Source organism: Telopea speciosissima, unplaced genomic scaffold (genome assembly GCF_018873765.1).
Source record: "Telopea speciosissima isolate NSW1024214 ecotype Mountain lineage unplaced genomic scaffold, Tspe_v1 Tspe_v1.0105, whole genome shotgun sequence".
Classification (NCBI taxonomy): Eukaryota; Viridiplantae; Streptophyta; class Magnoliopsida; order Proteales; family Proteaceae; genus Telopea; species Telopea speciosissima.
Window position 1 is genome coordinate 1 of NW_025317441.1, and position 110,514 is coordinate 110,514.

Sequence of the window (110,514 nt, forward strand, 5' to 3'; positions counted from 1 at the left end):
AATGAAATATACAAAAATAAGCTTCCAGAAGCTGACTAGTAAAACTTGAGCAACATAACATAAAGGATCGCATGATAAAACCAAACATACCATGATACAATCAAGCAATAAATAACACATAGCTCCTAAAGGGTCATTATTATTATTATTATTATTAGTATTCAAACCCATTCAAACTGTAACAAAGGTAAATTTGAAGGCAAATGCAATGCTGGACTCTGATATCACTATGCTTACCCTCTAAAACTATATTCTATTCATACTCCGACCATACCTACCAAAAAATCTCTATGCTGGCTGCTAGGCATGCAACTTTGGAGGACCGTTTCGCCTTCGAAACGTGCCAGAATGGCCAAAAAGTCATACATCAGCGCCGCTCCTGTAGAACTTGTCGAGAGCTTCGATTTGATATGTATTTCGACCTATTTCGGTTCAGGTCCAAACCGGGTGGAATACTGGGGGGGGGGTAGTTTTGTGCTTTATGGGGTTAGGGTTTTCCTATATAATGTTGTTATCTCTTTGAGAAATGGGGGGTGAGGGCTTTGTATTTTGCTTCACAGATTAGTGGATTCGTACTATCGCTCGGCCGTGGATGTAGCCTTCCTTCTTGGGGGTGAACCACGTAAATCTAGTCTTGTACGTGTGTGTTTCTCTTTCTCTTTGCATTTTCCTTCTGGGTATTGTGTTCTTAACAACTGGTATCGGAGCTTCAGTTCAAAAAGCAGATCTACGTTTTTGGCTTGAGTGAGAGCAATGATAGAAGATGGAAAGGCAAGAATCGCTAGGTTCAACAAATAAAACTTTTAGTGGGGGAAGATGTAGATGGAGGACCCTCTCTTTTAGAAGGATTTGTATCTTCCACTAGAAGGCAAGAAACCAGAGGAGATGAAGGACAAAGACTGGAAGATTCTTGATAGGAAGGCGTTGGCTACGATGAGACTATCCCTCACGTCGCAGGCGGCCTTCAACATCATGAAAGAAACTACAACAACTTGAGTAATGTCTGCCCTAGCTAAGTTATATGAAAAATCCTTTGTTTCTAACAAAGTTTATCTTATGAAGAAATTGTTTAATATGACAATGTCTGATTCTGGATCTGCTGTTGACTATTTAAATGAGTTTAATATGGTTACTACTAGTCAATTGCAATTTGTAGATGTGAATTTTGATGATGAGCTTAGGGCTTTGCTATTCTTGTGTTCTTTACCATAAAGTTGGAACAACTTGGTCATGGCAGTGAGTAATACTATCACCGGACATTTGGTTTTTAATGATGTTATCGGTTGCATACTTGCATACTGAGTGATGAGAAGCGTAGAAAGAGTTTGGAGACCTCATCTGGCACTACAATGTCAATAGAAACAAGAGGTAGACATCAAGAAAAAGGAAGTAGCTCGAGTGGCAGAAAATCACAATCCAGAGGCAGATCACAGTCAAAAGGATGAGGAAAAGGAAAAAATGACGGGAAGATAAATGGAAAGTGCTGGACCTATGGTAAGATGGATCACATGAAGAAAAATTGCTACAGTGGAAAGAACAAGGATGATAAGGGCAAGTAGACAAATGAGGAAGAAACTAATATGGTATCTACAAGTGATCAGGTATACAATGATTTATGTTTATTTTTGAAGCTTGGTTCAATGATTTTGGTGCTCCCTTTCATTGTACTTCGCTTGAGCATTACTTTTTGGATTATGTTCATGGTGATTTTGGACATGTTATTGTAAGAAATGGACAAGTGTGTAAGATTGTAGGAAAATGAACAATTTTATTAAAATTGTTTGAGGGTGGACATTTGAAACTGAAAGAGGCACGACATGTCCCTGAATTGAAGAAAAACCTCATCTCAACAAGAAAATTGGACAATGAAGGGTATTCTATTGGCTTCGGTAATGGCCAATGGAAGAGTACAAAAGGGTCTTTGATTGTGGTCAAGGGTAACTTGATTGGTACTCTGTATACGTTTACTAGTACTAATGATCGTACTGTTTTAGTAGCTTGTGCAAATGGGAATACCATACTCTGGCATCACAGACTTGGACATTTGAGTGAGACAGGCATGACGAAGTTACACTCAAGAAAGTTGCTACATTCCAACTCCACAAGGTTAACCTCAGCTCCATTCCCTTGTGGATTGCCCTACTAAATCTCCCATTTCATTACTGGAATCAAGAATGCCTAAGTAGAATTGGATCAGTCATGGGCTATCTCCTCTACTCTGAAGTACACACTCTGAAAATGGATAGGCACTCTTTTGCTAGGATTTGCATTGATGTCTCTGCGGATCGCCCTCCTCCATCCTCCATCACTATTGTGGAAGAAGATGGTTTTTGCTTCGAACAGCCAATCAAAATAACTACACACTCAGCCACGGTATAGACTTTACTTAATTTCACCATTTCCTCCGACTCCTCCACATGAGCTCCTCCCCGCCTCTTCCTTCTCCGACACCCTTCCAATTCACCACCACCACCTCTACCTCCACCTCCTGCACCACCATTCCCGCTGGCTCCTCCACATCAACCACCACCACCACCACCCATTCCAACACCATCACCCCCTCCATCTGTACCCCTTCCACCATCATTCCCTGTTCCACCACCATCCCTCCACCTTCCAGCATTCCAGTTGGCCCAAAATCTTGGGCCTTTATCATCTCTCAACCTCCCTTACCCCTTCCTTGAGCTCTGGTCTTGCCCTTCACTTCGTCCAACCTTCCATTTCTGAAAATGGCTCCCCCTTTGCCCTTTGTCCAAACAACCTCCTGTCCCTTGAGATTTCTAAATGGCAGTCCTGCCTTGTAGGACATTTCCTAGGCTTCCGTCCCTCTTTCAACATTGTCAAGGCCTCCCTCACCAAACAGTGGAAGGCTCAAGGCTACTTGGACTGCTATCTCCTTGATAATGGTGTCTTCATATTCAAGTTCTTCTCTGAGGAGGCAAAGGCTCAAGCTCTTGATGGTGCACCCTGGCTGGTTGGAACCAAGCCCATTTTCCTCCGCCAATGGACTCCCTACATTCTGCTCCACAAGGTCGACCTCAGCTCCATTCCCTTGTGGATCACCCTACCAGGTCTTCCTCTTCAGTACTGGAGTCATGACTACCTTAGCAGAATTGGTTCGGTTTTGAGCTACCCTCTTCACTCTGATGCTCGCACCCGATGCTTGGACAGGCTCTCGTATGCAAGACTATGCATCGACATCTCTGCTGCTCAACCACCTCCCTCCTCCATAACCATTGTGGAAGAAGATGGTTTCTCCTTCGAACAGCCTGTTAAGTATGATTGGCTACCCCCCCACTGCATCCATTGCAAGGTCTTTGGCCACAACTCCAAAGACTGCTCCGGCAAATCCCCTCTGGTTACTGAAGAAGTTCTGGCCCCCTCGCCGACTTCTGCTCCTCTAGACACCACCTCTGTTCCATAGTCGACCCCAACAACACTTCCGATGGAACCCCTGTTGCATTCAGCGGCCCAGGCTCCTCACCCTGTTCCATCGTCGACTCCAGCAACCTTTCCGATGGAACCAGCAAGCCACACAACAGCAGGCTCTTCCTCTACTGGTCACCCCCTGGCTTTAGTACACTTCCTGATCCTCCTCTGTCGTTGGGACTGTCCAGAACTCCTAGCAGCAGTAGAACTAGAGGACGGAACCACTGTAGACGGCGCCGACGCAACCACCAGCTTTCCGGCTCTCAGCCTCGACGTGAAGCACTCGCGACTTTTGGCCCAAGCTCCTGCAACGCTGCTGCTGGAAATCTGAAGCCCTGCGACTCTGCGTACCTCAGCAATCTCTCGATCCTCGATTCCTGTACCCAGAACCTGCAAGGCTCTTCGTTGCTGGAACCATCTTGTGCTCCTACTAACCCGCCTGCTCCCTTGGAGATTGCAATAACCTCTGCAACTAATCCCCTGCAGCACTGCGCTCGAGGAAGTGAGACTTGTACCGTTTTGGCTACTGACGTCCCTGAGGGTTCCTCTCCTCGCTTCGATACTTCGATTGCTAGGGCCCTGCCATCACAGGCCCCTGCTGTCACTAACACAGCCATGGAGATGCCTTGGTTTACCACCAGAAGCCCACCTGTGATTCATAGTTCAAACCTTGCGCCAGCTTCGATGGAAAACAACCTTCTTCGTTGCCCCCTACAAAGGACCTCCCTCCCCCCTCTCACCTCGGGATCCCCCCTTTACACCTGGCATCCACCCAATGACTTACACCTTCTTCGTCTGACCCCACCTTTTCACCTACCAACCATTCTCCCCAGCCATCTAACCGTACCCAAGCCTCTACGGTTTCACCCTCCTTTTTCACCTATAATCTTCCAATTATACCCCCGCCTCTCCACCTTTATACCATTCACACCCAAAACCCTGACCCACCTAACACCTCCCCCACTACCCGACCCACCCCCTACCCATCCTCCTGGTCTAATCACTAACCACAACCAGGTCAACCCTTTCCAACCTCCCTCTACACTCCACGCTGCCCACCCCTTGTCCGCGGCCTCTACCCTCTCCCCCTCTTGGGAATTGCCAGATCCACCCCTCCCCCCTAGCTCCCCTCCCCACCCTCTCATTGCCCACTTTCGCCCTACCCTGCACTACTCCCACAGGAGGTTTAGGAGTGTCTCCCCCAGGACTACGTTGCCCCCCACCCTCTAGTTCCCCATGTCTTCGGGCCTCATCTAGAGTGTCAGGGGCCTTAATTCCCTTGACAAGCATCATGATATTCGTGCCCTCATTAAATCCTCTCATTCTTCCTTTTGTGCTCTCCTGGAAACCCGCGTCCTCCCTGAGAATGCCTCTTGCATTGTGGCTTCCATTGCCCCGTCCTGGTCCTTCCTCTCCAATTACTCTCACTCCCCTAATGGGAGGATCTGGTTCCTTAGGGACTCTTCCAAACTCCAGGTCTCCCTCTCTCAATCCTCCTCCCAATTCATTCATCTCCTCCTTTCTATCCCCAACTCCTCCCTTTCCTTCTACCTCACTGTTGTCTACGCCTACAATCGGCCTGCTGACCGGGTCCTCCTCTGGGATGACCTTACTCTTCTCAAAGCTGGGACTGGTTCTCTCCCTTGGGGAGTGGGTGGAGACTTCAACGTCGTCAGATACCAATCTGAGAAATCTGGAGGCCGCCCTCTTGACACCTAATCTGTTAATGCGTTTAACGATTACATTGAAGACATCGGCATTGATGATCTTCACTGGTCTGGCTGCCCCCTTACTTGGCACAACCGTAGAGGGGGAACCGATAGAATTGCTTGCAAGCTTGACCGGCTGCTTATCAATGAAGCTTGGCTCTCCTCCTTCCCCCACTCTATTGCCAATTTCCTTACCCAAAGCCTCTCTGACCACAGCCTTTGCCACCTTCTCATCCAACAATATACTTCCTTTGGACCAAAGCCATTCAAATTCTTTGACATATGGACTTCTCACAACCTTCATCTCCCAACCGTTCTAAACTCCTAGAGCTCTCACATCTATTGCCCCTCCCTCCCCCTCATTGCTTTTGCCAAAAAGCTCCGCTTCACCAAATCAGCCCTCAAATCTTGAAATTCATCCACCTTTGGCAATATCTCCTCTAGAATCTCTGCCTGCAGGACTGATTTTGCCAGTGTGCAATCCCGCCTCCAATTCGATCCGCACAATCCCTTGCTGGCAGAAGAAGAGATAAATCTCTCCTTGGAACTCTCCTCCCTGTCCTCAAATGAGGAAAGCTTCCTTCGCCAAGAATCCCACATCAAATGGTTGGAACTTGGGGATTCCAACTCCGCTTTCTTCCACCGCTCTCTTAGAGCCAGGCTCAACTCCAACTCTATCACCCTGCTCATTGCTCAGGATGGTTCTCCCCTCTCCTCTGTCCACGATATCAAGTCTGTGGCTGCCTCCTATTTCTCCGCCCTCTTCAATCCCCCCCTTCCCCCTCACCTCATAAATAAATTTGTCCCTTCTTCCCTGGCTAGTTCCCTCCTTGCCATTCCCTCTGATGAGGAAATCTCAAATGCCATCCTTTCCTATAAGTCCAACAAGGCCCCTGGCCCCGATGGCTTCAGTGTGGGATTCTTCCTTAGCTGCTAGGATCACATCAAAGAGGACCTTTTCAGAGTTGTTCGCAGCTTCTTCTTCAACCCTAGCTAGCTTGCCCAGGTCAATTAGACTTTCCCTTGCCTCAGCCCTAAAAAAGATGGCGCCTCCACCTTCATTTGATTTCAGACCTATCTCTCTGTGCAACCTCCTCTACAAGTTCATCACGAAGATCCTGGCCAACAGAATCAAGCTTATCATTGGGTTCCCTAGTCAACCCCAATCAATTTGCCTTTATCTCCGGGAGAAGCATTGCGGACAACATCATTCTTTGCTCTAAAGTTGTTCGTGGGTTTGACAGGAAATCACACTCACCTGCTGCCCTTATGAAGATTGACCTTCACAAAGCCTTTGACTCCCTTAGGTGGGACTTCATCTGTGATGTGTTATCTCAAATGGGCTTCCCCCCCGCGACCATTCGCTGGATTTTTGCATGCATCTCCTCCCCCTCCTATTCCGTTATTGTGAATGGGTCCCCTGCTGGTTTCTTCAAATCTTCTGTTGGGATTCGCCAAGGTTGCCCCCTTTCCCCCTTCCTCTTCTCTCTGGCTTTGGAAGTCCTCTCCAGGAGCATCCAAGCCAAATCTGACCGCCACCTCATCTCCCCCATCCCCAAATGCAAACAACTTAACCTCACCTACCTCGCCTTTGCTGACGATCTAATGATCTTCTCCAAAGCCTCCTCCTCCATCTCAGCCATCATGTCCTCCCTCGACCTTTTCGAGCGCCTCTCTGGTCTCTGCATCAACCTTCTCAAATCCAAGCTCTTCCTCTCTGGTGTTTCGGACACTGACAGAGATACCCTCCTTCGCCTCACGGGCTTCTCTCTTGGCGCCCTCCTTGTGAAATACCTTGGTCTCCCCCTCATTCCTACTAGGCTCTCCAGCCATAACTGCACCCCCATGCTCGACTGCATTCGCAAGTGGCTATAGCTATGGAAAGGTAAGCTCCTTTCCTATGCGGGCAGGCTCGAATGCATCAGATCGGTTCTCCAATCTTTCTACATCTACTGGCCTGGCATCTTTGGCCTCCCCAAAGCCACCATCAAGGCTATGGAATCCATCTTCTCTGTCTTCCTCTGGAAAGGCCAAGAAACCACCAAATTCCTTTGCCCCATCAGCTGGAAATCTATCTGCCTCCCCAAATCTAAGGTGGGCTCGACATCCGCCGTATCCGCGACTCTAATACTGCGGGCATCCTCAAGCTCATTTGGAAGATCTCTTCCAAACAGGACTCCATTTGGGTTCAGTGGGTTTACTCCCATTTTCTCAAAACTGATTCCATTTGGACCACCCACACCCCCTCGGACTGTTCCTGGGTCTGGCGCAAAATCCTCTCCCTTCGGCCCGTATCCCTCAACACTACTTCTTCTATTGTTGACGGCTCTTCCATCTCCCTTTGGCTTGACCCCTGGCACCCCATGGGAATCCTTTACAACTCCTTCGGTCCTCGCTCCATTTACTCTTCTGGTATTCCCAAGTCCGCCCCCTCTCTTCCATCATCTCTCCGGGTTCTTGGACCCCTCCCTCGCCCCTCCCCCCAATCCTCAACCTGATCTGGCATACCCTTCCCCCCCTCCCCTCTCCTTCGCCTCCCGCGGACAGGATCATTTGGCTCCCCTCTTCAAACGACCTTTTCAGCTTCAAATCTGCCTGGAACCTTGTAAGGCCCCATGCCCCTACTGCTATCTGGCATCAGCTTGTCTGGTTCAAAGGCCATATCCCTCGCCATAGCTTCCTAGCCTGGAGATCCCTAAACCTTTGCCTTCCGACCCAAGCTTTTCTCCTGTACCGGAGAATCCATGCCCCTACCTCTTGCATCTTTTGTTGGAATGGATCCGAGGACATTGACCACCTTTTCTTTTATTGCCCCTTCACCTCTACCATCTGGAAAAAATCCCTCTCTTCCATCTGGCCTCGCCGCAAAACCCCCCTCCCGTTTCCTAGAGAGTGGCTCTGGATGGTTATGACCTTCTCCAGAAGCTCTATTTGTGACATTATAGGGAAGCTTGTGTTTGGTGCCACCCTCTATCACAACTGGATGGAGAGGAACTTCAGGAGATGGACCTCTAAATCTAGATCTTTCGATTTGATTTGGAAAGCCATTTCTTCAGATGTCTCCTCTAAAATTCAGCTTTTCCCTCACAAGAGGGTTTTGGACTACCCAAAGAATAGGCATATTGTAAATTCTTGGGGCTTAGACAGTGCTCTTTTGCTGCCCCCTTCCCCCTCCTAGTTGGGCTCGGGGTTTTTCTTTCTTCCCCTTCCCCCCTTTTTTCCCCCTTGTATATTCCCCTCCCCTTTCTTTCTCGCCCTTCTTGGGCTTTGGGAATATAATTTTTTATTCATAAAAAAAAATAATATGAATGGCTCCCTCCTCATTGCATTCACTATAAAGTGTTTGGACACCACTCATGAGACTATTTTGGCAAAGCTCCCAATGTTGCTTCTGAAACTTCTCTGGTTTCCGCGACGACTCTAAGAGATCAGGCAACTCCCTCATCTTCTCCGTCAATCTCGGCCTCTTCAAGTTTTTAGACTGCTCCACCCGGCTCAAGTGGCCCTTCGGTTCACGCCTCTTCACCAAGTGGCCGCCTCCTTGGCTCTGCTAGCTACCTTGCCCCTCCTCAGTCGTCCGACTTCTCCAGAACCCAGCAGAGGAAGTGTGAAAGTTTGCCACCGCCACAGACGTCACTGCTGTGACCATCCTGCATCTGGGTCTCCTCCTCGCAGGGAGGTCCCCTCGGTTCCTGTGCCTGAGGCTCTGCTGACCTCCTGCGACGCTTGTAAAGCTCTGCCTTTGTTTACAAATCAGACAGATACCTCTCTCCTTGGTCCCCATCGGTTGGCTTCTACAACTTTTTCGAACTTAGTTGCTCCCATTGGACCGCCAGTGCCCCAGGTAAAAATTCGTCTCCAGCTTTAACCTTGGAATTCTTGTAGAACAGATCACCATGCCACAGAACTAGTTTCTCCAAAGTAGCCTCTGAAGCCTTTGATAGTTCCTCTTCAAACCTGGTTGCATCGAAGAATTGGCCCTTGCCTTCTCTGGCTTCCTCTGTCGCAGCTCCAAACAGGGATCAGTCTCGACATGCTCTTAGAAGCTCCTCTCTAGATAGGTGCCTTACTCCTGCGCGAGGTCTGATAACCGATACTTTTACCCCTTCAAACCAACGAGACCCCTTATTGTTGTTGTCCAGATCCCACCTACCCCCCTTTTACCTAATTCTTCTTCTCGTCTGGACTTTCACCCTAACCCTAGTCCCATTGCCTTACCCTTGACTTTTCTTAACCAACCCCCTCCTCTTAACCTGGTCCAACTTCCTAAACCAGCTCCATCTTTTTGCACTTATAACCTTCCCATTATACCCCCTCCGACCCATTTATACTCTAACCTTAACCCAAACCCTGACCGTCCACCTCTTCTCCTCTAACCCGATCCCCTTCCATCAACCTCAACACCGACCCTAACCCCTGCTACCATCACCATGCCTTAACCAATTTACTAATCGCCTCCTCTACTCCCCTCCTTTATTATAATCCCTTTTCTCCCCTAACCTTATTTGCTGAGTGCCCCCTCCCCCCCCCCCCCTTGGGCTCTGTTAGATCCCCCCTTGCTGCTCTTGTTTTTGCCTGCCATCGTCCAACCCTTGCTTACTTCCTTAGGAGGTACAAGAGTGCCCCCCCTAGGAATTCGCTGCCCTACACCCTCTAGTTATCCATGTCTGTTGGCTTCATCTGGAATGTCAGGGGTCTCAATTCCCTGGCCAAGCATCATGACATTAGAGCCCTTATTTAAGCTTCCCATTCTTCCTTTTGCGCCCTTCTTGAAACTCGTGTCCTCCACGAAAATGCTTCTTGCATTGCTGCCTCCATAGCCCCTTCTTAGTCCTTTGTCTCCAATTACAACCATTCTCCTAATGGGCATATTTGGATCCTTTGGGACCCCTCTAAAATCTACATCTCCATTTCTCACTACTCCCACCAGCTCCTTCAACTCCTTTCCCTCCCTAATTCCTCCCTCTCCTTCTACCTCACGATGGTTTATGCCTTCAACCGGGCTGCTGACCATACCTCCCTTTGGGCTGATTTGGCTCTCCTTAAAGTCGGGACAGGGTCCCTTCCATGGGGGGTGGGCGTGACTTCAATGTCATCAGATTCCAATTCGAGAAAATTGGAGGTCGGCCTGTTGATATTCATTCCATTAATGCTTTCAATGATTGCATTGAGGATGTTGGTATTGATGATCTTAGATGGTCAGGATCCCCCCTCACTTGGCACAATCGTAGAGGGGGAATTGACCGGATTGCTTGCAAGTTTGACCGCTTCCTCATCAATGAAGCTTGGCTCTCTACCTTACCTCATTCCCATGCTAATTTCCTCCTCCAGGGTCTGTCAGATCACAGCCCTTGCCATCTTCTTATTCAGCAATATTCTTCATTCGGCCCAAGGCCTTTTAAATTCTTTGACATGTGGACTTCCCATCATCTATACCTCCCAACCATCCTTACAGCCTAGAGGTCTCCCGTCTTTTGCCCCTCCCTCCCTCTCATTGCCTTCGCCAAAAAGCTGTGTCTAATCAAATCAGCCCTCAAAACCTGGAACTCCTCCACCTTTGGTAATATCCCCTCCCGTGTCTCCTCTTGTCGATCTGATCTTGCCAGTGTCCAATCCCGCCTTCAATCAGATCCTCTCAACCCCTTGCTGGCTGAGGAGGAGAAAAATCTTTATGAAGAGCTCTCTTCCCTTTCCTCTCAAGAAGAAAGCTTTCTCCGCCAGAAATCCCGTATTAAGTGGTTGGAGCTTGGTGACTCAAACACGACTTTCTTTTACCGATCTTTAAAAGCCAGATTGAGCTCCAATTCCATCACTTTGCCCATTGCTCATGACGGATCCCCGCTTTCCTCTGTCCTCGATATAAAGTCCGACGCTATCTCCTTTTTCTCTTCTCTCTTTAACCCTCCCCTTCCCCCCTCCTCTCCCCTTCCTCCTGGCCTCATTAACAAACTTATCCCCTCCTCCTTGGCTAGCTCTCTCCTTGCCATCCCTTCTGATGATGAAATTTGCAAAGCTATCCTGTCCCATAAATCTAACAAGGCCCCTAGCTCTGATGGCTTTAGTATGGGGTTTTTCCTTAGGTGCTGGGACCATATTAAATAAGACCTAATCAAAGCCATCCGCAGCTTCTTCTTTAACCCCAGCCAACTTGCCCAGGTCAATCAGACTTTTCTTTGCCTGATCCCTAAAAAAGATTGAGCCTCCTCTCTGTCTGATTTCATGCCTATTTCTCTTTGTAATCTTCTTTACAAGTTCATTGCTAAGATCCTGGTTAACAGAATTCATCTTGTCATCCCATTCTTGGTCAACCCCAATCAATCTACCTTTATTTCTGGCTGAAGCATTGCGGATAATATCATCCTATGCTTTGAAATTGTGCGTGGTTTTGACTAAAAAAATTCTACTCGCCTACTGCCCTTCTGAAGATTGACCTTCACAAAGCTTTTGATTCCCTCATATGGGACTTCATCTGCGATGTGCTTTCCCAAATGGGCTTTCCCCGCGCTTTCATCCGATGGATTTGTGCTTGTATCTCCTCCCCCTCATTTTCTGTTATTGTCAATGGTTCCCCTACTGGCTTTTTTCACTCTAAAGTTGGTATTTGCCAAGGCTGTCCCCACTCTCCATTCCTCTTCTCTCTGGCCCTGGAAGTCCTTTCGAGGAGCATCCAAGCCAAAACTGACCTTCACCTAATCTCCCTTATCCCCAAATGCAAGCACCTAAATCTCACCCACCTGACCTTTGCGGACTATTTGATGATCTTCTCCAAAGCTTCCCCCTCTTCTATCTTTGCCATCATGTCTTCCCTTCACCTCTTTGAGAGTCTCTGGCCTCCGTATCAACCTTCTTAAATCCAAGCTCTTTCTCTTTGGAATCTCTAAATCCGACAGAGATTCCCTCCTGCGCCTGACATAGTTGTCAAGGCGTCACCTAGGCGTCCTGGCGGAATTATGAGCACTGAGCGGGACTATGCTTACCACGAGTCATGAATGGCGTTCGCTTTGACCATGTTGATGACTAATGGTTTTTTTTTTTTATTTAAATTTTTTCATGCTCTTTTTTTTATTCTTTTTGTTTGATTTGTATTGGTTTGTATATAAGGATTTTAATGTACGCTGCTCATGGGATAAATTAGCTTTAAAACTAAAAACTTAAAAATCTAATCCCTAAAAGGTAGAAGGTGAAATCGTCAAATCCCTAAAACGTGAAACGAAAATCCTCGACTCTTTGTCTCTTCCCTCTCTCTGCGCAACTCCAAGTCTGCAACTCTTCGTCTCTTCTAGTTCCGGCAAGGCGGCAACAGCAACTCGAATCTTCCCATCTTTCGGCAAGGTAAGTCCCTACTCTGGTACTCCCTACCTAGTCTTCTTCTTCTTCTCCTCCTACTTCTCTGTAACTCTGTTTTCCCTTTTTTTTTTTTTTATTTTTTTATTTTTATTTTAACAACTGCTACTGCTTCCCCCCAACAGCAACTCGACTCTTCCAGAGTTCCAGTTCCGGCAACAGCAAGTCAGCTTCCTCTTCCTCCTACCTTTCCGGCAAGGTAGGTCTTCTACTCCCTATGCTTCTTCTCTGTAGTCTGTAGACTCTGTACTCTCACTCTGTAATGGTAACTTCTTCTGATCTTCTCTTTTTTTTTTTGGCTTGTTAACTTCTATAGTTCTATGCTTCTTCTCTGTAGAGTGTACTAGTGTAGTCTGTAACGGTAACTTCTTCTCTGTTATTTTTTTTTTTTGGCTTGGTAACTGCTATCTATGCTTCTTCTCTGTAGTCACTAGTCTGTAATGGTAACTTCTTCTCTGTTCTACACTTCTACTGCTGCAGGTTTTTTTTTTTAAAGTCTGTAACTTCTATGCTTCATGCCTTCTTCCTTCTTCTATGCTTCTTCTGCTTCTTCTTCTCTGCTGCTTTTTTTTTTTTTTTGGGCTTGGTAATGGTATTATGGTAACTTGGTTAACTGCTGCCTGCTGCTTCTCTGCAACGCTCTAACTGCTGCTGCTTCTACTCTGTTTTCTTTTTTATTGGTTAACTGCTTACTGCTGTTTCTTCTTCTTCTTCTCCGTAGTACTAACAGTCTAACACTTGCCGCTGCTGCTTCTTCTCTGTTTTGATGTTCTCTTTGTAGTGAAGAATACCTGAATCACTAAAATAGATACAAGAAATCTACAATATTAGATACTGATGTAGCTTCTCTGCTTCTCTATTTTTTTTCCCTTTGCAATGACATGATGTGAAGATGAATTGATGATAGAGCAATGGATGCTGAGCCTGCTTCTTCTTCTTTTTTTTTTTCTTCGCAACATTTTTTTCTTACCCTTCTTGCTTCTTTGTTTTTCTTTTCTTTTTTTTTGTAGTTACTTTTATCCCTTGGCAGTTGGCACATTGCAAGCCTGCAAAGTATTGAATATTGATTCATTACACAATGGATGGCAACGGCGAGGGTGGTAATGTTGGTGTTGCTAGTAGTGGGGCTGATAACGGCAGCATTGCGGGGTTTGATCCATTCAAAGACCCAAAGAGGAAGACCAAATTAAATGACTCAGGGTGGAAGTATGGTATTGGCCTGACCTTACAGACAAAAATCTTGTCAAATGCAATATGTGCAAAAAAGATCTCAGAGGGGGGATTAAAAGGATAAAGCAACATTTGGTGGGTCGATATGGAGATGTTGCGAATTGCACCAAGACAACTGCAGCAATTGCTCAAGAGATGAATGCAACTTTAATGCGCAATAGGAAGAAGTAGTTAGCAGATATATTGGATGATGATGATGATTATGAGGGAGGAGTAGAGAGACATATGTAGAGGTTGATGAGCAGATACAATCTCAATCTGGTCCTGGTAGGTCCCAATCTTCTTCCAAAGTTATTCCAAGCTCTGGGACAGCTACAAAGAAAAAGAGGTGTGTCATAATTCAGCAACAAGTAAGGGGTCCAATGGATGCTCAAGTGAGACGGACCTCTGAACAAGTGGTTGCCAACAGGAGGCTTAAAGGTCGTAACCAAACTACAATAGCGAACCGGATGAGATCCGCTGAAGAGAAAAAAAATAGTTGATAATCATATTGTAGATTAGCTTTATGAGTGTGAGATTCCATTCAATGCGCTAAAGGCAAGAAGTTTTGAGGTGATGATTGAATCCGTTGCACAGTATGGGTCAAGATATAGGCCCCCTACTTATCATGAAGTGCGGGTGCCTTTGTTAAAGTCAGCAAAGGAGAGAACTGCAAAGATGAAAAAGACCTATGAAGGGTATTGGAAGCAATATGGATGTACACTCATGTCTGATGGGTGGACAGATAAAAAGGGAAGACATTTGATCAACTTCCTTGTCAACTGTCCGGAGGGAACTTATTTTATGAGTTCTGTAGATGCATCGAGTTATGTACAAGACGCAAATACGTTGTTTCAATTACTTGATAGCAAGGTAGAAGAAATTGGGGAAGAATATGTTGTGCAAATTGTTACAGAAAATGCTGCCAATTATAAAGCAGCTGGTGCATTGTTGATGGAGAAGAGGACTAGGCTCTATTAGACTCCTTGTGCAGCCCATTGAATTAATCTTATGTTGGAAGATATTGGTAACTTGAAGGCATATAAGAAGGTGATAGTGAAGGCTAGGAAAATAACATTCACCTACAGACACACACGCCTTCTAGATGCCATGAGAGCTCAAACAAATGGGAGAGATCTTGTGAGGGCTGCTGTAACTAGATTTGCAACTTCACTTCTAACACTCCAGAGCTTATTGAGGCATAAGAATGACTTGAGGCATTTATTTATTTATGAAGAATGAAAGAATTGTAGTTTGGCAAGGACAGAGGCAGGAAAGAAAATAGTTGAGACGGTCTTTGCTACTTCATTTTGGAATGGTGTGGAAGACTGTATTAGAGCATCAAAACCACTTATTGTTGTTTTGAGGATTGTAAATGCTGACAAGAAGCCCGCCTTGCCTGAAGTCTATGTTTCCATGGAAGAGGCTAAAAAGATGATTAAGAAAAATTTCGGGGATAAAGAGAGGTTGTGGAAGAAAGTTATAAATATTGTTAATAGGCGATGGGAGTGTCAGATGGAACGCCCATTGTATGCTGCTGAATTGTTTCTTAATCTTAGGAAGTTTTATCAGTATTCAGAAATTGAGGATTATCAAATGAGACAGACTTTACAAACGGTTTTTAATCAAGTCACTTCAAGACTAGTGCTTGATCCATCTTTACAAGACAAGATATTACATCAGGCTGGTGAATATAGAAATGCTCGAGGTCCTTTTTCGAGCAGTGTGGCCATTAGACAACGGACAACTATGAGTCCTAGTAAGTAGCTAATTGCTTAATTATTTTATATTATTTAGTTATTTTGTTTGTAGTTTGTACCTACTTTGTATGATATATTAATCAAATTTTTTTCTTATATTTATACTTTATAGTTCATTGGTGGGATACACATGGAGGTGTTGCTTTTGAGCTTTCAATGATTGCACGGCGTTTACTGAGCCTTTGTTGCACCTCTTCTGGTTGTGAGTGCATATTTTGTGATTACATGTATTTTTTTTTTTTTTTTGGACTTTTAATTTTGTTATTAGTTTATAGAAGAATGACTTGGGATCCTCTATTGAATTCAGATTCACACCAAGAAGAGGAATAGACTAGAACATGAACATTTGAATGATCTAGTCTATGTTCATTACAATCGCCGCTTTCAAGAAAGGTTTCGACAAAGGCGTGAGGAGAACAGAAATTATGATCCCCTATTGCATGATGAGCTAGACTGGACTAGTGAGTGGATGGTTAGCCAACCAATGGATGATTTAGTCCATCTCCAGGATGATCTCACATAGGGCACTGCTGATAGAGCAATGGGGGCATCTACATCATTTGAAGGCCAAAACCGAGCAAGGAGAGCTCAAACATCAACCTCTGGAGCAATCAACCCTTACACACGTCGTAATAGAGGGACGGCCCGGGCGGCTGTTGTTGAAGATGATTCAGGCTCAGATGGAGATATGGTAGAAGAGGAAGATGTGAATGACGACGAGGATGTCGTAGATGATTTTGGAGAAAGGACGCGTGGTTCCATGGAACAACAAGAAGATCATGATCAACTACCAGCTGCTAATTTACTTGATGATGATTTTGATTAAATCATTTGACATTTGTATTTGGATATTTAGGGATATTTTTAGTCTTTGACATTGGCACTTAACTTGACTCTTGAGTATTCGAGTATTTGACTACTTAAACTAGGATATTTTAAGTCTTTCATATTCTTCGTCTTATTTCCTTTTCCCCCCCTTAATTTGATTTATTTCTTCTTTCTTCTCTCTTAATTGTTTTTAACAATTAGCATGCTTACTTGCATTGTTAATTTTCAGGATTGATACATGGAATCACGGACAACATGAACATCCTGATTCTTGACAGTTGACATCTCTTCAATTTTTTCATTTCTTGGTAGCATCTTGGTTAAGGTATGCTATGCAACTATGTCTTTTATGAAATGATGATAATAGTTAGTTTTTTTATCTAGAACTAGTGATTAATGATTAGTGATTAACTAATTACTAAATAAGAGAATATTGATTAGTCATTTGTGATTTTGTGCTATGTCTTTTAGTTTCTTAATTAATTTAGGATGTTTGATTATTCTTAATTTTCATGTGTCATGTATGATTTTTCATTTTGATGACTTAAGGTGGCTTAAATTTAATTTTAAATGATATAAGGTATGATACTATGATGCATCATGCCATCATGTATTGAGTGTTTTTGGGGGGGGGAGGGGGGGGAGGGGGAAAACTAACACTAGACCGCCTTTATCGCTTAAGTTCGGCTTAGGCGGCCGCTCTACCGCTTAAGCGCTTAGACAGGCCTCCACCGCCTTGGACCGCCATGCTGCCGTGACAACTATGGCGCCTGATGGGCTTTTCCCTGGGCTCCCTCCCAGTGAAATCCTCATCCCTGATAGGCTCTCCAGTCATCACTGCAACCGCATGCTTGACAATAGCCGCGAGCGTCTCCAGCTGTGGAAAGGCAAACTTCTCTCTTATGCTGGTAGGCTTGAATGCAGTAGATCGGTTCTCCAATCTTCTTACATTTATTGGTGTGGGATCTTTGGACTTCCTAAAGCTACCATTAAAGCCATGGAAAACCTCTTCTGTGCTTTCCTTTGGAAAGGGAAGGAAACCTCCAAATTCCTCCACCCAATCAGCTGGAAATCCATCTGCCTTCCCAAATTTGAAGGAGGCCCTGGCATTTGCTGTATCCGCGACTCCAATACTGCGGGTATTCTGAAGCTTATTTGGAAAATCTCCTCCAAGCATGACTCCATTTTGGTTCATTGCGTTTACTCCCATCTCTTAAAAAATGACTCCATTTTAATCGTCCCCATCCCTTCGGATTCCTCCTAGGTTTGTCGCAAGATCCTTATCCTCCGCCTCCTTGCACTTAGAGCCACTTCCTCTACTATTGTTGATGGATCCTCCATCTCCCTTTGGCTTGACCCCTGACACCCTAATGGGGTCTTCTATAATTTTTTTGGGGCTAGATCAATTTACTCCTCTGGTATTCCCAAGTCCGCCCCTCTCTCCTCCATTATTTCTCAAGGTTCTTGGTCCCCCCAACCCTCTTCCCCTCATTCTCTCCTAGATCTGGCATTCCCTTCCCCCCTCCCATGTGGACAAGATTATTTGGCTCCTCTCCTCTTACGGTCTTTTTAGCTTCAGATCCACCTGGAATTTTGTTAAAACCCATGCCCCTACTGTCCTTTGGCACAAGCTAGTCTGGTTCAAAGGTCACATCCCACACCATAGCTTCATTGCCTGGAGAACCCTTAACCTTTGCCTTCCCGCCCAAGCCTTCTTCCTCCACCAAAGAATCCTTGTTCCCCCTTCTTGTATCTTTTGTTGGAGCGGTTCCAAAGACATCGACCACCTCTTCTTTGCTTGCCTATTTACCTCTACCATCTGGAAAAAAGCCCTTTCGTTTATTTGGCCTCGCAGCAGGAGACCCCTCCCTTTTGCTAGAGAGTAGCTTTGGCTGGTCATGACTTACCCTGGCTGTTCTATCTGCGACACTGTTGGCAAACTTATGTTTGGCACCACTCTCTACCACATTTGGATGGAGAGGACTCTTAGGAGACGGACCTCTAATTCTCGGTCTTTCAACTTGATTTGGAAAGGCATCTCTTTGGATGTCTCCTTGAAGCTGAGTTTTCTCCCTCAAAAGCCCTTTTTTGACTCCCCTAGGAATATGCATATTGCTGTTTCCTGGGGTTTAGATAGTGCTCTTTTACGGCCCCATAACCCCCTCTTAGTTTGGTTTGGGGTTTGTATCTTTCTCCCCCCCCCTCTATTTCCTCTGTATTCCCCCCCTTCTCTTTTCCTCTCGCCCCCTGGGGCTTTGGTAATAGATTTTTTATTCACAAAAAATTAAAAAGTTGCTACCTGATCTCAAGAGTGTTGATTTTGAGTTATGTGAAGATTGTGTGTATGGAAAACAAAAGAGAATCAATTTCCATAAAGGAGGAAAAGAAAAGGGAGAGCTTGGAACTAATTCATTTAGATGTTTGGGGAGCAGTTCATGTAAAATCTTTTGGTGGAAAATCTTACTTTGTTTCGTTTATAGATGATGCAACCAGAAAAACATGGGTTTATGCAATCAAAAATAAATCTGATGTTTTCAAGAAGTGGAAAGCTCTTGCAGAATTTGAAACAGGGAACAAAGTTAAGTATCTTAAGATTGACAATGATGGGGGAGTACAACAAATGGGTATACGAAGTGAAAGATGAAGCTGGAGGAACAAAAAGGTACAAAGCAAGGCTCGTAATAAAAGGTTTACACAAAAGAAAGGTATTGATTTTTAAGAAATTTTTTAACCTGTTTTTAAGATGACTTCAATTCGTATTATGTTGAGCATAGTAGCTACAGAAGATTTACATTTTGAGCAATTAGATGTTAAAATTGCATTTCTCCATGGTGATTTGGATGAGGAAATTTACATGCATCAACATGAAGGATTTGAAGTAAAGGGCAAGGAGAAACTGGTTTGTAAACTGACTAGGAGCATGTATGGCCTCAAGCAAGCTCTAAGGCACTGGTATTTAAAAATTGGCAAGTTCATGCAAGACACAAAATTTGCAAGATGTCAGTCTGACCATTGTGTTTATTTTTAAAAAATAAAAAATGAATATTTTATAATTCTTGCATTGTATGTAGATGATATCTTGGTTGCAGGATCTAATATGTAAAGAATTAGTCATCTCAAGAAGAATCTGTCCAAAGTTTTTGACATGAAGGATTTGGGTGAAGCAAAGCAAATCCTTGGCATACAGATAAGGAGAGATAAAAAACAAAAGAAGCTGTGGTTATCCGAAGAAGGATATGTGTAGAAGGTATTGAAGAGATCCAATATGGACAAGGCGAAGCCGGTAGCTACTCCATGTTAGAAGTCATGTAATAGGGGTAGTTTAGGAACTATTTATATTACTAGTTGCCTTATTATGTAATTCTGTTTTTTCTTCTTTATTTCCCTTTTACCTCCCTAGGGAGGTGGATGTAATTCTCTATTAGTTATGATTGAATGAATATAGGGTGTATGGAGAAGTCTCTCCAACACAATCGATTACAACCAAAACCTGTTCTATTCTTCTCTTCCCTCTTCTCTTGTTTTCCTCTTCTTCCTCTAACTTCTTCTCCTCTTCTACTTACTTCCTTAACCTAAATCTAACTTGGTATCAGAGCCTTGCGGTTTGAGAGTCGAATCCAGCTTCTTGTTTCCATTTTTTCCTTCTCTTTGAAATCCTAGGGCATAAAGGGTTTCAAGGAGAAGCCTCCTATGTAAAGAATCTGCGAGAGCACTATGGAATAGGTTCAGAATGATCTATTCTAGTTATTGCTGCTGCTGTTTGAGCCTTGATGCAGCCCATTTGATGATTTGAAGCTTTGCTAGCCTGTGCTAGGATTACCGCCAGCCTTCCATTGCAGTCTATGTATCTTCTTCTTCTAGCATGGGTTTGAGGATTGGAATAGCTCACTAGAATCGCCCAAGAGTGTTATTTAAGTGACTTGTGCTTCCTCTTGCTGCTTGAAGACCCAATCTGAGCACAGCCCCTTTTCGCAGGATCAAGTTTCTGCCCAGATTTCCGCCGTTGCAGGTTACAGACCTTGGTTCCTCCTTATTTGGGGATGGACTTGGTGGTTGGAGTAGCCCATTAGGATCGTAAAAGGATCCTCTCTCTGCCTCTGGTGTCCTTTATTGATGGATGAATCTCCTTATTGAGCACAACTCAGTTTTGTGGTGTTCTTTTTCTGCCCAGGTAAACCCAATAATGTTGTTCTTGCATTTAGGGTACTTTGGACTTCTTGTTTGGTTCAGAGATGATTATGCATATCTGTATTTGCAATCTTGAAGCTTGTGTAAGCTATTTTACTCCGGAGAGAGTGTTAGGGTGAAGCTTCATCCTAGCTGGAATTTCTGTTTTTTGTATTGGGACTCCCTATTTGGGTTGAGTTTATACTCCCCACTTGCTGTTTTTTATCTGGTTTATGGTCAAGTACCATTTCCCTTACATGATGGCTGGTACAGAGTCTTCTGAGCTTGGTTCGGCTAATTCACAGCCTCCTTCAACAGCTCCTTAGTTGGTTTATGAGAATATTCACCAACAGATTTCCTTTGTGAAACTCGATGGTACCAATTACTTGGATTGGTCACACTCTGTGAGACTTTCCCTTAGGAGTAGGGGAAAACTTGGATATATCACAGGCACTATCAAGGCTCCAGAGGCTAGTTCTCCCACTTTTGAAAAATGGGAGACCGAAAATTCCACCGTTATGACATGGTTGATCTTCTCCATGAAGCCTGAGATTGGGAGAAGGTTTATAAGGAAGGAAACTGCCAAAGCTATCTGGGATAGTGTCTCTGTAGCCTTTGACAAAGTAGGTGACACTGCCAAAGTCTATCAGCTCCATCAAAAAATTCACTCATTGAAGCAAGGTGACAGCACTATTTCTGAGTACTACAATGTGTTCCTTAGTCTTGTGGAGGAGTATGATTACTACAGAGACCTTCATTTGACCAACCCAGAGGATGAGGCTAAGGTGTATCAGACTCTTGAAAAGGAGCGTGTCTTCTCTTTACTTGGTGGTCTGAATCCTGACTATGAGCCAGTTAGACTCCAACTGTTAGGCCAGTCTCCTCTCCCTTCTCTTAGTGAGGTTTGCAGTTACCTACAAAGTGAGGAGACTCAGCGGCTTACTATGGCACCAGCACCTGCATCATCTCATGAGAGGTCTGCCCTCAATTCTAGTTCTGTTCGAGACACCCGTGGAGGTGGTAGAGGCCCAGGGCCTAACCGTGAGGAAGCTAGTACTGTGGAGATACGTGGTGACAGTGGAGTTGGGCGAGACAGATTTAAATGTGATCATTGTGGACGCACTGGACACATCAATGATAGGTGTTGGTCTCTCCATAGTCGTCCTCCTGGTATGCGTGGTCGTGGTAGCCGTAGAGGGGGAGCTCGAGCTCATTCCGTGACAACTGAGGTTGATGCCCCACAGGATGACTCCACCTTTATGGATGCAATGGTTCGTAGGGTTGTGTCACAGTTGAGCACATCTTCTACATCTAGTATGGCTGGATCCTCATCATCCTCAGCTTTGCAGGTCTCCACCTCAGCTTCCACTGCTGCCCAGTCTTGGGGCATTGACTCAGGTGCCACGGACCACATGACTGGTACGTCTCATTATTATGATTCCTATACCATTTGCTCTGGTAAGGACAAGGTTAGGGTAGCTGATGGCTCCCTTTCCTCCATATCTGGTAAGAGAAATATCCCTGTGACATCATCTATTTCCCTCTCTTCTGTTCTTCATGTCCCTAGCCTTACACTGAATCTTTTATCTGTGAGTCATTTGACTAAATCTCTCAACTGTTGTGTCACTTTTTTTCCTTCTCACTGTCTTTTTCAAGATTTGGTGACGAAGAGGATTATTGGTAGTGGACGTGAGGAACAAGGCCTCTACTTTTTTTATCCGCTTTTGCCTACAGCTCATTCCTATGTGTGTGGTCGCAATGATAGTAGTTCTGTGGATTCTGTTATGTTATGGCATCGCCGTCTTGGCCATCCATCTTTTGTAGTAATGAGGAAACAATTGCCTCACTTATTTTCATCTATTGCCTCTTCTCATGTTTTTCAATGTGAACCATGTATGTTTGCCAAACATTGTCGGTCTTCATATCCTTATCATGGTAATAGAACTGTTGCTCCTTTTCATATTGTGCATATTGATGTTTGGGGTCCTTCCCCTACAACTTCGTTATTTGGCTTTCGTTACTTTGTGTCATTTGTTGATGATTTTTCCCGTGCCACATGGACTGTACTTTTGAAGCATAAGAGTGATGTTTGTGATGCCTTTCAAAATTTTTACCAAATGATCCTTACTCAATTTGAGACCCGCATCAAAATTGTGCGATCTGATAAAGGGGGAGAGTACATGTTTGGTGGTCTTCAAACCTTCTTTACTACTCATGGCATTATCCATCAGCTAGCGTGTGTTGACACGCCCCAACAAAATAGGGTTGCTGAGAGGAAAAATCGCCATCTTCTGGAGGTCACCCGTAGTCTATTGTTTGGCATGCATGTTCCCAAGACCTTTTGCTTCTGCTCTTCTCACTGCCTCCTTTCTCATCAATCGTATCCCTACTAAGCTTCTTAATTTCAAATCTCCCTCGGACATCTTATCTCCCAAGGCCTCGGCTTTTTCTCTTCCTCCTCGAGTCTTTGGCTTTGTTTGTTATGTGTATGTTAACAAATCTGCTCGCACTAAATTTGACCCCAAAGCTCTCAAGTATCTCTTCCTTGGGTACTCTTCTACTACCAAGGAGTACAAGTGTTATCATCCTTCTTCCCGCCGATGTATCATTTCCAAGGATGTTACTTTTCTTGAATCAGTCCCCTTCTTTGTCCCTTCTCAGCATCCTCTTCAGGGGGAGAATTGTGGGAGTGAACAGGCTACTGAGGATTTCTTCCTTTCTCCTCTACCTACATCTCCTTTTATGCTTGACATTGGAAAACACAGGACTGTAGATTTGGTTGAGGTTGATGATCAACCAGGGGGGAATACAGATTTGGTTGTTGAAAGTGGTTCTGATAAGGAGAAGGATTACCACATTACATACAAAAAAGGTGAAGGCTTGCATAATACAAGAAAGAAGACCTACCAAGAGTCCTCTTCAAATCCAGATCCACATCCTGAGATTCATCCTTCTCAATCAGGTGACATTTCTTCTCCTCCATCTGATTTGGACCTTCCTATCGCTATTAGGAAAGGGAAAAGCACTTGTACTAATCCTATATCCCAGTTTGTTTCCTATGATGCAATTTCTCCTACAGGCCTTGCCTTTATTACTGCTCTCTATACTGCTTCCATTCCTAAGAATGTCATTGATGCTATGTCTGACCCAAAGTGGAGACAAGCCATGTTTGAGGAGATGATGGCACTTGAGAAGAATGGTACTTGGCAACTTGTTGACCTTCCCAAGGGACGGGTCCCAGTTGGATGCAGATGGGTTTACACAATCAAGTATAAATCTGATGGCAGTATTGAGAGATACAAAGCAAGGTTGGTGGCCAAGGGGTACAGTCAAGTCTATAGAATCGACTACCAGGAGACATTTGCCCCTGTGGCCAAGCATAACTCAATAAGAGTTCTTTTATCTTTGGCTGCCAATAAAGATTGGCCTTTATATCAGCTGGATGTGAAGAATGCCTTCCTTCATGGTGACTTGGAAGAGGAAGTATACATGCAAACTCCACCAAGCTTCAAGATGCCTTCAACTTATATCAGCGGGATGTGAAGAATGCCTTCCTTCATGGTGACTTGGAAGAGGAAGTGTACATGCAAACTCCACCAGGCTTTAAGATGCCTTTAGCTGAAGGGAAAGTGTGCCTCCTTAAGAAGGCTCTATATGGTCTCAAACAGTCACCCAAGGCATGGTTTGAGCGCTTCCGACAGGCTATTCTGAAGAATGGATACTCCCAGAGCCAAGCTGATCATACTCTCTTTACCAAGCGGAGTAATGGTACTATCACAACTCTCATTGTCTATGTTGATGATATTGTGGTCACAGGAGATGATACAACTGAGATAGGTAAATTGAAGAGCTACTTGGCACAACAGATTGAGATCAAAGATCTGGGTCCCTTGAAGTACTTCTTAGGAATAGAAGTATCAAGGACCAAGAGAGGAATCAACATATGTCAGAGGAGGTTTGTTCTTGACCTGTTAACAGAGACAGGGATATTAGGCTGTAAACCAGCAAACTCTCCTATTGAGCAAAACCACAAACAAGGAGAGGATTGTGGTCCTTCTCTTGTTGATGCGGGGAAGTATCAAAGGCTAGTGGGGAAGCTTATCTATCTCTCTATGACTCGGCCAGATATCTCTTATGCAGTGGGAGTTGTCAGCCAATTCATGCATGCTCCCAAGAGTAGCCATTTGGATGCTGTGTATCGCATTCTAAGGTATTTGAAGTCCTCTCCAGGAAAGGACTGTTGTATGCAAGGCACAACCACTTGAGAGTGGAAGGCTTCACAGATGCCGATTGGGCTGGTTCCATTACAGACAGGAGATCTACCTCCGGCTATTGTACCTTTGTGGGAGGTAACTTAGTCACATGGAGGAGCAAGAAACAGCATGTTGTGGCCAGATCTAGTGCTGAGGCAGAATTTAGAGCTATGGCACACGGAGTGTATGAGCTCATCTGGCTGAAGAGACTTGTTCAAGAACTGGGATTTGACACTGAAGGATCCATGAGACTATACTGTAACAACAAGGCTGCCATCAGTATTGCCCACAACCCAGTGCAACATGACCGGACTAAGCACATTGAGGTTGATAGGCATTTCATCAAGGAGAAGATAGACTCTGGCTGTATTTGTACTCCTTTTGTGAAGACTGGTGATCAGTTGGCAGATATCTTCACCAAAGCTCTTGGCTGTCCTCAGTTTAGCTCTTTCCTAAGCAAGCTGGGAATGTATGATATATATTCTCTAGCTTGAGGGGGAGTGTTAGAAGTCATGTAATAGGGGTAGTTTAGGAACTAGTTTTATTACTAGTTGCCTTATTATGTAATTCTGTTTTTTCTTCTTTATTTCCCTTTTACCTCCCTAGGGAGGTGGATGTAATTCTCTATTAGTTATGATTGAATGAATATAGGGTGTATGGAGAAGTCTCTCCAACACAATCGATTACAACCAAAACCTGTTCTATTCTTCTCTTCCTCTTCTTCCTCTAACTTCTTCTCCTCTTCTACTTACTTCCTTAACCTAAATCTAACTCTCCATTGACAGCCCACTTCAAGCTTTCAAAGGATTTGTGTCCTTCGAGAGAGGAGTTCATGGCAAAAGTGTCATATTCTTCTGCAGTTGGGAGCTTGATGTATGTGATGGTGAGCAGGAGACCGGATACTGCACATGCAGTGGGAATTGTTAGTAGGTTCATGCAGAATCCAGGAAAGGAGCAATAGGAAGTAGTTCAGTGGATACTTAGGTATCTAAGAGGTACATCCAGTCACTGTTTATGCTTAGGTGGTACTAACGTTTGTGCAAGGTTTTGTTGACTTAGATCATTTAGGCAAGGTTCTAAACTCAGTCTCGACCAGGTCGAACTTTCCGAGATCTCGAGATCTCGCCTCGGCGAGACAGTGTATTTTTTTTTTTTTTTATGTTACGGCATTATGTTTCGGTAGGCATATGGCCATCGTTGGCTCCGAAACTTTAAGATAAGCTTGTTTTAGGCTTAATAAACATACTTAAAGGTTCAAATTGAAAAAAAACACACACCCAATTTGGTGTTTTGGATTTGCACCCTTGGTTGGCAATAAAGGCCAAACTCTTAATGTAATATTGCCTATTCTACACATTGTTTGAATAACAATCAATCTTCAATTTTGTGTTTTGGATTTGCACCCTTGGTTGGCCAAAAGTGCATACATCAGCGCTACAGAACCTAACTCTTGTAGAGCTCGTCGAGAGCTTCGATTTGATATGTATTTCGACCTATTTCGGTTCATGTCCGAACCGGGTGGATTACAGGGGGCAGTTTTGCACTTTCTGGGGTTAGGGTTTCCCTATATAATGTTGTTATCTCTTTGAGAGATGGGAGTGAGGGATTTGTAGTTTGCTTCATAGATTAGTGGATTCGTACTATCGCTCGGCTGTGGATGTAGGCTTGCTTCTTGGGGATGAACCACACAAATCTTGTCTTGTGCGGGTGTGTTTCTCTTTCTCTTTGCAGTTTTCTTTTACAAATCGCCATTCTGGGCATTGTTTTCTTAACAAATTTTTCTAGGCTTGTGCTGGGATTTTAATGTAGAACTAGTCACGAACCAGGAGAACTTTAGCGGGAGATTAGTTTGTGATAGGATCACAGGAAAAGAACACAAATCAGATCAGGAGAACGGTAAATAACTTAATCAAAACACTTAGATCCTTCCATCCTCTGCTCACACTCTACAGTCTGATAGTGCCTTGACCAAGCTTCAACCCTTGCATCGTCGTTTGGGACACCATGGTTTTCATATTTTGCGTTCTTTATTTCCAGACTTGGTTAAAATTTGTGGTTTAGAACACACCTTCATTGTGATGTGTGTGAATTTGCAAAGCACAGTATAGATTCTTACCCTGTAATGATGTTCAATATGAAATTCCTTATTCTACTATTCATTCTGATGTGTGGTGTCCCTCTAGGACCGTTGATCATAATGAATTTCGTTGGTTGGTCACTTTTATTGATAATTGCACATGTCTCACTTGGGTTTACTTTTGCATAATAAATCTGATGTCTTTGCTTGCTTTCAATCATTTCATGTCATGATTCGTACCCAATTTAATGCCACTGTTCGGGTTCTTTGAAGTGACAATGGGACTGAATATCTTGAAGGTGATTTCCAACCATACCTTCTTTCCCATGGCATTCTCTCTCAAACATCCTGTGTCCGTGCTCCCAAACAAAATGGCATCCCTAAGAGGAAAAATTGTCATCTTTTAGATGTTACCCGGGCCTTGATGTTCACTACGGGGGTTCCAAAAACCTATTGGGGTGATGCTGTTCTTACAGCTGCTTACCTTATTAATCGGGTTCCCTCTAGTGTTCTTAATTTTTAAGACGCCCCTTTCCTTTCTCCCGGATCCGACTATTGCTTCCTCTTTACCTTCCAAAATATTTGGGTGTGTCTACTTTGCTCATAACTCGTCTCCCCCCAGATCCAAATTGGATCCTCGTGCTATCCGGTGTATTTTTTTGGGGTATTCGGCCTCTTAGAAAGGATATAAATGTTATCATCGTCCTTCCCGCCGACTTTATATTACCCTTGTTGTTACTTTCCATGAATTTGAACCTTATTATATGACACCTCTTCAGGGGGAGAGTCTTGAGGAAGAAGAGTTATCTATACCTATACCTTCACTTATTGTTGGAAGCCTTCCTATGCCAGTTATTTCTACTCGGGGGGAGAAAACTTCTGTCCTTGTCCCAGATGTGATCACTTATATTCGGAACAAATCCAGGTGAAAGGATACCATGGCTGATCTGCAACCATTACCCATTGTGGCACCTCCACCAGATCCTCCCTCTCCATCAGGTAACATCTCTCCAACTACTCCTATTATTGATTCTGCTCCTATTTCTACTGCTGCCCTTGATGACCGGCCTATTGCCCATAGGAAGGGACGGTCATGCACCCAACATCCTATTAATCACTTTATCTCATATAATTCTTTATCTCCCTCCTATCAGGCTTTTGTCTCTTCTCTGTGTTCTGTGTCTATTCCACAGGATTGGAAGGAAGCCATCAAAGATCCCAAATGGAAGGCTGCCATGATCGAGGAAATGCAAGCCTTGGAAAAAAATGGCACTTGGGAACTTACTCCTCGTCCACAGGGAAGAAGTTAGTAGGCTACAAGTGGGTTTTCACAGTAAAGCAGAAAGCTGATGGTACTGTTGAGAGATACAAAGCACGCATGGTTACCAAGGGTTTCACACAAACCTATATTATCAGGAGACCTTTACCCCGTAGTAAAGATGAATACAGTTAGGGCATTACTATCTTTTGCTGCCAACTTAGGTTGGAATCTCCAACAATTGGATGTCAAGAATGCCTCCTTGAATGGTGATCTTGAAGAAGAGGTTTATATGGATCTACCTCCTGGATTCTCATTCCCTTTTGTTGCTGGTCAAGTTTGTAGATTGAAAAAAATCATTGTATGGCCTTAAACAATCTCCCAGAGCCTGATTTGGTCGCTTTTTTGAAAGCAATGCAGAACTTCGGACATTGTCAAAGTCATGCTGATCATACTTTGTTTGTGAAGAAGAATGGGACCACGATTACTGCCCTCATTGTTTATGTCGATGACAGAGTGACTACAGATTTACAGGAAAGAATAATGAGGAAATCTCCCATTTGAAGTCATTGCTTGCAGGAGAGTTTGAAACCAAGGATTTGGGTTCTCTTCGCTATTTTATAGGAATTGAAGTGGCTAGATCTACAAAGGGCATTTTTATTTCTCAGAGAAAGTATGTCTTAGACCTTCTCCAAGACACTAGCATGCTAGGTTGTAAACTTGCCGACTCCCCTATTAAGGTAAATCATCAGCTGTGTAGTGGTATGGGTGATCTAGTAGATAAAGAACAATACCAGAGACTTGTTGGTCGATTGATTTATTTGTCCCATACTAGACCTGACATTGCTTATGTTGTGGGGATTGTTAATCGTTTCCTTCATTATCCCAGGACAGTTCACCTTGAAGCAGTCAATCGCATATTGTGATATTTGAAATCTGCTCCTGGGAAGGGACTCCTTTTCTCTAGTAATGGACACCTTCGACTTGAGGTCTTCAGTGATGCTGACTGGGCAAGCTCCATTGATGACATGCGTTCTACTTCTGGGTATTGTTCCTTTCTTGGTGGCAATCTTATCACATGGCGGAGTAAAAAACAGTCTGTTGTCTCCCGCTCAAGTGCAGAAGCTGAGTTCTGTGCTATGGCTTAAGGCATTTGCGAATTGATGTGCCTTAAAGGGATTTTGGGTGATTTGGGAGTCATTACTAAAGATCCCAAGCGCCTTTACTGTGATAACAAGGCAGCCATCAGTATTGCCCATAATCCTGTCCAGCAATACCGCACCAAACATGTTGAGATCGATAGATACTTCATTAAAGAAAAGCTTGAAGAAGGAGTGATCTACATTCCTTTTGTTAGTACAGAAAATCAGTTAGATGATGTTTTTACCAAGGGCCAAAATTGTAAGATATTCCATCCATTGGTCTCCAAGTTGGGGATGTTTGATATCTTCGCACCAACTTGAGGGGGAGTGTTGAGAACCGTAGGACTAGAATATTTTCTCTCAGGGTACTAAAGTTCGGGTCCCAGTGCCATCTCGGTCCCTCAAAAAACCGAATCAAGTCGAGATCTCGCCGAGATCTTGACAAATTGGTGCATTTTATTTTTTTTGACTCGAAGCCTCAACTCAGCGGGTTTTAGACCTAGTTTGGGTCTGAAATTTGGTATTCAGCCTATTTTAGGCCATTTAAACACAATGGCATTATTAGATTTTGCAAAAACAAAGTCCAAATAGGACTTCTACATCAAACCCTAAGTTGGTAGGCAACGAAGTACTAAAATACCCTATTATACACATAAATGACATAATTTAGTAATAGAAAACTAACAAAACATTCAATTAATAGTAAAACAACTTAATAAGCATTAGAAATGTTGAAGTGAAACATCAAATTGTTTAACAATGTTACAACTATCAACACATAAATTGAGATTGAATCACGTATTTAGTCCCCACTTGTGCTACATAGTCTTCCCATGACATAATGTTGTTGCACTGTTGCATATAGTGCTCCACAACATTCATATAAGAGTTATCATCAACATATGCCAAGTCCCCTATGCCAAGAAGCGTGAGATCCACTACTACTGTCATATTGAGGCATGTATGGGACTAGGAATATGGGCTTAAAACCAGACCCAGTACTTTGGTTGTCAAACTCATATGCTGACTGGCCAAACTGACCATAGGCACTATATTCAGAACCAGTGCTCTCCTGGCCATAATCATAGGCATAATGAGGCAGAGATGAATGCCACAACTGATGCTCACTACTAGTATCTATACTCATGCTTCCGGATGTGAATGTACTCTAGTTGGGAAGAAGAGAGGATTTTGGGGGTTTTGAACAAAACTCGCCGAGATATGGCGAATTCTGTCGAGTTTAGTGGGCTTTTTAACTGTTAGGTGGGTAAAAAAGTGGACCGAAACCAAGATCCGACCGAGATCCGATATCTTGCCAAGATCTCGATGAGATATCAGACTTTTTAATATCGCCTATGGTCTCGTCTCGGTTTTTCGAAATACCGAGAAACTCGGCGAGATCTCACGAGTTCTCGAACTATGTTTTCTCTTTATGTTAGGGTTTGTTTAGGGTTATATTTATTTATTCCTCTTTACTATTTTGCCCCTGGGCTTGTAATCAATATAAATAAAGTGGACCTCTGTCATAAGTGACAAGTCAATTCATTCTTCTAACTCTGATCTTGAACGGGTTGCTCCATTGCGACCAACAAGGTTCTAACACTCGGGTTTCGACCAGCCAGAAGCCGAAATATGGTCGAAATGGTCGAAACCTGTGATTTTTTCCCTGCTAACTCAAGTTGGTGATTTCAAGGCCCAGAAATGCTTTTTTGATCTGATTTTTTGCATACAGCCTATTTTTGACATTCTAAACACAATGCATGAACTATTTTCACAAAAAAAAACTCAAAATGGTACTTATGGTTTTTTACCCAAGTTTGATAGAGTATATTGTTCTTGGACATTAGCTAGAAAATAGGACAGCCACTTATTTATACCTAACATCATTGAAGTGAATGGTTTTCATTTACTTAAGATATTATTAATAAATATGCAAATACCCCCTATTTGAATCCAATAAAAATAATTAAAAAACCAAATTCCAAAAAGATAAAAAGTCAAACACCCCCCCCCCCCCCAGTTCAAGATCAAAAATTGGATTTTCGACGATAAGTGAAATTTTCAACTTTTTAATGCTGGGGTTTTTCTCCAATCTAAAAATTTCATAAATCTTAATATGGTAAAACATTGCTAAAAACCAAAAGTGCAGTAAAATATTCATTTGTTTTGATATCTAAAAAAATATTTTCATTCAGACCGATTTTGATAGCATCCATGCATACCAAATTAGATTTGGTCGGAACATAAGTCCTTCAATACAAATCAGATTTAAGCAATCTTGGATTTGTTGGAAAGCTTTGTTTTCAAACTAAATGATATTAGGCATAAATAAGTATCTGGCACAAACAAGTGTCCATCCTGGTTTCAAGCTAGGTTTCCTCAAGCTTCGATGGCGATAAGTGACACTTATATAGGTTATCAAGTCGAAACTAGCGAAATATGGTTGAAACCAGTCAAAACCCACCAAAACTAACCGAAACCATGAACTTTTAAAACTCCCTGCTTAACTCGTCTCGGTTTCTTGCAGAACCGAGATATCTCGGTAGTTTTGGTCGGTTTCAACCGAGTTCTTTTTCCATGGCAACCAAGTGGTCGCGGGTTCAAGTCGGGAAACAGCGTCTCTGTGAAGAGGGAGTAAGGCTGCATACATTATGACCCTCCCCAGACCCCGCAGTGGTGGGAGCCTCATGCACTGGGTACTCCCTTTTTGTTCTGCTAAGAGATCAATAGAAGACCTGTGGATTCCAGGTTAGGATACTAGGAGGATTCAAGCCCTGAATAAGGTGAACTCCAGATTGTTATCCTCTCAAGTTCTTCTTCTACACCACATATCAGGTCAGTTAAGTAGCTCTTTCTAAACTCTGCAGCTTCTATTTTCTCACCTCTTCTCTCTCTCTCTTTTGCTTTGCTAACTTATTATTCTGTTGATTATTAGACTGCATTACTCTACTCCAGTTTATTAATCTGAGTTCCTGTCTCTAGTTCCAATTCCAGTTCTGATTTCAAAACCTGATATTCTCAATCAAATTCTGCTATCGCAACTAAACATCTTCAAATATAAGATTTCTGAATTTGTTTTTTGTGGAATTCCGTGAATATTGGCTTGATCAATGTGATCACAGCCCAGCCTTTATTTATAATATTGAAATCATATGACAAAAATATAACTAAGCAATGTGGGACTAAAACCCACGTACAAGAAAACTCCCATGGACAGATTTACCCTTGGACCCATATTACAACTCCCCCTCAAGTTGGTGCATACATATCAAACATGCCCAACTTGCTAACAGTAGGAAAGAACAATTTTGTACTGATTCCTTTGGTAAGGATATCAGCTAACTGTTCACTATACTGAATAAATGGAATACAAATAACTCCTTGTTCCAGCTTCTCTTTGATGAAGTGCCAATCAATCTCAACATGTTTGGTCCGATCATATTGGACTGGGTTGTGAGCAATGCTGATTGCTGACTTGCTGTCACAGTAGAGTCGCATACGAAGATCAACACTCATCCCCAAGTCTTGAAGAAGCCCCTTGAGCCAAAGGAGCTCATAAATACCCTGTGCCATAGCTCGGAATTCAGCTTCAGCACTAGATCGAGCCACAACAACTTGTTTTTTGCTTCTCCAAGTAGTCAGGTTACCTCCAACAAATGTGCAATATCCAGAATCCAGATGTGGACTTCCTATCATCATGACTACCAACCCAATCTGCATCAGTGTACGCCTCTATCCGGAGATGGCCGTGTGGAGAGAACAATATTCCTTTCCCCAGAGTTGACTTGAGGTAACGAAGAATTCTGTATGCTGCTTCCAAGTGAGAAGAGTGAGGATCATGCATATATTGGCTGACAAGGCTTACAGCAAAGGTGATGTCTGGCCGGGTATGCGAGAGATAAATCACTCGACCCACTAACCTCTGATAGCTGCCTTTGTCCACTAGCTCACCTTCCTTACTCTTCAAATGTGTATTGGGCTCCAGAGGGGTATCTGTTGGGTTACACCCAAGCATCCCTGTTTCTTTCAATAAATCCAAGGTATATTTCCTTTGAGAGAGAGATATGCCCCTAGCTGAATAGACAACCTCAATCCCTAGGAAGTACCTCAATTTGCCCAAATCCTTGACTTCAAATTCCGTGCCCAAATAAGCTTTCAGCTTCTGAATCTCATGTGCATCACTGCCTGTAATTACTATGTCATCAACATAGACAATCAGAAGGGTAACTTGCTGTCCCACTCTCTTAACAAACAATGTGTGGTTTGCATTACTTTGCTTATACCCATATGCGATCATAGCTTTGTGGAATAGGCCAAACCAAGCCCTTGGCGACTGCTTTAGACCATACAGGGCCTTCTTTAACTAGCACACTTTCCCTTGAGTCTCTAAAGAGGTAAAACCCGGGGGTACCTCCATGTAGACATCTTCTTCCAAGTCTCTGTTTAGGAAGGCATTCTTCACATCGAGTTGTTGAAGTTCCCATTCTTGATTTACAGCACATGAAATGATGACCCGTACAGTATTCATCTTTGCTACAGGAGCAAAAGTCTCTTGATAATCGATTCATTGGGTTTGAGTGAACCCTTTGGCGACTAATCTCGCCTTGTATCTCTCCACAGAACCATCAGCCTTGTGCTTCACAACAAAAACCCATTTACAACCAACAGGCCTCTTCCCATGTGGACAACTTACCAAATCCCAGGTCTGATTTTTCGCAAGGGCAAGCATTTCTTCATTCATTGCCTCCTTCCATTTTGGTTCGGCTATTGCTTCCTGCCAAGTGTTAGGCATAGAGATAGAGGACAAAGAAGATATGAAAGCATGAAAGGCAGGAGTTAGAGAGTTGTAGGACACAAAGTTTGAGATAGGATGCTGAGTGCAACTTCGTTTTTGTTTGCAAACAGCAATGGGTAAATCAAGACTAGGATCAAGAGGGGGCTTACCTGAAGTATGACTAGGAGCAGGATTTGGAGTAGGAACAGATGCTGATTGCGTAGGTGGTGTCTTTGTACCGAAGATCATCTGTAGGAAAATCAGTTCCCCAAGTGTATTTCTGTTTCACCAGTCTCTCCCCCTGCACCGGTTGCTCAATCTGTCCCACTTCTTGTTCTTGACTTGTAACTCCCTCCTCTAGTTCAATAGAAACATCTTCAATGGTTGGTATCTCAACATCTAAAGGAGCAATCAGCGGGACCTCTTCATTACTTTGAGTCTCCCCCTGCAGAGGTACCGGCAGTGGAAAGTAAGCCTCCGACTCCCGAAAGACAACATCCATAGTAACCAACACCTCTCTAGTAGGAGGATGGTAGCATTTATAGCCCTTCTGAGTTGGTGAGTAACCAAGAAAAATGCACCGTAATCCTCTGGGATCGAGCTTACCATGGACATGGTGATTTCGGGCAAACACAACACAACCAAACACTTTTGGGGGCACCACAAAGCTGGATTTGCCAACCAACATCTCCAAGGGACAGCGGCCACCCAAGACACGAGATGGAAGTCGATTGATGAGGTAAGTAGCCGTAAGCACGGCATCACCCCAGAAACGAGGAGGAACAGACATGGTGAACATAAGTGGAACGAGTTACCTCTAGTAGATGTCTATTCTTGCGTTCAGCCACTCCATTTTGAGCGGGAGTGTCAACACAAGAAGTCTGGTGTATGATCCCATGGCCATCTCAATAGGAACGGAAAACACCATCCATATATTCCTTGCCATTATCTGAGCGAAGAATCTTCACCTTGGCATCGAACTGGGTCTGGACCATTTTGTGGAATAACATAAAACAATTGAACACATCACTCTTGCTATGCATCAAATATACCCAAGTCGTCCGGCTAAAACAATCGATAAACGTCACAAACCATCGAAACCCAGAGGTTGAAACACAACGGGCAGGGCCCCAAACATCAGAATGAATTAAACCAAAAGGAGTCAAACTTCTGTTGACTGAAATAGGAAAAATACTCCGAGTTTGCTTTGCCAAAGTGCAATCATCACAAGAAAAATTGTGTTTATTACATTGTTTTACCAGACTAGACAATAAAGTATTTAATACCCCAATCGAGGGATGGCCCAAACGACAATGCCATTTATTTAACTCAAGCAATGCAGAATCAAAACTAGAAGATGCCGGCTGGGATGTCAATGCTGTCCGGAAACTGTCAAGCACGTACAGACCACCAACCACCTTACCACATGCAATCATACTGTCCGTTTCCAAATCCTGAAATAAACAATGAGTTGGAAAAAATATTACTTTGCAGTTCAAATCCTTAGTCAGACTACTAATGGACAGCAAGTTAGTAGTAAATTTAGGAACATGTAAAACAGAGGAAAGAGTGAGAGAGGAGCACTGAACGGATCCCTTCCCAGAAATAGAAGAAAGAGACCCATCAGCAACCCGAACCTTGGATTGGCCTGAAAGAGGAGTATATGTGGTAAAAACAGAGGAAGAACCTGTCATATGGTCGGTTGCTCCTGAGTCAATAATCCAAGAGTCAGGCATGACCAAGGTGCAATTCCCACCAAAATAAATACCTGTGGAAGAAGGTGTAGTGGAAGGAGCAGGTAGAGACAAAGCAAAAGCCGCCATGGAAGGAGATACAGATGTCGAAGAAGATGTGTCCAAGCGATTCATCATATCCCGCAGATTGTGCAACTCAGCCATCACAGAGGAAAGAGACTGTTCAGATGGTTCTTCAGTGGCAACCTGATTAGCACGAGAGGAACTAGGCCGGTTAGAATTCCCTCTTCCACGCCCACAAGTATCCGCAGGACGACCATGAAGCTTCCAACATCGTTCCTTAGTGTGCCAGTCCTTCCCACAATGATCGCATTTAATAAGTGGGCGATCACTAGATGGCCCATCAGTAAGAGGAGGACGAGAGAAATTCCCACGGGAAGATTGAGAACCAGAAACAAGGGCTGACCGTTCATGAGTGATAGGATGAACCATGGCAGTGCGCCTCGTGTCCTCAGCCGAAAGTATGGCATAGGCCAACTCCAAAGAGGGAAGAGGATCCCGATTTAAAATATTGGACCTGATACTATCAAATTCAATGTTGAGGCCGGCCAAAAAATAAAACAGCCGTAGACCATCCTCCCACTTCCTGAAGGCCGTCGCGTCAACATCAGTGGTAGCTTCAAATGTGCCTAAAAAATCCAATTCCTACCATAGTGTGCACATGGTATTGTAATATTGGGATAGAGACAACTCTAGCTGCTTGGTAGTATGGAGCTTTTTACGGAGTTCATAGCATTGGGCTGCATTCACAACCTGAGAGTATGTGTCATGAGCCGACTTCCAAATTTTTGCAGCGGTGTCAAGGAGTAGATAACGACCAGCAATGGTCTGGTCCATGGAATTAACCAAATAGGACATCACCAAAAAATTGAAATTCATCCATCGATCTTAAGCCGATCCAGCCTCTATAGGCCTGACCTTAGTGCCCGTGATATAACTAGAGAGCCCAGGGAACCAATAGCAAATAAACAGGAACGAGACCACAAAAGATAATTGTTGCCATTCAACTTTATGGGATTCACCGAAAAGGGAACAAAGTCCCGCTGGTTGGAATCATCAGAAACAGTCGAAGCAGTCGTGATCTCAGACTCGTTAGGCATGGTGGCTGGAGAAAAATAGGCAGAGATAAATCCCCAAAAAAAAGTCAAAACATGTAGAGGGGAAAAAACGAACCCCTGGTGGGAGTCAACTCACCACCAAGGGATGGAAAAAATTCGAAAAAGGTGGAAGCCCTCCCGCGGTGTGTAGAAGTGGCGGAAAAGGAGGGAGGGGCCTGTGGAGGTGGCGGGAGAAAGGGAGAAGGCCGGCGGTGGTCGGCGGTGGCTGCCGGAAGTGGTGGGTGGGTGGTCGGCGGTGGCTGGCGGTGGGTGCTGGTGGCTGGCGGAAGTGTGGAGGGGCTGGCGGTAGGTGGCGGAAGTGGTGGAGGGGCTGGCAGTGGGTGGCGGAAGTGGTGGAGGGGTTGGCGGTGGGTGGTTTTAGGGCAGAATGGCGGAAAAGAAAAAGAAGAAGAGAGAAAAAAATGAAATTTTTTTTTGGCTCTGATGTCATGTGGAATTCCGTGAATACTGGCTTGATCAATGTGATCACAGCCCAGCCTTTATTTATAATATTGAAATCATATGACAAAAATATAACTAAGCAATGTGGGACTAAAACCCACGTACAGGAAAACTCTCATGGACAGATTTACCCTTGGACCCATATTACAACATTTTTTGCATCTGATTTCTTGTTCTAGTTACTTGACTGTTTAGCTGCTCAACATCTTAATTGAATTCTGTTCTGAAAGCCTAGAAGTTAGCCATCGATTATGCAGTTCAAGCTTTCCTACTTCCAGTAGGTTTGCTACATAGGTGTGAATCTGACCATCAGATTTGCATCACATTGCAGGATTATTCTACCCTAAGAACAGTCCACTCGACCAGTTTTTCAACCTAATCAGACTTGTCTTTGTTCAATTATTGAAAAACTCCCAAATCTGACCAGGTTTCCTTACCTGTGATTCTGCTTTTCTCTTCGTTTTCTTAGCCCCAACTCACAAACTGATTAGAAACCCATCAACCAAACAACATAAAACTGTTTTTCTCAACAATTTTCCATCAATTTTTTTATAGCAGCCAACCAGGTGATGTAGGAAACTCAATTCTTTCATTTGATCTAGTTTTCTTTTCATTTGTTCTGAGGAAGTAACCAAAGTACCAAACTCAGCCTACACTTAAAGAAAACCCTGACTGCCAATTACATTATTTATGGGTATGGTTGATGTAAACATATTAATAGTTCCCCGTGACAAGTCGTACAAGTTCCACATTAAAGTAAGCTAAAAATGACAATTTTTGTAGGCCATTGATACAATGATACTTCAATAACTACAAATTAACTTCCTAGTCAAGGATAATGACCAGAGGTGATACAATTTGCCACCAAATGTCACTCAATTAGGAAAAATTATCAATAATGATCCATCTCAATTGGAGGGAAATTTGCAGTTCTAAATCAAACCTTTTCATCAAATCGGAAAAGTGATTGGTCAAAATAGGGAGAAGGACTTAGCGACTGGCAACTGAAAGGCAAGGAGGCCAACATCTTCTTCACAAACTGCAGAAGACAGTGGCACAGGTTAAATAAACTGCACCTCAAGGGAGAACACATGCGCATAAATAATAGTAATTGTGCTTTATAAACATTTTATCCACAGACCATGTATTCAAAAGCAAAACACTATAACATTGACTGGAATACTGAGTACTAAAAACTTCCAACAATAAAATACCTGAGAGAAGCTACTAGCTTTACTCTTCACATTCCTGAGTTGCTCAAGAGCATGGATGCTGTTGGAGTGAGACGATATGAAGTTCATGTATAACAAGTTTCCTGATGCCGCATGAAAGTGGTCACAATACCATTCAAACAAGTAGTATAGTTCATCGGCTGAATTCTGGCCAAAAACATTATACATGTAACATGTTTGAGAGACTTGCAAGTTTCATTACAAAATATTGACCAATAAAATCTGCAAAGACTAACAAAATACCTGATAAAATGCAATTATTTCAGTTGTCTCCATATTATATACAGCAAAAAATGCAGGATGCTGATCAGTACTTCGAGATACCTAGAGTGTCAGCGGTACATTGAGTTGCCACGACATTCCATTAAGATATATTGCAAATATCATATAAAGTTATTCGAATCAAGGAACAGGGAACTAAAAACCGAAAAAATTCTTAAGACTACTCTCGGAAATAAGAGTAATTAAGGAAGCGAAGCACAACGGAGCTAAGATCTCCTAGTACCTGAGGCACAACGTGCCATACAATGAGTGCCTAATTTGACTCAGGCATACACCTGATAGAAGCAATATAATTGGACTTCAGGCAATGCAAAAGTAGGCACCTCATGCCTATGGGCTTATGCATCCCTAAGTCGGCGAACATAATTACTCAAGGAGATATAGAACAAATAAACCTTACCCCACCCTCTACACTACCAAACTTGATTAGCAGATGATGCCGGTCCAAGAATTGTACCTATCATTTGAAATGTTGGTTACACACTACGACAGGGATAACAAGATAATATAACATGCAGTGGCATCATGAAACCCTAAACAACAAGTGTGTTTTAAATCACGAGGGTTAACATACAAGATTTGAATTCCCACCTTCGAAATGATCAAGTCAACATAATCTTGGAAATGGAAATAGAACTTCTTCTTCAAACATTGGACCCTCTGATAAAACAAGATTACATAACAGTTATCAGCAAATCTCTTGAAAATCAGAACTCAATGAAGTATCAAAAGCCTCACTGAGTTGCAGCATAGGATGCAACAAAAATTCTTGACATTATAATATCTCAAGGGAAAAAAAAATAACATAAAAAACATTGTTAATCTCCCAAAACATCCAAATAATATATTTCCATGTCAAGTAGCTGGCAGAAAGTCCCATGGCTTTGATGGACTAACATCTACCAAAATTCTTTGTTTTGTCCCATCAACTTTTCAAAAGATAAACAAGACAATGAACGATATAGAACAATTGAGTTCCAAAACTTTTAAACACAAAAAACGAGATTTAAAGCTTCGTCCCATCCATAGTTTGAAAACTCATTACGTTTCGGTGTTTCGGTCGAAATTTTGCATTTTTCTGTTATGTTTCGGTAAGTCATTTCGGTGGGTTTTAGGCCAAGCTAAGGCCTGAAGTTTCATGGAAATCCTACACATTTATATGTTCGAATTGCAAAAATAGTCACCCAAAGTGGTGTTTTGGATTTGCACCATTGATTGGCAATGTACGGTCGAATCCTAATGTGTAACTTAGTTTATTACACATACACATTGTTTAAGACTTTAAGTACTAGAGGACATAATAAATTAATGATTAATAAGCAATTTAAACAAGCAAATTGACTTGGAAGTTGGAAACATAAAGTGAATGACTCATAAGTCATAACTTAAGTCAGAATATTAAGTACAATAAGTAAATAACAAGTTAAGAAGATGATATCAATATGACAATATCCCCAATAGTCCAATACAAGTTAAGTAGTCATCTAGTGACTAAAATGTTTACAAATATTCTAATAATAATTACTCCGACGTCCAGGATCGACCCCACTCATAGTCCAATGGAGCCGACGTGCATTGTTCTCCGACTTTAGGACAAATGAATGCCACGTCATAGTATGGGAGAAGAAACGACCGAGACTAATGAGGAGAAAAAAACCAGAGATTATTAAGTCTCGGTCGAAATTTCAACCGAGACTATGAGTTTTGGTATTTATAATGCTACTTTTGAAAAAGGAATCTCGATATCTCGCGAGATTTTGATTTTGTCTCGAGATATCACGAGATGGTCGAAATTTCGACCGAGTTTTTGTATTTTTTTTGTTCGAGCTTGTGTTTCGTTTCGGTCAGATCGAGATACTTGAAATATTCGAGATCTTGACCGAAATTTCGCGAGATTTAGTACTATGGTCCCATCTCCTTCAAACAAATGTTTAAAGTATGATAAATATTCTTTATGGGCAGGGGTTCAAGCACGGCCGCACATGACGATTAAACCATTCGTCCTGCCATGGTGCTGGCGTGGCCGCATGGCCCAACTCAAGGTTGTGGGCATGGCTGCTTGTCCCTGTGCAAATGTTGTGGGTATGGCTGCATGTCCCTGTACAAGGTTGTGTGCGTGGCTGCATGGCCAAGTGAACCACAAGTTGTTGTGCATCTGCTAGCACATGGTTGCGGGCATCCACCCATCGCCATGCACATGGTTTCAAAACAAAGCTTTCCAACAAGTCCAAGATTGCGAAAATTTGATTTATATTGAAAGAGTTATGTACCGGTCAAACTTAATTCGGGGTGCGGGAATGCTATCAAAATCGCTCTGAATGAAAATAATTTTTTGGACATCAAAACAAATGAATATTTTACCGCACTTTTGGTTTTTAGCAATGTTTTACCATAATAAGATTTATGGAATTTTTAGATTTCAGAAAAACCCCAGCATTAGAAAGTTGAAAATTGCACCTACTGCCAAAAATCCAGTTTTTGTTCTTGAACTGGGGGGTTGACTTTTTTTCCTTTTGAAATTTTATTTTTTAACTATTTTTATTGGATTCAAATGGGGGGGGTATTTGCATATTTATGAATAATATCTTAAGTAAATGAAATACAAATTCATTTACTTAAATGATATTAGGCATAAATAAGTGTCTGTCTTATCTGTCTTCGTTCTTGGCACAGATAGGTGTCTGTACCAACAATTTCCAGCAAGATCTCGAGAGTTGGCACTCATATAAAGGACCTAGATGGGCATTTTCCTATGTCAAACTGAGATCTCGGAGAGATATTGACATTTTGAGACTCATAGGCAGCCTTGTCTCGGGATTTTGAAAAACTGAGAAACTTGGCGAGATCTCGCGAGTTCTCGAACCATGCAAGAAACAATGGAGAAAAGTGAGAGAAGGGGGGGGAGGGATAGAGGAAGAGGAAAAGGAAGAAGAAGAAACTGGATCTGTTGCCGGATGTTACCGCTTCTGCCGCGAAGAAGAAGATAGAGGAAGAAGCAGAACAAAAAAGGAATGTACCTGGAACTCCGGCTGCAACCACCAACTCTTCCAATGTTTACCACATCAAAGAGGAAGAAGCATTTGCTAAATTTTAAGTTTAAAGCAGATAAATCTTTTTTTTAATTTAGTACAATGCCTCTCATATTTACAACAAAAGAAATACATTTTTTTCATTTTACATATAAGCCACCCAAAATTACACCTTAAAGGAAAGAAATGTCATATTTTACATCTAAACCTGCTTGGAGCCATGACAACTACGATTCAACATCAGCCTAGAATATAACACAATAGATTCAAATTGTAATATCCCAGAATTTTGAAAGCCTGAAAGTGTTGTTAAATAATTAATTATCTATAAACAGGGGTATTATCATGATTTTACACCTCAAGGGTATTTTTTATAATTTTACACTTTAGGGATATTTTCGTAATTTTACACATTAGGGGCAAATCCATAAATTCATAAATATTTTTCCTTATTAACATTGTGTGTAGACCTTAATTCTAGAGGTAACCTAGTTTTGGATGACTTATACATTAATAAGGTACTTAGAAATTAAAGAGTACTTTAGTTCTTACATTTAAAATTAATTCGTGGATTTAGTAAATAAATGAACATCTAGCCTAGAGGTTGAGACACCAATTTATTAAGGGGTTACAGGTTCAAGTCTTATAAGCATTAAAAAAGGGGAGTCTTTTGTCTATATTCTTTTTGTTGGATTTAAGTCAGTGGTGGACCCCACCATATCCAGCAAATAAATCATGTATAAGGGGGAGAATCCTAAATGATGGAAGAGAGTCGGGATTGTTAGTAAACCTATAACTAGAGATTAAATAGGAGACTATGTTTGAATATAAAAATAAAAAGAAAAAGAAAAGGGGGGGAGATTAGAATCGGGTAGAGAGAGGGAGAAATCGAGAGAGATAGGGAGAGGGAGAGAATAACGCGAGAGAGAGATAAAAAGAGATCGAGAATAACAGAACAAAAATAAAAAGAAAGAAAGAAACGAGAGAGAAAAAGAGATCAAGAGAGGAGAGAGTAAACAGAAAAACAAAAAAAGGGAGGGGGGGCAGAAAACTGAGGACGAGAACAGAGAAGGGGGAATACCTGCCAGTTGCTGCTATTGCTGCAACCCTTTTTGAAGATCTAATCTGGCTATCAATTGCCATTACCACCTTGCAAGTAAGCATTCAATATGTTTCCTCAAATTGGATTTTTACCCATTGTTCTCTTGGATTTCTTGCCCCAATGTTCTCCATATGATTTATTATCCATTGTTCCCTTGATTTTCATATATAATTTATTATTCATTGTTCTCTTGATTTTTCCATATGATTTCTTGTCCATTGTTCTCTTGATCTTCCCATATGATTTCTTGCCCATTGTTCTCTCGGTTTTCCCATACGATTTCTGCCCCATTGTAATACCTAAAAGATCCACAATGACAAAAGATATCAATCATTGACCAAATTTTGATTTGTGTTCTTGGAATTCACACAAAACCCTAATCGAATTGAGTAATCTTGACCTAATCTGACTCCTAACTGAAAATGATGGACAGACTTCTAACTGAATTGGGGAATCTTGACCTAATCAAAAGTTAAATTCTGAGACTTGTGCATACCCTGTTTTACTACATATCTCAATTGTTATTGATCTGATTGTCGAACCTAAACCAGTGATCTGATTCCATCCAAACCTTGGGATATCGAAGTACAACCCTAGAGGGGAACTCAATTCTGATTTGGAGGCATTCTGGACAATGCTTTACGTGCTACATCAAATCTCCCAAATCTGTAAATTATGATTCCAGAATTTTTATTTCCTATATAACTTTTAAACTGACCCTTAGTTTTTTTATCATCTTTTGAGGGATGGTAGAGCTGCCTTGGGGGAAGTTCCAATCTGAATTTGGGAAGCATTCTGACCTACGCATTTAAACTGATCTTGGATTTAATGATTTCTGGAAATTCTTTCCTGAAACCAAATTGTTCAATTTACTTTCAGACTACTCAACTGTTCTTCCTCATCTTTTGAAGGGTGTTAAGTAATGATCTGGGGGATTGATTCTTAAAGTTTGACATTCGTTTGAGAAGGTTGACTTTTAGGTCGAAGTGTTGATTTTTGTTGACTTTTGGGGGAAGAAGGGTACTAGACTAGTGTTTGGACTAGGTGATTAATAAGGGAAGTATTGTTGCAGGTTGAGAGTAGATTTTTGGGGCTTGAAGCTCGAAGGGATGAAGGAAATATTTTGCAGATTGAGGTAAGTGGATTATAGTGAGTGTACACCACATGTGTGTGTGTGTGTGTGTGTGCGATGTTTGACTTGTTTTTTATGCGGAATGTTTGTCATTGAATATGATATGCTGAATTATAGTGATTTGCATTGTGTTTGTCGATGTATGCCTGTATGGTGATTTCATAGTGATCAAGTGTGCCATGTGATTGTGTAAGTAAATCCTAATGATGATGAAATCTGTGTGGTGATTGAGGAAGTGGTTTTGGACCTTACTTGTGGATTTTTACCAGTGTTTTCACTTGGTGTAATTTTAAAAGTGTGATTGTTAAAGAGTGTTTAAAAGTATGGGTGTTAAAGAGTGGTAAGTGATGCAAGTGTTTGAGGGTAAATAGACTGCCCCGTGCCGGTGGAGAGTCATAGCCACCAAAGAAGTTCCGTGGAGCCGTGGAAATCATACCCACTATGCACAAATGAGTTGTCAATGGTGTATAAGTAGTCACATAGTGGGTGACAACAGTAAGTGACTATAAGTGATTGTAAGGGGGTCGTGTTTCCTCTCGTGTTATGGGCGGTGGCAGCCTGTTTCCTCTCTACCACCTAAAGTGACTTCGAATCAGAGTTCTATTGAATGTGTTGGGTTATCAAGTGTTTTATCTAGTAGTGTTGTTTTGCGAAATTTAAAAAGTGTTTGAATTAATTGTCGTGAATGCATGGTTGTTGTTGTTTGGTTTTTTTTGTTGGTATTGTGTTGTATTCTTGCTATTTTCTGTCTTATTGGGCTGTAAAACTCACCCCATTTTTACATCACAAAGAATTGAGATGGAAGTATGCTTTTGGTGGAGAGTTCAAGGACGATCCGAAGATTTATTGTCATTATTCACTATTTTGTTTCATTGAATGGATGTAATAGGAGCAGTTTGAGAGGTAAACTCTGATACATTGTAATTTGAGATTTTAGTTTGGACAAACATTAGACTGCCGCCAGTAGGAGTTTTTGTGGGATTTAAGGCTATTGTTTAAATATTGTGTGTTTGAGACTTGAATTTGATGATTTGTTTTGAATGATTCCGCATGATTTTAGCGATCATTTGATTAGCGCCTGTGAGGGTTGTCCCTTTACCTGTATCTGGGTTTGGGTTGTGAGTCGTGACACAAATCCTACCCAAAAATCCTATGTTCCTGTAGCATGTCAAACACTAGGTCAGACCATTAAGCACTCTTGTTAAACTACAATTTTCAACTATTCACTCAAACTCTCCAAACATTCCCCTATAAGTATCCCGATAGTGAGCAAGATCTGGTAGGGTCAATGTTCGAGATTTCGATCAAAACCACCGAAATCTCGCGAATTATATCAATCTCGACTTTGGTCGAAACCAAGGTTTTAAAACTCGGGTTTAGAACAGGTTTCGACCAGCCAGAAACTAAGATATGGTTGAAACTGGTCGAAACCTGGTCAAAACCTGTGATTTTTTCCCAACCAACTCGAGTTGGTGGTTTCGAGGCCCAGAAATGTTTTTTTGGTAATGAGCCTATTTTTGACATTCTAAACACAATGCATGAACTATTTTCACAAAAAAAAAAAAAAAAAACACTTAAAATGGTACTTGTGGTTTTTTACCCAAGTTTGATAGTTTTTATTGTTCTTGGACATTGGCTGGAAACATGAACAGACACTTATTTATGCCAATTGTCCTTAGACATTTACTGGAAACATGAACAGACACTTATTTAGCCAGACACTTATTTATGCCTACTATCATTGAAGTAAATGATTTCATTTACTTAAGATATTATTCATAAATAAGCAAATACCTCCCTATTTGAATCCAATAAAAATAGTTAGAAAATCAAATTACAAAAGGATAAAAAGTCAACCCTCCCAGTTCAAGAATAAAAACTGGATTTTCAGCGGTAGGTAAAATTTTTAACTTTCTAATGCTGGGGTTTTCTCAAATCAAAAAATTCATAAATCTTAATATGGTAAAACATTGCTAAAAACAAAAAGTGCGGCAAAATATCCATTTCTTTTGATGTTTAAAAAAATATTTTCATTCAGAGCGATTTTAAACAACATTGGCGCACTGTGCACACCAAATTAGGTTTGACCGGAACATAACTCTTTCAATTTAAATCTAATAAGCAATCTTGGATATTTTGGAAAGCTTAACATAACTCCTTCAATTTAAATGCAATCTTGGATTTGTGGGAAAGCTTTGTTTTGAAAGCTTTTGAACTCGAACAAATCCAAGATTGCTTAAATCTGATTTATATTTATGTTCAGGTCCAACTTAATTTGGTGTGCACCAATACTGTCAAAATGGCTCTGAATCAAATTATTTTTTTAGAAATAAAAAAAAAATGAATATTTTACCGCTCTTCTGATTTTTAGCAATGTTTTACCATATTTGATGGGAAAAACCACTCTCCTTCTTTCCTCTTGAAGATTGACATTCACAATGCCTTTGATTCTCTAAGGTGGGATTTCATTGCTCAAGTGATGACAAAGATGGGATTCCCCTTAATCTTTGTCAACTGGATTAGCTCCTGCATCTCTTCCCCAAAGTTCTCAGTTTTGGTTAATGGCAGCCCGGTAGGTTACTTTGGAGCTTCTGTGGGGATTAGGCAAGGCTGCCCTCTCTCCCCTTACTTGTTCACTCTAGCGTTGGAAATCCTCTCTAGAGAAATTCAGTTGTGCACTGATCAGTAGCTCATTGCCCCTATGCCCAAGTGTAAAGCCCTCAAGCTTACTCATCTGGCCTTTGTAGATAACCTGATGATTTTTTCAAAGGCCTTGGTTGCCTCTCTCGAGTCCATCCTGCTTTGTCTTCAGCACTTCCACGAGCTTCCGGGTCTTTCCATCAACCCCTCCAAGTCCCTTATCTTTTTTGCTGGGGTTTCTGAGATAGACAAGGCTGTCTTCCTTGAGAAGGCTGGTTTTTCTAAGGGCCGATTACTAGTCAAATACTTAGGGATCCCCTTTGGTTCCGGCAAGTCTTACTGCCCACAATTGCACCCCCATGTTAGATCTGATCTAGAAAAGGCCCCAACTTTGGAAAGGCAAGCTTCTCTCATATGCAGGCAGGTTGGTCCTTATTAGATCAGTTTTGGAGGCTTCGCGCATTTATTAGTCTGGTGTTTATGGTCTTCCTCATTGCATAATCAAGTCCATGGAAGCTCTTATGGCTTCCTTTCTCTGGAAGGGTTCTGATGCCCCTCGCTATCTTCATCCTCTAAGCTGGGCTGCCGTGTGTCTTCCTAAGAAAGAAGGAGGATTAGGCATCAGAAGAATCAAAGAAGTAAACACAGCGGGCATCATTAAGCTTATTTGGAAGATTACCTCAAAAAAGAAAAGCATTAGGGTTGATTGGAGTTACTCGGGGCCTCTGCGCCAGAACTCTATTTGGATTGCCTTTGCCTTATCTGATGCTTCTTGGATTTGGCGCAAAATTCTCTCTTGTCGTCAGCTGGTCCTCCAGAGCATCCGCTCCCATATTGGTGATGGTCTTTCTTCTTACCTTTGGTTGGACAATTGCCACCCTAGGGGAATTCTTCTTCACTTGGTCACTCCGAGATCCATTTATGCCTCGGGTCTTCATAGGCTCTCCTTGGTGGCTGACGTCCTTGATCATGATGGCTGGGCTCCCCCCACCTCTGTCCTTGCCCTTGCTCCTATTTGGAATGACCTCCCGTCCATTATCCGAAGGCCAGTGGCAAGAGGAGACTGTGTTTCTTGGTCCCCAAACAGTTCTTGCTCCTTCTCTTCCAAAGTAGCTTAAAACTTTGTTCGTTTGAAAGGCCCTTTGGTCCCCTTGCAAAAGCTTCTTTAGTTAAAGCATCACATTCCCCGACATTGCTTCACTGCCTGGAGAGTCTTCAACAACTGCCTCCCTACTCTAAGCCTTTCTCCATAGCCGTTAGATCCCGATGCCCTCTCCTTGCTGCCTTTTTTGGAACAATGATGAAGACTCGAACCATCTTTTCTTTGAGTGCCCTACCACCAATGCAATCTGGAAAGGCATTCTTATCAAATGCTGGCCCTCCCAGAGAAGAATTCTCCCTTTCTCCCGTGAATGGGTCTGGATTGACAAGACCTTTGCCGGCTCCTCTCTCTATGACTACGTCTGGAAGATGGCTTTCTGTGCAACTCTCAACCATATTTGGATGGAGCGCAATATCAGGAAATGGACCTCCAATTCTCAATCTTTCAAGAAGATTTGGGATTCCATCTCCTTTGAAATTAGTGCAAAGTTATCGCTTGTTCATCCTTCTCAGTGTTCCGATATCCCAAGGAACAAGCTCATTGTTGATTCCTAGGGTCTTACAAATGTTTCTTTTGTTGCTTCAGCCTCCCTTAGCTAAGGCTTTGGCTGGCTGTCTTTTCCTTCCCCCTTTTTGGGGTCTCCTGTAATTCTTTTCTTCTTCCCTTTGGTAATGAATTTATTTATTTACCCAACAAAAAAAAAAAGATTTATGAAATTTTAGATTAGAGAAAAAAACCCTGCATTAGAAAGTAGAAAATTTCACCTACCGCCGAAAATCCAATTTTGTTCTTGAACTGGGGGGTTGACTTTTTATCCATTTGTAATTTGATTTTTTAACAATTTTTTATTGGTGTTTTAATATGGGTTCAAGGGTAATTATGTTTGGTACTATTATCCTTGTACCTATACTGTCTAGGCTCATTATGCACATGTTAAATGTGTAGCTAGATAAGGATTGAGTCAATCACTCCATATTTGTAATATTCTGAAGTTATAAATAAAGGTATGGCCTCTGTCTCATAGACAAGCCAGATTCACGGAATTCAACATGGTATCAAAGCCAAAACTCCGGGAATATGGGCAATGAAGTTTTTTCTTTCTCTCGTGATTGTGTTCTAAACCAACCACCGCCAACCTTCCGCCGCCACTACCACTCTTCCACCAGCCTTCCGCCACCACCATAGCCTTCGCCAACTCCTCTAGGCTTCTGCCACCACCTCCCAGCCCCAACAAGCCTCTCGGCCTTTCTCTTTTTTCTCGCAGGAGGCCTCTCCGGCTTTGCCGTCCTCCTTTTTCCACCCTTGGTGGTGAGTTGACTCCCACCAAGGGCCCTTTTTAACCTCTCTATGATCTGATTTTTTTTTTTTTTTGGAGGTTTTCTTTCTTCTATTCCTGTGATTTTTTTTTATCCAACCACTATGCCTGACAATTCCGAGGTCACCTCTGTTGCATCTGGTCTTGATGGTTCGTCACAACGTGAGTTTATTCTGCTCCCGGTGAATCTTATCAAGCTGAATGGCAATAACTAGCTCTTGTGGTCTTGCGCTTGCTTGTTCGCGATTGGTTCCCATGGTCTCTCTAACTACATAACAGGCACCACTGTCAGGCCTATAGAGGCTGGTCCCACATAGGATCGATGGATGAATTTTAATTTCTTGTTGAAGTCCTATTTGGTTAATTCCATGGACCAAGAAATTGTCAGCGGTACCTTCTTGATACGAAAGTAAAAATCTGGAAAACAGCCCAGGACACCTATTCTCAGGTTGGGAATGCTGCCCAATGCAATGAGCTCCGTCAGAAGATCCACTCTTCCAAGCAGTTGGAGTTGTCCCTCTCCTAATATTCCAATAAAATATGCACTATGTGGAAGCAATTGGATTTTTGGGGCACCTTCACTCATAGTACTATATCTCGCGATATATCGGTATCTCGGCCTACCGAGATATCCGAAATATCCGAGATATCGCAATATGCCGAAATATTGCATTTTTCTGCAATATTTGGGGGTCCATCTCGGGGGTATTTGGCCATATCTAGGCACGAAACTTCATGGACAGACCTTATTTAAGCTTAATAAACACATTTAAACCATAAAATTGTAAAAATGTGAATTCAAATTGGTGTTTGGGCTTGCACCCTTGATTGACATACGGTCGCGACCCTAATGTATAAATAGTTAAATACACATAGATTAGGCGAGTTAATATTTAATAATAGTATTTAACTTCATCACATATCAAGTTAAAGCCAATACACATTGATGAGTGCCATGATTCTCATAAACTCCATAATATTCAATAACTCGCTTAAAGCCTTAAAGCGATACACTAAGTGTCAAAGTTAGTAAGTCACAAGACTCGCAACTCTGCAAGTCACACTCACAAGTTCATAGATCAAAGAAATCACAACTTAAGTTACAAATTACAAGTGCTAAGCGCTAATAGTAGTTGTTGTGCCTCCCTGGATCAATCCTACTCATGCCTCTTGGAGTCGAGCGTCCATTGCTCTCTGTTTGAAGGACATATGTGGACCACGGTATAGAATCGGAGAAGAAATGAGTGTAGTCATCCACAAGTGTCAAGTAAATGGAATCATCAACATCTTGTAGGTAACCTATCCTAGGATATAAACTAGGGTTACCAATCGATCGATCAGTGAAGAAGATGATCCTTGTGATATGATGTTGGCGCCCGGCGAGAGGCGATGGCATTGGCGCATGTATGGTGGTGAGGTTGGTAGCTAGGTCCGCATTAGGGTATCAAAGATGTTATCTACAAAAGATGATCGGTATGTCCACGGGGTGGGGTAGTAGTCATAGTCCCTACCCACTAAAGCGCCCATATGATGATGATCCATATCCATATCCACCGTAAGGTTGTGATGCACCATAATTCGATGCCAATGGAGTGGTTTGTGCGAAAATTAAAATAATTATTTAAGAGCGAGAAAAATAAATCCGACACGTGAAGCCGTAGATCGGCCATTGGTGTCTAACATATATTTAATTCATTACCATCTAAGTCATATTACCCCTAATTATTTCCTATTTTAATTGTAGGAAAATGATTTTTAAAACCAGAAAATTAAAAAAAAAAATACATATGGAAAAAAATTTCGACACCGTGAGGCTATAGATCGGCCTCCATTGTCTAACATATATTAATATCATCACCATCCAACAAAATTTGTACATAGTCTTTTCAAAAAAATAGTTTTAGAGGAATAGAATTTACCTTAAATAGTGGAAAAGGCTTGGATGATGAGCTTAGATGACCCTCCGATGAGTTTACCGGCGAAAATCCGACAACAATGTGCTTGAACGATGGCTAGAGTGTTGGATGAGAGCTTGGAAGAGTGGAAGAATAGGCAAAAGACTGAAATTCCTTAGCAAATGCAGCTCTCGGTCGAAATATGGACCGAAATCTGCGAAATATTGTATTAAAGCCCCCTTCACGTGACACTTTAAGCCAAAATACCATATTTCGCCGATATCTCACGAGATATCGAGATATCATCGATATCTCACGAGATATCGTCGATATCTCACGATATCTCACGAGATATCGACGAAATATGGTATTTTTTCATTCGACCTGATTTCGCATCTCGGTAAGCTCGAGATATACGAAATTAAGCGATATTTGCGAAATATCGAATTTTGAACCATGCCTTATTCGCAAACTATGCCATTGATGCATGCTTTCCGGAAGTGGACAATGGTTTGCGCCTGTTTGACTTCTTGGCTGGCCTCAATATTGAGTTTGATCAAATCCGCGCCAATATTCTGAATCGTGAACTCCTTCCCACCCTTGAGCAGGCCTATGCGATTCTTTCTGCTGAAGACAGTCGGCATACAGCCATGGTAACTCCGGCTACTCAAGAACAATCGGCCCTTGTGTCTGGTTCTCAAACCTCTTCCTAAGGGAACTCTTCTCGACCTGTTACTGGTGATTGGACATCTGGGGATCGCCCTCCTATTAAATGCGATCACTGTGGGAAGGAATAACACCCCAAGGACCGATGTTGGAAGCTTCATGGTCGCCCTGTGGATACTCGAGGGCGTGAAAAACCAAAATGGAGTTGTACACAAAATCCAATTTCCAACTTTGTATCATATAATTCTCTAACTCCTCCATTTCATGCCTTTGTATCTTTGTTCTCTTCTGTTACTATTCCTAACACTTGGCAGGAAGCAATAGTTGAACAGAAATTGAAGGACGCAATGAATGAAGAAATGCGTGCCCTTGAGAAAAATAAGACTTGGGACTTGGTTGTTCCTCCACCAGGAAAGAAACCTGTTGGCTGCAAGTGGGTCTTCATCGTGAAGCACAAATCATATGGTTCTGTAGAAAGGTACAAAGCACGACTGCTTGCAAAAGGGTTCACTCAAACCCAGGGAATTGACTATCAAGATACATTTGCTCCAGTGGCAAAGATGAATATAGTGAGAGTCATCATTTCTTATGTTGTCAACAGAGGATGGGAACTCCAACAACTTAATGTGAAGAATGCCTTCTTGCATGGAGAATTGAGAGCAACATATAAGATACTGCGGTACTTAAAGTCCTCTCCTGAAAAGGAGTTTTATATTCTCCACATCGTCACCTCCGGATTGAAGCTTTTACTGATGCAGATTGGGCTGGCAGCCCTGATGATAGAAAATCAACGTCCGGATATTGCACCTTTGTTGGAGTGGTGGCTCGATCTAGCGCTGAAGCTGAGTTTAGAGCTATGGCACAAGATATATGTGAACTTCTCTGACTCAAGGGTCTTCTTCAAGATTTGGATCTAAGGGCTGACCTCCCTATGCGACTCTATTGTGATGGCAAGTCAGCGATTAGCATTGCTCACAACTGGGTCCAACATTTTGAGATAAACCGGCATTTTATCAAAGAAAAATTGGAACAAGGAGTGATTTGTATTCCATTCATCAAATCTGACGAGCAGTTGGCAGATATTCTTACCAAGGGACTTAGTAGCAAGTTGTTTTATCCTATAATAAGCAAGTTGGGTATGTTTGACATGTATGCACCAACTCGAGGGGGAGTGTTGTAATATGGGTTCAAGGGTAATATTGTCCTTGTACCTATAGTGTCTAGGTTCATTATGCACATGTTAAATGTGTAGCTAGATAAGGATTGAGTCAATCATTCCACATTTGTAATATTCTGAAGTTATAAATAAAGGTATGGCCTCTGTCTCATTGACAAGCCAGATTCACAGAATTCAACAATTGGATTCAAATAGGGGGAATTTGCTTATTTATGAATAATATCTTAAGTGCATGTTTTTATTTAAAAGATATTAGGCATAAATAAGTGCATGTCTTGGTTTCCAGCCAGGTTTCCTCAAGTTTCGATGGGGTTAAGTGACACTTATATGGGTATTCATGTCGAAACTAGCGAAATATGGCCAAAATTCGGTCAAAACATGTCGAAATAAGTCGAAACTGGTGAAAACCAACCGAAACCCTGTACTTTTTAAACTCCCATCTTAACTCATCTTGGTTTCTTGAGAAACCGAGATATCTCGGTGGTTTCGGTTGGTTTCGACCGAGATCTCTTTCCATGCTTCCAGCAAAGGGGGGCCGGTTAGAGTTTCCTACTTGGGAACCTTCTAATTTTGGTCCCTTGCTGCTCTTCTCTATTATTATCTATAAAAGCAACCCAAGGAGGCAGGCTAAGCCCACAATTTGTCTAAGAAAACATGGCCGTTGCTGCTTGTTTGCTCTCCCATGGAGATTCCTTGTATGATCTAAGGAGGAAGGGGCTGGTGTTCGATCCACTTGACTCCTTGCGGTGGGAAACCCGGGAGGCTGACTCATGCTTGTGTTCTTCAACCAATCCCCTCTAAGTAAGCTCAGACACTCAAAATCCTGTTAGTTTCTAATTTTGTTCCAACCTTCTAATTCTGCTCCATTACTCCCCTGCTCAATCTAGCCATCAACTTTCTCCCATATTTTGATCGAGCCTTATACTCTGTGAGACGACCACTCGATCCAAATTTCAGGTCCTATCTGCTGCTATTAGATTTCTCCCTATTCTGACCCTGTGCTAAATTTTCTGCAGCTTTAGACCTATTTTCTGAAATTGGTAGGGAGTATATTGTTGATAATATCATATTGATCTTGGTTCTGACTTCTGTTATGTTGCAGACCTATTTTCAATACATAATTAACTCCCAAAATCTGAGTTTTGTAATTTGATTTGGTTCTACCACTACCCTGCCCTACTGTTACTTGATTGTCCAATATTACTGATCTGCCTAATCAGATCTCCAGGGTATGCTACCATCCTATCCTATATATTCCATCTCAGTTTTATGCCCTTTACTAGACCTGAAAATTTCAGCCATTATCCCTTGGATCTAGAGCATTCTCTAATATAAGATCTTGTTATTTGGAGCTCCTGCATCAGGTAGACTGGATTGTATCTAATGAAGAAAATTTCATATGGAATATGAATTGATCAGTCAAAACCAAGTACTTAATATCGCTAGCTAGAGCAGGTGCCTGTGTATTTCCCACGCTACCCTCCATTACCTGTAGCTATATAAGAACTAAAACAACTAATCTCTATGTGCTTCCTAAGTCTTTTATTGTTATCTCATTTTTCCAGCATTTCGATGTATTTCCATCAGCATCCATTATGTACATATTACATTAGAGTGAAAGAGAGAGAAGGGGGAAAGGAGAGGAATTTGATAAAAGACCAACTTTTCTTTTGCATACGCTAGTATGTTAAAGACCAATGATTTGCTTATACCAAGGCACAAAAGGAAACTGGATTAGAGAATTCAGTAACCAACCATTGTATGATCCTTTTCCTCATTCCATATTCCACGAAAAATAAATGAAAGCAACCGCTGCTTGATGCCGCTCACAAAGAAAGTTTCTGGTATATGCCGATGATGTTGAGTACCATTTTCTATTTGATTTGCAGGCCATTCACGCTGAAACACAATATATAAAAGTCAAACTGTCAGCTGAAAGACCAAAGTTAACACATCAACAAGGTTCTCACTAGCTAAACTAATCACATAAACAATATAAGAATACTCTAAAAACACTGTTGTAACAAAGTGCCAAAATTCTTCTCTACAGGCAGGCCAAGAAGTATAGTTGTCAAGGCATCGCCTAGGCATCCAGGCTCTTTCTTGGGTCCAAGGCAATAGCATGCCTAGTTGGTATCTCACGAGTTTACTATGATTTATATTTATTGCTTTTTTTTCCAAATAAATATGCTTATATTATATGTTGATTTTCTCATATTAAGCCATTACTGGCATAATTATATCATATTGCATTGATATGACTTCTATGTTGCATATAAACTTAATTATATAAAATTGCCATTTTTATATTTCACATTGTCATTTACTGCACGCCTAGGCAATGCCTAGGACTCCTTGGATTGCCTAGGTGCCCCTCCAACGCCTTGGGTCACCTAATCACCTTGACAACTATGCCAAGAAGGCCCTATGCGAACCCAAGCATGTTTTGACCGAAATTTCACAAAATATTTTGATTTCGAGAAGCCTACAAACGAAGCAGGGATCAACAATATAGGCATACCAGTTTTCAACCAAAATTCTGGCATTACGGTCTCGCTTTGAAATTTCAGTTTTGTCTCAGAAAAAGGATACAAAGCAGTGTTACGAATTCAACATTTCGATCGAAAATGATCAAAATTTCAACCCATTTTGTAAGCTTCGACAGGATGAGAGAAAAAAACCACAGAAACCCTAAAATTCCTAACATGTATTCATTTACCATGTAGTAACTCCGCCAGTGTTTGCTGCCGGTCACAAGTCTGGATAAAGGAGGGTTTGTGCGTCAGGTCGACAGTCGGCACAAAAAAATAAATAAATAAATAAATAAAGCCTACCCATTTAACGTGGATTTTTCCAGAACCGCATATTATAAATGTTATCCTAGGGCATTCCCTGCCAGAATAAGCGATGCGCTACAATCTTTAATTGGTAGGAGTCTAAAATTGATAGATGGATTATCATAGACTGTATTCAAGAGACTAGATGGAAGGGTAAAAAATCTAAGGAGTTGGACAACTTTAAACTTCAGTATACGGGGATAAAAGTAATGGAAGTGGAGTAGACATAATAGTGGATAAAGATTTAAAGAATGATGTGGTGGATTTTAAAATATTTGGTTATAGGATTATATCATTAAGCTTGTGTTCGAGAAAGAGGTTGTCAATACAATTAGCGCTTACGCACCCAAAGTAGGATGGGATGAAAGTAGTAACTTACAATTTTGGGAACATATGGATGGATTAGTGAAAGGTTTTAGTCAAGGGAAATATTACAAGGGGTGATCTGAATGGACATGTTGGGAGAGATCGTAAAGGCTATGAAGGTGTACATGGAGGATATGGTTTTGGAGAGAGGAATGATGGTATCTCAGTTTTAGATCTTGTTGTAGCTTATGATTATCCATTGTAAACGCTTACTTTGAAAAGAAAGAGGAACAATTATTTATCTTCAAAGTGGGTATCATAATAGCCAAATTGATTTCTTCCTAACTAGAAGATCCGATAGAGTGTGAAGGATTGTAAGGTTATACCAGGGGAGAACCGAACCACAAAACATAGATTAGTGGTCATGGATATGTGCCTCATTACGCAGAATCGTAAGAAATGTGAGGTTATTTGCCCTAGGATAAGATGGTAGAGCTTACAAGGAGATACATTGAAATCAATTACTGATAAAGTGGTCAAACAAGAAAAGTGGGACTTTGAGGGAGACACTAATACGATGTGGAACGAGATGACTACTTGTATTAAGAAGGTGCTAAAGATGTCTTGAGCGAATCGAAAGGAAAGCATCATTCCTCTAGGGAGACATGGTGGTGGGATGATGAGGTCCAAGCAGTCATTAAGACTAAGAAATCTAGTTTTAAGACATGGCAAAGGACTAAGGACATTGAGCATCTAAAAAGGTATAAATTTGCCAGAGATGAAGCTAATAAGATTTTGGGAAAAACAAGGGCAAAAATATGAAGATCTTTATAACAATCTGAGCACAAAAGAAGGGGTGGAAAGCTATTTATATGATAGCTAAAATGAGGGAAAGGAAGAATAGAGATCTCAACTCTGTTAGATGTATAAACAGTGAAGATGGTAAAATACTAATAAGGGATGAGAACATTAAGGAGAGATGGAAAGATTATTTCTACAGCCTAGTAAATAAAGAAATTCAAAGCAATAATGTCCCGGAAGACTGCATTACCCATCAAGACACCACATGTCACACATATGTACGAAAGATTAGGGTGTCTAAAATAAAGAAGCTTTAAGGAGGATGAAAGTAGGCAAGGCACTAGGCCCAGATGAGGTCCCAATATAAGTGTGGAAGAGCTTAGGAATCTGTGATTTTTTTAATATCAATCTGCATTCAAATCTGGACTGTTAGCCTTGTCTGCGATTCTGGTTTAGCACGATTAATAAGTAACTGTTTTTGGACAGATTATGTATTAATTGACTATAACTATAAAATATCCTTTTTACACGAATTACTGCATTTATCCAAGTGATCCACAAACGACAAATAATAGTTTTCTGAAACTTACTTTAAGTGGATTTAATCCTCATTAACAATCAAACCTGAAAGGAAAATTCCCAATAAACCTGATAAGGTGTGCAGTCCTCCAAACCTCCTGTCCATAAATCCATGATTTACACCTCGTTTTGCCTATACCCAATCCCAACAACGACTCTATCTATACCCACCATCAACCAATTTGCCGCACTTGGGCACTAGGGCCATAGACCAGAACCTGCTATCCCAGTCCCTGCCGTTACCTTCCTCCCATTCCTACCCCTGTCGGTCAACTTTGCAGCACTAGAGCCCAGGACCAGAACCTGCTTACCAGCATTCATCAGAGGAACTTGTGTATAGTCTCTTCTAGAGTTCATCGCTGACTGTGGTTGGGGATTGATGATCTCCATTCTGTAAGGGATTTTTCTATCCTTTTCCTTATGTTACCTGTGCCTTGTTCTTGACTTTGTTTGCTATATTTTGCTTATCTTTTGCTGGTCAGTTTTGATTTACCTGCAGTATTCGGTGCTGAGTTGATAGGTGCTTCGAAACACTTTTAGTTTACAGAAATCATTTATTGTCATACTGTTTTACTTCGTTGCTTATTAGTACTGATTTAGTTTGTGCTTATTCATTGTTACTCTTTTTATTTATTTATTTTATTGCAGCAAGATAGTAGACCTAAGCCTAATTTCTCCCCTCGTCTTCACTTTTGCTACTGTGTTCAACTTGAAATTCCTATACTGCCGTTTACCTAGTGAAACTTGTCTTTTGAAATTTGGACTGCATGCGTTGCAAGATACTGACACTTGGTGGAATTGTTTAGATTGCTTTTGTATATTGGCTTGTATCTAGTGTGTCGTGCTTCTATTCTTAGGTGTTGAGGTTGAATGAATCACATGTTTATTCTTGGGTCTGAACATGTTTACACTTCCCTATATTATTTGTTTAGTTCAATGCACTGTCGTACCATCCCGATATTTTGCTTTGATTGTTTATGCACCTTTTTCCGGCGGTGTGAGTGTCTTTAAATGCATTAAGTGCCCTTTTGTATATTCTTATCTACTATATATCTATTTTCTTATAGTGGTGCGTCAGGTCAGCAGCTGGCACTTTATTTATTCAGTAAATCACCTTTTTGCATGGATCCTCTTGTTTTCTGATTTACTATTCTTTTCTTGTTATCATGTCTTCTCGTCCTTTCCTGGCCAAGGTGTTCCCGTATGCGACGCGCCGCATCAACGCTTGGATGCGGTGATAAGTAGGCAAGGGCAAGTAACAGGAATTTTGCCAGCCAAGAAACATAGGATTAGATTGGCTTCCTGAAACATTAGATCCTTAATAAGTAAGAGCTTGGAGTTGATAGATGTTATGAGGAGACGAAGGATCAATATAGCTTGTATCCAAGAGACTAGATGGAAGGGTAACAAAGCTAAAATGTTGGATGACTTCAAACTTAGGTATTCAGGAGACCAAAGTAATAGAAACTGAGTGGGGATAACAATGGATAATGATCTAAAGAAAGATGTTGTAGAGGTCAAAAGATTGGGAGATAGGATTACATCCATCAAACTAGTGTCGGAGTTTGCGCTTACACTCCCCAGATAGGACTGGATGAGTGTAGTAAGAGCCAATTTTGGGACCACTTGGATGAGTTACTGCAGGGTTCTGGCCAAGATGAAACGACTATTATTGGAGGTGACCTGAACGGCCATGTTGGGAGCGATTGTAGAGGCTATGAAGGTGTACATGGAAGTTTCGGAGTTGGGGAGAGGAATGAGGAGCGGACCTCAATCCTAGACTTTGCAGTAGCATATGATCTATCCATTGTGAACACCTTCTTTGAAAAAAAGAAGAACACTTAGTTACCTACAAAAGTGGGATTCATACCAGTCCAATAGATTTCTTCCTAACTAGAAGGGCAGACAGATTGTTGTGTAAGGATTGTAAGGTTATTCCTAGGGAGAGTCTAGCCACCTAACATATACTGGTGGTCTTGGATATGAGCCTCAGTGCAAAAGCGTAGGAGGAGGGAACCTATGTACCTAAAGATAAGGTGGTGGTGACTAAAAGGGGAGTCCCCTAGGCACATTTACTGAAAATATGGTTAAACAAGGAAACTGGAACTTTGAGGGAGACACCAACGTGATGTGGAACGAAATGATGACTTGTATTAAGAAGGTGGCCAAACAAGTGTTAGGGGAAGCAGAGGGTAGGCGTCCGGTTCCTAAGGAGACTTGGTGGTGGGATGAGGAGGTCCAAACAGCCATCTAGACCAAGAAAGAGAGGTTTAAGATATGGCAACGGACTAAAGAAACAGAAAATTAAATGCGGTATAATGAAGCCAGAAACGAGGCTAGGAAGATGGTGGGGATGGCTAGGGCGAGGAAATATGACGAGCTCTATATTAATCTAAACACAAAGGAACGGGAAAAAGCTATTTATAAAATAGCTAAAATGAGAGAAAAGAAGAGTAGAAATTCGACCAAGTGAGATGTATAAAAGGAGAGGATGGAAGAGTGTTGGTAAAGGCTGAAGACATTGTGAGGAGATGGGATGAGTATATTTGTGAACTTCTAAATGGAGATAGTTCAAATATGACATCACCGATTAACTGCATTATTCATCATGACACCACACATCATAGGTGTTAACAAAACAGGAATTTCGTGAATGGCTTGAATGATCAATGAGATCAGTCAAGCTCTTTATTTATAATAATAATAATAAAAGAGATTACAAAGGGAAACACTGTTCACGATACTATTCACGGCACTGTTCACGATACTGTTTACGTGAACAGTGTCGCAGCCCAAATTACAATCCTACCCTTGTTCAAAAGTACATAAATAAAGCATAAATAAAAAACCCAAAATACCCTCATAATATTGGGTAACACATCTCAACACTCCCCCTCAAGTTGGGGCATAGATATCACACATGCCCAACTTGACTAGACTAGGATAAAATAACTTCCCACTCAACCCTTTGGTGAAGACATCAGCCGAGTTGATCTCCGGACTTCACAAAAGGAATACAAATCTGCCCACTCTCTAACTTCTCCTTGATGAAATGTCTCCAATCTCCACATGTTTGGTACGGTCATGCTGCTGGATTGTGGGCAATGCTAATTGCTACTTTGTTGTCACAAGACAACATCATTGGAAGATGAACAGAACCACGAATATCAAGGAGTAAACTCAAGCCACAGAACTCACATATGCCCCGAGCAATAGCACGGAATTCAGCTTCAAGACTAGATCTTGCCACAACATTTTGCTTTTACTCCGCCATGTGACTAGATTTCCTCCAACAAAAGTACAATAGCCGGAGGTAGATTTCTGTCGGGGTTACCACCCGTCCAAAGATCTCTGTAAGCCTCAATGCGAAGATGGTCATGAGGAGACAAAAGGATCCCCTTTCTGGAGCCGACTTCAAGTAATGGAGAATACGAAGAACAAGCGACCATGTGAGTGGAATAAGGATCATGCATGAACTAGCTCACAAGACTCATAGCAATGGCAATATCTGGTTTGGTGTGGGAGAGATAAATTAGCTTGCCCACCAATCGTTGATATCTGCCCTTATCAACAGGTTCACCACCCTTCTCTTGCAGACAGCTAGTAGCTTCCAAGGGAGTGTCACAAGGATGACAACCAAGCAAACCAATCTCGATAGTAAATCTAGAACATACTTTCTCGGGAGAGAAAGATGCCTTTTGGAGAACGGGCAACTTCAATCGCAAGAAAATATCTTAGCTGTCCTATATCTTTTATGTCAAATTCCCGTCCCAAGAAAGCCTTCGGTGAGAAACTTCATCTCATCATTACGATCACAACTATATCATCAACATAAACTATGAGAAGAGTGACCTTTTCTCCCTTTCTCTTGATGAGCAGTGTGATCAGCATGACTCTGTTTGTATCCACAGAGACCATGGCTTTATGAAACCTACCAAACCATGCCCGTAGAGATTGCTTCAACCCATAGAGTGCCCTTTTGAGCCTACAAACTTTCCCATGGGTCTTGTCGAGAAAACCGGAGGAACATCCATATAAACCTCCTCTTCCAACTCCCCATGAAGAAATGCATTTTTACATCCAACTATCGTAGGTCCCCAAAGTTGACAGACAAGACAAGAAGACCCGAGCAGTGTTCAACTTTGCAACAGGGGCAAATGTCTCCTGGTAGTCGATCCCATAAGTCCGAGTGAAGCCTCGGCCACAAGCCTCGGCTTTATATCGATCCACTGTTCCATCCGGCTTCTCGCTGACAACAAATACCCATTTGCACCCGACTAGTTTCTTACCCGAAGGAAGAACAACTAGCTCCCATGTCTCATTTTTAAGTAAGGCCGTCATTTCTTCCATCATGGTGCTTTCCACTTTGGATCTGCAATCGCCTCCCTGCCATTTCGAGGAATAGAAACAGAGGAAAGAGAAGAAACAAATGCACGATAGGAAGGAGATAAAGCATCATAGGAAACAACATTGGAGATGGGGTGTTGGGTGCATGACCTAACGCCTTTACGAACAGCGATAGGTAAGTCAAGGAAGGATCCTTACCGGATGATGTAGTAGGTGCGGATCGGATCAAGTGCAGCGATTGTGGAGGTGGTATGGTGGTGGTGGTAGTCTCAACTTGTCTGTGCGCTCCGGGTATATACCTTATCAACAGGCATTTGGACGGGTCTACGCTCCCCCGAATAAGAGCCACTATAGGAGCTGAAGTTACAGAGGGCTCCCCCGAATAAAAGCCGGAAGAATAGCAGACACATCTTCAAAACCCCGATCCTGCTCCCCCGAAGAGGTGTCGGGAATAATATGACAAGGACTCATGGAAGACAATATCCATGGAGACAAAAGTACGACGAGAAGGTGGATGGTAACACTTGTATCCTTTCGGTCGAATAGCCAGAAAAATACACCGAATGCTCCGTGGATCAAATTTCCTATGAGGATGATGATTGCGGACATAGCCAACACAACCAAAACTTTGGGGGAACCACAAAAGAGGAGGAACCCTGGAGGAGATCAACGGGAACGATCATCAAGGACACGGTAGCACACGATTGATGATATAAGCACGTGTAAGAATGGCATCACCCCAAGTAGAAGGAACCGTGCAAACATAATGGACTGGCTACCTCAAGGAGATGTCTATTTTTCTTTTCAAAGAACCCCATTCGGCAAGTGTGTCAACACGTGTCCGATGGACAATACCATGTCAGACCAAATAAAGTTGGAACCGACCCTCCATGTACTCTCTGCCACTATCAGCTGCGTAAAATGCGCAAGGTGGCATTGAATTGGTCCGAACCATACGATGAAATAATCGAAAACATTGGAAGACCTCATTTTTATGGCTCATCATGTACACCCAGTGGCACGAGTATAACAATCAATAAACGAGACAAACCATCGATGACCAGAAAGGGAAGTACAACGGGCAGGCCCCACACATCGAATGAACCAAAGCAAAAGGAAACTCACTTCTTTTATTTAATGAAGAATAATGGAACAGTCTGTTTGGCCAAAACATAAGCCTCACATAAAAACTCATTCCTATTACAATGCTTAATCAAGCTCGAAACAAAAGCAGCAAAGTACTAAGGGATGGATGACCAAGTCGGCAGGTCCAGAGATGAAGGTCGGGGACGAGGTGGATCAAATAATGAGTTAGAGGAAGCCGAATGCAAAGTAGAAGGCTGACCGGTCAAGTAAGTAGAGACCACCCCGCATCTTACCACCCCCAATCGTACGCCCGTCTCCAGATCCTGTATGACACAATGAGAAGGGAAAAAAGTCGGTTGCGTTCGGATCTCTAGTTAGACTACTAATAAGAGAGAAGTTTGGTAGAAAAGGACGGAACATGCAAAACAGATTTTAATGAAAGGGTAGGGAGCAGCGTATGGAACTCTTCCCATTAATAGGAGAAAGGGAACCATTAGCTACTCGAACACTTGTCTTTGCGAAGATGGAGAACAAAGATGAAATACATGGGAGGAGCCGATCGTGTGTCAGTGCACCGGAATCTATAATCCAAGGCTGGATACGGCCGATGCACACGGACTCATCGATGGAGTACCGAGGCAAAATTAGAACCAGGAGGGGCAGCGTGTAGATCTTTGTAGTGGAAGCATGAAGAGGCCTGTAGCATGCGACGGAAAGCTAGGAGCTCATCCCGAGTAAGCCCAATGTCGATGAAGGGGCAGCAGCAGCAAAGAGTAGGAGAATCAGCCATATGAGCCTTGGGCTTAAACTTCCCACGGGCTTTCTTTTCCTCAAAATCAGCAGGCTTCCCATGGAGCTTCCAAGATTGAGCCTTAGTATGATAGAGCCTCATTGCTGTTGTTCACACAGACAGACCTTTAGGGACAGCAGTACCACCATCGTAGTGGTAGAGAAGGAGTCTGAAGCAACTTGCAAGGCGGAGCGATCAACATGAGAGGAATGCAGATAGCAGCCCGACGAGATTCCTCATTATGAACCAAGGCAAAGGCCTGTTCTAGGGATGGAAAAGGGGACTGCCCAAGTACTTGCACCGAATAGGATCAAACTCCATATTTAGTCCAAATCAAAAATCATAGACACGTATTTTGTCAACGTGTTTGTGATAGGCAGCCAGATTAGTAGCAGAGAGGGTGATAGTGGAGTAATGATCTAATTGCGCCACATGTTCTTGAGGGCAGCATAGTATTTGGAGACAGAGAGCTCTGTTGGGTAGTGGCATTAGCCTTCTTTCTAATCTCATAGACCCGTGCATCATTCCCCGTGCGACCATAAGTCTCTTTGGCACCATTCCAGATAGTATGGGCGGTGTCCAGTGAAGAAAATTGTCCGAGACATCCCCTTGCATAGAATGGATCAAGTAGGACATCACCATCGCATCATTCGATAACCACTTGTGTAGCCGAGAACCCTCTTCCACTTGGTTTAGTTGTTGTCCCAAGAAGATGGCCGGTGAGGCCACGGCCAGCCATCACAAATAGGTAGACCGAGACCACTTCGGTAGTTAGAGCCATCAAGTTTGATTGGGGCAGCAAGGGGAAGAAAATCAGTCCGGGCTGGCCATCAATGCCGAAGAGGCCGAAGAAGAATCTGAACCAGTCATTGCAAGCTAACCAATCTTCAAGGAAGAGAACAGCCAAAAATATCCAAAAAATTCTGGAATCGACCCCAATAGAAAAGGGCTGTATTGGAGCAAAAATCTCGGATATGTAGGTGGGAATGATGTCGAATGAAGGCAAGAAGGGTGCCAATCAGATGCAGAGGAACCAGCAGCCCAACCCCAAGATCGATTAATGTCGTGGTTTTTTCAAAACCCCGAGAAGAGAGATCGATAAGGGGTCGGGTCTTCAACCAACTGATGAAGTGAATAGGGTGAGAACAATATCAAATAAAGATCCCACAATAGAAGATGCAGCCGAAGCAGATGTAGAGGCCTGATCTCCAAAAAAAAAAAGGAATCTTCAAATCGTAGACAGTGCTTCAGCTCCACTCGATCCAAAAAAGAGGCATAAAAAAGGAGGTATATTGGGGCACCAGCTAGATCATTACGATCACCTCAGTAGTGCTGCCCTAATGGGAGAAGAAGAACCAAAAGAAAGGAAGAAAGAAGAAGGGAAGAAGCTCGATGGAGGGAAGGAGAAAAAAATCAAAGGGAGGGAGGTGGGTTTTGAAAACCTAGATCAGAGTGTATTTGGCTCTGATGCCATGTTAACAAAACAGGAATTTCGTGAATGGCTTGAATGATCAATGAGATCAGTCAAGCTCTCTATTTATAATAATAATAATAATAGAAATTACAAAGGGAAACACTGTTCACGATACTATTCACGACACTATTCATGTGAACAGTGTCACAGCCTAAATTACAATCCTACCCTTGTTCAAAAGTACATAAATAAAGCATAAATAAAAAACCCAAAATACCCTTATAATATCGGGTAACACATCTGAACAATAGGTATGTACGTAAGATTGGTGTGGCAGAATTAAAAGAAGCCTTAAGAAAGATGAAAGTAGGCAGCACACTAGGCCCGGATGAGATCCCAATAGAAGTGTGGAAGGCCCTAGGACTATGTGGGGTATATTGGTTAACCAAGTATTTTAACAAGATTATGATCACAAGGGAAATGCCAGATGATTGGAGGAGAAGCGTTGTAGTTCCTGTCTACAAAAATAAGGGTGATGTCCAGAGCTGCAATAATTATAGAAGCATAAAACTACTGAGTCAAACTATGAAACTTTGGGAGAAGGTAATTGAAGCCCATCTGAGAAGAGTACTCATATCTCAAAGAATCAATTTGGTTTTATGCCAGCTAGATCCATGACAGAAGCTATCTACCTACTGAGGAGGCTCATGGAAAGATGTAGGGCAAGCAAGAAGGATCTCTATATTGTCTTTATTGACCTGGAGAAAGCCTATGACAGAGTCCCTAGAGACTTAATCCGGCATGTTCTTGCGAAGAGAGGGGTATCGAGTAAGTATATAGAGGTAATTAAAGATATATATATGAGGGTGTGGAGATTAGTGTGAGATTGTGGTAGGCCAGGGCATGGATTTCCCAATTACGTATGGGCTACATCAAGGATCAACCTTGAGCCCTTATTTGTTTGCATTTATCATGGATGAATTATCCAAGACGATGTACCGTGTGTATGCTCTTTGCCGCTGATATCATTTTGATGGATGAGACAAAAGCATGGATTAATGCTAAGTTAGAGTTGTGGAGATCGACCTTGGAAACAAGAGGTTTTAAGATTAGTAGATCAAAGACGAAGTATATAAAGTATAACTATAGTCACACTATAATGGAAAATGACATGGTGAAAATTGAGGGAGAGAGAGATACCGCCAAATGACTATTTCCGATATCTGGGGTCTATAATACACAAAGAAGGTGGCATAAATGATGATGTTTACAAAGAATTAAAGTGGGATGGATGAAGTGGAGAGGTGCGACCGGAGTACTCTGTAACCAACACATTCCTTTAAAGCTAAAAGGAAATTTCTACAGGATTGTTGCCCGACCTGCTATGATGTATGGGACGGAATGTTGGGCAGTTAAGAAGTGTCATATAGCAAAGATAGCGAAATTATGTGTTGCAGAGATGAGGATGTTGAGATGGATGTGTGGCAAAACTAGGAAGGATAAAGTGAGGAACGAACATATTAGAGCTGATGTGGGAGTGGCCTCGATCATCGACAAGCTTCGAGAATGTTGTCTGAGGTGGTTTGGCCATGTGCAATGGAGGTCTGGGGATGCCCCAATAAGGAGAAGTCATCTGATGCCGATTGAAGAAGCTAAAAGAACTAGGGGCAGGCCTAAAATGACCATAGGTGAGGTCGTGAAGAATGACATGCACAGTCTGGGTCTTGTGCCAACTATGACCTTAGATAGAGCCTATTGGAAGGCAAGGATCCACGTTGTCGACACCATGTAACTGAGACTTACCTGATTTTCTGGGATATCCTCTTTCCTCCTACTTCCTTTTCTTTTTTTCTCTCTTCATCCCTCTTAATTTCCTTTCCCCAATATGAGGACTTTAGTTTTCTCTACTTTATTTTGAAAGGATCCATGTAGCCAACCCCATTCAGTTCGGCTGAGTTGTTGTTGTTGTTGTTGTTGTTGTTGTTGCTTGTAATTCAAGTCTCAGCCTTATAAGAGACTTGCTATTTTATTGTTTCTATTTTTGGGCTCAATACTTGAGCTTCTATATTATAACCTGCCCATAGAGGCACCCCACAATTTGACGAATTAATGAAGTTGCTTAGATTGCTTTGTGCAAGTTTTGATTATCCTATTGTGAGGATGAAGGGCAGTGAGGCCTGGCTGAGAGAGCCAAAACCCTAGGGCTGAGAGATTCGAATCTCCCTATTCCCCCTTTTCTATCTTTCTTCTCCTATCCAACTCGATCTTCCCTATAGTGCTGCTGCTGCCTGTGACTGCACAACTGCTGGAGTGCATATTGAAGACTACAATTGAACCCCCTCTCAGATCCAGATCCGTTGCTGCTGCATCAAGCAAAAGGACATTGATTGCCCATGGCTCTGCTATTCTGCCTAGATTTCTCCACCAAACTTCAAGTCTCAATTTCTCTGCAACCTGAACTCAGTTTCAACAGAGGTTTGAAGGGTTGATCACACAACCAAGGGCTACACTTGATCCCAGATTTGGAGTCCAAACTCCCACTGGTTTGCAAGATCTTAACAAACCTTCTAAATTTCAAACCTGTCCCACATCTCAGAAACCCTTGGTCAGAATTGACTAAGATTTTGAGGGCTTTTCACTGCTGCCTGGGCCTTCATTCGACTCCAGTTTGAGCACCTGCTGCTGGTTGATTTGGTCTGTAGCACTTACCTTCTATTTTGGAGCCCTACCTTCTAATTTCAAGTCCAACTCATAACTCAACATTCAGGCATCAGAATTGGCTGTAATTTGAAGCACAGGACCTGATCAACCTCACCTCCACTCGACCTAGATTTGGTGAAGTTCTATTGGCTGGTTTGCTTGGAATGGTTCACTTTCTAATTTCAGCCTTTCTTTCTATTTTCTGTTGTGGGTTTATTTGGGGCTAGGTTAATCCTAATCAAGTCTTACATTAGGATCATTAGACACAAAAAAGGTTTAGAAATCACCCAAGTAGAGAGAAAAAAACTGTTGGAATGCCAGCAGAACAGTAATAGAAGAAAAAGATTAAGATATTGTGGAGAATTAAAAACAATGGCTTCCCTCTTTATTTATAATAGACGAGAGAACATTCTAGAATAGGTACAAGGACAGAAATATCCCTGGGACAAAAAAAACCTTGAACCCAATTTACAACAACCCTCCCCCCTCTAGTTGGTGCACAAATGTCAAACCAGGCCAACTTGCTAACAATAGACACAAATTTTTTACTGTTAATACTCTTAGTAATAATATCAGCTTGTGATTTTATGATCACAGCCCCTCTTTATTTATAATAGATGAGCGAACATTCTAGAATAGGTACAAGGAGAGAAATAACCCTAGAACAAAAATACCCTTGAACCCATTTTACAACACCCCCCAAGTTGGTGCACAAATGTCAAACAAGGCCAACTTGCTAACAATAGATACAAATTTTTTACTATTAATACTCTTAGTAATAATATCAGCTCACGGATCACCAGACTAAATGAATTGGATGAACTCCTTGCTCCAGCTTCTCCTTGATGAAATGACGATCGATCTCAATATGCTTGGTACGATTGTGTTGCAATGGTTTATGAGCAATACTTATTGCTGATTTGCTATCACAGTATAGATGCATAGGCAGCTCAACAGGAACAGATAAAAAATGAAGACGTCCTTGCAACCAAAGGAGGTCACAAATACCATGGGCCATAGCCCAAAATTCTGCTTTGGCACTAGATCGGGCAACAGCTTGCTTCTTGCTCCGCCAAGTTACTAAATTCCCAACAAAGGTACAATATCAAGAGGTAGACCGCTTGTCATCTGGACATCCTACCCAATCTGCATCAGTGTAGGCCTCAACTCGTAAGTGATCCCGAGGGGAAAAAAGGACAGCTCTAAATGAGTGGAATGGGGATCATGCATGTATTGGCTCACGACACTAACTGCAAATGATATATCGGGTCGTGTGTGGGATAAGTATATCAAACGACCAACCAATCTCTGATAGCTGCCTTTATCCACGGGATCTCCATCTTTACCTTTTAGGTGAGTATTTGACTTCAAAGGAGTATCTACAAGCTTACATCCCAACATTCCTGTTTCAGATAACAGGTCAAGGGTATACTTCCGTTGTGAGCGGAAGATACCTTGAGTTGAATGAGCTACCTCGATCCCAAGGAAATATCTGACTTTTCCTAGATCCTTGATCTCAAATTCTGTCCCCAAATAGGTCTTCAATTTACTTATCTCATCAACATCACTCCTAGTGATTACAATATCGTCCACACAAACGATCAATACTATGATGTGCAGACCTCTCTTCTTGATAAACAAAGTGTGATCAGCATTAATATGTTTATAGCCAATCGACACCATAGCTCAATGGAAACGTCCAAACCAACCTCTTGAAGACTATTTTAGTCCATATAAAGCCTTCTTGAGGTAACATACCTTGTCCTGGGTTTCTTTAGCAGCAAAACCCAGAGGAATGTCCATGTATGCCTCCTCTTCAAGCTCCCCATGAAGAAAGGCATTCTTCACATCCAGTTGTTGAAGATCCCAGCTGTGAAACCCACTATAAATTTGAACTTTGGAACTTGTGTGATTTCAGGTTCTGGTTGAGTGTCCATGCTTGCCTCAATATTGTGGGCTGCATCGGTGGTGGATTCGGACCAACTCCTTCACTCACCTATGGAAGATTCCGGGGAGCCAACACCGTTAGCCATCATGGAATCCGAAAGCCCTGCCAGGTCCTTGCACCTGAGCTACATGTGTCAAACAAGCTTGGACGAGCACATGCAAAAGCTCTCGATCTCTTAGGCCTGATTGTAGGTAAAAATCTGTTCTTGTATATATATATATATATATAGTATATTGTTTAAATTATATGGTAGGGGCATAATAGTAATTTCCTTTGTAGGACCTACATCCCTAGTGTGGAATCCAACTTCCCGTAGTTTACCCCAACCGGATTCCCGCTTATGTCACATGGCATCATGCTTAAGACTTAAACATAGGTATTTAAGTAGTTATTGCTAGTTAATTAGTTTTGACAAGTACATTTTACAAACTAATTTTATAGGGACCTAAGCAAACATGCCTTAATATGCCTTAGTATATATGAAACTTAGTTTTACACTTCATTTCAACCAAAGCCAAAACCGATTCTGCCTAAGGAGAAGAAGAGAAAAAGAAGAAAAGGAAGGCTAGGGCTTAAGGTTTTGTTCTACTTGGAGCTTGGAATAAGGGGATTTTACTTGGAGAGCTAGGATTTGGGGCTGCCATCACTTCCTCCATCCTATTTTCAGGTAGGTCAGCCAATCCCAAATCTGATTTCCCAATTTCTCTTCTTCTTCTTAATTTCTTGATGAATTCTTGACCCATACCAACCCTAGTATAGGAAATTAAGTAATAGATTGCAAGGACCTTAAATCCATCATGTTTTTGGGTTGCCATGACCCAAATACCCAATTGCTATACTTTGTCCTTCCCTCTGTACTAGTTTTTTAAATTGACCTTGTGCATGACAAGATCCATGACTGTGCAGCCTAAGCCCTTTTCTGTTTTGCCCACCGAATGGAGTTCCAAACAACCCTACGGTCGACCAGTTGGTCCCTGCTGTGAATCCGGTTCACCTTATTGTGATGGTTTTGGACCTAATTGCTAGGGGTTTGACCTAGTCTTATTCTAGGATCTGATTCATGGTGTTTACTGTTTGTTTAGGACTGTTATCTTTTTGGTGAGGTTTATTTGGGAGTTGGATCATCTACTTACTGGTACCAAACATCCAACTCTAGGTAAGGGAGTTTTGGACTTAATTTCAGTGTGTTTGTTATATTAATTTCTGTTTGTTATTGTTTGTCATCTCATGCATGATGTTAATATATTGATCACCTAGTTTTCTAGCTTTTCCTTATTTGCATTAAATGATGTATGATGTTAGGATGCATTTTTATGTTGCATATGCATATATTGCTTAATCTTTGAAGTTGTTATTGTTACTGATATTGCTGGACAGAATAACTTATTTATTTGATATTGAATCATTTGCCATCATGTTAGAATGCATATGGTTAGGATTGGCATGAACCCAATGCTATGGCCCTAGGGGAGAGGTGTTGGATAACCCGTGATGGGTTCGAAGGGATGATTCCGGGATGCCATTCATTGTCTCATATCCGAAGAGTAGTACAGGAATGGGAACAAACAGTAAGGTTAACATTTAGGGGTTCGTTGACGTCAGATGCGTAATACCGGAGCTGGCGGGTTCCCACCGTGGTAGAGTGGGATCGCTCGGGTGACCGACGACTGATTTGTGTTTCCGGGACCGAGGATGTCATACCTACTACAGTAGCATTTATACCCCATGAGACTTAATACTGATGTTAGGAGCATACTTAGTTTTAGGTCATTCATCATTGACTATTTGCATTTGCCTGTGTGTTTCCCTTGTTGGGCTCAGTGGAGCTCACCCCTGTGGATATCCTTATTTTTTAGATGACTTGGCTACTACTACTGGTGTTTCTCTTAGAGCTGCCTCTGCCTTGGATTCTCCTTCTGGTGTTGGAGTTGAGGCTCTGATGTATGAGGTGCACCATGCTTCATGCACATGTGATGATTGTGCCTTCTCTTGATCCTAGCCTGACAATCTAGGCTATTTCCACCCTCCTCTTTTGTGTTTATACCCACTTTTGTATAGAAATGATATTATAGTTTGTAAACGTGTTTTAGGTTACTTTTCGAGACTTATACAGTTGTAACTCAAGCTTTAATTATAATTATATGAATGAATTATCACTTAGTCTTCCCTATTACTGATGTTATCATTATTTAATCTCTTCCGCTGCGTTTAAATTACTGTATTGTGATAATTATTGTGAATAGGGTACTGCACTTGCAATCCTTGGGATTGGTTGGATGTCGGATGGCATCCAGTCACACTAGGCCCTTATTAACCGAGCTGGGGTGTGATACCAGCCTTGCTTAGCTGCACAAGAGATGACTCTGACAGTATTCATCTAGGCTACTATGCCAAAAGGTTTCTTGATAGTCGATCCCATGTGCCTGAGTGAATCCTCTAGCAACCAGTCTTGCCTTAAATCTTTCCACTGTTCCATCTGCCTTATGTTTGACTGTGAAGATCCACTTGCAACCAACCGATTTCTTTCCTAAAGGAAGACGCACCAAGTCCCATGTGTCATTTTTCCCAGTGCCCCACTTCTTCATTCATTGTGTCTTTCCATCTTGAATTGGCCATTGCTTCCTATCAGGTGTTAGGGATGGAAACAGAAGATGAGGTGGATACAAAAGCATGGAAGGATAAGGAAAGAGAGTCATAAGAAACGGCAATAGAAATGGGATGTTAAGTACAAGTTCTACAGGGGAAATCGGTAAATCTATATTAGGATCCAAAGGATACTTATCAAGAACAGTAGGTGAAGAACTTGGATCAGAGAGCAACGACTGGTTAGGTGCAGTGGTGGCGGTATTGTCAACTCGTTTTTGTTTATGCCACGTTCCTCTAGTAAAAACCTTCAAAGTGTCAGATTTCCCAGTCTCCCCCTGGATGTAAGATTGCTCATGTTCCTGCCATGTTATTCCATCCTCGAGTTCAACCGATGTATCTTCTACCATGGGAACATCTAGAGATGTAATCAAAGGCACCTCTTCACTAGTAGACTCCCCCTAAAGAGGACTATGGACAAAAAATACGCCTTTATCTCCCAAAAAAAAACATCCATTGTGTTAACCAAGTTTTTGGAGGGAGGTCAATAGCACTTAAATGATTTAAGTCAAAACCCTTCTAAGTAGCAGAATATCCCCAAAAATACAACGCAACCCTTTGGGATTAAATTTGTCATGAACATGGCGATTTCAAGTAAAAACCACACACAAAAACACCTTTGGGAGGCACCACAAAAGTCAACGAGCACAATAATACCTCAATAGGGCAGCGGGATGCCAACGCCCTCGAGGACAGCCGATTAATAAGATATGCTGCCAACAGTACAACATCACTCCAAAACCGAGGTGGAACAGTCATGGCAAACATTAGGGATTTGGCCACTCCCAAGAGATGCCGATTCTTCCTTTCGGCAACTCCATTTTGAGTTGGAGTCTCCACACAACTTGTTTGGTGGATAATACCATGGGTGGACAAATATGCCTGAAAAGTTCCATCAAAATATTTCTCCCCATTGTCAGACCATAGTATCTTTACATTGGCATCAAATTGTGTTTAGACCATAGTATCTTTACCTCGGCATTAAATTTGTAAATAAAACCAGATTTAATGGAGAAGATGGACAGGAAGAAGATGAAGAAGATGAAGAAGAAGAGAAGTGGTTGTAATCCTTTGGGGAAAACTATTGAATGAAATTGTTCTCCCCTCTTCACCAATATTATTAATAATAGGGTAGAGCTAACACACAAGAGAAATTCCCAAACTGCCCTTGACTAACAACTCTCATCTCTAGTTACTATTCATGTGAACAATGTACAGTACTGTTCATGACACTGTTCATGTGAATAGTATACAATACTGTTCACGTAAACAGTACCCAAAGCACATTAACACTCCCCCTCAAGCTGGAGCATAGATGTTAATCATGCCCAGCTTATTACAAATATAATCAATTCTCAAACTTCCCAAGGACTAAGTAAAAATATCAGCAAGTTGCTCCCCTGTACAAACATGTTGTGGATCAATAAAACCTTCTTGTAGTTTCTCTCGAACAAAATGACAATCAACCTCTATATGCTTCGTCCACTCATGAAACACAAGATTGGAAGCTATATGGATAGCAGCTTGATTATCACACCACAGCTGTATAGGTAATTCCTTCGTAAATTTCATCTCAGTCAACAACTGCTTCATCCACATCAGCTCGCAAGTAACCTGTGCCATAGCCCGATACTCTGCCTCTGCACTAGATCTTGCTACTATTGGCTGTTTCTTGCTCTTCCAGGACACCAAATTTCCCCCCACAATACCCAGTGGTAGACCTCCTATCCACAGGAGAACCAGCCCAATCAGCATCACAAAATCCCTCAACACGTCCATGACCATGATTAGTATAGAGTAGACCACGACCTGGGCTTTCTTGAGGTATCTCAGAATTCGAATCACAGCATCCCAATGTGACATCCTAGGAGAGGACAGAAATTGACTTACTACACTAACCGGAAAGGCAATATCCGGTCAAGTCAGAGTGAGATAATTTAATTTTCTAATAAGTCTCCTATATTTTTCCGGATCATCAAGAGCATCACCATTGTCAACTGTCAACTTCAAATTTGGGTCCATTGGAGTATCCAAAGGTTTAGACCAAAGCATACCTGTTTCGAAAAGCAGGTCAAGAACATATTTCCTTTGGGAGAGAGAAATACCTTTATTAGACTGAGCTACCTCAACTCCAAGAAAGTACTTCAACTTACCAAGATCCTTGGTCTGAAATTTACACTGCAAATGTAACTTAAGCTGCTTAATGCCTTCAACATCATCACCAGTGATGACTATATCATCTACATATACCACCAAAAATATCCTGCTAGCCTTGCTATGCCGGTAGAACACTGAATGATCACTGCCACACCGAGTCATCCCAAATTCCAGAACAACATCTGAAAATCTCCCAAACCAGGGCCTGGGAGAGGAGATTGTTTCAAACCATACAATGACTTCTTAAGTTTGCACACTAAACCAGACTCCCCCTGAGCAACAAACCCAGGAGGTTGCTCCATATAAACCTCCTCATGGAGATCACCATGAAGAAAAGCATTCTTCACGTCCAACGAAAAAAGAGGCCAATGATGGGATGCGGTAAGAGAGATCAAAAGACGAACAGATGCAAGCTTGGCAACAGGGGAAAAGGTATCAAGATAATCAACTCCATAAACCTGTGTACAGCCTTTGGCAACTACGCGTGCCTTCAAACGAGCCAAAGAACCATCAAGGTTCACTTTAACCACATATACCCACCGACAACCAACAGCCTTCTTGCCAGCAGGTAACGATACCAAGTCCCAAGTGTGATTTTCAGCCAAGGCAGTCAATTCCTCCTCCATAGCTGTCCTCCAGGGAAAGTGAGATAATGCCTCTAAACAGACTTAGGGGTGGGATAAGACTCAACAGTAGAGAGACAAGCAGTAAAGTTAGCAGATAAGCCTGTATAAGAAACAAAATGAGACAAAGGATGTTGAGTACAACTACGAACACCCTTACGAAGAGCAATGGGAATATAAAGATCAGAATAAGGAATACTTAACTGAGGAGTAGGATCCGCAAGCGAAGTTGAAGTTGGAGGATCAGTAGAGACCGGGGGTGCTGTATCAACTCGAGGACGCCGAACAAATGTAAACTGAACAGGAGGACGGGCTGGCCGAACAGGAGAAGGCGGAGGTGGCAGAGACAGAGCAGCAGCCAGTTGACCATGGGAACTAGTATAGTGCACCACATATAAAGGAAGATCCTCATCTAACTCTGAGGAAACAAAAGATGTATCATCATAAGCAATGGACTCAAAAAAGTTAACATCAGCAGAGACAAAGTACTATCGAAGAACTGGTGAATAACACCGATAACCTTTTTGAGTGCGTGAATAACCCAATAAAATACATTTAATAGCCCGGGGATCTAATTTAGACAGACCTGGACGATGGTCACGGATAAAGCAAACACACCCACAAATTTTAGGTGGTAAAACAAAGAGAGGTTCAATAGGAAATAAAAGAGAATGAGGAATCCCACCCTGTAACACAGAAGATGGCATACGATTTGTAAGGAAACAGGCAGTCAAGACAGCATCAGCCCAAAAGATTTTTGTACTTTCATCTCAAGAAGAATTGAACAGGTCACTTCCATTAAATGTCTATTCTTCCGTTCAGCTACACCATTTTGTTGGGGTGTATTTAAACAAGAAGACTGGTGCAACATGCCACAGTCAGCCATAAAAGAATTAAATGGAGCAGAAAAATATTCAAGGGCATTATCACTACGTAAAACACAAACATTCTTATTAAACCGAGTCTGAATTTCAGTAACAAATGCACGAAAAATGGCAAACAGCTCAGAACAACTTTTCATTAAATAAATCCAAGTGACTCTAGAATAATCATCGACAAAAGTAACAAAATATTTAAATCCCATCTTAGAAGTAACAGGGCAAGGCCCCCATACATCAGAATGCACTAAAGAAAAAGGGTACGCAAACCGTTTATTGACTCTGGGGGGATAACTCACACGGTGGAGCTTTCCAAACTGACATGACTCACACTCTAAACTAGAAAGGGAACTAAAACGACTTTTCATTAAATAAATCCAGGTGACTCTAGAATAATCATCGACAAAAGTAACAAAATATTTAAATCCCATCTTAGAAGTAATAGGGCAAGGCCCCCATACATCAGAATGCACTAAAGAAAAAGGGTACGCAGACCGTTTATTGACTCTGGGGGGATAACTCACACAGTGGAGCTTTCCAAACTGACATGACTCACACTCTAAACTAGAAAGGGAACTAAAACGAGGATCCAACTTCTGTAAACTCTGCAAAGACGGATGGCCCAGCCGACAATGAACTTGGTGTGGAGACAAAACACTGGAATAAGCAACTGAAGGAGAGTCTTCAAGATGATACAACCCCCCTTGCTCACGTCCCCTACCAAGCATCTTCTTCGTCATAAGATCCTAAAAAACACAGGAATCAGGATAAAAGGTCACTGAACAATTGTAGGCTTTAGTAATTTTACTAACAGAAAGCAGGTTACAAGGGAAGTCAGGTAAATGGAGAACAAAAGACAAGGACAAGGACTTAGTTGGGTTGACAGTACCCGTGCTAGTGACTTTGGCAAGGGAACTATCAGCCAATGTAACACTAGACTCTGAAGACCGAAAGGAAGAAAAATTACCTGACACACCAGACATATGATCAGAAGCACCTGAACAATGATCCAGGGACGAGAAGTGGAGAAACACGCAGTGGCATTACCTGTCTGGGCAAAAGTAGCCGTAGAGGAAGATCTAGAAGGCCGAGAAATCTGAAACTACGTGAACTGAGCATAATACTCATCAGATAACCTTACCAACTTACCCTCAGAAGGTGTAGCCGGAGACTCTGTACTAGATGCTGAATTAACATACTGCTGTTGCGGTGGCTTCCCATGAAGTTTCCAACAAAAGGGTTGGATGTGTCCTGGTCGACCAGAATGATTACAAGTCTTCACAGAACCAGAATTTTCACCACCATTACTACTACCACTGCCTCTTCCACCTCCACGGCCAGCTATACCACCACCACGACCCCCATTACGTCCACCATTACCTCTCCCTTGACTGGAAGCAACAAGGGCAGAGCTCTCACCAGGAGCAGCTGCTGGTTCATGGGAACTATCACAAGAAACACGAAGAAGGCGAGAAAAAATTTCTGCAAGTGAGGCAATTTTATCTCCTCCAAGAATAGTGGAGCATACCGAGTCATATTCCTGGCCCAATCCTCCCAAAATTCCTATGACGGCAAGTTGTTCACGTTGATCTTGCATCTACTTCACATCCGAACTAATGGGCAGCAATGCATTTAACTCTTCAAACATTCGTTTATAATCGGCAGAATATTGGGTCAACAAACGTCCCTTCCTATCAGCACGATAGAACTCTTGTGACAGCTCATATATACGGGATAGATTATTCTGTCCAGAATACAAAACATGTAAGAAATCCCATAACTCCTTCACAGTATCTATGTGAGTCACTAAGTCAACAATCTGTGAATCCATACTATTCAACATCTGTCCCAGAATGCGTGCATCTACAATTTCCCACGCTTCATCATCCTTTGGTTTGGCCTTTATAAGATGTTTCTGTTGGCCACGACCAGTCAAAACAACCCACACAATTTTCTTTCATTGTTGGAAATTACTTACCCCTTCCAATCTCTTCTCTGTAATAGATTTGGAAGAGCCCGAAACAACCTCAGAGATAACACCTTTAGAATCTTCAGCTGGGTCACCCATTTCGATCAAGCAAACCAATGCAGAAATTCACCAACAACTAATAAAAACTGAGCAAAAGTGATGAACCAGCAAGCAAACACGATCGCCAACAGCCAATGAAAAATTTAGAGATCGATTTTAGAACAAAAAATCGATGCAATCTCAATATCCAGCAAGAATTGATTCAGGGAAAACCTTACAAAGAACCTTCAAACCACCAAAAAGAAGAACTGAAATAGAAAAGTAATCACCTCCCAAAACCCTAAATCGATATCAAGTAATCACTACAAAATCGAGACTAGGTTCCTTTATATAATCATGAACCAGTCCCAGCAAACTCCACCAAAACGCAGCATAGGGTTCTGCAGCCCCTTCAAACTATGGTCACGAAAACCTTCAAACGTGAAGCCTTCAAAACCGCAACACTGTCTTGATCAATTTGAGAGTAATCGAGTAGGTCCTAGGATGTAGAATCGACTCCTAAGATCGTAGCTCTGATACCATGTAAATAAAACCAGATTTAATGGAAAAGATGGAGAGGAAGAAGATGAAGAAGAAGACAAGTGGCTGTAATCCTTTGGGGAGAACTATCGAATGAAATTGTTCTCCCCTCTTCACCAATATTATTAATAATAGGGTAGAGCTAACACACAAGAGAAATTCCCAAACTGCCCTTGACTAACAACTCTCATCTCTAGTTACTATTCACGTGAACAGTGTATGGTACTGTTCATGACACTGTTTACGTGAATAGTATACGGTACTGTTCAAGACACTGTTCATATAAACAGTACCAAAGCACATTAACAAAATTAAGATACCGAAATTTCACGAAATATACCGAAATTTCATGAAATATACCGAAATTTGGACTCTTTTCATTTCGTATGGTCATCTCGTCTCGGCAGTGTCGAGATATCCGAAATATACCGAAATATCGGTGATATATCACGAGATTTTGAACCATGCCTGACAAAGGAGAGTATTGGAAAAATTAAGTAGGATAACCTGAAAGAAGCGCTCCTACTGTCGTACTACAGAGACCACTCCTTTGTGCTTTTCACCGGTCTGTTACTAAGGTTAGGAAAATGGTAGATGGTCAATTCCTAACCCATTATTTACCCATCCTCATAATTGGTGCTCACTAGAGACGGCTAAACAGATTAAGGAAGCGACAGGTGAGATGTGCGCTCTTCAGCAATTAGGATTTTCTTGTCCACATGCTAGCTACATCCATGATCGCGTTATGGAAGCTTCCATCGAGCCGGAAGTCTATGATCTGCTCAAATTAAAATCGAGCGCTCGCACTGTCAGTTTAGCTGTATTGATAGGAGTCATGGTAGTTAGTTTTGCTTTGGGAGATTCTATAACGGAGGCGGGAACTCACTTGTAGAGCATTTTATTAATATATTGGCATGCGTGGAAGTGCACCTACTCTCTTCTCTTTTACTTTGTTTTCGATGGAAGTTGAAGACAGTCTTATCCATTTAGTTGAAGTACCGAACAAAGAACCACCACTAAGACATTTAGTGTTTGCGCGCGTTGTTCCTAAATTTTTTCACCTAACTCGCAGATAAAAATCGTATATCGAAACGACTTCTGGCATCACCGAAAGGATCGAAACCACATTTGTGGGCCAACAATTTTTCTGGATAGGTAGAACTATTGGAAGCAAATGGAAAAGGAACACCAAGTGGGATCAAAGAAACTAGCGGACTGATCACTAAATAGATACAAATAGGTGCAAATTCTGACATCACCACAGCCGGTCATATGGTCAGTAGCCCCTGAGTCAATTATCCATGAATCGGATATGATACAGGAACTATGGCCACAAAAAGAAATATATGGGTGGTCAGACGAAGACGAAGAAGAAGAAGGCGGTTCAAAGGTCCCTGGCAAGGAGGTGGCCGAGGCTGCAGATGGAGCCGGTGAAGAAGGTGAGTCCAACCGAGTCACCAGACTTCACAAGGTATAGAGAACCTCAATGAGAAAGAGATTGAAAGAGGTGTCTTCGGATGAATATAATGTGCTCTGGCAGAAGGAAGACTCTATCCACGACCCCAAGTATCAGCGGAACGCCCATGCAATTTCCAACACTTTTCACAGGTGTGTCGTTCTTTGCCACAATAGTCACACTTTACTACAGCCCGATGAGAAGTTGAACGATCACCAGTACCACGAGAGAGTCCACCACGGGATGGATTTTGAGGACTAGTGGACGATAATGATCGTTCCTGAGAAACTGGGTGAACCATAGCATTACGACGACTGTCCTCTAATTGCACCATGGCATAAGCCTGCTCAAGTGTTGGAAAGGGATCCCGATTCAAGACATCAGCCCAAATCTGATCAAACTCAATATTTTTTTTTGGGTGAATAAATAAATTCATTACCAAAGAGGAAAGAAAGAAAAACAAGGGGCCTAGAAGGGGAGAAAGAAAAATACAGCAAGCCCAAGCCAGCCTTAGCTGGCTGGAGCAACTAAAGATACATTGGAGAGACCCTAGGAATCAACAATGAGCCTGTTCCTTAGGGTGTCTAAACAATGGGAGGGAGGAGCTAGCGATAACTTAGCATTAATTTCAAAAGAAATGGAATCCCAAATCTTCTGGTAAGATCGAGAATTGTTGGTCCATTTCCTAATACTGGCGTTCCATCCAAATATGGTTGAGAGTTGCACAAAAAGCCATCTTTCCGACCGAATCGCAAATAGAGGAACCAGCATAGGTCGTATCAATCCAAATCCACTCTCTAGAGAAAGGGAGAATTCTTCTGCGGGCAGGCTAGCATTTGCTCAAAATGCCTTTCTAAATGGCAGCGGCAGTAGGGCAATCAAAGAAAAGGTGATTCAAGTTTTCAGCATTGTTCCAACAAAGGCAGCAAGCAGGGGAGACTGAGATCTGCCGGCAGCTGAGAAAGGCCTGAGTAGGAAGACAATTGGTGAAGACCCTCCAAGCCGTGTAGCAGTGACGAGGAATGTGATGCTTGAACCATAGAAGATTACGCCAAGAAACCAATGGGACTTTCAAACGAATGAGATTCCAAGCAGCCTTAGAGGAGAAGGAGCTTGGGTTGTTTGACGACCAAGTAACACAGTCACCTCTTACCACAGGCCTTCTTGGAATGGATTGAAGCTCATTCCAAATAAGGTTAAAGGAGGGAGCAGAGGAGGAGGAGGGAGCCCAGCTAGCTTGATCAAGGATGTCAGCCACCAAGGAGAGTCTGTGGAAACTTGAAGCATAAATGGTTCTCGGAGTGACCAGGTGGAGAAGAATTCCCATTGGGTGCCAATGGTCCAACCAAAGGTAGGAAGAGAGACCATCACCAGTCTTGGAGCGAATGACCTGAAGCACCAGGTGGCGGTTAGCAAGAATTTTACGCCAGACCAAAGAAGCATCCGATAAGGCTGAGGCAGTCCAAATTGAAAACACGTAGACCATCTTCCCATTTTTTAAATGCAGTAGCATCAGTATCACATATAGTAAAAAAGTTCTCATAAAAATCTAACTGTTGCCACATGCTACGCAGAGTTAAATAACACTAGGCAGCATTACCGACCTTGGAATATGTGTCTTTGGCTGTCTTCCAAATTTTGGCAGCAGTGTCAAGAAGTAAATAGCCCCAGCTATGGTAGCACTAGAATCCATGGAGTTGATGAGATACGACATCACAAGAAAATTAGCCGTCATCCATTTGTCTTGGGCAGGACAAGCAGCGGAGGCATAATAGCAGTATCGGTAAGCTAGCCAGAAAGACCATGAGCACCAACGGCAAGGTAGCAAGATCTCGCCCACATCAAATAATTGATCCCATTTAATTTAATGGAGCTAGTAGGGAATGGAAGAAGACCGCGTTGATTAACTCCTTCCTGTCCGGTAGATGTTGAGGAGATCTCGGAATCACCCATGGTTGCTGGTTAGAGAAAAATTACCAATACATCAACACGGCATGGATCCAAAAGAGAACATCAAACTCCTAGGGTCAAAAGAAAATCAGACCATGGAATGATCAAAAAATCCCCTTGGTGGGAGAAAAAAGCTCACCACCTAGGGTGAAACCGAGAGAGATGCGAGAGCGGTGGAGCCGCTAGAAGATGTGGGAGGCGAAGCCGGTGGTTGTTATAGGTGGTGGCGGCCGCAGTGATAGGTTTAGGTGGATGAGGCGGTGGTTGTTGGAGGTGGCGGTGGTGGTGGCTAAAACCGAGAAGAGAAGGGAGAGAGAGAGAGAGATGATTGGTGCTTGCAGCGCAAAACCCGAGAAGGAGAACGAGAGAGATGAAGGAGAGAGCCTAGAATTTTGAGATGAGAACCATTAGGGTTCAGATCCCAAAGTGGATCTCCGCTCTATTACCATGTGGAAAATTGAGAACAATGGCTTGTGACTTCATGATCACAGCCCCTCTTTATTTATAATAGACGAGAGAACATTCTAGAATACGTACAACGACAAAAATACCCTTGAACCCATTTTACAATAGGTATGGCTTGGCTTCACCACCAAAGCCTGCGGTTAGGCTTCACCACCTTGGCTGCAACTGAATCACCACAGTTCGCATACTCAACAAGAGCTTAATTGATTAAACAACCAAATTGTGGGAGGATGCTGTACCCTCTTCATTTATAAGCAATAATCATTACAACTAAATTGAAACTCTCTAATATAGTAAGAGATCTTTTACTACTAAGCAACAGTGAGAATCTAGCAACTCCCTAAAATAAACAGTCCTACACAACAAAGAAACAATAGAGTTTAGGAACTCTCCACAAAATAGAAAGTCTCAAAATAACAACTAATAAGTAAGCATACTTGCTTACAAACAAAGGAACAGTAAATTTGAAATAAACAACTACTAAACAAAATAGAAACTTGCTATTTTAGACTCCACAGAATATTGCAGTAGCAAACAAAGATCTTCCAACAGGATCCTCCACCAAAGTTGGGCCCACATATGCTAAGAATGTAGGTCGATCAACATCAGTCTCTTCTTGAAGATCTCAAATAAGCAACCATACACAGGCCCTGTTTTGCCTCTTCTCTCAGGACTGAATTACATCGGCTCTTCCTGGCTTTGAAAAAACTCATGCTCGAGCTTTAGTGAGTCAAGGGATAAGCTTGGTATGGTGCACGTCCAACTTCAGCCCGTACAAGCACTCTGACAATTCACGATAGCTAGGGATGAGGTCCTCAAGACCTGGCCCTTTCTCCTCAAGGAACTTGAGTGGAATCACAAATTATATGTTCTCCATCTCAGGATCAATAGCACCTGCGAAGGGTGCATCTGTAGGAGTCTTCGGAACTGTTTCATTAACCTCCACTTCAACTATAGTGCTGGATTCCTTACTCACAACCTCACCGTCCATTGTCTTAACCTCATTTACTTCAACCACTTCAATGTAAACCTCTACAGTAGCAACATCAAGCACCGTCTCTTCCTTGTCGTCACCGGTTGCTGGAATCTATTCAACTTTAACCTCGACTTCAGGCTCCTATTCTTTGATTGGTGCTCTCCTCTCTCCCTGTGGAGGTGTAAAGTTAAGATCAATATATAAAGCAGAGGGTAACTCTGGTATGCCCCAACTTTTGCTGAATTCGAGTCAATCGAGTATCCGGTTGCCTCAGTCTCTCCAGTATGTAGTTCAACTTGTCATAAGTGTTAGGTGATTGTCAAGGCTGTGGCTCTATGTGATTGACACGTTGAGTGAGCTGTGTCATCATCTCTATAAGGTGATCCAATTTTTCATCAGCACTAAGTGACTAAGAGGGTTGTGGATCACTGTCGGCCATAGCTCTGACACTAATTGATGAAGTTTATTAAGCTGAAAGGGAAATTAAAACACTAGAAACCAACTAAAAACCAGAATCGCAGTGAACCTTATGACTGAGAAATAGGGCAGAAACTGAAAGGATTAGAACTAACAAACCATAAATCTAATGGGGCTGAAATTAACATATAATAGACTAACAGAAGTTTTGTATTTTTTTTGATATTAGACTAATAGAAGTTTTAATGAGGTAATTATGTGATTAAAATATTAGACCAAAATGATGGTTAAATTAGGAGAAACGCTTATGGACAGAAAATAGAAAGTAAAGAGAACTAACATAACTTTCAATCTATCAGTCCGACGGACACCAAGTTTGGGTCAAGTAGAGTAGAAGGGATAGGGATTAACATAATCAAAACTCAGCTCAATCTGATGGTTAGATACTGTGAAAACAGACAGTGAACTTGACAATTACTCCTATCACCGACCTGAAACAGCAGATAAAATTTATAAGAGATGGAGGAGATTATGAGAGTAACAATAAAGGATCATTAAGACACAAAAGAGGTTTAGAAATCACACAATAAGAGTCCAAGATAGAGAGAGAGAGAGAGAGAAGCTGCTGGAACGCCTGCGAAACAGTAATGGAAGAAAAAGAAAAGAAGAAGATATGGCTGGGCTTCACCACCTTGGCTGCAACTGAAATCACCAATTCACCACAGTGCACACACTCACAAGAAGTAAAGAACTTGATTGACTAACAACCACATCATGGGAGACAGCTGTTCCCACTTTATTTATAAGCAGTGATCATTACAACCAAATAGAAAACAAAATAGAAAGTCCCAAAATAACAACTACTAAGTAGCATACTTGCTCACTAACAAAGGAACTACTAACTTTGAAATAAACAACTAAAATAAAAATCTACTAACAGGATCCTCCACCAAAGTTGGGATCACATATGCTAAGAAAGTAGGCTGATAGACATCAGTATCTTCTTGAAGATCTCAAATAAGCAGCCATAAGCAGGCCCTGTTTTGCCTCTTCTCTCAGGACCAAACTGCATCAAAGAATCAATCAAAAAGTTTTGCCCAGGAACACAGGATTCAAAAGAATAACATTGTTGATTAGCCACGTCTAGGTTTCCAGCTGCCCAATCATGGTGAGGTTTAACTCTTGGTAAGGTACAAAGGTATACTTTTAAGTGCCTGAAATGTGTAACAATCGAACAGAGACTTCTAGGTTTTGATCTGGTTTTCAATTGCTGTTTTCTTTATTATCCAGAAAATACAAGTTGTTGCGACTTCCTTTGCAAGAAAGATATGGGATCACAGTTTTAGAATCGCCTACTCAACTGAACATGGGATTTATTTTTTAAATAAGGGATATATAGAGGACTATACAAACCCCCAATACTACATATAGGACTACGAGAGTACATCTCACAAAGGATGCTAAGCCCAAAGGTGCTCAATGATGAAAAAGAATCTACTCTCTAACAAGATGGGAGGAGCAACCACGCGTTTCAGACTGATCCTGAGTCTCTTACATTGGCCGGGTATAAGTATTGAAAAATCCTTGCATCGTTTTCTCTCATGTAGCCATAAGGATGCTCCTCCCAATGCATTTATGGTAGATCTAAGATTTAAAAAAAAAAAGGGTGCTCTCACTGGCCTGAGAAAAACACTCAACCTCACTTATAAACAGTATCACAGCTAGGCAATGAGATCATAAATCCATGATATAAATGAGGACAGAGTCAGGGGGGAGAGGAAAAACAATGAATTTGACCATTCAGGTTAGAGCAATGTATTTTGAGATTGAGCACACTCTATCAAGCTATTGAAAATATATCACCAAGTGATTTACTTGCCTGAGCATGGGAATTAAGAAAAAGTTCATCATCTTCTCGGCAAAATGTCCCAATAGCTCGCACATCTACAAAGTTCCCGGAATCCCGGATTTGGAGAATATGTACAGTTTGATACCGAAGGGACACAATAGCCAGTAGATCATCATATAAGAAAACACCCATGCTATGGGCCAAATTCACAAAATCATTGCAGAATACCTTCTCATCCAGTATGACCCCATCTTCCATTCTAATTATTACAAAGGATATCAGGAAAAAAAAAAGTACCCTATCATGAAGAGGCTAAAATACAATTTAAAGGATGTCTGAAAAATTACTGATGGAATCATCTACCAAAACAAACCTCACAAGGTGAAAAGTTATCTTTTCTATAGATGGAATTCCCTGAATAGCTCCTCCAATAGCAGGTGCATCATGAATTTGCGCAGTGGAAGTTGCAAACAATCCAAACTTATTACTCTCCACATACAGAAAGAAGTCTTTGCAGATAAGCTCATTACTAGATGCAAGTGACACACAATACAATTGAGTGAAGAAGCTCTCAAATCTCTTTGCTTTTGAGGGTAGATCACAAGAATCACAATCTTCTTCGTTGCATGAAAACGACAACCATGTTGGTCTATAGACAATCAGATCTTGATGATTCCTGCTGAAACTTATGAGGTACTGACCATCATCGGTGAACTTGCGGAAAGAAAGATCTGGACATTCAATATCATATACGGTACAACTTGGGACTAAATTTTCATAGAATTGCCTAGCAGAATAAACCTGTCAGCATCAAAATTATGTCTTAGGTTGGTATTGACCTGCTGCAACATGGCTGTTTATCAGATGCATGCTTATACAATGGTGCAAGAGGCAGCGACACAGAATAAGACTAAATAAATGGACTGACATTCCTAAAGTGTTAAAAATCTACATAATGGCAGGTAATACAATTTTTCTTCTGAACTTAACCAGAAAAATCAAAAAAATAAATGTAAAGACTTTTTTTTTTTTTTTGGATGAATAAAAAAATCATTATCAATGGAGAGAAAAAGGGGGTACAACACAAACCAAAAGCAAGCCCCAGCCAACAAAAGAGAAGGCAAAGGCCTGCAAAAAGAGGGGGGAGAGCCCCAATCAATTATAATACACTAAAAGGGAAAAAAACCCGGGCCACAACAAGCCAACCAAACCCAATCTCAATTCTCAATAAAAGCGCGCTACCCAGGAGTATAAGAATCCGAAGTGCCACAACAGAGGGCATGACCTCTTATATCCATCCTTAGAGGCATAACCTTCTCGATGTTGGACAAAGAATAGGCTATGTAAGGCCCCTTCTTAGGAAAGGAGGGGAGCTAAAACCGCGCCGATGGTAAACAAGAAGGGGGGTACGAGGGACAATAGGCGATCAAGGAGGTAATGTAGTCCTAGATTGGTAGAAGACCAACTAGGAGCCAATAAACCAGGATCTGTCATGAACAGGTGAATCGGCTAGATCAAAAATAGATTTTTTGGTGAAATTAGGGTTAGGGTTTGGTTAGGGTTAGGATTCGATGTATGGGTTAAGTCAAGTTGAAGTAGGGGAGTCAATCAGTGAAGGTTATGTTAAATTTTGATGGAAAAATGTGTGCTAGAATGAAATGGCAGGTAGGTTTTGGGTTTTGAAAGGTCGAAGATGATGGAATCTAGGGTTTATAATAACAGGAAATCAGGCGGTTGAATGGGCTTAATATTTAGGTTGAGTGTGGGTAGGGTGGAGGGGAATATATGTTGAAAGTTACGGCTAAATCAGATGGTTAAATCTGTAGTAATGGAAGTTTCCTAGTAGAGATAGGAGAGAGGGGTAAAAGTGTAATTTCAGACAATCGGCTGGGTGGATGGTAATGAAATATGAATCGAGTCTCTCCTAGGGTTTAAGGAAGATTCAATCAAAATTTTAGCAGGTTCTAACAGTTAGATTTGGCTGTGCAAAATTCTCACGAAAATCACCTTGCATGAGACCTTCTTAGAAGGGAAGAAGAATAGTTGCAGGGTTTTAGTTCTAGATTTACTTGTGGATGAAGAACAGATTGGATCAGACTTGGGGTGATGTTGTAGACTTGAACAGTGCTTGATGATGTAGAATCACTCTTGAAATTAGAACTTGAATGTAGAACTTGAACGTAACAGCAATGGAGAAAACAAATAACCAATTTGAACCACCCGGGCTTCACACCGCAAGCTGTCAATCGGATCAAACACCGATTCCTTCAAACGATCCACCCGGGCTTCATACCGCAAGGTGTCGATTGGATCAAAAACCAATTCCACCAGCCTTGATCAAACACAAGACAAAAATCTTCAATGGAGAAGAACAACAAAAAGCTTTTCATTAATCAAAATTCGTATTCAATACTTGCCCCCCTTACAACCTTATAAGGCTTATATAAAAGACTCAAAAATAAACTCTTACACTAAAAAGAAAGGCCTAACCCAATCCTTAACCTATTAGATAACTTAAACTGACTAGGAAAGTGAAATAACAAAGGAAATAGACTCAAAACATGACTGGACTTATGGATTCCTTATCTAGCCCAACTTAAATAACAATTAAATAGTCACATGACCACTTAACCAAGTCACACGGTCACTTAAGTGATCACATGACCACTAACCAAATAAAAATAAATCTACTAACTAATCCCGTATGTAACCTTATTATCCATATTTTAGGCCCATAAAAGTGGCCTATTACATAGAAAACCCATGGGATCAAAGGCCCAACATGTATATAACCCAACCCTAAACTTATTCTTAATAAAATAAGGACCCATTTGGAAACTCTTTTGGCTTCCTTTCTCTGGAAGGGTAATGATTCTTCAAGATTCCTTCACCCTCTTAGCTGGGCAGCTATGTGTCTCCCTAAGAAGGAAGGTGGTTTGGGTATTAGAAGAATCAAAGAAGTGACTTTTGCTAGAATCATCAAGCTCATTTGGAAGATTGTCTCTAAACAGAAAAGCATCTGGGTTGACTGGATTTACTCGGGCCTCCTTTGTCACGACTCCATCTGGACGGCTTCAGCTTCCTCTGATTCTTCTTGGGTCTAGCGCAAGATCTTAGACTCCCGCCATCTGGTTCTTCACAAAATTCACTCTCAGATTGGTGATGGTCTCACTTCCTATCTTTGGCTCGACCACTGGCACCCAAGGGGGATCCTCATCCACCTGATAACCTTGCGAATCATTTAAGCTTCTCGTCTCCACAGGCTCTCCTTGGTAGCTGACATCTTAGATCAGACTAGCTGGTCCTCTCCGAAGCTCAATCTCATCTGGAACGAGCTTCGCTCCATTTCTAGAAGGCATATGGGTAGAGGTGACTGTGTTTCTTGGCTGGGAAGCAATTCCAGTTCCTTCTCCTCTAAATCAGCTTGAGATCTCATTCGTCTGAAGGGTCAATTGGTCCCTTTGGAGAAAGCTTCTTTGGTTCAAGCATCACATCCCTCGGCACTGCTTCACTGCTTGGAGGATCTTCTCCAATTGTCTTCCAACTAAGGCCTTCCTTCGTCACCGCCAGATTCTTGTTTCGCCCTCTTGCTGCCTCTGTTGGAACAATGTAGAAGACACTGATCATTTCTTCTTTGAGTGTCCTACTGCAGAAGCAATTTGGAAAGGTATCTTGACCAAATGCTGGCCTGCCCCTAGAAGAATCCTTCCCTTCTCCCGCGAAAGGATTTGGTTCCTCTATCTGTGACACGGTTGGAAAGCTTGTTTTTTGTGCAACTCTTAACCATATTTGGATGGAGCGTAAAATCAAGAAATGGACCTCCAACTCTAGGTCTTATCAGCAGATTTGGGATTCCATTTCTTTTGAAATTAAGGCGAAATTATCGTCAGCTCCTCCATCTTCTTGCCTTGACACCCCAAGGAACAGGCTCATTGTTGTCTCCTATAACAAATCTTGCAAGTTTGATGCAAATTGGATGCTAATTGACATCTCCAGCAAGTTTTCCATCGAAACAAGGTGGCAAAAGCTCAAAAATCACCTCACCAGCCCCTTTCCTTGTCGAGTTCACCGAGACAGTTGAGTTTCTGGCGAGATCTCGACTGAGACATTGATTTCGTCAAATCTCAGTCGAACTGAGATCTCGACCGAGTTCGTGCACTTTTGTATTTGGCCTCCCATCTTGACTCGATAAATGAAAAAACCGAGTTTTAAGTGAGGTCTCACCGAGTTCTTGAACTATATCCTACTGTACTTCCTCATTTTTGTTGATGATTTAGTAGCTACTAGGAACTCAAATGATTCAATTCGAGCTCTAATAAACATCTTATCTAAATGGTTTTCCTTGAAGGATCTTGGTGATCACCAATATTTTCTGGGTCTTAAGGTCTCGCATACATCTTCTGGTTTGTTTTTTAGCCAACGGAAATATATCTCTGACCTCTTACAAAGCACCATTATGGCTGGTGCAAAACCTAATCACAACTCCAGTAAGCTCTTCATCTTCTCTATTGGCTAAATGTGGTGTTCCTCTTAGTGAGGGAACTGAATATCGTCGGGTCGTTGGTGCACTTCAGTATTTTTAACATGACTCACCCAGACATTGGATTTGTTGTGAACAAGGCAGCTCAATTTATGCATTGTCCAACTGATCTGCATTGGACAGCTGTTAAACGTATCTTATGATACCTCAAGCACACTCTTACTGATGGTATTTTGTTTGATCATTTTGGCTCTCCATCCTCGCTATCTCTTACAATCTACTCTGACATTGATTGGGCAGGTTGCCCTATTGATAGAGAATCGACTACTGGTTATAGTATTTTTCTTAGTAAACACTTAGTTTCTTGGTGTTCTCGAAAGCAGAAGACTCTCTCTCGCTCTTCAACAGAGGCTGAGTACATAGCTGTAGCTACTATTGCCACTGAGCTGCTATGGTTACAGTTCGGAATCAGAGGTGGGAGAATGATTTGACTTGTCATTAATGACAGAGGTCGTCTTATTTATAATGAGATTACAACCCTAAGAGGGCAAAAAAAGAAATAATATAAAACCCTAATATAAACAGATAAAATACTGATCCCACGGTTCTCGACACTCCCCCTCAAGTTGCTGCAAATACATCATACATGCCCAACTTGGAGACCAATGGATGAAACACTTTACAGTTTAATCCTTTCGTGAACACATCAACTAGCTAATTAGCAAAACTAACAAATGGGACACAAATAAGGCCTTACTCCAACTGCTCTTTAACGAAGTAGCGATCAATCTCGATGCGTTTAGTCATGTCAAGCTGAACTGGATTATGGGCAATACTGATGGCAGCCTTGTTCTCACAGTAGAGGCACATAGGAGCTTCAGTAGTAACACCCAGACCTCCCAATAATCCTTTAAGCCATATTAACTCACAAATGCCTTGAGCCATACCACGATACTCTGCCTCTATAGTGGATCATGACACAACAGATTGTTTCTAACTGCGCCTTGTGATTAGATTACCTCCAACAAATGAACAATAGCCAAAGGTAGATCCTCTATCATCAATGGATCCAGCCCAATCAGCATCAGTGAAAGCTTCAAGCCGCAGGTACCCATTGTTGGAAAAAAGACAACCTTTCCAAGGGGAAGATTTCAAGTACCTCAAAATCCGCTAAACAGAATCACAATGAGATGTCCTGGGGTCATGAAGGAAGCGGCTAACAATGCCCACGGCATAGGCAATATCAAGTCCGGTGTGAGATAAATAAATCAACTGACCAACAAGCCTCTGGTATTGTTCCCTGTCAACATTATCTCCCACAACACTGCATAACTGATGGTTGATGCTCAACTTCAATAGGAGAGTCAGCAGGCTTACAACCAAGCATACTTGTTTCACTAAGGAGGTCAAGGACATATTTTCGTTGAGAAATAAAAATCCCCTTGTCAGATCTTGCAACTTTGATTCCAAGAAAATATCGTAGGGGTCCAAGATCCTTGGTTTCAAACTCGGTAGATAACAGATCTATGAGTTGGGAGATCTCAGTATCAGTATTCCAATTGATCACTACGACATCCACATATACAATCAGGGCTGTGAATTGGGATCCATTTCGCTTCACAGAGTATGATCAGCTTGGCTTTGATGGTACCCAAATTTCTTCATGTCCTTTAAGAATCGACCAAACCAGGCCCTAGGAGATTGTTTGAGTCCATAAGGGATTTTTGTAACCTGCATACTTTGCCAATTCTGGAGGTTAAATCAAACCCAAGAGGCAAATCCATGTAAACCTCCTCTTCAAGGTCACCATTCAAGAAGGCATTTTTTACCTCTAGTTGTTGCAGGTTCCATCCTAGGTTAGCAGCACATGACAGTAATGCTCTAACCGAGTTCATCTTTGCCACAGGTACAAAGGTTTCTTGGTAGTCTATCCCATAGGTCTAGATAAAGCCCTAGGCTATCAAACGAGTCTTTTAACTTCCAACCGTACCATCAGCCCTTTGCTTGATTGTAAAAACCCACTTCCACCCAACTAATTTCTTCCCTTAGGGACGTGGAACAAGTTCCCATGTACCATTCTTGTCCGAAATTTGCATCTCTTCTACCATGGTAGCCATCCACTTTGGATCTTTAATGGCTTCCTTCCAATCCTGTGGAACAGACACAGAAGATAAGGACGAGACAAGCAAAATGGGAAGGAGAAAGGCCCTCATAAGATACAAAATGAGAAATAGGGTGTTGAGTGCAAGAACGAACACCTTTTCTTAAGGCAATGGGAAGATCATCAGTGTTATCAATAGCAGGAGAAAAATTACCTGATGGAGAGGTCGCATCTGGGGAGGGCCCCACAATGGATAATGGTTGGTCTCTCATGGTCTCCTTGTGCTTGGATCTATTCCGAGTGTAGGTTATTACATCAAAGGGGGCAGGAACGGAACCTTTCTTATTATTATTGTTACTAGGAGGCTCCCCCTGAAATGTAAAGTTAGACTCCCCCTGAACTGGCATGTCAGAAATATCAGGAATATTAGCAAAAACCATAGGAGAAACAAGGCACGCTTGCTCTTCCTCAAGACTCTCCCCCAAAAAAGGAAGCGTGAAATAGGGATCCTGCTCGTGGAAAGTGACATCCATGGTGATATAGAGACGGCAAGATAGAGGGCGATAGCATTTATAACCCTTTTGAGAGGCCGAATATCCTAGGAAAACACACTTAAAAGCACGATGATCCAACTTAGAACGAGTAAGGGAGGAGTTGTAACAAAGGCATTAAATTGAGTATGAAGCATAGCACGAAAAGACTAAAAGCAAGAAAAACATTAGACATATTATGGAGGAGATAAACCCATGTGACGCGAGTACAATTATCAATAAAAATTATAAACCAGCGAAAACCATTGCGATCAACGGTAGAGGGACCCCAAACATCAAAATGAAAATAGAAAATGGAATTTTACTATTACTATCACTCGGAAAATAAGATGTTCGGGTATGCTTAGAAAATTCGTACATCTCACAATTAAGTTGTTCAACACCATAATGTTTAACTAAATCGGGAAACATAGAACGCAAAACATGAAAAGAGGGGTATCCCAAGCAACGATGCCAATGGAGGAACTTGGTCAAAGCACTATCAAAACGATGGATATAAGCAGAAGAGGGAGCCGGAATAGTAGATGCAAAATCCAAATAGTAGAGACCATCACAGACCTGACCATACCCAATTGTTACGCCTGTTACCAGATCCTGAAACACACAATGAGTAGAAAAGAAATGAACTGAACAATTTAACTCACTAGTTAAACGATAAATGGACAATAAATTAGCACATAACTTGGGAACATGTAAAACAGAAGAATGAGAGAGAACGGAGCTACAGGATACGGAACCTTTACCCGAAATGGAGGATAGGGACTCATCGGCAACACATACCTTATCCCGCCCAGAGCAAGGAGAGTAGGTACGGAAAACCTCAGAGTTGGTAGTCATGTGATCGGTAGCCCAAGAATCAATTAACCATAAAGGACTAGGAGAAGAAATATGAAAAATACCTGACTGAGAAAGGACGAAAATACGGGAATGAGAAGGTCCTGTAGTCAACTGTCACTACTTTTTTAAGGGCAGCCATTTGATTCGGAGAGAAGGGTGTCGGGGCAGCAGTAGCAGGGACCGCATCAGAAGCATTAGAAAGATTGGCCTGGGAACAGGCAGTGCAACGCTTAGCATTACGCCCATTTTTCGAGCGCCCATGGAGCTTCCAACAAGTCTCACGCGTGTAGCGAGGACTACCACAGTAATCGCACTACACTGGTACACGAGCTGTAGGACCTTTAAAGGAATTGGCAGCAAGAGGTGCAGGTGGTGTGGTGAGTAGGGCAGATCGAACCGGAGTAGTAGTAGGCATCATAACTGTTAGGCGATGTTCTTCAGATTGAACCATATTGTATGCCTAAAGAAGTGTGTGGAATGTATCACGTCCTAAAATCTGCACACGAACCTGATCATACTCAGGATTAAGTCCTGTCAAGAAATCATAGACCCGTTCCATCTCCCTCTCTTTCTAGAAAGTACCAGCATCATCAGGGTGACCCATGGGAACTGGGTGATAGAAGTCTAGATGTTGCCACAGATAAGTGAGGGTAGTGTAGTATGCAATAAGAGAGAGCTACTTCTGAGTAGTGGCCCGTGCTTGACGGCAAATCTCATAGATCTGAGCATAATTCCCTGCCTGGGAATAGGTCTGGCATACAACATCCCATAATTCCTTAGCCTACTTACAAAGAACAAATTTTGGACTCATAAAGGCTTCCATGGAATTAATGAGAAAAGACCTCACTAGAGTATCAGTAGATGACCATGTAGCAGTAGAAGTCGGATCTGTAGGCTTTGGAGATTCTCCTGCACCAAGTCCCGCATAATTATTTCCTCGCAGGGTAAGAAGACAGGCGCGTGACCATGTTAAATAACTCCGGCCATTTAACTTGATAGGGCCAAGTTGAAGGGTAGTTGAATGCTCCATGGAGGTTGAACATCCAAGAGGATGCAAAGGGAGAGTACCCGTCGAAGTAACACTGATATTATCGTCGCCCATGAGAAAAAGCACGGGAAATTACTAACGCAGGAAAAAGTGGGTAGCAACATAAGATAAAAGAGCCGGCGGGAAAGAGGAACGTTGACTAGGCATGTTGCAGTGGCAGCACCGAGAGAAGGCCAACGAAAGGAAGCACGGCGACAAAGGGGTCGCGGCGGAGATTGGCACAAGGGGGTCGCGACAGCAGCATAGAGAGAAGACCGGCAAGAAGAGGCACAGCGACGAAAGGTCGCGATGGAGATCGGCACGATGACGAAGTCATGGGGGCAGCACGACCAAGACGAGGGGCCATGGTAGACGCGCGGTGACCTGCGGGTTATAGTGATGGCAATGCCGACAAAAGTAGGCCAACGGTAGGTGGCGCAGCATGTACAGCACCGGCAAGACGAGGCCAGCGGAAAATGGTGCGGCGACTTGGGTCCCAGCGGCAGCGCAGCCAAGAAAGGGGCCGCGAATATGGCGCAGGGACCTGCGGGTCACGCCGGTAGGCAGCACCGGCGAGAGAGAGAGAGTCGGGCGGTAGAGAAGGAGTTGCAGGGTCTGGCGGTGAGGGGGAAGACCGGGAACCAAAAGGCAGTGGCAGTGGAAAGTAACGCGCAGTGAGGAGGAGTGGCGGAAGAGAAAATTTTAATGGTGCACGGTGCTGGGAACGTCTACAATGCTAGACGGGGAGGCGAAACCTCCAAGGCAGCGGCAACGGCGGCGGCAGTGGAGAGAGTAATGCTGAAAACCAAAAAGATTTTCTAGGATTTCGAGCTCTGATACCAAGTTCGGAATCAGAGGTGAGAATGAATTGACTTGTCATTAGTGATAGAGGTCCTCTTATTTATAATGAGAGTACAACCCTAAGAGGGCAAAAAGGGAATAATATAAAACTATGGAAATAATACAAAACCCTGATATAAAGAGATAAAATATTGATCCCACGGTTCTCAACAGTTACGATCTTTGATTCAAGAACTATGTTTTCCTTCCATCTCTCCGGTTATTTGATGTGATAATACCGGAGCAAAATATCTCACAACCAATCCCGTATTTCATTCACGGACAAGGCATATCGAAGTCAACTTCCACTTTGTCTGTGATATGACTGCCAATAAACAATTGGTGGTTCGATATATCTCCACTATGGATTAATTAGCTGATATACTAACCAAGGGTTTCTCTCAAATACATTTTCATTCACTTAAGGGCAAGCTCACTGTGGGCTCTCCCTGTTGTGCTTAAGGGGGCATGATAAGGATAGTAATGCTACACCTCAGCACACTAACCTTACCCACTTAAACACCAATCCACTTGTACAACTAACATTTTTCCGTTTACATGAGTTGGTTAGGGAGTTGAGGTTCTATATGTAAAGCTATATATGTAACACCTTTTCAATACAGTAAATCAATGAGAAAATCTCTTCTTACAGTCTTCAACTCAATTGGTAAGTTCTTCCTCCAAGCCAATTTATGCGGTAAGGAACAGCCTCAGTCAACTTCTCAGCATCTTTCTAATACTAAATTACTAGGCAGAAAAATATACTTAATTTGAAGTTATAAGCATCATATTCAACACTTTTAGTGGCTCTGACCAACGGACAACTAATGGAATGGAGGGTATGTATAAAATACTAGAAAACCAGAAGAAATCAGTGAATTGTTAGGATTCAGGGGTAGAGTACCACAAATTATCATAAAGGTCAGAAATAGTTTGCGTGTTCTAGCCAAAATAACAGCATAACATGGTCGACCTTTATATTCAAAACATTATCCAGACACGACACTACTCCAGGAGAAGACATAATTTACATTTTTCAAGAGACCCTGATGAAGGCATATCAGAGACTAGCAATAACTACTTTAATACTCCTTATATATACCGAAGATGAGTATCAGTAAGAAAACCTCTGAACAGTTAAAAGCAAATAAAACCTGCACCTCTTTATATTTGAGGAGTCCGGCGGTAAAAAAAAAAAAAAATTCGATAGTTCCAATGTATCCATGCAAAAAACGACTGAGACGATGCATCACCTACATATAAGCCTCAAAAAAGGAGAGGGGACAATGAAAAAGAAGACCCATACACTGGTGCCGGGAGGGGGCGTGCGAATTTGGCGCTCAAAAAACCTGGAGGTGAGGTTGTTGCCCTTGAACATAAGTACCGACGCAGATCCACACTGTTTCTCCCTCCTTCACACTGTTTCTTCTTCCTTGATTGGGATTGGGAAAACCAGGAGATCTGCAGTTGAGATTTACACTAAGCTAGGTCACGAGAGGTCGCCAAAGAAACAAGAGTGGATGGATCAAGTCACACAGCGGCAAAGGCAGGTTGCAAGCAGTACTTAGCGCTTGGAGTTCGACCCCTCTAAAGTAGAGATAACCTAGCAAGGCGCAATAGGTCAATGGGCAGGGGAGACGCTGAGCAGATCTCCAGCAAGTCTACCAGCACCAAACACAAAACCAGATCTCCTTCAACGCTTACACAGGCAGCACCACCACCACCACAAGCGCCCGCAAGACGGGAAGAATCCCAACACCTCACTCTCCAGTCTTTGATAGTTAGCGAAGCTCTGTTGATGCAGGGCAGATCAGAGAAACTCCATAGCAAACCACCTAACCGAGCCAAGAAGAGAGGTCTCTTCTTATAAAAAAAACAAAAGCCAAGAAGGTCTCTCTAAAGAAGAGCAGGGCAGAGCAGATTTGAGTGTTTCACTTTTTAGCGTTGTACTCTCGTGATTCAGGAGAGTAATCACGAGAGTGGTTAGAAGGAGACCCAAGGATGTCGTGAATCAAGTGATCAGGGTTTTCGAAATCGGTATTGGTAAGATGACTAAGATCCGAATCAGTCCGGATACAGGCAAAATTTATCCGTTTCCTTTCAAAAATTAAGATTTTTTTATAATTTTACCCTTGCTACCAATACCTCAATCCATAGTTGTGATCCCCTTTCGTGTTGTCTTTTAGTTTTTTACTTTTTAATCGATGGTTTAACTATTTAAGAAACCCGTTTTTGTTTCAAGAATGTGTTTTAAACGGATTTTGGAATTGTACTTGTTTTTTGCCGTTCAATTAGTTTCAATTTAAGAGTAGACGTTTTATACAATAAAACCCGTTCCTATTCTATGCATATAACACTTGAATTAACTAACAAAAGCCACACTTAAGCCTTACCAAAAACAAAAACCCACACTTTTTTAGATGCAAAGCGATGTGGTGAAGAGGTCTGGCCAGGCCTGCTTGAACTATTAGGCATGTTTGTTTGACAAGGTTTTGTGGGATGAGATTTAATCACTTTTTTAATAAATTGTAAATTATGCGTCTGTTTGGTGCATCGGGGATTCGGGGTGGGGAAAAAAAAATTCAGACTGCCAATTTTCCGAAACGTTGAGTTAACACATCTTTTTTATATCAGTTCAGCTGAAAAAATAAAAATAAAAATTTTAAAACCCCATAGATTAAAAAAAAAATTGTATATTTTGATTAACAAAACCTTAAAATGTTACATTTTTGTGTGAAAAAAAGTGCATCTGTTTGTAACCAAGAAGGTTACAAACAAAATTTATAACCGGACTTTATTTGCCCCTCATGAGAATATGTTTTACTTAAGGGTCATATAATGTAACTTCACATTTACATGTTAATTTTTTTTTGTTCTTTCTTCTTCCATGAGAGTAAAGCTCTAACCGAGTTCATCTTTGCCGCAGGTGCAAAGGTTTCTTGGTAGTCTATCCCATAGGTCTAGATAAAGCCCTAGGCTATCAAACGAGTCTTGTAACTTCCAACCGTACCATCAGCCCTTTGCTTGATTGTAAAAACCCACTTCCACCCAACTAATTTCTTCCCTTAGGGACGTGGAACAAGTTCCCATGTACCATTCTTGTCCGAAATTTGCATCTCTTCTATCATGGCAACCTTCCACTTTGGATCTTTAATGGCTTCCTTCCAATCCTGTGGAACAGACACAGAAGATAAGGAAGAGACAAAAGCAAAATGGGAAGGAGAAAGGCCCTCATAAGATACAAAATGAGAAATAGGGTGTTGAGTGCAAGAACGAACACCTTTTCTTAAGGCAATGGGAAGATCATCAGTGTTATCAATAGCAGGAGAAAAATTACCTGATGGAGAGGTCGCATCTCGGGAGGGCCCCACAATGGGTAATGGTTTGTCTCTCAGGGTCTCCTTGTGCTTGGATCTATTCCGAGTGTAGGTTATTACATCAAAGGGGGCAGGAACGGAACCTTTCTTATTATTATTGTTACTAGGAGGCTCCCCCTGAAATGTAATGTTAGGCTCCCCCTGAACTGGGATGTCAGAAATATTAGGAATATTAGCAAAAACCATTGGAGAAACAAGGCACGCTTGCTCTTCCTCAAGACTCTCCACCAAAAAAGGAAGCGTGAAATAGGGATGCTGCTCGTGGAAAGTGACATCCATGGTGATATAGAGACGGCAAGATAGAGGGTGATAGCATTTATAACCCTTTTGAGAGGCCGAGTATCCTAGGAAAACACACTTAAAAGCACGATGATCCAACTTAGAACGAGTAAGGGAGGAGTTGTAAACAGAGCACACATAGCCAAAAACTTTGGAAGGTAGGGAAGTAGCAATGGCAGGATCAGGGAGAAAGGACAACGGTGCCTTATCGTTAAGAACACTAGAGGGAAGCCGATTAATAAGGTAGGTTGTTTAGGACAGCATCTCCCCAATAGTGTATTGGGACAAACGTGGTAAATATCAAATCACGGGCAACATCCAGGAGATGATGATTTTTCCTTTCAGGGATGCCATTATGCTCTAAAGTCCTAACACATAAAATTAGGAAGAGAATGCCATAGGAAGAGAGGTACTACTGAAAAGCATGGTCAAGGTATTCAGTGCCATTATCACTACGTAAGATCCTAACAAAGGCATTAAATTGAGTATGAAGCATAGCACGAAAAGGCTAAAAGCAAGAAAAACATTAGACATATTATGGAGGAGATAAACCCATGTGACGCGAGTACAATTATCAATAAAAATTATAAACCAGCGAAAACCATTGCGATCAACGGTAGAGGGACCCCAAACATCAAAATGAAAATAGAAAATGGAATTTTACTATTACTATCACTCGAAAAATAAGATGTTCGGGTATGCTTAGAAAATTCGTACATCTCACAATTAAGTTGTTCAACACCATAATGTTTAACTAAATCGGGAAACATAGAACGCAAAACATGAAAAGAGGGGTATCCCAAGCAAGGATGCCAATGGAGGAACTTGGTCAGAGCACTATCAAAATGACGAATATAAGCAGACGAGGGAGCTGGAATAGTTGATGCAAAATCCAAAAAGTAGAGACCATCACGGACCTGACCATACCCAATCGTTACGCCCGTCACTAGATCCTGAAACACACAATGAGTAGAAAAGAAATGAACTGAACAATTTAACTCACTAGTTAAACGATAAATGGACAATAAATTAGCACATAACTTGGGAACATGTAAAACAGACGAATGAGAGAGATGGGAGCTACAGGACATGGAACCTTTACCCGAAATGGAGGATAGGGACCCATCGGCAACACATACCTTATCCCGCCCAGAGCAAGGAGAGTATACGGAAAACCTCAGAGTTGGTAGTCATGTGATCGGTAGCCCAAGAATCAATTAACCATAAAGGACTAGGAGAAGAAATATGAAAAATACCTGACTGAGAAAGGACGAAAATACGGGAATGAGAAGGTCCTGTAGTCAATTGTCACTACTTTTTTAAGGGCAGCCATTTGATTCGGAGAGAAGGGTGTCGGGGCAGCAGTAGCAGGAACCGCATCAGAAGCATTAGAAAGATTGGCCTGGGAACAGGCAGTGCAACGCTTAGCATTACGCCCATTTTTCGAGCGCCCATGGAGCTTCCAACAAGTCTCATGCGTGTAGCGAGGACTACCACAGTAATCGCACTACACTGGTACACGAGCTGTAGGACCTTTAAAGGAATTGGCAGGAAGAGGTGCAGGTGGTGTGGTGAGTAGGGCAGATCGAACCGGAGTAGTAGTAAGCATCATAACTGTTGGGCGATGTTCTTCAGATTGAACCATATTATATGCCTAAAGAAGTGTGGGGAATGTATCATACCCTAAAATCTGCAAACGAACCTAATCATACTCAGGATTAAGTCCTGTTAAGAAATCATAGACCCGTTCCATCTCCCTCTCTTTCTGGAAAGTACCAGCATCATCAGAGTGAACCATGGGAACTGGGTGATAGAAGTCTAGATGTTGCCACAGATAAGTGAGGATAGTGTAGTATGCAATAAGAGAGAGCTACTTCTGAGTAGTGGCCCGTGCTTGATGACAAATCTCATAGATCTGAGCATAATTCCTCGCCTGGGAAGAGGTCTGGCGTACAACATCCCATAATTCCTTAGCCTACTTACAAAGAACAAAGTTTGGACTCATAGAGGCTAAAATGGAATTAATTAGAAAAGACATCACTAGAGTATCATTAGATGACCATGTAACAGTAGAAGTCGGATCTATAGGCTTGGGAGATTCTCCTGTACCAAGTCCCGCATAATTATTTTGTGAGAAGACAAGCGTGTGACCATGTTAGATAACTCCGACCATTTAACTTAATAGGGCCAAGTTGAAGGGTAGTTGAATGCTCTGTGTAGAGACTGAACATCCAAGAGGAGGCAAAGGGAGAGTACCCGTCGAAGTAACACTGGTATTATTGTCGCCCTTTGGAACAAGCACGGGAAATTACAAACGCAAGAAAAAGTGGGCAGCAACCTAAGATAGAAGAGTCGACGGGAAAGAGGAACGGTGACTAGGCAGGTCGCAGTGGCAGCACCGAGAGAAGGCCGACGAAAGGAGGCACGATGACAGAGGGTCGCGGTGGAGATTGGCACAAGGGAGTCATGACAGAAGCACCGAGAGAAGACCGACAGAAAGAGGCGCAGCGACAGAAGGTCGCGATGGAGATCAGCACGATGACAAAGTCGTGGGGCCAGCACGGCCAAGACGAGGGGCCACAGTAGATGCGCGGTGACCTGCGGGTCATGGTGATGGAAATGCCGGCAAAAGGAGGCCAGCGGTAGGTGGCGGGGCATGTACAACACCAGTAAGATGAGGCCAGCAAGAAATGGTGCGGTGACTTGAGTCACAGCGGCAACGCAGCCAAGAAAGGGGCAGCGAGAATGGTGCAGGGACCTGCGGGTCACAGCGTTAGGCAGCACCGACGAGAGAGAGAGAGTCAGGCGGTAGAGAGGGAGTTACCGGGTCTGGCGGTGAGGGGGAAGACCGGGAACCAAGAGGCAGTGGCAGTGGAAAGTAACGCGCAGTGAGGAGGCGTGGCGGAAGAGAAAATTTTAATGGTGCATGGTGCTGGGAACGTCTACAATGCTAGACGGGCAAGCGAAACCTCCAAGGCAGCGGCAGCGGCAACAGCGATGGAGAGAGTGATGCTGAAAACCAAAAAGATTTTCTAGGATTTCGAGCTCTGATACCAAGTTCAGAATCAGAGGTGAGAGAATGAATTGACTTGTGATTAATGACAGAGGTCCTCTTATTTATAATGAGAGTGCAACCCTAAGAGGGCAAAAAGGGAAATAATATAAAACTATGGAAATAATACAAAACCCTGATATAAAGAGATAAAATATTGATCCCACGGTTCTCAACAGTCACGATCTTTGATTCAAGAACTATGTTTTCCTTCCATCGCTCCTGTTATTTGGTGTGATAATATCGAAGCAAAATATCTCACAGCCAATCCCGTATTTCATTCACGGACAAAGCATATCGAAATCAACTTCCACTTTGTCTGTGATATGGCTGCCAACAAACAATTGGTGGTTCGATATATCTCCACTATAGATTAATTAGTTGATTTACTAACTAAGGGTTTCTCTCAAATGTATTTCCATTCACTTAAGGGCAAGCTCATTGTGGGCTATCCCCTGTTGTGCTTGAGGGGGCATGATAAGGATAGTAATGCTACACCTCAGCACACTAACCTTACCCACTTAAACACCAATCCACTTGTACAATTAACATTTTTTCGTTCACATGAGTTGGTTAGGCTGTTGAGTCTCTATATGTAAAGCTATATATGTAACACCTCTTCAATACAGTAAATCAATGAGAAAATCTCTTCTTACAATCTTCAACTCAATTGGTAAGATCTTCCTCCAAGCCAATTTATGCGGCAAGGAACAGCCTCAGTCAGCTTCTCAGCACCCTTCTGATACTAAATGACTAGGCAGAGAAATATGCTTAATTTGAAGTTATAAGCATCATATTCAACACTTTTAGTGGCTCTGGCCAACGGACAACTAATGGAATGGAGGGTATGCATAAAATACTAGAAAACCAGAAGAAATCAATGAATTGTTAGGATTCAGGGGTAGAGTACCGTGAATTATCATAAAGGTCAGGAATAGTTTGCGTGTTCTACCCAGAATAACAGCATAACATGGTCGACCTTTATATTCAAAACATTATTCAGACGACACTAATCCAGGAGAAGACATAGTTTACACTTTTCAAGAAACCTTGATGAAGGTATATCAGAGACTAGCAATAACTACTTTAATTCTCCTTATATATACCGAAGATGAGTATCAATAAGAAAACCTCTGAACAATTAAAAGCAAATAAAACTTGCACCTCTTTATATTTGAGGAGTCCGGTAGAAGAAAAATAATTGATAGTTCCAATGTATCCATGCAAAAAATGACTGAGACGATGCATCACCTACATATAAGCCTCAAAAAAGGAGAGGGGACAACGAAAAAGAAGACCCATACACCGGTGCCGAGGGGGGGCGTGCGAATTTGGAGCTCAAAAATTCTGGAGGTGAGGTTGTTGCCCTTGAACATTAGTACCGACACAGATCCACACTGTTTCTTCCTCCTTCACACTGTTTCTTCCTCCTTGATTGGGATTGGGATTGGGATAACGTTCTGGACTAAAATGAGCAATTCTCTTAAGCACTAGTGGCATTACCGGCTGTGGAGTACACCACAAGCTCCAAAACATTGAACTTTTCTCTATTTCCTTGTTACTAGTGGGAAGGTCATTAGCCAAAAAATAATATATATATATATAATGGGAAGACACTTGCGGTACACGTGAAAGGGTATTTCTCTCGTGACCGGTTTAAAATTTAAATAAGAGTATTTGAATTAGGTGTTATCAGTTAGGGGCGTTGTTCTCTGTACCGCACCGCCCTTCAGCATGGGAAGAGGTTCTCTACCTAGCAGCATGGTCTCTCCTTCAGCGTGGGGCCATTCATAGAACATGTGAGAGCATCAATATGGATGGGATTTTCAAATTCACAAGGGTGGGCGATCATTTTGCCTGAGTTTTGTCTAGGCATAGTGGCCACGCTGCCAGACATAGTTCTTTTCCCCCAAAAAAATTTAAACCTATGCCATGTGGAATTATGTTGGCCACATAGATGTCTACTCATCTCCCAAAAGTATTTGTCATATGGGTTTTCAAAATTTTGTTGTAAGTCATTCGTGTTTGGACTAGTAAACGAAATGGGGGCCTTGGTTTTAGAGAGTTAGGTAATTTCAACCTTGCTCTCTTTGCCTAGCAAGATTAGAGAATCCTTCATAACCTTGATGCTCTTTGGGTTAAAGTGTTAAAAGGTAAGTACTTATCTCATACTTCCTTTCTTGCCCAACTTAGGCATTGTTGTTCCTAGGTATGGGGAAGTTTATTACACGGGCGAGATGTTCTAAACTAGGGCCTTAAACAAAGGATTGGCAATGGGGAACCAACAAGCACCTTTAGTGATTCTTGGCTTTTGTCCCTCCCTTGAGTGTGCATCCCTAGTTGTCCCCCCCCCCACCCTTCCTATTCTTTCGTATCTGACCTAATCTACAATCCTTCTAGAGAATGAAACTTTAGTGTTTCAAATAATCTCTTCTTAGCCTCCGAGGCCTTTGCCATTGCCCAAATTCAAATTCCAATTATGGATTCCCGATAGTTGGTTTGGATTCCTTCCAAGAATGGACGCTTCTCCATAATGTCGCTATCACATGTTGGTACAATCCTCAAACCAGCCCACCACATCTACCCTGGACCCGTTTTGGACTTGGCTTTGAACCTCCCTATACTACCCAAATTAAGCTTTTTCTTTGGAGATGTAGCTCGAGTACTTAGCGTTAAGCAAATTGTAGCTAGGAATCTAACGACTTCCCCTCTTTGCCCCATTTGCAAAGACCAAGATGAAACCATCTCCCATGCCCTTTTGCTATTGAGTGTTAGCGGGCATCTCCCTTTCATGTCTCAATAAGCTAGTTTCAGGAAATCATTTTAGAGATTGGATATCTATCCTAGGCAACCTCTTTTGTGATTACTCAAACCAAAAGAATTTTAGTATGTTATGAATATCCTTAATTTGGGTGATTTGGAAGTCTAGAAACAAGTTGTTTTTAAATTCACCCCTTGATTCTTGTCACTATGACTAATTTTCATCTTTTGTGGAAGAAAATAACTAGGGGACGTTATCTCTAATTCGTTCCATGTGGCCCTTTAATCATCCCATCGTGCCCTCCCCATCTTGCAATTTTGCTTTTACTAATAGCTCTTAGCTTCCTCTTTATGCAAGGGTGATCATGGTTCTTTGGTTCGTGACTCGATGGTCGCTTCCTTGGCGCCGGCGTAAAGCTAATTTGGGTTGATCGGCTTCTTTGTTTGAAGTTGAAGCTATCGGTGCGCCATGCTTCTCGGTGTACACGATGCTTCTCTCAAGCCGCGTCTTGTGGTGTTGGCCCTTATGTGATTTTTGTCTTCTTTAGATTGGGCCACCATGGTATTGTGGATGATGTTTTTCTTTTATCTCATTCTTTTACCTATGTTTCTTTGCTTTAGTTTCTCATTCCATGTACAAGGGCCCATCTTTTAGCTATAGTGCGCCCATTTCTTTCTATCCCGATTGTACCCCCCTCTTTCAACACCTCTTGTAATCCTCTATTTCGAGGTTACCATGCACATGAATCCGTAATAAAATTGCGAATCGGCAAAAAAAAAATTGGAGGTCTTCTAATAATTGCAATGAGGTAGGAGCTCATCAATTAGCTATTAAGGCAAGAACTAGGAAGATGAGAGGTCATTTCACGAAGAACCTCTGGATGTGTTTTCTGCTCTTTCTTCTGTGTAGAATTTATTTTCTCATGAAAAACATTTTTTCACTTCCACCCATAATCTAATGGGATGGTTTCTTCTCCATTCACGTGTACATTATATTGTTGTCATCAAAGTAATGCATGACCTTTTAAGTTTGGGAGCAACGAAATCAAATTAATTTCTTCCATTTGTCATTTCTCTCCATTTAAGAATGTTTGAAATGAAGCAATCCAATCAACACGGATTGAGTTTACCATCAAAGTTGGGCACATGTACATGAATACTCTTGTCAGTATTTTCAAGTGCACATGTCAGATGCTTCATAGCCCAAATGGATTGTACATGACACGATGAAGTAGGACACAACAATGACATGCAATGATGCATGTGACCTAGTTGTTGTAGAGCTTGATGTGTCATCAAGTTTCTTGTTAGAATTAAGAATGTTAAATGTGGCACGAGGCAGTGGTGGTGGCTGATCGATATATGAATGTACCATTTTCAAGATTTTTTCCATGGTTCTTTGAAGATTGGCGTTGTTATTTCGGGTTGTTTTACTTCTCCTCTAGGCATAATACTGAAGAATCGAAACTTGTTCTAATACTAATTGATGCCGCTGAGAACGAAAATGCACAATAAGATAGAAAATGGAGGAGAGTTCTATTGCAAAATGAGGAAACAAGTGTGGAGCTCTACCATCACTGGAGGACCACGTAACTCTTGGGTCTCTTGGGGATTCACTCACCCAAATATGAGGCTCTATCACCACTAGAGGACGTCAAACTCACAATAGAGTTCACTATTGCACACCCAATTAAGAGTACAAAGTACAAAATACGAAATCATTCACGGACTTGTACAAGTCAAAAACACAAATATATAAGGGAAGGGAGAAAGGACTGTTAGAATAAAGCCGTTGGAAAAGAACAGTTAGAATAGAGAGCTTGAGAAAGCCGTAAGAGGAGAGAGAGAAGGTGGAGTGGATATGAGATGTTATGATGTCATGGTTGCATTTAATACTCATAGCATCACACACAACCAGCTCTATCTTGCAAGGTCCATTGTTTTGTGATATCCCATGATACCCCATAGGACTTCAGGATCGAATTTGTTTTGTTGCATGTTCATGCTCCCATCAAGTTAGTTCCCTACTCACTCACCAGTAGTTAAGTCTGCAGTGATCACAAAGCAAGTAAGTTACATGACAGCCTTTAGTTGGATCCCTCCATATATGCTTAAATTCTCAAGGTGTAGCCGCTATAGCATGAGGTCCCAAATAGCTGAGAAAAAAAAAGGGGGACAGGCAGATGCTCATGCGAGAACATGTTTCTAGCTTGCTTAACTCCTCCAGATCGATGATGATGCTCAATGATAAGCTCTCTAGCTGCCTCTATGGCGGACTTGGATCTTGTGCGGTGTGGCGGGAGCTGCACAGTGCGGCTCGAAAACCACCCCAAATATAGGGGAGGAGGTGGTCATTGCACATGTGGGGCCCAGGTGGGACCCACCGTGAAATGACCACCTTACCCTGCTTTTGCTTGTCGTTTAGCGGTCTTGCACAGGTGCAGCTCCCACCACGACTGCATAAGATCTTTTTCCCTCTATGGCATACATAGAGGCAGGCGGAAAGGACATTCAGAGCTTGGGATACTGCCTGCAGAATCTTCACTAGAACTTTCATATATATGACGCAAATTAATCAAATCCCGGTCATGTAATCATGTTAGAAACTATGGGTCTTGACATAGTTACATAGGGGCGATGATGCTTCAGATGCTTTGTCCTCCTGGCCCTAAGTTTCTCGTAGTTAGAAGTTGCTAAGAAGGGTTGTTAATTATCCCATCTCTCTGGCCTGACTCCAGTTGGGGAGAAGTCCACAATCTTCAGAGTTGAGTGTATAGATCGGAATTCCATAACATTATCCATGTTTCCAATGCCATGAGATTCCTTGGAGACGGGTAATTGATCACATGTTGGTACAATCGTCAAACCAGCCCACCACATCTACCCTGGACCCGTTTTGGACTTGGCTTTGGAACCTCCCTATACTACCCAGAATTAAGCTTTTTTCTTTGGAGATGTAGCTCTGAGTACTTAGCAGTTAAGCAAATTCTGGTAGCTAGGAATCTAACGACTTCCCCTCTTTGCCCCATTTGCAAAGACCAAGATGAAACCATCTCCCATGCCCTTTTGCTATTGAGTGTTAGCGGGCATCTCCCTTGCATGTCTCAATAAGCTAGTTTCAAGGAAATCATTTTAGGGATTGGATATCTATCCTAGGCAACCTCTTTTGTGATTACTCAAACCAAAAGAATTTTAGTATGTTATGAATATCCTTAATTTGGGTGATTTGGAAGTCTAGAAACAAAGTTGTTTTTAAATTCACCCCTTGATTTACTGTCCACTATGACTAATTTTCATCTTTTTGTGGAAGAAAATAACTAGGGGACTACAGTCATCTCTAATTGTGTTCCATGTGGCCCTTTAATCATCCCATCTGACCGCCCTCCCCCATCTTGCAATTTTGCTTTTACTAATAGCTCTTAGCTTCCCTCTTTATGCAAGGGTGATCATGGTTCTTTGGTTCGTGACTCTGATGGTCGCTTCCTTAGCGCCAGGCGTAAAGCTAATTTGGGTTGATCGGCTTCTTTGTTTGAAGTTGAAGCTATCAGTGACGTCATGCTTCTCAGGTGTAGCCTGCAGATTACCCACCTGATGCTTCTCTCAAACTGTCGTCTTGTGGTGTTGGCCCGTATGTGATTTTTGTCTTCTTTAGATTGGGCCACCATGGCTGTTGTGGATGATGTTTTTGTTTTATCTCATTCTTTTACCTATGTTTCTTTTGCTTTAGTTTCTCATTCTGTTGTACAAGAGGCCCATCTTTTAGCTATAGTGCCGCCCATTTCTTTCTATCCTGATTCTGGTACCCCCCCCCTCTTTCAACACCTCTTGTAATCCTCTATTTCAGGTTACCATGCGACAGTAATCCGTAATAAAATTGCAGATACTGGCAAAAAAAAAATTGGAGGTCCTTCTAATAATTGCAATGAGGTAGGAGCTCATCAATTAGCTATTAAGGCAAGAACTAGGAAGATGAGAGGTCATTTCACGAAGAACCTCTGGATGTGCTTTCTGCTCTTTCTTCTATGTAGAATTTATTTTCTCATGAAAAACATTTTTTCACTTCCACCCATAATCTAATGGGATGGTTTCTTCTCCATTCACGTGTACATTATATTGTTGTCATCAAAGTAATGCATGACCTTTTAAGTTTGGGAGCAACGAAATCAAATTAATTTCTTCCATTTGTCATTTCTCTCCATTTAAGAATGTTTGAAATGAAGCAATCCAATCAACACGGATTGAGTTTACCATCAAAGTTGGGCACATGTATATGAATACTCTTGTCAGTATTTTCAAGTGCACATGTCAGATGCTTCATAGCCCAAATGGATTGTACATGAGACGATGAAGTAGGACACAACAATGACATGCAATGATGCATGTGACCTAGTTGTTGTAGAGCTTGATGTGTCATCAAGTTTCTTGTTAGAATTAAGAATGTTAAATGTGGCACGAGGCAGTGGTGGTGGCTGATCGATATATGAATGTACCTTTTCAAGATTTTTTCCATGGTTCTTTGAAGATTGGTGTTGTTATTTTGGGTTGTTTTACTTCGCCTCTAGGCATAATACTGAAGAATCGAAACTTGTTCTAATACTAATTGATGCCGCTGAGAACGAAAATGCACAATAAGATAGAAAATGGAGGAGAGTTCTATTGCAAAATGAGGAAACAAGTGTGGAGCTCTACCATCACTGGAGGACCACGTAACTCTTGGGTCTCTTGGGGATTCACTCACCCAAATATGAGGCTCTATCACCACTAGAGGACGTCAAACTCACAATAGAGTTCACTATTGCACACCCAATTAAGAGTACAAAGTACAAAATACGAAATCATTCACGGACTTGTACAAATCAAAAACACAAATATATAAGGGAAGGGAGAAAGGACTGTTAGAATAAAGCCGTTGGAAAAGAACAGTTAGACTAGAGAGCTTGAGAAAGCCGTAAGAGGAGAGAGAGAAGGTGGAGTGGATATGAGATGTTATGATGTCATGGTTGCATTTAATACTCATAACATCACACACAACCAGCTCTATCTTGCAAGGTCCATTGTTTTGTGATATCCCATGATACCCCATAGGACTTCAGGACCGAATTTGTTTTGTTGCATGTTCATGCTCCCATCAAGTTAGTTCCCTACTCACTCACCAGCAGTTAAGTCTGCAGTGATCACAAAGCAAGTAAGTTACATGACAGCCTTTAGTTGGATCCCTCCATATATGCTTAAATTCTCAAGGTGTAGCCGCTATAGCATGAGGTCCCAAATAGCTGAGAAAAAAAAAGGGGGACAGGCAGATGCTCACGCGAGAACATGTTTCTAGCTTGCTTAACTCCTCCAGATCGATGATGATGCTCAATGATAAGCTCTCTAGCTGCCTCTATGGCGGACTTGGATCTTGTGCAGCTGTGGCGGGAGCTGCACAGTGCAGCTCGAAAACCACCCCAAATATAGGGGGGAGGAGGTGGTCATTGCACATGTGGGGCCCAGGTGGAACCCACCTGTGAAATGACCACCTTACCCTGTTTTTGCTGTCGTTTAGCGGTGCTGCACAGGTGCAGCTCCCACCACGACTGCATAAGATCTTTTTCCCTCCATGGCA

General features: G+C 42.0%; 1 protein-coding gene across 1 annotated transcript; it reads right to left on the reverse strand.

The window, feature by feature from the left end:
- Positions 1-38,000: 38,000 nt before the first annotated feature.
- Positions 38,001-96,877, reverse strand: LOC122647645 (light-mediated development protein DET1). Its single transcript, XM_043841004.1, has 10 exons — positions 96,748-96,877; positions 85,979-86,406; positions 85,635-85,864; positions 68,211-68,220; positions 54,591-54,720; positions 39,369-39,437; positions 39,178-39,234; positions 38,739-38,819; positions 38,478-38,642; positions 38,001-38,302 (listed from the first exon to the last, which is right to left on the reverse strand). The coding sequence occupies exons 1-10, from the start codon at positions 96,817-96,819 to the stop codon at positions 38,201-38,203; spliced, it is 1,344 nt and encodes a 447-aa protein (XP_043696939.1). The 5' UTR covers positions 96,820-96,877; the 3' UTR covers positions 38,001-38,200.
- Positions 96,878-110,514: the final 13,637 nt, after the last annotated feature.

Bases quoted from the DNA above. Each gene is read 5' to 3' on its own strand.
- LOC122647645 (XM_043841004.1), bottom strand. From the start codon at position 96,819: ATGTTCAAGGGCAACAACCTCACCTCCAGGTTTTTTGAGCGCCAAATT. The intron at 39,438-54,590 runs GTTGGTTACTGA...TTGTTTTATCAG, and splicing joins AGGAAAAGGATCATACAATG to AGGGTCCAATGTTTGAAGAA. The intron at 38,303-38,477 runs GTATTTTATTGT...TGTCTTCTGCAG, and splicing joins AAGCTAGTAGCTTCTCTCAG to TTTGTGAAGAAGATGTTGGC.